This window comes from Schistocerca serialis, chromosome 3 (assembly GCF_023864345.2).
Source record: "Schistocerca serialis cubense isolate TAMUIC-IGC-003099 chromosome 3, iqSchSeri2.2, whole genome shotgun sequence".
NCBI lineage: Eukaryota > Metazoa > Arthropoda > Insecta > Orthoptera > Acrididae > Schistocerca > Schistocerca serialis.
In genome coordinates this window covers 302468666-302612844 of record NC_064640.1, presented here as the reverse complement: position 1 = coordinate 302612844, position 144179 = coordinate 302468666, and the positions used below count along the sequence as shown (strand labels likewise).

General features: G+C 40.1%; 1 protein-coding gene across 1 annotated transcript; it reads left to right on the top strand.

The window, feature by feature from the left end:
* The first annotated feature begins 40421 nt into the window (after nucleotides 1–40421).
* Nucleotides 40422–99284, top strand: LOC126470796 (uncharacterized). Its single transcript, XM_050098807.1, has 4 exons — nucleotides 40422–40523; nucleotides 91293–91460; nucleotides 97486–97869; nucleotides 99246–99284. Exons 1-4 carry the CDS (start codon nucleotides 40422–40424, stop codon nucleotides 99282–99284), a joined length of 693 nt encoding a protein of 230 aa, XP_049954764.1.
* The last annotated feature ends 44895 nt before the right edge of the window (nucleotides 99285–144179 follow it).

The following is a 144179-nucleotide window of genomic DNA, read 5'->3' as shown; positions in this document are numbered from 1 at the left end:
CCAAATACATAGGTAAACAGTTTCCTCAAACCTTCATTAGCACATCTGGCCAAGCTGGAGCCAATGAGCTCATAATACTCAGACGCTTAAAAATTGATGCAAATTCTTATAACATCAATAATTTAAAAATTATCAGATATATTGGATCTATATAATCTTAAAAATGTAGTGCATCAGACACCAGAATAATAGGGCCATCATCTAGTGGAACACAGTACACCCATATGCCACTTCACAGCCTTGATAAGGTCTGTAAACGTTGGCCATAAAGTGAAAACTTGTATCACAAACCAATAATTTTGATGCAAACCCACACAGATTTGAATGGATCTGTTCCAGTTTTTTTTATAAAATAATGTAGTCTTTAGTTCATAAAACATATATATTTATATGAAAATGAAAATGCAAGACAATGTAATAATAAAAAGAAATCCAAAAAATAAACATAAATTTAAAAATGAAAGAAATTGGATACACAAATTTATACATGTAATAAAAAACATGTTCAGAAACTGTTTTAATCTAATGATGAACATTAACATGAATAATTGCTAAGCTATAGTAAATACTTTGACATGTCCAATATCCTTGTAAAAAGAGATCTACAGATGAAATTTACAGATGACTACAGCTGCTACTACTACTACTACTACTACTACTACTACTATAATATTCTGCCATCCTCACTTTCCACTTTTCCCAGTTTAAAATATTGATCCGAAGTTTATAACGTTCACCTGCATTATTTCTTCGTTGATAGTCCTCAGTGTCAAACACTGCATTGTTATACTGGATGAAAAATGGGGGATGGAAGTTCAACACTGACTACTGTAAATGACGAAGCCAACAGTTGCACAATTGTGTTTCACAGTTCTTTACTTAAATTCACAACCCCCAACATTACACTATTACATGGGCAGTTCACTATGGGTCAACTTTTGATAAGCATCATTAATAGTTTGCAAGCAAATGTCAGCATACTACTACAATAGTTTGCTGCTGAACATGTATGAGCAGTAAATACCTAACCATACGGTTTGCTATTTCTCAAATAAGTTGAATAGACACTGTCATTGTTTTAACACATGTCCAACTTATGTTACACTAATTCCACCATCAAGTTAATGCATTATTGTTACACTAACTGATACACACTTCCCACCTAAAAATCAGCCGTGGACTGACTGTCTCGAGAACGAAATTTGGGCCTTTGTATATCCTCACACTAATAGGCACTGGAACTACACATTGTTAGATGTTTAGTTTCAGAAATTACAATTCAAATATAACTCATTCAATTAACTAAATACATTAAAAAATTTATTCTTTTTAACAGTTTCTTCTACCACAAAGATTAGGCCAAATTATTTTTTTAAATAATGAAATTAACTGGTAGAGTTATGCAGACAATACTTTTGACAAACCTAGTAATGATTTTGGAATTAATTAAGGGTTGGCTTTGCTATTATGTATTTGAATGGAGCCAAATAGCTACTTTGAGAATCCTAGTAGTCCTTCCTTCAATTGTTTATAATTAGTGCATAATTTATATTTGTTTACAAGTTGACAGTCAAATCTAAGTCATGAAACAGTTACTGATTTCACCCTATAACAAAATATATTAACTAGGAATAGTCAAAATAAATTAGGAAATTGATTACATACACAAAACTAAGCAGAAAATTAGATCTGATTCTATATTTCTTAAGACAGAAGGCCGGGCTTTCTCTTTTATGGAAATGCAGATTATACTCATGTATGTTAATGGTAATGAAGCAAAAATGAAAAAATGAGTTTAAGATGGCAGATGGCAAAACAAGGGAATAAGAAAAAAGATCCCAGCTTGCTTTGGCACAAGTTGTCTGCTTCATCTTGCTTTATGTCTCTTTCAGAACTGTTCTGTAACAGCTCTGCTCCAGCCAGTAGATCATGGTGCAATAACAACTTTTAAGTGTTATTATTTATTCAGAACTTTATGTGAACTTATGCACAAAACCAACGATGACTCTTCAATGAAACAGTTTTGAAAACAATACATCATAAGGGATGCCATAGACAATGTAAGCTGAATCATAGAAGGAGGTAAAATCAACCACACTGAACCAAGTTTAGAAAAATACACTCCTGGAAATTGAAATAAGAACACCGTGAATTCATTGTCCCAGGAAGGGGAAACTTTATTGACACATTCCTGGGGTCAGATACATCACATGATCACACTGACAGAACCACAGGCACATAGACACAGGCAACAGAGCATGCACAATGTCGGCACTAGTACAGTGTATATCCACCTTTCGCAGCAATCCAGGCTGCTACTCTCCCATGGAGACGATCGTAGAGATGCTGGATGTAGTCCTGTGGAATGGCTTGCCATGCCATTTCCACCTGGCGCCTCAGTTGGACCAGCGTTCGTGCTGGACGTGCAGACCGCGTGAGACGACGCTTCATCCAGTCCCAAACATGCTCAATGGGGGACAGATCCGGAGATCTTGCTGGCCAGGGTAGTTGACTTACACCTTCTAGAGCACATTGGGTGGCACGGGGTACATGCGGACGTGCATTGTCCTGTTGGAACAGCAAGTTCCCTTGCCGGTCTAGGAATGGTAGAACGATGGGTTCGATGACGGTTTGGATGTACCGTGCACTATTCAGTGTCCCCCCGACGATCACCAGTGGTGTACGGCCAGTGTAGGAGATCGCTCCCCACACCATGATGCCGGGTGTTGGCCCTGTGTGCCTCGGTCATATGCAGTCCTGATTGTGGCGCTCACCTGCACGGCGCCAAACACGCATACGACCATCATTGGCACCAAGGCAGAAGCGACTCTCATCGCTGAAGACGACACGTCTCCATTCGTCCCTCCATTCACGCCTGTCGCGACACCACTGGAGGCGGGCTGCACGATGTTGGAGCGTGAGCGGAAGACGGCCTAATGGTGTGCGGGACCGTAGCCCAGCTTCATGGAGACGGTTGCGAATGGTCCTCGCCGATACCCCAGGAGCAACAGTGTCCCTAATTTGCTGGGAAGTGGCGGTGCGGTCCCCTACGGCATTGCGTAGGATCCTACGGTCTTGGCGTGCATCCGTGCGTCGCTGCGGTCCGGTCCCAGGTCGACGGGCACGTGCACCTTCCGCCGACCACTGGCGAAAACATCGATGTACTGTGGAGACCTCACGCCCCACGTGTTGAGCAATTCGGCGGTACGTCCACCCGGCCTCCCGCATGCCCACTATACGCCCTCCCTCAAAGTCCGTCAACTGCACATACGGTTCACGTCCACGCTGTCGCGGCATGCTACCAGTGTTAAAGACTGCGATGGAGCTCCGTATGCCACGGCAAACTGGCTGACACTGACGGCGGCGGTGCACAAATGCTGCGCAGCTAGCGCCATTCGACGGCCAACACCGCGGTTCCTGGTGTGTCCGCTGTGCCGTGCGTGTGATCATTGCTTGTACAGCCCTCTCGCAGTGTCCGGAGCAAGTATGGTGGGTCTGACACACCGGTGTCAATGTGTTCTTTTTTCCATTTCCAGGAGTGTATCTGGCCAGTACGCATAAAAACTAATGAATGTGATTTTGATTCTTTTTCTGAAATATGACAAGAAATACTTAACTTAGGAAGCCATATTGGTTTTTAAGGTTTGGAGGAAGGTGATTTGATTGACCTCCTAGATGCTGACAGAGAACCTGCTTCAAACAAGGGCTGGTACAGTCAGAAATCGAATAAAGAGATTCAGTTAGAAACCAAATGAGTATGTGTTGAAGATACAGAATCATGGAGTGCTGTGTGCCAACAGCTAACCACAGAAAACTTGTCAATGGTGTTTTCTTATTCTGAGCAAGGAATAAACATCCTTTTTCAAAATTATCCCAATGAAGAATGCAGCTCAATGGTGCTTTCTTATTCTGAGCAAGGAATAAACATCCTTTTTCAAAATTATCCCAATGAAGAATGCAGCTCTAAAGTGTCTTGAGTTGTAAACTCAGCCATTGCCTGTTACAGAACATGATTCCCTCCAGCACCACTTCAGACATTAGTTTAGCCCCTGCCGCATTGTGTTGTACCACTTCTGCATGCTTGTGGGGACACTACACAATATTAGTAAGGTGTACCAGTTTCTTTGGCTCTTCAGTGTATTCAGGATACACTCATGAAATGGTCATGTTGGAAAATCCGCATTTCATTGATACCTCAGAGATGCTGTGTCCCATTACTCTTGCATTCAGACTCACTTATATCTTGATAAACAGCCATTGTAGCAACAGTAAATGATCTGACAACTGCGCCCAAAACTTGTTTTCTTACATAGGCATTGCCGTGTGCAGTGCCATATTCTGCCTGTTTACATATCCCTGTATTTGAATACACATGCCTATACCAGTTTCTTTGGCACTTCAGTGTTTATGAGGAATATAAACTGCAGTATTTAGTTAAAATATTTGCAGATCATAACTACAGGACTATAACATTCACACAGATAAGAAAGTCAGTATATGAGGTCATCTTTACAGCATGTATAAAACTCTTCTAGTGCATAAAATACTTTATATGTTAGCCACTTCTTTATAACATTTTTAAAAGCAAATAATGGAACATCATATGACTGTGAAGCCAATGAATTAAAAAAGCTTAACTCCTACTTACTGGCAGCTGTTAATTCTATTCTCATGCCTAGTTGCTGGTGTGTCTAGGTTTTCTTTATGTTATGTGTCATGTAGGTGAATTGACTTTCTTAGGGTACATTTATGTTGGTTTCTTTTTATGTGTAATAAACAACTGAATATAAATAATGATAGGATAGTCAGTATTTTCAGCTTTTTAAAATGCACTCTGCATGTATCCCTACTATCAGAAATTCTTAAGGTGCACCTGGTGACCTTTTCTTGCCAAATAAAAGATTATCTTTTTCTGCAGGTGAGTTAACCCACAGTAATACTCAATATATTAAGTGTTTATGGAAGAAGGCATCATATGAAGCAAGGAAAATATTATCACTAACACAAGTTCTATGTTTGCCCAATAAATAAGTGACACTTGCTAGCTTTGTCCATATACGAGGTGTGGCTAGAAAAAAACCGGACTAGTACTGGTGAAACAATAAAACGAATGCAATAAGGCTGAAAGTCGCGTGGCCTGTCACATGACTCTCGCTCCGCCTACTGCTTGAGTTTCATCTGCCTCCTGCACTCAGTCTGCCTGTGGCGTCTGTTTTAAGTAGTTGACGTTTTGTCTGTGCGTCGGAAAATGTTGAGTGTACAGAAAGAACAGCGTGTTGACATCAAATTTTGTTTCAAACTAGGAAAATCTGCAAGTGAAACGTTTGTAATGTTACAACAAGTGTACGGCGATGATTGTTTATTGCGAACACAAGTGTTTGAGTGGTTTAAACGATTTAAAGATGGCCGCGAAGACACCAGTGATGACACTCGCATTGGCAGACCATTGTCAGCAAAAACTGATGCAAACATTGAAAAAATCGGTAAACTTGTTCGACAGGATCGCCGTTTAACAATCAGAGCAGTGTCTGAGTTAACAGGAGTTGACAAGGAAAGTGTCTTCATGAAAGTTTCAACATGAACAAAGTGTGTTCAAAAATGGTTCCAAAGTGTCTCACAATTGAACAGAAGGAACGCCAAAGAATGATTTGTTCTGACATCCTGGAAAAAATTGAAAGTGATCCCACCTTCTTACAAAATGTTATTACTTGCGATGAATCGTGGTTTTTTACTTACGATCCCGAAACTAAACGCCAATCAATGCATTGGAAAACTCCTGGTTCTCCACGACAAAAAAAACGACTGTCAAAATCGAAATTCAAGGCAATGATGATTGTTTTTTTTAGCATCAAAGGGATTGTGCACATTGATTGGGTACCAGAGGGACAAACAGTGAATCAGCATTACTACATTAGCGTCCTGGCTACCCTACGTGAGCAAGTACGGAGAAAACGGAACGATTTGTGGAGAAAAAAGTCATGTATCCTTCACCAAGACAATGTCCCAGCTCACAGTGCGTTGTCAGTGAAGAAGTTTTTGGCAAAACACAACATTCCCATCTTAGATAATCCACCCTACTCACCTGATTTGGCCCCCTGTGACTTTTTTCTTTTCCCTAAAGTCAAGTCAGCTTTGAAAGGAACTAGATTTGAGACTGTTGAAGCAGTAAAAGAAAAAGCAACGGAAGTAATGTGTGGACTTACCGAAAATGATCTGCAGCATTGCTATGAACAGCGGAAAATTCGTATGGAGCAGTTTAGAGACCGAGGAGGAGAGTACATTGAAGGAGATAAGATGAAATTGTAAATAATTGTAAATAAATGTTTTTTCCAGCATCAGTCCGGTTTTTTTCTAGCCGCACCTCGTATAATTCATTTGTATGTATCTTCCAAGCTAATCTTGACTCAAGATGAATACCCAGGAGCTTTCCTGATTCATTATCTTTTTCTATATTACATAGACTGAAGAGAAGATTTATGGTTTTGCTAGGATTGATTCTTAATGCTCTGATTCCAAACCAATCATTAGTTGCTCTTAATAATTGTTCTTCACTTTGTGGTTTTAATGTATTTAAGTCCTTACCTGCAATTATAAAAGAAGTATCACCTGCATAAAGAACTGATTTACATTTTACCACATCTGGAATATCATTTACACAAATGATAAATTACAAAGGTCCCAGTACAGATCCCGGTGAAACAGGTCTTGCGATTTTTAGTGCCCCTGGTCTTAAGCTGTTGAAGTCCACCATCTGATTTCTACTATTCAAGTAAAATTCAGTGAGAGGAAGTACTTTGCTTCTCATGCCATACTGCCAAAGCTTTCAAAATAAAATTTTGTTATTCACCAAATCAAAAGTCTTACTAAGATTCACAAATGTAGGATGAGCAGATAATCTGTGTTCAGAAGAGTTTGATATAAGTAATACAATATTTTTGATTGCCTTAACTGTAGACAGACCTGGCCTGAATCCATATTGAGATTCTGACAAAAATCCATGACAAGTTAAATGCACAGAAATTTCTAACTGCATAAAATAATTTACTATTTTTGACATTACAGGTACAAGGAATATAGGACAGAAATTATTAGGGCTTGCTTGCAACCTTCTAGTGTAAGGGCAAAACAACTGTTATTTTTAGGCAGGGTGGAAAGCAACCCTCTCCAAACATCCAATCAATTACTCAGTGTGTACAGAGAAGGGTGCTATTATGTCTGCTATCTTTTTAATAATGTATCTGGATAAGCCATAATAATCTCCATTTTTGAATTGAAGGGCTCAGAGAGATATAGTCATAAGCCACAACTTTTGAGGAATTGTGTTTTTCATGTTGCGGCATTCTTAACAATGTCTTCTTCACAATGTGTTGAAAAAGTTCCATGTTACTGCAACAGATGGCAGGCTATGATGGAGTGCAGTTCTATGCTGTTCCATCTGGTGGTAATTTCAGAAGATACATAGTCACAAGCCACGGCAAAATGGCAGGTGGGTCAGGAACATCTGAGGCGTCTTCGGGTCTTCAATGCATATTTGACACAGACAATAGCGGAAGTTAAGAGATTTACCCTTTGGATCCTGACAGTGATCAATCTTGGCATCCAACGAGCAGCAGTTCCAGCTCAGATGATGCTTCGGTAAGTATATAAAATGGTTTATTTCTGGTGATTAATTCCCTGTGGCTTGTGACTTTGTTTCTCTCAACATTGCCAACGCATTTGACAGCCATCCTGTGTGATAATGATGAAACTTGATGGGCACATTTATATTACTGCTTAATGGTGCAATAATGTAGTTTCAAAAGCAAAAGATGTGTAAAAAATATTTTAGTGAAATTTAATGTTTTGTGTGGCTTATGACTATGTCTCACGCAAATTCTTAGACTATTTTGCTCTTCATATTATAGCTTGAAATAAGTAGAATAAACGATGAATCACCCGAAAAACCAAAGCCTTCATGGAAAAGAAAGCAAAATATTGATCAGTGGAAGAAAAATAAAGCAAAACGTTGACAAAATGCTAGTCAGCAGTATAAGTCTTTAAGAACCCACAAGAGTGTTCAGGCCGCTGCTATAGGAAGTCCCTGTACTTGTTTAAATAAATGCTTCACAAAACTGCTTGGAGAGGAAGAAAACATTTTTCATTCATTTTGGGACATATGAAACTTTAATGCCCAGTATACTTACCTGATGAGCTGTATGAAAATGGAACCCGAAAAACAGAGGTTTGTTCACTATTTAAATACAAATGGTTTAATATTTTGTATATTTATTTCATTTTGGTATATTTGTCATAATTTCTTTCAAAGCAATCCAAAAAAGATTTCCAGGAAAATATCATCCAGGGATGTTACATTTTCTTACAATGTGAGGGTATGTGGAATAGAAGTCATGATCTGCAAGGAAGCTTTCTCAAGGGTTCAAGGCTTACAGATACATGCACAAAAGTGAGAAATTGGCAACATCAAATGAAGCAGGGATTTGCAGTGCCAAAAGAAGATGGAAGAGGCTTGTATGTTACTCTGTGCTATAAGTTAGGGATGTACTCAAACTGAGTAGTATACAAATATTTCTATTAGGAAGAGGATATAACCTCACCTTTTTTTTTCTTTCAGGAAAACATGTAAACTACCCACATAAATTTCAAGATGAAGCTGTACAAAGTGTTAGAGAATTTCTCAACGCCATACTGAAATATAACAGTCATTACAGTAGGCAACAGAACCCCAATAAAGTGTATTTGGATTGTTATCTCACAATTGCTTCCTTATTTCGAGATAAATACTCAGAATACGGCAGTATCTGAAAGTAAATTCAGAGAAATTTTCGTATCTGAATTTAACATACGCTTCAAACTACCAAAAAGTGACACCTGTTCAAAATGTGATGGATTTATAATTGCAATAAATAACCCAGATTTATGTGCCGAAGAAGTCACGGAGAAGAAACAACAATATGAACTGCATCTCAAAAAGGCTGACAGAGGACAAAATATGATTGCGTCTTTAACTGCTCTGGCTAAAGAAAATTCGAAAGAGCATCATGTGATAGCAATGGACATGCAGCAAACGTTCCCCACACCTAAGCTAACTGTTGCTCCAGCATTTTACAAGAGGAAAATATGGTCATTAAACTACGGCATCCACAACTGTGGATCAAATAAGGGTTATATCTTTCTGTGGAGTGAGAAAGATGGAGGATGGGGTTCAGATGAGGTTGGGAGCTGCTTATTGAAGTACTTGGAGATAACTAATCCTCAGACAAAACATCTCCACATAATCATAGACAACTGCAAGGGTCAGGCAAAGAATTGGACTATTATTGCTTTGGAAAGGTCCCTTGTTGCTACCAATAGATTTGATTCTCTCCAGCATTATTTCCCCGTGGTAGGTCACACCATGCTACGTCGCGATCGTGATTTTGGTCGCATTGAAAGGTATGCAAGAAACAGACGTCCAATAGTGTACATTTCAGATTAATGGGCAGAAGTACTAAAATCTGCGAGTCCAAAACATTTCATTATAACTAAAATGGAAAGAGAAGGCTTCAGAAGTTTGGAAAGCCTGGAGACATAGATCTCAAAACGTACAGAATCCGCGTTTGGAGATCCCCACCATTTCAGTAAAGCTACTCACTTTAAGTTTGAGTCTGAAGATCCCTTCAAGCTAAGTGTAAAGCACTCTTATTCAGACATAGGAGCTTTCATGTCAGTGGATATTCATGTCAACAAGAAATGAAGGCTAGTTGAATCAAAACCATATCACATGCCAATAAAGTACAGAAAGCCACTACCAATTAACCAGAAAAATATTGATGATGTACTGTCTCTTATGCCATACATACCTGCAGCAAATCAAGATTTCTTTCGGTCATGTACTGGAAATAACGTGTACATTGATGAGGTAGAGGAACTTCCTTGATGTAACTGTATCAATGAAAAAGTAATTTATACATCTCAGATACCTGATATGTATATATTAATGTGTAAAAATTATATATTCTGCTTGCTGTGTAAGAGGAGTTAAAATAACTCCTTACAAATTCATACTTTATGTTTTAAACAATTTTTTGGGAGATATAGTCATAAGCCACCGTTGACTACTTCTTAATTAGAATCATTCTAAAATTAATATTTTATAGCATTCAGGGAGTTGACTATTTAACAACATGCTTCGCAAGTATTAAGCAAGTGTTTGCAGTAGAAATAAGGTTTCTATTTTGTATTTAACATTTTCAGACCTCCGTGGAACTTTGAACTCGCTGTATCTCAAAACTAGTTCTATGTGGCTTATGACTGTATCTCTCCGACACCTTCAATTGCTTAATTTTGCTATACATTTCTTGGTTTCTTAGACCTTAATTGTTGACCATTTATCAATTTTTGTTACATTTTGTGTGTGTTTCAGGAGTACATTTCTAAATTGAAAGCTTTGTTCACTTTCACATTTTTGAGAGACACCTAAGCTTGAGCTAGGTACATTTGAGGCATTGACAAAAAAGTCATAAATTCATCAGGTGTAATACTGACATCACTTGAAAGATTTTTATGGTTCTTGCTTTTACCTATTTCAGCCTTCACAACCTTCCAGGCAGCTTTGCTCTTATTATGGGCATTACTAATATATTCATCATTTACTTGGCATTTGGCCCATTTAATCTCAGCCCTGTATTTAGTTTTTATTTTTATGTTCTTCACTTTATAACAGTTCTTTGATTTATCATAGTAAATTATGATTAAAGATCTAAGTTTTTGTAATTTAGGTGTGAAGCATTTATGTACAGATGTCTGTAAATGCTTTATTGCTGAAGATCTGCATCTTTTAGCTATTCTGGAAGAACATTGTTCAAGTGTATCAGAAAGTGCAGTAATAAATTGGTTAAAGACATCATCAATATTGACACAGTCAGAGATTATTGCTTGCTATTTCATCATTTGTTGCTTGGTCCTGTAGTCACATTTGTGTAATTAATTATCCTGATTTGTTCAGTCTACCTACAAACAGTTTGAGTATTATTAACCATATGTTTTAGTAAGATGCCTTTATGGTCAGATAAGAAGTGGGTATCAAACAATTTTACCTCAAAACTGCATTTAGTTACGACATCATTGAAACACGAGTACTGTCTTGTTGGGTTATCAGTAGCACAGAACATGTCATGTGAACTTAACATATTAAGAAAATTGAGATGTTTTGAAGTCCTGGTTCTGGTATCAATGTTGACATCCTCCAAGATAAAAAAAAATGTTATGCTTAGTCTATTTTTCTAACATTATGATCAGTTTTTCTAGTGTCTCGATGAGTAATTCAGTACTACTATCTGGGATAAAATACAATGATACAATAATAAGTTTTAGGCAGGGCAGTATTGTAGCAGCAGCTTCAAAAAGTGGTCCATCAAGTTACTGAAGTGGGCTCTGAGGTTAGAACTACTCTCATGTAGCAACAAAAAGTATATCTTGGGTGTTATTTTTTTTCAGTAAAATACTATCTAATAGTGAGGCAGTGTGTTCAATGCCAAGACCTTGGTCATCTGGCAAAACATTGTGAAAAACAGGTAGTAATTTGTGGACACCCTGAGGAAGAACGCCGTATCAGACAATACAGCAGTAAAGTCAAACAAGTGGCGTGGAGGAGGAGGGACACTGAAAGAGTGAGGAACTTCTTGTGAAATGTGGGAAATAAGTACCATAGAAAAAGCATATGACAGACTGAAGCAGAACTTCATGTTCCAATGAAAAAGCAGGAGAGAAGGTTATGGTGAAAATTCATAACTATGAAGTATAAGAGAGAAGCACAATCACAGGCAGATGTAGGAGTGACATATGATGTAAGTGAGGAGGATTTTTTGACACAAACTGCACAGCTGTATTTAGAATATGACAGCACACAACCTGAGGAAAATACTGTGCAGCCTACAGAAGTAAAAGAAGATTTGCCAATGCAGAATATGACTCTGCAACAAAAACATTACAAGACTCAGAGCCAATTCATACAGGAAACAAACACATACTACAGAGAAGTGGGCGAGAGAACACAGACGGAACAGAACTACAACAAATTTATGAAAGCATAGAGAACGTGATGCAGTCCATTTGGCTGGAAGAGTGGATGATGCTTACACAGCATTAAGACATATGCTAAGGAATATGTACCCATGCACTCCGTCATCAGGCCCACCGGAACCAACTGACCTCTATGTCATCCTCAGCTGAGAATGCGGATAGGAGGGGCGTGTGGTCAGCACACCGCTCTCCTCGTCATTATGATGATTTTTTTTTTTTTTTTTTTTTTTTTTTTTACTGGAGCCACTACTATTCAGTCGAGTAGCTCCTCAATTGGCATCACGAGGCTGAGTGCACCCCAAAAAATGGCAACATTGCATGGCGGCCCGGATGGTCACCTATCTAAGTGCCAGCCACACCCAACAGTACTTACCTTGGGTGATCTGACGGGAACTGGTGTATCCACTGTGGCAAGGCTGTTGCCTGATATGTACCCAAAAGGAGATAATATTACTTTTTCTGTACCTGATCTTATAGACAGAATCCATCTCAAAGTGAACAATCTATCAATAGAAGTGGGAGAACTGTAGAAGCTATTGAAACGAATTTCTGCCACAAGAAATGAATTGTTTTCCTCAGATACATTATATGAGCTCTTTGTGATGATGCATGGCCTTACAGCATGGGATTACAGATGAGAGTGGCAAGCGTGTATAATGGAGATAAAAATAGGACAATTTAATGCCATAAGAAGTGCCAGCATATTGCATGAGACTAGAGGAGTGGCAGTGTATTGTGTCTCCAAGAATCGTATACTAAGGCAGAAAAGGTTCCCAGTATGCCAATAACTGCCCAGATATTCACCCAAGGGCAACATCCTGTGACATCAATAATAGTATTTAACAAAGGTATAGCAGTGACAAAAGTATCACACAGTGACAAAAGTATCACAGTATTGTTCAGAGAATGTAATATGCACGGAAATTTTAACCAGAAAGGAGAATTGCTTCCTGGTTTCCATGCGTTTTCACTTTAGTGATGAGATCAATGAGTATCTGATTAGTCACCTAGGATGAATTAAGCCTCTTGTGTACTACACTGATGCAAGTGCGAAATCAGTACTGTGGTAGAGCTACCTGACTGATGACCATGGAAGGCAACTAAAAGAACGGATTTTAGAACTCAACCTACAGGTATTGCCTACAATTTGCAATCCATCAGCTTACGAGGGAAGAGTTGGAGGAATGTCAGATATAGATGTCACTCATGCAAATACAGCAGTGGTGTGCCATGTGAAAGGCTGGAAGGTTGAGAGTGGAATGAAATTGAGTGATCGTAATTTCGTACACTATACCACCACTGGAAGGGAAATCCAAGACATCATAGAAAATGTTCGCATAAGCCACAATTCAGCATCAAGAACTGAGAATGTCCAGGAAATTCATTGCTGGGTGATGTTGTACATGTTAAAGTGCAAGGACTTACACTGGCTATACACAGAGCAATTGAGGCATCAATACCTAACAGGTCCTCCTGTTGGGAGGAATCTGGACCTAGGTGCTGCAGAAGTTAAGATTGAAACAATAAGAAGTTGTACCAGAGCAGCAAGATGCAAGAAGAAAGAATCTGAAGGCTGCAGAGATACAGGACTGTTAAACAATGTTTAAGGAGTAGTTATGGAAAATAAAAATGGAATGATGGAAGAAATCTGCACAGACAAACTTAGAAACCAAACCCAGGAGTATATCATACAACATAGCCTGTGAGAAAATATGATCACCAACAGTATTATCCATGCTCAAACAGAATGATTGGATGGTAACAGAAAGTTGGTAACAGTCCATGCCCCACTAATGGAAACACTGCTTCCTGATGACAGAGGAGAAGATAAGACAGAAGATCAGTGTGGGTTATGAAAAGTGTTATGGGAAGACTATAGAAACAACAAGCTTGTGTATTACCCCTTCACACAAGAAGAAATTAGGCAAGTAATTTTAAGATTGAAAAAGAAGAAATCTCCAGGACCAGATGGGATGCTGACCGAAGGAATACAAGCCTTGGGTGACCAATTAGATAGTTATTTGTGTGAACTATATAACAAGTGCCTATTCCAAGGAAGGGTCCCTGAACTGTGGAAGAATACTGAAGTGGTGATAATTAATAAAGGGCAAGACAAGGATCTGAAGATAGCCAAATACTATAGGCCAATTTGTCTTTTGAATGTTCTTGGCAAGATACTTGAAAAACTATTATGCAAGAGATTACAAGGTCATAGACTGCTATGCTGGATGATCCCTCACAAGTATGGTTTTAGAAGAGTCAAGTCAACTGAAGACACAATTAATAAGACAATCTCACTAGCAACAGATATACATTCTACATATGCTCTAGCAATGATGATCAATATTGCTGGTGCTTTCAATGACCTATGGTCTTCATCTTTCTTTGGTCATCTTAGAGACTTGGAGTGTCCAGAGGCATTGTCCGACTACCTGATAGACTATTGCCATGAGGGACATGCTTCTCTAATATTCCCATGAGAAGAAATAATGAAGACAATGACAAAAGGCTGTCCACAGAGATCAGTGTATGGTCCAGAGTTTTGGGACATAACACAGGAGCCCACACTACAGAAGTTGCATGGTTGTGGTAACGTAAGCAGACTGGTAGAATTTGCAGACACTGTTCATTGTAAGTGGTGACCACAGAAGAATTGTATTACATAAATTTAATGCAGTGCTCCATGAACTTCAAGGATGGTGTCAAAGTGTCAGATTGTCACTAGCACCCCGCAAAACTATTTACCTCCTGCTGAAATGGAAGCTAGCAAGAAACACTAAAATAAAATTAAATGATTAAAGATGAGAAGAAGTGCATTAACAAGATATCTACCAGTATTCGTGGATGACCATTGTGACAGATTTGATGTTTCACCGGGTTCCTGATATTCATGGTACACTCATGAAGTGGTTGTACAGGAAGATCTCCACTTCATCGCTACCTCAGAGATGCTGTGTCACATTGCTCATGGGCCAACTATAACCCCATGTTCAAATTCACTTAAATCTTGATAACCTGTCATTGTAGCAGCAGTAATTGACCTAACACCTGCAACAGACACTTGTCTTATATGGGCGTTGCCGATCACAGCACTGTATTCTGCCCGTTTACATATCTCTGTATTTGAATACACATGCCTATACAACTTTCTTTGGTACTTCGGTGTATCAGGAATCTAGTAAAACATCAAATCTCTGACATCACTGTGGCGGGAAAAATAACCTGCAACAATGAGACCAACGACAACTGAAGGGAATTGTTCAACGTGACAGAAGTGCAACCCTTTCACAAATTGCTGCAGATTTCAAATCTGGTCCATTAACAAGTGTCAGAGTGCAAACCATTCTGTGAAACATCATCAACATGGGCTTTCGGAGCAGAAGGCCCACTCGTGTACCCATGATGACTTCACGATATGAAGCTTTACGCCTCACCTGGGCCTGAAAACATTGACATTGGACTGTTCATGACTGGAAACATGTTGCCTGATCAGACAAGTCTCATTTCAAATTGTATTAAGCAGATGGACATGTATGGGTATGAAGACAACCTCATGAATCCATGGACCCTGCATGTCAGCAGGGGACTGTGCAAGTTGGTGGAGGCTCTGTAATGATGTGGGGTGTGTGCAGTTGAGTTGATATGGGACCCCTGATACATCTAAATATGACTAGGCATGTGACACATACGTAAGCATGCTGTCTGATCACTTGCATCCATTCATGTCCATTGTGCATTCTGACGGACTTGGGCAATTCCAGCGGAACAACAAAACACCCCACATGTCCAGAATTGCTACACAGTGGCTCCAGGAACACTCTTCTGAGACACAAACATTATTGAGCATATCTGGGATGCCTTTCAATGTGCTTTTCAGAAGAGATCTTCACCCCCTCATACTCTTACAGATTTATAGACAATCCCGCAGGATTCTTGGTGTCAGTTCCTTCCAGCACTACTTCAAACATTAGTTGAGTACATGCCATGTCATGTGCGCACATGGGGATGGAATAAAATGATTTAATTTCTTAACATTGGGCCTGTCCTGAATCATACTGTGAAGCCAGTTTTGAAGCTTTCCTTGGTCAGCTCATCCTCAAGGTTCTGCATGTATATTGTGTCTTAGTGTCTTTGCATCTGTGTCCTCTGAAATATCATACAGTAACATTAAGGTCTCTTTTTCTTAGGCAGTTCACATTTAAGTGTCTCTTACACCTTTTTGTCATTTGTCATCTTTCCTGTGGTACTTTGTGCAGCAGGTCCAGGTTAACTACATTAAGATAAGATAAGATAAGATACTTTGTTGTCACACAACATGTTTTTATACAAACATTCGATTGAGTACATTGGTGACTCATCAGTCTTTAACCTAAGTTGTTACAGTATTTTATATACTACAGGAAATATGTAATACATACATTGCTTATTATAATAAAAATACAACATTATATTTTAACTCTTTTCATAACTCATCGAATCATTACCATAGGCTTCACACACCTATATGAAGTATGGATGTACTGAATGGAATACAAACCGCCATTCAAACTATAATTCTATATGTAAACATGAATATACAGTGAATGTGTATACTTTGTATCTATATGGCTTCGAAAGTATACAATTTGTACTTGTATCCTTAAGCCCGTCTCACACGGAGCAAGGTCCGCCGCAAGTTTGCGAGATGGCATGCATGCTCGCCGGCTTGCAGGGAAGGGAGTCGGCTATCTTCCATGTCAAAGCTCTCCCACGGTGCAAGATCGGCAGCTAGTTGTGTTGTGATCGGCTGCATGTTGTATCGAACGAAGATGGCTGCTTCAGGTACATATGTTCAGAGTAAACTGCCATTATTAGCTGTTTTGGTGCTAAACGACGCAGAAATGCATGCTAATGAGAGAAGAGGAAAGAAAGAATTGACGAAAAACTGTATTAAGAGGAGAAACGCTGGAAAAGGTGTGCGGTCCATGCTTCATAAAGAGTTGAGGTTAGTTCGCATAACACCTACATTTGTTTGAAAAGTATCACCATTTCATTACTGTTTGATTTTATAAATATACCGATAATGACTGTTATATACAACTTTATTTTATAGGATAGAAGATCGTACATCCTTTGCAAATTTTATACGTACGGATATGGTCGAAGAAGAAACACGTCACTTGCAACTCTTCCGAGTGCTTCTGCACGCAAGTGTTTATTATAGTAGTTTGCGCTTTTCATGATGTATGGACACCGTTCTTCCCCATAAGTACATATCAATGCTTTAATCGCTTCCTTGGACCACTGTGGTGCCATTATTTAATAATTATATGAACTTCCTACCGCACCTCACAACAGCAGAAAAGCGACTATCAACAAAGGCTTCCCGCCCAAGCTTTCCGCGACTGACGTCACAAATGATACGTCTCATGATTGGTCAACGCAGGTGGCACGCAGGGAACCGTACAAGAAAAATAGCACCGGACCTATCCTGGAAATCTTGCAAGGTTCCCAGCAAGGTAGCTCGCTAGCAGACGACGGAGCCCACAAGGTAGCCGTTGCGCGAGCCAGCTCGGAAACTTACAGCGAATCTTGCTCCATGTAAGACGGGCTTTACTCCCTATTCCTACTTATAAATTCTTCTAAACTATAACATTTGCTTTTTATTCATTTAGAAATTCTTCTAGACTATAATACCATTTGTTTTTTAGGTATGTGCCAATAGTCTCCGATATGGATTCCCCAAATACTGACCTTATCTTATTTCTGATCTTCAGAGTCATGCAATATGGAGTATTTTCATATAATGTGAGTCTGTGACAAGGTAGCATGTATTTCAATTTATGTCTAGTTTCATAGGCATGTGTGAATTTATTTCCTTCAAACAGATGCGAGTTATTGGTTTTGCTTGATCTTCTTTATACAAATTTTCTCTTTGTTGGTGTTTATTAAGGTCATTAGTTTCTGTTGAACTCCCTTTGCCTCTTCATTTGTTCTTGGCTTTATAACAATTTGTTTTGTTGCATTGTTTGTGTTGCTGTGATTTTAGCAGCAGGGGCTGTTTTGGCTGCATCTCTATTAGGTGGCACCATTATCATTGCACTTGCATATGTTTTCATCGGTTTGTGTAAATCTTCTCTGTAATTGTCATTTTATTTTTGTGGTTGTTCCAACCTGCCAATTAATAATGTCTGCTCTGATGCCTATTGCTATATTTTCTCCTCTAACTCTACTTTTAATTTACTATCACTTACCTGTATCTTCTTTTGCCCAGAAAATTCATTTTCTATAACAAGCATTATATCCTCATACTGCTGTTGTATATTCACCACTTCTCTAAATGGTGTAGTTTTCCCTTCAGTATAGCCATTTGAATTAGCCATGTCAGTTCCCACCATTCCTTTCCACATAACCGCCTGATATCGAACACGTTCCAGTGCACTGCCTCTCCATGCTAAGTTGTGATGCTTACTTACTTACATCCACTTTCACCAGATGCAGCACTGTATGCATCAGTTGTGGCTTGCCTCACATCAGGTGCAGCTGATGGGGAAGGCAAAGCAGCTGTCAGTAGACACCTGGTGCAACACTGTGGTCTACATGCCTCTCCTCAGCTGATGTAGAACTGTACCATCAGATTGTGTGGAGCAGGCTTTGGGTACAACAAGTGCAGAGTGACAGTTTGGACAATTTATTATTTAAAAATATCTATCAGATTAAATTTCACAAATGCTATTTAATTTAACATTCCTGGAGCCATAAATTTTAAAAGCACAATTAATCATTTGAACACATTAAAGACACGTTGGTCAAACAAAGTGTTTTGCATTCTGCCCAGCAAACAGTGTCTGACTCATTTACAGTACAGCAGCTGACTCATTTACAGTATACAATATACTTCAAGCCCCAGTGCTGCTGCTACCGGATAGTACACAAGTTAATTACAATTCAGATGCCCACAATATGCTCATCTGCAAAGAAAACCACATTAATGTTTTGTCAGACAATCAGTTACTGCCCACACCCACAGACTATAGTGTTGGCACTCACCTAACATACACTTATAGCAAAATGGCCACCATTTCAAAGAACTTTACATAATCCCCCAAAGTCTTAATAACTACTGTCATCATAACCATGAGTACCAACCAAGCCATAGTGCCATGTAGGCAAGCTAATAACATATAATCTTAATCGTACTCTGTTCTAAAAGACCAGATAATATTTATAATTAAAGTAGCACAACCCATTAGATACAACAGTGCTTTTAACATTCTCCTGCAACAGATCCATTATGTTAGATTTACACTAAGCTAACACACATATATCATACAGTGGCACAGTCTCACTCGCAGCACAAACTGAAATGTCAAATGAACTCAGTGCAAGGGCCATTCAAGGCATACTGATAGTGCACAGTGTTCTTGCATGTGCAGAGCACATCAGCTGCGTGACCCTAATCGTCATGCTGATAACACCCTCTTACCAGCAACATAGCACAGTGCACATTAATTCAAGTGCAGTGGTCAAGTACCCCTGCATACACCATATGTAAACACCGGGTGGATTCTAGTCTGTGTAAAACAAAAAACTATTGGAAGGTAAGCTGTCCTGCAGTAAAGTCTATCTATAGAGCACTTGTACCATTTCCATATAGTATCTGACTGCTTCCTTCAATTGAGCAGACTCAGCCCTCCATGCAGTCCCACATATACAGGGTGTTACAAAAAAGGTACGGCCAAACTTTCAGGAAACATTCCTTACACACAAAGAAAGAAAATATGTCATGTGGACATGTGTCCGGAAACGCTTACTTTCCAATATAGAGCTCATTTCATTACTTCTCTTCAAATCGCATTAATCATGGAATGGAAACACACAGCAACAGAATGTACCAGCATGACTTCAAACACTTTGTTACAGGAAATGTTCAAAATGTCCTCCATTAACGAGGATATGTGCATCCACCCTCCATCGCATGGAATCCCTGATGCGCTGATGCAACCCTAGAGAATGGCGTATTGTATCACAGCCGTCCAAAATATGAGCACAAAGAGTCTCTACATTTGGTACCGGGGTTGAACAGACAAGAGCTTTCAAATGCCCCCATAAATGAAAGCCAAGAGGGTTGAGGTCAGGAGAGCATGGAGGCCATGGAATTGGTCCACCTCTACCAATCCATCGGTCACTGAATCCGTTGTTGAGAAGCGTATGAACACTTCGACTGAAATGTGCAGGAGCTCCATCGTGCATGAACCACATGTTGTGTCGTACTTGTAAAGTCACATGTTCTAGCAGCACAGGTAGAGTATCCCATATGAAATCATGATAAGGGGCTCCATTGAGCATAGGTGGAAGAACATGGGGCCCAATCAAGACATCACCAACAATGCCTGCCCAAACGTTCACAGAAAATCTGTGTTGATGACGTGATTGTACAATTGTGTGCGGATTCTCATCAGCCCACACATGTTGATTGTGAAAATTTACAATTTGATCATGTTGGAATGAAGCCTCATCCGTAAAGAGAACATTTGCACTGAAATGAGGATTGACACATTGTTGGATGAACCATTCGCAGAAGTGTACCCATGGAGGCCAATCAGCTGCTGATAGTGCCTGCACACGCTGTACATGGTACGGAAACAACTGGTTCTCCCGTAGCACTCTCCATACAGTGACGTGGTCAACGTTACCTTGTACAGCAGCAACTTCTCTGGCGCTGACATTAGGGTTATCGTCAATTGCACGAAGAATTGCCTCGTCCATTGCAGGTGTCCTCGTCGTTCTAGGTCTTCTCCAGTCGCGAGTCATAGGCTGGAATGTTCCGTGCACCCTAAGACGCCGATCAATTGCTTCGAACATCTTCCTGTCAGGACATCTTCATTCTGGAAATCTGTCTCGATACAAATGTACCGCGCCACGGCTATTGCCCCGTGCTAATCCATACATCAAACCGGCACCTGCCAACTCCGCATTTGTAAACATTGCACTGACTGCAAAACCACATTCATGATGAACACAAACCTGTTGATGCTACCTACTGATGTGCTTGATGCTAGTGCTGTAGAGCAATGAGTCGCGTGTCAACACAAGCACCGAAGTCAACATTACCTTCCTTCAATTGGGCCAACTGGCGCTGAATCGAGGAAGTACAGTGCCCTGTTTGTTTTCGAGGCTTATAATATGTTTGTAGACAGGCATGCAGTGGCGACATTCACGATACACACGTACTAAAATGAACTCTAACATGGAAATTAAGCGTTTCCGGACACATGTCCACATAACATCTTTTCTTTATTTGTGTGTGAGGAATGTTTCCTGAAAGTTTGGCGGTACCTTTTTGTAACACCCTGTATATCATCAGTAATGTCACCACTGAGCACAAGCTGAGCAGCTTTCCCTTCTAAATCACAGGATGCAGTATCATGCAGCAGAAGTCACACAACCTGCTGACAACCCTTGCATGAAGTCTCTTCCTTCTGTCTCACACTGGTCACTGATGCTGACTGTCACAGCTGTTGCAGAGCACATTTCTATCCACCATTTCGGGGTGGTGGTAGTGTCTGGCACAGGCTACTTCATGCCAAAGATGTGCTGACTCACAGCAAAGCACAAACGCCAACACAAACTCTGCACAAATGTGATGATCTCCCCATGCTGGTGACGACCAATTGTACACAAAACTTTAAATCGCTCACCCTACTTTGTTTACAATTACTGTCTCTTCCTGAAAACACGTGCTTGGATAAGTGACACTTTCACTACTTGCAGATGCATGTAACACTTGCTACAGGAAAACATCATTTGAACACAGAGCCGACATCAAGATACAATCAGTCTGGTGGCCATCTGGCTTTATTGGCTGTGTAACAAACTATACAGTGTATCGCCATTGGCCATGTAATGAAATGTGGGTGGTTAAATCAGAAAATACTATAATTTGAAAAGGCTATTATCATGAAATGCCGTATAAAGATGAGTTCTATAGTGAAGTGTAGGAGTATTTTAATACCAGTAAACATTCTGAAAGCTGTATTCAGTTCAGTAGCTTGAAACTGATTTACTCTGATGATTATTGCATCAAATTGACTACATAAATGTGGATTATCCATAAATTGCAGAAACAGTTGAGAAGAAATGAATCCTAAATGCAAGAGACATAAATTCACTCAAAAATACACCACCTAGTGATAATTGTGGTAGTATCTATTATCTGTTAGAAAGGTTGAATGAGAAATCAAATGAATTAAATTAAATTTTGTTGAAACATTACAAATAACAACATTATTAACTCCAAACAAATCAGAAAAGTGTGAAATTAAAATAACCCATCTTAGTCTATCTCTGGCAGAATTGGAATGACCTCTACATATTGTGCAAATCATCTGGCTGCATCTTTTCAAAGAAAAATATGCAACTTGCTAACACAGTTTCAAACCAGAAATTCTGTGCTTAGAGAACAAGTTCCACAGTGACGCAATAGAACAATCAGCAAGTGTAAGCCATGACACAACACATGGAAATTCATTAACAAATACTGTCAAACACAAACACGAAAGGGGAAATAATAAATATCAGAGCTGAAAGTCAACTGATACAAGTGCCAATAGTTTGCAAAATAGTCTCAAGAAGAATTTTATCTTCATAACTAGCATCACAATTCCAGACATAGATTCACATAGCTAGACAATACAATGCTACACAACAGATGAGGCTTTGAATTTGAAGTAGTAAAATGGCCAGATGTATGCAGAATAATTTAACAACTAAAAATCAAACAGTCAACTGTTTGGGGTCATCTTCTCAGTACAATAATTAAAAAATGTGCAAATGCTATGGTTAAACCAATTACATATCTGACTAACTGTAGTGCCAGAGCAGACACATTTCCCAGTGCACTGAGCAGATGTGTAGAAATACCTGCACATAAAAAAAGAACCAAAAGAGTAAGTGTCAAACTACAGAACACTATCACCTATTCCTTCATTTAGTAAGATACTTGGATTAGCTATGTTTGCTCAGCTTATGCTTTCTTCGTGAGAGAAAATATCCTAAATGGAACCCAGCATGGTTTTTAAAAAAAGAGCCAACTTCATGACAGTCATTTCAGAATTTCTGCACATGGTGTACAGCTATCTACACAAAGTGAAGGATACTACAGGAATACAATTAGACATATTTCACAACAGTATCTGATCTGGTCAACTATGCACTGCTCTTACAGCAACTGAATGCATGTGAGGGATAATGATTGCTGCATTTGTGGGATTCAGCAAGTCACAGTGTCTCCCCAGATCACACTAAATGGTGAACACTCATGGAGGGCAATATTCATTTGCTGGGTACAGGATTAGTGAACTCGGGTTTTCTGAGCTGTGGACCAGTGGCTGCTGCCAGTCTTCTGTCACCATTACTTCTGGGCATGTTTCAGTGGCCACCATCTGGCGCATTGGTGGAACGCTGTGTGCCACAAGGACCAAGGATCTTGGCTTAACCAACTGGGTCATGAAAACAGCACAAACCTCTCTAAAAAAAACTTCAATCTTAAGGTGTGCTCCACATCAATGAGATGCATGGCTGTTGAGATGGAACAGTCGGTAGCAGGTAATCTCTGGGGAACCCACTGCACCTCATTTGTATAAGGCTTGCTCAGGCAACTGGGGCTCTGTCTGGGTAGCCAGTTTATTTTCCTGGCTGCTAGTGGGATCCCTATGCCATTCACAATTTCTCAAACCTCACTCCAGACAGTTCAGGTTGTCTGTTGGGCAGTAAACAAGCATGGAAGGGTAGGCCTCCTGAGCAGTGTTCATCTACAGTTTAGGCCCTATATTGTAATGGGACATGCCCAGCATGTCAAATGTCTGTCTTGTGAAACAAAGAAAAGATGGTAAGTTTGAGATCTCACCATTCTATATACAAAAAGGACATTACGGTTTGGCTCGAAGTCTCAACTCTGTTAAGCAGTTACAAAATTGCACATTACTGGCCTAAGCAATGGCATCATAGAAAGTTACCAACATCCTGAAGTCAAGACTTTTGAATGAGTATCCTATTGTAGCTGAACTGCACTGTACCATGAACTACAGTCAAGAGGTAGTCAAGTGGAGTGACATCTTACATATGGACACTACAGACTTTAAGGAGAAGTGGGATGACCAGGGGGTCATTGAAGTGTGAATTGTAATGTGTCACATGACAGGAACACTGGAATAATCAGAATCATTTACACTGATGTTCAACTTTTATGACTAAAAGTCAGACCACACTTCCCCAATCCCATGGAGTGCTTCGTGTGCCAGAAGTTTCGGAATGGCCACCCATGCTGCAGTAAATATGTGTCCTTCCCCTGTCAATCGTTCAGGCCTGCATCCCACTTTGTTCAGTGTGTGTATGATGTTCAAGGAAGAAAAGAAAATATAAACACTGAAGATAACTAAGGGCATATCTTATGCTGAACTGAAGACAGCGTTAAAATTTCTTCAACCCTCAAACTTTTCAGCTTCATTTGTTGCAACACTCACGAAGAAACTTACAACCATACACGTTTCCAACCAGGCATCTGTTTGCTGTTGGCATCAATGGTATTACATCCATAGGTAAGTCTCCTGTTCGATGTTCACTGTTTGTGGATCATTTTGCCTAATTTTGCTCCTCCTCCAACCATGCAATGACAACTTATCAGTTGTAACTGTTGATACAATAGTTGGGGGAGTGGGCTGATAACACAAGCTTCAAATTTTCCTCAGAGAAATGTGTTTGAGTTAATTTTAATTGTTCTTGTCACCCTTTTAATGTGCCCATTCTTAAAATGAGGGACACTGTTCTCAATTTTAAAAGTTCCGTGCAGTTTCTGGGTCTGACATTTGATGAGCAGCTCACATGGTTACCACATCTTAAGAATATTAAAGCAAAGGGTCTATGGCTTCAGTAGGCCATCTTACCTTAAGAGCACTGATGCTGTTCACCATGAGGGGTTTCAGTTGGTGACAGGATCATATAGCACAATTCTGATCCCCAGCCCCTGTTTTGAGGCTTGAAAACCAATGCTCATCATCTGGCAGTGGAACCTCATGATGTGTCATATATGCAGTTGCTCTCCACCCCATGAACCCGGTGTTCCATACAATTGCTCACCCTCCAATGGAGCAAATATTCAGAAATAGGCCATGAGCAACAAAGTGATTTTGGATTTCCAAGTGGCAGGAGGCAGGACTTAGTAGCTATTAATGTGGATCATATTTCTGTGCTTCATCAAGGTTGGAATCATTCACCACCTGGATAATAAGGAGATCCAGAATTATTTTAGATTTATCAGTGTACGAAAAGAATTTTACTACATACTATGTTTTTAAATAGATGTTTTGCAGAAATTTATCGAAACACTGTGAGTGTGTGGTCATTTACCCTAACGAGTGTAAACAGGATCATTCCACTGGATGTACTGTGTTGTTTCCAGAATGTGTTCTCAAGATTCACTTACCTGGTACAATGATGAATTATTGGGTTGGTGCATAAGTTCATAGCATTTTTCCTTAAGTTTAATAAACACAACAGATACACTCAGCAGAGACTTTAGTCATCAATAATACATTCTCTTTCAATATGTACAACAATCTGTCAATACTGGAGTGACTTTTTTATTCTGCGGCAGTATAAATCGTGTGGTTCTGAGGCAAAGAACTTGTCGAGCTATGTTCGGAGTACATTTTCATCTGGAAAGGAAGTTCCTTGAAGGTTGTTCAATAGACAGGAGGAAAGGTGAAAATCTGTGGGAACAAGATCAGGTGAATAAGGTGGGCATGGAATGACCAACCCAATTCCTGTATAGTGTTTTCTGTGAGTCTAGCAGAATGTGGGCGGGATTTACCATGGAGTATTATCACCTCACGCAGTCTTGGAGGTCACTGTATTTGTATCGCATGTACAAGACCTCTCAGTTGCTAACAGTAAAGATCAGCAATGATGGTTACATCTCAGGGAAGCAATTCATAGTACACCACACCATCACTGTTCCACCAGATGTGTAACATTATCTTTTGTGGGTGCACGCAGGTCCTTGTATGCGGAGTTGCTATTTATTTTGTTTGGGCTCAACCATTCCTTACGTTATCAAAAACACCCTATTTCTCATCACCAGTAATGATGGAGTATAGGAATGGTTGGTGCTGTTCAAGAGCCAATTGATGATGAACAAGCTGAGATGCACATATGGCTACCCATTGATTTTTGTGATTTTGGTTGGAGCATGTCGTACCTATATATTCAATTCTTGAACCTTCCCCATTGCATTCAAATGTCTCATGATGGTGGAATGATCACAGTTCATCACATTTGTCAGTTTTGAAGTACACTGATGTAGGTCATTGTGGATTAATGTTTTTGAAAGATCTTCATCAAATAATGAATGTCTTCCTTGATGTGGAGAATCACTAACATCAAAATGATCCCTCGCAATATGAGGAAACCATTTTTTTGCCATGCTCTGTCCAATGGCATTATCCTCATACATGGTGCAAATTTTTCTGACTGCCTCCACTGCTGTCACCCCTCAATTGAACTCCAACAGAAGAATGTGTTAGAACTGTTCTGATTTGTCCACTTGGTACTCCATTTTCTAGCATCCACAACTCCACTCACTATCTCCAAATGACAAAATGACAATATGTAAACTCAAAGAGCAACAGTGAACAACAAATAAAAACTGACAATTGATAAATAAACCCATAGCAACTGGAATACCAACATGCAAAACAAAAACGCTTCAAACTTATGCACCAATCTAATGTGTACAATCTTGCGTGCAATGGAGAAGATGCAGTGTCTTCATGCTACTAATTCCGCATCTGCTCTTACTCCCTAAGTGCCCTTCGGGCTATCCTTCACATGTATGAAGCAGAAAAGTATCTTCAGCTGATCCATGACACCATTTTCCACTTACAGAGGCACAGCAAGGAGGTATCATTTTCTGGGTACTTGGGCATAGGGGCATTCAGGGTAATGAAGCAGCAGATGCTGCAGCTAAGAATACCTGCTTGGAAAATACAATTTCTGAATGTGCTGCACCCATACATGCAGTTATCTCGCTGTTGACATGAAGGGTTATGCATCTGTAAAAGGTGGAGCGGTTAGGATTGAGGGACAACAAGCTATGGGTAGTGAAGCTAATGACATGGCCATGGCATTCCTCCTCCCAGCCACAGCAGCAAAAGGAAGTACTCTTAAACTGCCTCTGTCCTCTGATGGTTGGATTCCTTCTCCAGCAGGAGGATATACCAGTATGCAATTTTTGTCATATACAGATATCTGTGCACCACTTTTTAACAGAATGTGTTTCATACAAAGCTACGAGGGCTGCAACTCACTCACCAGCTGACATGCCATCTATTTTATGTGATGATAAATCAAATGTGGTCCATGTTTTAGGATTCCGTATGATGTCTGGTCTTCTAAGTGGTACTTTAGGTAAAAGATTTTAATGTGTTTCCAGGGGGATTGCTTCATCTTTTATTTTCCAATGTCCAACCAGGCACAGTTCCCTTTTACTCTGTTTCAGATGTTGTGTAGTTATAGTTTGTGTAGTTTGTGCATTTTAATAACAAACTGCGCACATCTTTTCGTGTTCTATGTGGGAGTGAGAGAGAGTGCCCCAGGGTGGGTCAGGATTAGATTTTATATTTTATCGTATGTTGTATACTTTTCACAAAACAAAACCACATTCATCTCCTATCAGTTAAGTACGAGCACTCATGGCCTTACTGTTGAGCACCCTATACATATCGCCACATAAATGCCTGTCTATTTGCATAAGTGCACTGCTGAATATTAAAATTGCAACACTGGAAACATACTGTATGACAGGAAGAATACTGATTAAGTTTGTAGGTGCTTGGGAGTATACAGGATTCAAAATTTAGTACACAGATCTGACACCTCTGACAGCATAGTGACGCTAATCCAACAGTCAAAACAAGCTTGGATGATAGACAAGCATACGTCATTTCATGCTGCTGTAACTCAGTGCCAGAATTAATCAATTATATTAGCTGGTAAGTGGTGGCATGCCAGTTCTCGACAACCTATGACCGGTTGTATTCGACAGGTGAGAGATTTGGTGAACTTGCTGACAAGGGCAGCTGCCAAACAGCCTCTGTCTCAAGATACGTCACACACCACAAGTAACATGCAATCTAATATTATTGTGTCAAATGCTAATGATATGGTGACCTCAAAGGTAGAGAACAGCCACCAACATTAACACTTCAAAAATGTAATAGCTGCTGTCCAAATTGCTGACTATGAGAACCAGAGGTGATCATGTTGTGTGCTAAGCAGTTCCCCTTTCATCACACATGTTGCTGGACCTTTATGATGAGGGTGAATACAATCTGGCAATGTCCATTCTCCTTGGAGCCTCCACACGTGTACTTCCATCGTGATGATGTACATGGAACCAGGACGCATTTGAAAAGACATTGTGGTGTCATTCCTGTGTCCAGCATTATTTGGTGGACCACTTGGCATGCCTCTCTCTGATACCGTGTCGAGGACAGTTGATCTACTAGCAACAGTATGAAATTTTTCTACCAGATAGTTGAGATTATGAAATGTAAATTTATATTTATGAAGCATAACATTTCTATATTTCATAACATGTTGCATAAAAATCTGATTAAAATGACCTTCCATCTTCAATTCAAATCTAATAGAACTATCCAAAGTGTATCTGAAGGTGGTAGATTTAATATTGTTTTAACTGATTAGAAGTGAAACCTGACACAGCATGGCTTACCATTATAGTGAATTCAGGGCTAAGGAGCTCGGCTGATAATTTGGAATGGAACAACAGTGGCTGCTGTGCTGACAGCGCTCCAGACACCGTCACACTGCCCATGTGGATACTTGCCTTGCCTCTTTGGAAACAGTGTTTTAAAACTGCCCTCACTGTGCAATGTCCCTTTCTCTTGAATCCACAAAAACAATTAATTGTTAATGTAGCAAAGTAATATAAAAATGTGATTTGGAACATATTTTGTGAGTTAACACATATGCTAGCGAGCTGTCAGCACAGCAGAATTATTGAAAGCATAAGTTGGGAGTCGGGCCATGCTGGACAGTGCGGCCGCAGCTGACAGAAAGAGGTAGGTGGAAGTGAGCTGCCACAGGTATGTTTGTGATTCTTCTCAGCTGCTGGGGGAGGAGGAGTCAGTTAGCCATTTTTAAGGTAAGAGAAAAGAAGGAGAAGACACTAAATGTGGTGGTTGTCACAAAACAACAAACAATGGACACCGAGTAAATTCACAGATTCATCATATCGCAAAACCAATACAACAATGTAATTGTGGTGCTGAGGTGCATGTATTGAGACTTTAATATCAATTACATTATGAAAGCTACAGAAGTTATGATGGCATTGTAAAAGTTTCTTATTATGCAGACCATTATAAATTAATAACACTTGAATGCTTCATACAATTCTTATGATCAAGGTGGTGGATCATAGCTGAGGAGGAGACTAGCTATCATCACTGAAACTCACGTGTCTGTATATATTTTATTTATTGAATTATTTCATGTTTGATGTCTTTTTAATCATGATAATGTGTCAGAACATCATATTCTTCACACATACACAGAAAATAAATGCAGCACGCAATCCAGTGTACCTTTCCCTATGAAACCATGCGCTATATTTATAGTTAATAAAGTTATTTCTTGTTTAAATAATTAAATATTAATTCAGTCTATGATAAAGAAACACATCATCTGAAAGTGGTGATACGTACATAAAATTTAGAATCACTATCAATATAGTGCAAAACAATGCTTCTATTGAGCAGGCCATCTTTACAACAATTTCATTGTCATTAATATTGAGCACAGATGTGCATATTTCATGTTATAATTAATTCTGGGTAAATTGTATATGGTCTGAGGGGGACTGGCAGAGAAAGACACTTCTTTTAGCATATTTGTTGTAGTTATGAATTTCGGCTATTTTAAATTAAGGTATATTTTATGTATTTTTTTGTGATCATTATAAAATTTGGTGGGCATACTGAGGGCTTATAAGGGAGCACAAATGACTGCTCCTGGTGATTTTGAATTGACCGGTCATTCTGCATTGAGTGGTCATTGACATAACATGCATGTTGCAGGCCGCATGGTTTAGAACTCTTAAAGCTATAGGTTTCGAGTGGAAAGTGGCTCTGCAAATACTTTAACTTGTGTTCATACTTAGAATTGGACATTTTACAAGTGTTAGTTAATGAGCAACACTAAACTATGAATTATTTCACCAGGAATTTTGGAATCATTTCTGGTAGGCAGGTGAAATCTGCTTATGATTACACTAGTTTAGGTATGTTAATCACTGTATTGAACTTTATTTATTTGTGAGCTGGTGACTATTTTGTATACAGTTTAGCAGGATGGAACTTGATATTTTGCAAACCACTGATGTTTAGTTAGTATTTGGGGAATCTGCCAGTACTTAAATATGCAGATACACAATCTTGACTGCAGTTGATTCTTCTTGTTATTTTATTTCATGCTTATACACATATGTGAATAAGTCAGACAATGGAAAGTCCAGGTTGGAATATCAACAATTAGGTACAGATGACACATTGAGTTTTAGTCAGGCACATGAGTTTTCGACCAAAGCATTTTTCAGAAAAGCAAGGAAAACACACACACATTTATACACACAGGTACACTTCTCACATATGTGTGTTAGCCTTTCTTTTCTATAGAATGCTTTGGCCGAAAGCTCAGGGCATAATAGTCTTTTCACTGTGCTTGTCTGCAACTCAATGTGTCATCTTTATGGTGAGTACGGTCTATCCATTTCATAATATTTTAATAAATCACCTGTTTATCCCATATGATCTCTTTGGTGTTGCCTCCAATCAATTATCCAAAATAATACAACCCTTTCCACCATTTTATTGATATTTCATCAATTTCAACTTGTACTGTGTTTAATTTTGCATAATTTGCCAAAAGTTAGATAATTTAAGCTGCAGGATCACAAGTTAAAACAATCTTGCAGCAACATTAACTGCTGAGCATGAAAGCAGACAGTGCATTGCCTGATTGTAAGACAATATTGAGCCAATATTTGAAAGAGTCATGAATTTGCCCAACTGAGTGTTTGTGAAGTATATCATTCACAGTTGAGAGTTGCAATTAAGTTTCCTTATCTGAATAATCATTTGGTGATGCAAGGATGTAGCACAATGTGGGGTTTTCTAGCCCGGGACATTAATTTATCCTTGGCACAATTGCTATTGAAGTTTTAGTACAGAAATGAATGCAAGTGAGTTTTCATCCAGAAACTCACAATCAGCATATTCCATGATCCAGTCATGAATCTAATAAATAAAAGACAGTTTTGTGTGTGGGCACCATACTAAAGATTTAGCAGCAGTTGCCTGCGAATAAGTGAGGTAACAGAAATTAGGTGTGGGGAAGTTAGAAAGAAGAAGACAGCAGTAGATGGTGGGTGGAGTTTTTGCCAAGCAAGTAAAACCAGGAGCAGCAATGGAGACTTCAATGGTGGTGCAGGAATTGGCTACAGCACCAAGAGTCTTCTGTTTTGGCATCAGCAGCAACTTTATCTCTGGCAACAACAATAGAGCAGAGGCAGTCAACATGACCAACAAGCTAAGTACTGATATTGAAAATATTAATATACGTGAATTCACAGATTTGTTGTCAGAAAAGAAGTTTGGCATGATTAAACAATCACCAAGTTTATATGAATCGGATAACATTAGCGGGCCAGATAGTCCAAGATCAGAATGCAAAAGTGTGGGCATGGAAGATTCAGTAGTGTAGTTAATGCAAATGATTTCAAAAGTAGCTAGGGATCTAAAGTGTAATATGGAGCAATTGACATCTGTGTTAAAATTCAAGATTGATAACAGAAACACCAAATTAAATACTCAGTTATAGGAATTAGTATCCATAATGAGTAATGACCATACAGAATTCATTGATTCTATTAGTGGAATTTCTAAACCTGAAATCAATTATGGGGTTTAAAATGTTAAAACTAAAATTAAGGAAACATTAATGAACAGGGGAAAATGGAATAGTTGAAGCAGGGAAGTTATTGGAAGAAATCAGTAGTGTTGGTAACAAAGTTGATCCGGTAGGAAAACCAGTAGGAAATGAATTTACTGAGATACAGAATAAGATGTGTAAAACTGTGGAGGGCTGCGAGCCACAGGAAAATACACTGTAGGAGGTAACTAAGCAGATGAACAGTAAATTAATAGAGAAAGTAGTTGACTGCCAGATTAAAGATGTAATAGTGGGAAATCTCATTGGGGATGAAATCAGAGACAAACCAATGAAGTGGGAACAGCAAATAGAAGTTGAATTTTCACTAAGGGAAATGAATTTTGATTACAATGAAAATTGTCAAAATAGTAAGGGTTTCCAGCATAGGTATAAGGATTTTAGGCTAATGTTTACGGGGCTGGAGATTCTCGGCAGAAAAATAGTTACAGAGGTTCGGGACATTGAGGTGGGTCACACGTGAACAGTTGAGAAGTATGACTACAGGATGATATGATCTGGAATTGTTGTCATTTAAGTTACTTGTTATCCAAAATTGTTTGCTGATATCATCAGGGATTTTTATCATAGAATTTCTATATTCAAGCCAAATTTATTGTGTAGCAGAGCCAAAAAAAAAAAAAGCAAAATATGCAGAATTTTAAAAATTATCGTTAAAATGTCATGAGGACATGCATCATTAAAACCCACATGTGATTAAGAGTAACTAGGATTGATTGGATTTTTTATTTTATTTATTTATTTATTGCTGCCCTTATTTTTGCTAAAAATGTATTATGTCACAAATTTCACTTAGAAACTTTATGTAACTCAATTTATTTGCACTCCACAGTGATCAGTTATTTCATTCCACTGTTGATTTGCTGTAATTGTTGGAGCTAAAGGCAAGTTAGATACAGACCTTCATGTTAATCCTCTCCTGCATGAAGGCACTTAAAAGCCCCCCCATTCAGTCTCTGGTGGCATACAACACCTTGGAGTTGAATTCATGCACTGACATCCTGTTGGGACATCGGTGTACTTCTATTGTAGCACAGGAAACTTCTTGCTGTGATAGTTCAATATCTTGGCCCACAGAGGACAGAAAAAACACACAGATTGTCATGCGAGTATATTGCTCATTTCACCACTAGAGTTTATGTGCACTGCTGACATGAAAAGATATTATCGTGTTTTGATGTTTATAATCTGGTTTTGTACTGTTATAGCTAATGCAAACTGATAGTGCTAAATCAGTAAATAAATAACTTTATCAGATACAATGAATATATCCTGACAAGACTCGGAAGTCCCACTCATGTTTTGTATATAAATTTTAAAAAAATATATGCATTACAATGCACTGCTCTATTTTTAGTAGCTTTGGTAATTCTCTCCCAAAACATTAAACCCCTTGGTACTGTTTTACATAGCTTGAGCAGGAAAGGGGTAATCAGTACAAAAGAACAATCAGACACCAAAGAACTTGTGTGCATTGTCTCAAAACATCATATTTCTGAACACTAGCAGTTATGACAGAACCTACATCATAAGTCATGGGTGGCATCTAAATCAGCAAGGTAAAAAGAAACCAACATCACACATAAACAGAGCAGTTCAAGTCTTAAATTGTAGCAGTTATGAAGAGTATGGAATAGAAAGTGATGTGAAACAAACAAAGCCCCTAGAATTAAGCAAATGTTGCTGGACAATTGAAGACCATTTTTCAAAACTCATTAAATACAAAAAAGTAAATTTTTGAGAAAAGGCATTTTTCAAATATCTTACTGAAATGCTAAATACATAAACCAGATAAACTGAGATTAACACAGATTTAGTAGGCATGAATCTGATTATGTGTTTGACTTTTCTCTAATTTTCATTGTTTTCTTCGGAATAGAGGGCCAAAGTCTCCAAGTTTTTACAAAAGTTGATAAAGTCAAAGAGAAAAATTAAAAGTTTTGTTAATATACACATCCAAATTGATTTTTTCTTTCCTTTTTTATCTTCAATATTATTTACAAAGAAAGGTACTTTATTATTAATTTTGTACAGAAACACTGTAAGTATTAAATTTAACACTAATATCACACTTGTCCATAAATGTTTGATAAGCAGATGCATAAAGTAGTGACAAACGCTACTGAAATACAACACAAAATACTGGCTACAACAATACTGAACTGGGACTCTATTGATCACTTTCAACTATGTCCTTATAAAATTCTTGTTGTACGTTAAAATGCCTCATAAGTTTTAAGAAATTCTTCCTCTTTTACATACTAACCATGTTCTCCTTTTCTAAGAGGGCAAGGAAGAGAAGCTTCCACTAGTGCACTTACCATATGTGAAGGGTGTCAGTGAACTGCTAGGCAATGTCCTCCACTGACGAGGTCTCAAACTGATTTTCTGCAGTAGCCATAGGATCTGCAACATGATAGGTTCCACCAAGGATGCAGTCAACAAATTAAACACTGCAAGAGTGTGGAGCTGCCTATAGCCTATCTTGTTCCAGGAAGTTCGTGTAGTGGCAAAAAAGTTGTGGATGTGCCAACACAAAATTCGAGAGACAACTGAAATTATTAAGCAGCCACACAATATCAGAAGAGAGCACAGCTACATATTTCCAGAGTCCTAGCTACCGGCTATCCCTGTCCAATGGACCACAAGTAATCACAAGGCAAAAGCCCCAAGAGGCACTGATTTGCAGATGGTTGCCAGTCACAGACAATCTGGCTAGCCAATGAATAGCTTCTTTCCTACCCTCTCCTCTTTTGTCATGACTAGCCTCTTACATTCTAGGGCCAATAAAGTTTCATAATTCTCTCTCTCTCTTTATTCTGCAGAAAACTCTCTCACATTATCATTGACAACAATATCCTAACATTGTCATTCTCCCTTTAAATCTCTCAGAAGCAAATCGCAGTTTGCATTTATTAACTTTCGCTTTAAATGGCTGAGATCAAATATCGAGTTTTGCAAAAACTCAGTTTTTGACACCCTGTAACAACAGCAAATATTAGTTTTTGACAAAATGGCTTCAACAGGTCATGTGTGGCAACAAGCTTGATTTGTATCAATAAAAATCTGAATTTTGAAAAATTGAGAATTTATTGAATTTTGAAAAAAATGTTTATCCATTGGATTATGGATGGGAACAGCTCAACAAAAGAAAGAGAGAATCCCAGATCTAACATTTAAACTGAAGGTGTGTGGTACAGTAAACATCCCCTATAATGATCAAGATAATGATAAAACTGTACTAATAATATACCACCATAATGTACAGTCACTATATAACAATACATATGAATTAAATGTGTTGAAAGTGAGTGAATTGCAAAATGTTTCCATATTGTTCCTTTATCAACACACTCTCTCTAAACCCAATCAAGCCATTCTCCCTTTAAAACTTTACTCAGGCTGATATCTGCAGACTTACTGCAGATATGTAGGGGAGTAGACATCTGTTGCAGAAATAATACAGAAGTCAATAGTCTGCCAGTACACCTCATATCCTATATTCCAAACTTCACAGACGTTCTCCTGCACAACTTGCAGAATTAGCACTCCTGGAAGAAAGGATATTGTTGAGCTTAGCCATAACCTGGGGAACTGTTTCCAGAATTAAATTTTCACTGAAGTGAAGTGTGCATTGATATAATACATCCTGGCAGATTAAAACTTTGTGATGGTTGGTTGGTTAATTTGGGAGGAGCGGACCAAACAAGGTCATCGGTCCCATCAGATTCGGGAATAATTTTTGGGAAGGAAGTTGATAGTGCCCTTTCAAAGGAACCACCGTGGCATTTGCCTGAAGTGATTTAGGGAAATCACAGAAAACATAAAGCAGGATGGCTGAATGCAGCTTCCCTAATGCGAGTCTAGTATGCTAACCACTATACCACCTCACTTGGTCTTTGTGCTGGACTGGGCCTCGAACCCGGGAACTTTTCCATTTGTGGGCAAGCGCTCTACCAACTGAGCTATTCCTGCACAACTCACGACTCATGCTCACAGCTTCACTTCCACCAGTACCTAATCTCCTGCCTGCCAAACATCACAGAATTTCTCCTGCATAGCTTGTGGCACTAACTCTTCTGGAAAAAGGGATATTGTGGAGACATGGCTTAGCCACACCATGGGGTATTATTTCCAGAACGAAATTTTCACTCTACAGTGGAGTGTGCACTGATATGAAACCTCCTGGCAGATTGAAACTGTGTGCTCAACTGGGATTTGAACCTGGGACTCTCACCTTTTGTATGCAAGTTTTCTATTGACTGAGCTATCCAAGCACAACTGTCAAGCCATCCTCACAGCTTTAGTTCTACCAGTATCTCATCTCATGCCTCCCAAACTTCACAGAAACTTTCCTCCATAATTTGCAAGACTACTGTCTTGGAAAAAGAGGATACTGCAGGGACATAGCTTAGCCACAACCTGGAGAATTGGAATTTTCGCCGTGCAGCAGTGTGTTGATACGAAACTTCTTGGCAGAATAAAACTTTGTTCCAAACTGGGACTCCAACGTGGGACCTTCAGCAAGTGATCTACCAACTGAGCTATGCAAGCGTGACGCTAAGTATACTAATACTTATTCATCCTCATTTGAGTTTGGGTCCTTCATGGCCACAAAGTGTTACGTATTTGAGTTTGAGGCCAGAGAAATACAGGCCATCTTTAGGAAGATTCGTTAACAGCAGTGTTACTTTCAGTGTACATCTGTGAATTATCCCACTAATGGAAGCAGTTGAAGGAGGTGGTACTGATTGTCACATTTAACACCTGTACATCAACAATGAATTCTCATAAAGTATAAAATAAACTTTTATTTAGATGAAGTTAAGTGGTCGGTATAATTTCTCCAGTTTTGCTATTGATGGCACACTGAATTCTGCCTGTACCATGCGAATGAAAAAGTTGCCGAGACATCTGTAAACATAGCAAAGAGATTAGAAATCATATTTTAAACAAGAACTTGTAATTAACATTCTGGCAATTTATATTAAGATTCTCAAGATCATTCAAAAATATTATGTTTATACTCTTTCCACTAGGTACTAGAAATTTAAAGCCCCAGAAAGAATTTTAGTTAATACTTTCTATCGACTGTTTTATTGGGATAAATCTTTCTCTGTGCACCGAACTTGTCTACATCTTCTGTAACTTTCTCTCAGTTTGAAAATAAACACGCTAACTTTTCGTCCTGACAAGGTAAGTCCCTTTACGATCAGGACCACAGCACTTAACGCCAGCACAGATCAGGAACTATACCCCATTTTTATGTAACAGAACCTTCGTTATAGCTGCCAGTGCATGTTCCTAAAATACAAGGTAAGTGCAGGAAGGTCCAGGTTGTGCATTTGTAAACCGTTGATTTTGACTTTTTTTAAAAAATAATGTTACCCACGAAAAGCGTAACTGAAAATTAAAGAGTTTAGTCCACAAGCGTTTGCATTTCGCTTGAAGAGTTTTGGGAAGCTCTGACTCATTCCTCCATTTTACTCGTGTTCCCACGGATGATAGAATCTGTACAACGTGTTTCTTGAGGCATGTAGTTACTAATTGTAAACGTTTAAGCGAGGATAAGAAAATAATCGAATGTAATTGACCTCACTAATCAGCTAGGGTAAAGAGCTATTCATGAGGCCTACAACGATGTACTGACAATCCTTTGACGGCATCCTTAGAATGCCAACCCTCCTCCTTTATCCGGGCTTGGGACCGGCAACAGCAACTGGAGAACTACCAAAGTCGCTCTCCAAGTACTGTAGGCGGAGTTAAAGGATTCACATTACTTCCACGCATATTGAACATTTCTAAACACACATGATACAACAACAAGGAATCAGAATTGCATATAGTTCTCTTATAAATTCAATGTGGCAGTTTCGCTATTTATAGGCTGAAGCGGTACCGACAGCTAGCGAGCGCAGAATCACTGAAATGAAATTTATTGTCCTTAAATTTCCTTGAACATGTCATATCTTGTTCTACTCTGTTTAATTTAAGATTAAAGCTCGGTAGATACGTATTATGTTACATCATTGATGTAATAAACTGTACAAAAATGGACGAAGACCCCGTTACGTAGTGTTTCTCAATCGCTATACGAGATGGCAGCATGTCCATCAAGTCCTTGTCATGTAAATTGTGTCCAAAGATTTATCGCAATGTACGTCATATTGGAGTTTAATTATCATCTTTTTTTAATAAATGTGTGTCGAGATAAAAATTAGAAAACACATGCACTGCACATGTCGAGTTGGTTTTCAACTTATATTTGCATATTTCGCAGACCAGTGAGCTCGTTTTTCATATTTTTTTTTGACTGGACCCTGTCATCTCAGAAACAAATTAAATATAATTCCCATACCTCAGTTCTGATAAAACATTTTTCGCAGGTTTCCGGTGGTTGCAAGGCAAATAATGGTAACGGAAACCTTCGAAAAAATTGCAATTTCGACTCTCTCTGAAGTGACAATAAAGTAATTATGTGCGTATCAGGTGATAAGAACATGCATGCAAACGAAGGGGAGAGCTTAATGATTACTGCAGTTTTTTTGTACACTTTTACTACAGTGCCGGTATACTATATTAAGTACCAGTATTTCAACGCATACTGTATGTTCATTAGTGCGGAATGTTATTATAATTTAATTTATTGTCCGTACATAATGGACCAGAGGTGTTTCATTGAAAGTTAGTTGCTTGCGTTATTATTTCTATTTAATTGATGTCTCGTGTATGAAACGAACATTGTGAAGGGGAATGAGGGGCACGTGCTCTTTACTAAATCTACGTAATAACACTTGAGTTTTAACTGATTTTCTTGAATAAGACGAGACAGGGAAATTACATTCATTTTGATTAGGACTTTTCATGTGACTTTCACTGCCGAATTAAAAGTTGTATTGTTGTATCACCAGGTACTGTTAGCAAGGGATCAAAAAAATTTTATTATTATTATTATTATTTTTAAATGTGTTGTACTGATGTAGCCTACATGCTATATTCGGAAATACGGAAGCGACCGATCCCGCCCGACTGCTTTGACCCATGACGTCACAAATATGGCGGAAACAAAAACAAACACACACACTTTCCACAAGAAGCCTATTGACACTAACGGGGCAAGGGCGGGAAATGGGGTGTTTTGGGTGGGGGGAAAACTAAATATAAACAAATTTAGACGCCTTGCGTAGCTAAAACGTCTAAGTGAAGACAGCCATGCATGAATACCCACCCACCTCCCCAGGGGTCGTAACCCCTGCAACCCACAGAAGATAAAGATGCTTCAGTAGCTGATTAGTGTTTTTTGTCTTTTAAAAAAAATCTCACGGGATAGAACGAACGGATCAGAAAGATAAATATAACAAACTAAAACAGAAATTGGAGGAAACAGATAATTAAAATAAGTAATAAGTGTTTTTAAATTAAAAAAAAAAATCTCACGAGATAAAACGAACAGATGAGAAAAGTAAATAAAATAAGATAAAACAGAACTGGAGACAGCCACACTCATACCAAACTCCGCGCCGTCATGACGTCACACACGACAACACCCTTACCTCACGGGTCAAAGCCGACGCGTGGGATCGGACGCTTCTGTCGACCCCTATATTCTTTAATAAGCAGTTATTGGGAATGGTATTGCTGTACGAAACATTATCACAACCAATATTTGTTCTGCGACCCTGAGATTTTGATATTACTGGTACTACATCTCTAATTCTAGCCGTATCAAAAATAAATTGACGTAGCGTAACAATTCTTTCGCAATGTCGAGGACACTGTCCTGGCAGATTGAAACTGTGTACTGGACTAAGATTTGAACCTGAGACTCTCACCTTTTGTGGGCAAGTTCTCAACTGACTGAGCTATCCAAGAACAACTTACAGTGCATCCTCACAGCTTTATTTCTGCCAATATTTCATCTCCTGCCTTCCAAAGTTCACAGAGACTCTCCTGCATAAATTGCAGGACTACTCTCGTGGAAAAGAGACATAGTTCAGCCACAACCTAGAGGATTGAAATTGCCACCCAGCAGCAGAGTGTTGATAGGAAACTTCCTGGTAGATTAAAACTTTGTTCCAAACTGGAACTCCAACCTGGGACCTTCGGTAAGTGCTCTACCAACTGAGCTATGCAAGCATGATTCTATGTGTGGATACTTCATGGCCACCAAGTGTCAAGTATTAGAGTTTGAGGCCAGAGACATACAGACCATCTTTAGGCAGATAAAATTCTTATTATTTTTTTTAATAATTGAGCACAGAATGAAAAATGACACATGGTGCCAGAATGAATGAATGAATGCCAGTGTGAATGGGCCGTACAATAAGGCTAAAGATGGGGTTGAGTGCACAACACATGGTTACCTGGGTTGGAGTTTTGACATGTTTGTGCCCAAGGTGGGCGCTATTGAGAGAAAGATGCAGATTTTTGTACACAAGTGTTGTAGAAAAACTCTCATGTAACTGTGATCATAGATGGCTACAGCTTGTGAAGGAGCTGCTCATTGTATTCCGATATAAGACTGAGTGCTCAGTAAAATTCACAAGTGGTGTGAAATGCGTATTGTTTGATAGTTGTCATTGAAAATTGCACAATAGTTTACTTCAAAATAGCACGCCTTATTAATCAATAGAATAATATTTATATGTGTTCTCATTGTATGGTGTAATTTTGATAGAATTACATACCTACCATTTTTTGTGATTGAAATAGAACCAGCAGCTGCAGAACCATGTGTAAGGTCTGAAAATAACTGAAACCATAAGACAAAGAAACTGTTGTAGTAGTATTAATGTAATGATTGTATGAATTTGGATTAATGGCAGTTTTATAAAGGCGGTTGAAGTAAGTAGATAGTGTCGGAAGTTCCATGTGGCTTTTCGCGGATGATGCTGTAGTATACAGAGAAGGTGCAGCATTAGAAAATTGCAGCGAAATGCAGGAAGATCTGCAGCGGATAGGCACTTGGTGCAGGGAGTGGCAACTGACCCTTAACATAGAAAATGTAATGTGTTGCGAATACATAGAAAGAAGGATCCTTTTTTGTATGATTATATGATAGCGGAACAAACACTGGTAGCAGTTGCTTCTGTAAAATATCTGGGAGTATGCGTGTGGAACGATTTGAAGTGGAATGATAATATAAAATTAATTGCTGGTAAGGTGGGTACCAGGTTGAGATTCATTGGGAGATTCCTTAGAAAATGTAGTCCATCAACAAAGGAGGTGGCTTACAAAACACTCGTTCGACCTATACTTGAGTATTGCTCATCAGTGTGGGATCCTTACCAGATCAGGTTGACAGAGGAGATAGAGAAGATCCAAAGAAGAGCAGTGCGTTTCGTCACAGGGTTATTTGATAAGTGTGATAGCGTTACAGAGATGTTTAGCAAACTCAAGTGGCAAACTCTGCAAGAGAGGCACTCTGCATCGCGGTGTAGCTTGCTGTCCAGGTTTCGAGAGGGTGCGTTTCTGGATGAGGTATCGAATATATTGCTTCCCCCTACTTATACCTCCCGAGGAGATCACGAATGTAAAATTAGAGAGATTCGAGCATGCACGGAGGCTTTCCGGCAGTCGTTCTTCCCGCGAACCATACGCGACTGGAATAGGAAACGGATGTAATGACAGTGGCACATAAAGTGCCCTCCGCCACGCACCATTGGGTGGCTTGCGGAGTATAAATGTAGATGTAGATGTAGAAGTCAGTGCAAGTTAGAAATGAGAAGGAAGCAAGCCTATTTAAGGTGGTGTGTCCCATTCCACGTGGGCTAAATGTTTTGTGTTGGAGTAGCAGACATTTTGCCTCAAGAATTGGTAAATTTTTAGTGTGAGTGAGGCAGTAGAACTCTGTTTTTGAGCAGATCATTGTGTAGATGAAATTAAAAACTTTCATGAATTGGATAGGTGGTCATATACTTCTAAGTTTTCATGAAAGATGGACTTCGTACAGGCAACAACCTCTAATGTTGTGTTGGGTTTGATTTTCTGAAAGGGTGATTTGTATTTACTTACATTCACAACCAAAGAACAAAAATCGAACTTTAGTTTCTCACAGTAATATATATTAAGCTCTGATCTGAGACTACACCAGAAACTTTATACACTGTTACAAAACCTGTGCTCACTAGTTTGTGTAATCATTATCTAAACAAACTACTATTTGAGAGCCTGCAACCTAGTGCAATTATAATATTTATTTGGTCAGAATTGTTTGAAAATGTATAATTAATCAATAAATTACATTATTCATTCAAGTTATTCACGCTGTACTACCTGCAGTTACAAGTTGTGGACTTATTATTTGTAGGGTAGAGTCCAAGAACATTAATTTGCAGACAACACAAAACTACTGATAAGAAGAGGAATAAAAGTAAGAGTGTGTTATCCAAGTCTACGACATCAGCCATGAGCCATTATTATTCAGTTAGGGATCACACATGTTAGCCCAGCAGCACACAGTGTGAGAGCATACATATGTATTAAGAACAGCACCACCTTGCTCATTGAGGGAGGTTGCAGGACTGTTGGATATGCTACAAAGAATGTTCCCACCTGCACGATTAAAAAATGTTCAGGAAGTATCAAGATGGCGTAAGATGTTAAATATCTTTTAAGTCATTCACATTATGTTGGGTAGCATGCCTTGGAAGTGAGTGGTCCAGTTGGCCCTTGGCCACAGTTTGACAGTGGTCATTTATCCAGGTAAACTGTTTGTGATCGTACCCACATGTAATGTTGACTGATTGATTGATTTTGACAGGGAACCTAAAACAGCTTTGGTCTAACCCGCCATTGCCTGCACTGAAACTGAGTTTATTGTGCGGTGTCACTCCCTGTATATCTAGTAAAGCCAACCAATGCCCTTAAATAGTGCAAGGAGTCACTTTACCAGTTTTTCGTTAGACACAATTTCTTCAGCTCTAGTTGTCTTGAAAATTCTGTACTCTTGCTCTCCAATGCTGTGCATTCGAAGATTAGGTGTGATTCAGTTTCTTCACCCTCATCATAGATCCTATATTTAGGGTCTTATTCCATTATACCCATTGTATGTAGCTGTTTTTTGAAATTCCCGTGGCTGGCCATCAGTCCAGTCATGAGTTTAATCTCTTTCCTGTTCAATCCCAGAATTACAAGCCTCTTTCAGAACATGGCTTAGGCATCATTACCTTACCACATTTTTGTTTATAGACCTTGGTGCAGTATTCTATGTGCTGTTTCCTAAGCCAGTTCCAAAGTTCTTGCTTGATCATAGCGTTAGTGATTGTCAGGACAGGTTTCAGCCCAATGAATGGAGTCGTTGCCCCCATCCTGGCCAATCTGTCAGCTTGTTCATTGCCACAGATCCCCGAGTGGCCAGGGACCCACACTAGGTTTACCCTATTGCTTTCCCCTAGCTCCACCAGAGCCCTGTGGCATTCTGCAGCAATCTTATATCTCGTTACAGGAGCTGTCAATGATTTCAGGACTGCCTGGCTGTCTGAATAGATGTAGATGCTATGGTTCTTGTAGCACCTATGCATATTCTCCTCCAGACATGCCTGGTTGCAGTAATTTCAGCCTGGAATACCAAGGCCAGTTTCCCTAGAGAGATGATGCCCTCCAGTCATGGCTGAACCCCGTACACCCCTGCCCCAGCTCCTTGGTCTGATTTCAACCCATCAGTAAACCAAAAAATGTCCCCCGTACAATGTCAAATTGTTTTTTTTCTCACTGCTTCCTGCTTCCAATTATATTGTTAGGCTTGTTGAAGCAGTTGGGAGTTATTATACAGTCATCGGGCATTTCCCCAGCCATAACTATATTTACCTCATTCATTATTTTAGTGTGTGATACTGGATATCCCAGTGAGATCCAGTTTTAAGTCTGTATGCACCAGCTGCTGCCTTCATCTTTACCCAAAGATGTAATGGATGCATGTCCAGTATAGCTTCCATCCCAGAAGATGGTGTGCTGCTAATTCCACCTATTGTGGCTAAGCAGACCTGTCTCTGCACCTTATCAAACTCCTTAGCTGCAACCTATTGTTCTGCTTTCTTCCACCATGGCCCCGTAGGAAATCCTAGGTCTAACCACCGTGGTGTATATCCAGTGCATATCTCTGGGGCTTAGGCCATATTTTTGCCACAAGTCCTTCTGTTACTCACTAGAGTACCTTTCACCTTTGAGCAGATGCTCTTAATGTGAGGGGTCTATGTTAGTTTCTTATCTAAGGTTACGCCTAGGTATTTCACTATCTCCTTCACAAGTAGAGTTGCATCAAAGAGCTTTCGATTCCAACTTGAGTGTCGGATATCCAGTGCATATCTCTGGGGCTTAGGCCATATTTTTGCCACAAGTCCTTCTGTTACTCACTAGAGTACCTTTCACCTTTGAGCAGATGCTCTTAATGTGAGGGGTCTATGTTAGTTTCTTATCTAAGGTTACGCCTAGGTATTTCACTATCTCCTTCACAAGTAGAGTTGCATCAAAGAGCTTTCGATTCCAACTTGAGTGTTGGATATGCCTCTTCGTGAATGGCACCACAACAGCCTTCTTAGGATTAACACTTAGATCCTGTTTGATGCACCGGTCTTGCACAATGTCCAATGCACCTTGTGCCATCTTTCTAACTGTGTCAGTAAATTTGCCAAGTATTACTATGACAAGGTCATTTGTGTATCCTTGGCAAAAGCATTGTCTGGAATTTAGTTCCTCAATGAGTTCATTCACCACTAGATTCCACAATAAAGGGGATAAAACTCCTCCTTGTGGACAACTTCTATTAGTGTTAATTACCGTCTTTTCATTCATCATGGTAACCTCTCCCTTCCTTTCACTAAGCATGTCCCTAGTCCACTTACATATAGTGGTCCCAAGGTCATGCACCTCTGCTGCCCTTACTATGGAAACAAAGGTTGTGTTAGTGAAGGTGAAGGTCCCCTCGGTGTCCAGGAAGATGCAGAGGGCTATTTTTTGAAAGTGAAGTGCTTACTGCACCCTCACAACGAGTTGATGGAGAGCTGTCTCACATGATTTACCTGGTTGATATGCATGTTGGTTTGAATGTAGATGGGGCCCTAATTAGCCTCCTCTCACCAACATTTACATTAACCAATTTTTCCAATGTTTTAAGACTGAAAGATGACAGACTGGTTGGTCTCATATCCTTGGCCTTGATATGATCAATTCTTCCTGGCTTTGGAATGAAGGCAACCTTCACTGCCCTTCAAGTATTGGGAATGATTCCTACTGCTAGACTAACCCTAAATATCCTGCATAGGACTGTTGTGAGATTCACTCCTGCCTGTTGCAGGAGAGCTGGAAAGATTCCATCTGGGCCAGGTAACTTGAATGGTTGGAATGTTCCCATTACCCATTGGATTTTATTGAAGTCAACACACTACTTGGCCAATTCCAAGTCCTCACTTCAAGTGTCTGAGAACCATTGTCTCTCCGGGATCACGTTCTGGTCTGTGTTATCTGCCAGAGCATATTGAGGAAAGTGAGTTTTGAGGAGCAGTTCCAGCGTCTCACGTGCTATCTTTGTATATTCTCCATCCTCTGTCCTCAAAGTGCCTCCTGGATTAGTTGGTACTCTAGTGAGGATTCTGTGAAGTCCGGCTTGAGCAGCCACGCTCTCCACTTCCTCACAAAATGACTCTAGGATGCCTCTTTCGCTTGTCTAATTGCAAGGTTGTAGTTGATAAGGGCCTCACAGTATTTTGACCATTGCCCTTTACATCTCGCAAGATTAAACAGTCTTCGTACCTGTTTTCTTTGCATTTCCAAGTTATTGTTCCACCAAGGCACACTCCTATTTGTGCACTTCTTAGTGATTGTTCAGTTGCCCTGGTATGAGGTCACTATGGCAGAGATACTGCTACTTCCTCAAACACTACTGGATTCCTTGTTGAGGTTTTAATTTCCAATAAGCTTAAGTCAAGGTCCCTCCTATATGTCTCTCAGTCTGTTTTCCTGGGATTCCTATAGGCTGTAGTCTGTCTAATTCCTATTTCAACTTTGAAATTAATGTACATGTAGTCCAATTAGGATAGCTCTAGCGCCACGTGCCATTGTTTGACATAGCTGCCCATCATCATGGAACCAAAGGTTATGTCAATTACTTCTTTCCTTCTGCTATTCCTGAATGTAGGTTCATTGCCCCTATTTAGGACCTCCAAGTTGTTAGACAGGAGAAATTCAAGAAGGTATCACCTCTACTGTTAATGTCGTTGCTGCCCCACACCAGGTTGTGGGCATTGGCATCACATCCAACCAACAGATGGTCGCCTTGTCGATGGCAATCTTCTTTCAGTCTCCTCACCTCCAAAGGAGGAGGAGAGCTTTCTTCGTAAAGAAGATATGCTGAGGCCAAAACAATTTCCCTCATGATACCTTCCTCACGTAGCTGCATCCTGATGGTCATTAAGTCCCTGGAGCAGAACTCCATCATTGGCATGAAATAAATTCTGTTCCTTACATAGATGCATGTTCTGGAGATTCTAGCATAAATCAGCTTACCTCCAGTGCCACCAAGGCCTGATATGCCCCCTTTATACAGGTAGGGTCCTTGTATCAGGGACACCTTGTCCTTAAGCCATTCCACCGTGTATGCCCCCTCCAGACAAAAATGAGGGCACCACAATGTAAATAGACTCTCCTGGAGTTGGGTCCTGAACCAGCCCCCCCCCCCCACTCCAATCTTTCCAAAGAGTGCTATCAGTACAAGTTCCTCCTGCTACCACCTGATGGCTCGATGTGGATAGCCTTCCTGGATAACTGCCATCTTAAAAACTGAGACTGCAGTACTATAGATCTGTTTGCCTATTTCTTGCCTCGACTTTTTCTGGGCTCGCTTATTAAGGGAGGAGGGAGTCTTAGATTCCTCCCTTATCCTCTTGCTACCTGTCTTCGATGTTGTGGGGGTCTGCATATCCCCTCCAACCTGAGACAGTTTTTTCTTGGAGGTCTTGGGCTAGAAACCTTTTAATTCCTCCACGTGTGTTTGGGAAGCCATTCTTTTCCTTCCTTTTGTCTCTGCTCCCTCAAAAGTTTCCACCTCTGGGCTCCAGACAAGGCTTGAATCTTGATCTGGTCCAACTTCTCAGTTACAGTTCCCACTTCTGGCTCAGGTCTAGACCCTGATTCCATAGTGGGAGTGCAGTGTTTGGGTGTCTGAGGTCTCAGTTTGCCCCTGTTTGTTTTAATTTATTTTCTTTTGTCATCTCAATCTTGGTCCCACGAGATTTGGGGATCTACACAGTCCACACCATGAAAACCCCCACACGGGTGTAAGGCTACTTACTCAGGGAGGACACCTGGTATCACTGAGGCTCCATTTGTGACACATCTTCCCTTGTGCCACGCGCCTCTCAGCACAGATTGCATCACACCTTGGGTTGGGAAGGGAATTGGGTAAGGACTAGGAGTGGATAGGGAAGACAGGACATTGTGAGACACTCTTAGTCCGAGCCATCAGCTAAGACCTTTCCGGCAGTAGGTCCTCTACCTTCGGCATAGCCCTCAGCTTCAAGCAGATACGCAAGCCTCTCCACCCACATTGACAGTGCTTCATCAAGATGGTGTCCGCCAGGAGGATGTTGTGGCTTAATTGGAGCTATATTTTAATTTTGATGCATCTGCTTTCATAAAGTGGTTCTGTCTTTGATGGAGTATGAAATGCCTATGACTGGGCTGCAGTAGGAGATTCTCAGTAGAGGAATGGGAGAGGTCTTGCACATGGTTTTCCATCGAGATATTATGAATTTATCAAGGGGCTGGAGGCAGAAGCCTATGATAGAGAAGGATCATGGATTGTAGTATGTGCAGGGGCGAGGCCTTGCATATTTGGCCACCATATTCACAGATATGCTTCACATGCCAGGCATGGCCCCTTCATTACTTCAGACAGCTGTTTATCAACTCATTCACTGAGCTGATTATCGCAAAGCCTTCTGCAGCCACCACAGCATCTGGGAGCAGTCTGTGCCATTATGTGGCATGCAGATTGTGGTAAACAGAACTGCAGTTGTGGTGGACCTACTCACTCCTCTGCACAGTAACTTGTCCACATCCACATGACATCAGGCACATGTTCATCTGTGCAAGTGCTTTCATTGCTGGCAAGTCCCACGACGGCCAAGTCAACTATGGCCTCCAGACAGATCGTCAGACGCAATGTGAGATTACGCTGTGTACTTCCACTGCTGTCACTCCTGCAACCCAGCCAACAAACCACCCCGTGCCTTCACTGAGCTCCCAGTGACTGCCACTCCAGAAGATAACACTTCCTCAGCTCATCGCCGCTGCTGATAATCGGGGACTTTGTCCCACTGGTTACTGATTGTGCATCATCACAGGTCATTACCATTATATTCTTGCACTACCATAGAAGGGCATTTCAGTGTCATTCATGTGTGGATTTCATTCTTGAACTGTACTGAATTGAGTTAATGTTCAACAAACAAAGTGTTAGCACAAGCTTGCCAGTCACTACCTTGTTACACCATTTAGCAGGTCACTTTAGATGGTGATGAGGATATTGGTTTCTTGAGTTTTCTTTCTCAGTGCTCTTCTTTCACCTGTCATATATTTCAGTTGGTTTGGTGGATACTGGTTTCATGATACATGTGACACTCATAGTTTTTGTGGATTCTCAGTGCAGTTCTCTCCACTGTGACCGCTATAGACACTGTTTTCCTACAGTGCTGTGAACAGCTGTTGATCTCGCAGCAGGAGTTCCTGCAGATGTTGTGCAATCAGACTGTGGATTTCCATGTCATCGTGGTGTTGGGTCAGGCACCTGTGGAGATGCCTCATCCTCTGCCACCATCACACCAACACCACCTCTCGTGAACTGCCCCTCCACGATGCTGCTGCCACCACTACTGCCTTCACCAGTATCACCATGGCAAACCCTCTCACGGCTGTCCCTCATGTGGCTGTCTCTCTCTAGTGATGGGAACAACCAAATGAAAGCAGTCAATTCAATCAGTTGTTGGAAAACCAGTGACTCATTTGGTTGTAGTTTTATGTATTAGTTGAATAATTCATTCATTCCTTTGACTGAAACCAGTTTATGGGAGCAACCTAATGAAAACAGTCGATTCAGATGGTTGCACTATTCATTCATTCTTTTGAGTGAAACCGGTTTGTGGGACAAACCAAATGAAAATGACCAAGTCAGTCAGTTTTATGTATCAGTTAGATTATTATCCTTTCATTTTTTTCAAGTGAAACCATTCTGTGTACATGATCGAACAAAAACAGTTGCCCAGTCCACTGTAGTTTTGCATATTGACTGAATTATACTATTCATTCTTTATTTTCAAGTGAAACCAGTCTGTAGTTTTTCTGTCTGTCTTTCAAATGAAATCACTGTTTCCTGTGGTTTAGTTGACTGAACTCTCCATTCATTCTTCTGAGTGAAACCACTCTGTTGAATTGAAGCAGTAATATACAACCAGGGTACACATACCCCAAAGGGTAGTCCTTTCCCATGGGTATGTCAAGACATCTCACGGGGGTACAGCAAAGTTAAAATAAACATTATACATGTTGTTGTTGTTGTTGTGGTCTTTGGTCTGAAGACTGGTTTGATGCTGTCCTGTGCAAGCCTCTTCACATCCCAATAATTACTGCAACCACATTATACATATTCATTTAATTTTATACTGAATAGAGTAACTCATATTTTCATCATTTAAAATTGATTAATGTACTGCTGTGGATTAAGTGACTCCAAACACAATTAATACATAACTACCTAAGGTGGTGTATTATTGGGGCTTCAAAATTGATCATAAATGTTACTTCCCTTAAGGGTAAATGAAAAGGAACATTGCCAAATTTTAGGGACTGTTTGCATCTCATTTTATTGGTTATGTACATTAATTGAAAACCACTGGAATCTAGACTTTAAGCAGTTATTCAGCCATTTATTTGTGTGGACGGTAAATATAGTGTGTAGAAAATTATGATACTGGACACATTGTACAAATCGTACTCATACACGAAAACCTGTTTACATTTTACAGCCTTTGAAAAGTAGCAGCTATTGTATTTCACAAGTGTGAAGTAGTACTATTAACATTTGTGTATTTTTACTTCAGTTTCACAGTGAAGCCTGTGTCTAGCTACCAATGTAAACAGCCTGACACCACTGACACCACCCATGTTAGCACACCTGCCGTGAGGCACGTGTTAAGGTGCATTTACACCTGTGCTACTTTAGTGCACACTAGGCACATGCAACCATTGCATCTACCAGCAAGGGGGCACATGCAGTGGTGCAAAGTTACATATGCCTCTGAGGTGTGCACAAAGGTCACTGTGTGTGAGCGCATGAGTGGGGAAGGCACATGCAACAGTCATGCACATGCCTATGGTTCATTCTGTTTATTGGTTTGTTTGACAATAACTATAGTTGAAAGATTCAGTTTCTTGCACGTGTTTGTGTTAGTACCTTTGTCGATTCTATTAAGCAGAAACAAAAATAATTTGTGGAGGATTATCATTCCTTTCCTTGTTTGTGGTTTGTCTGTTCTGCCCATTCTAAAGATACAATGAAGCCAATTTGTAAGCAAGCAGCTTCGCGCACACATTGTAGTGTTGCTGAATAGTATAGAGGTAATAAATGCATCACAAGTTCAAATACTACTGTGGTCTTTTTTTTAATTATTTTTTGTTCAGTTCGAATACCTGCATCATTTAAACATAAAATGCATCAAATAAATGCTGATTAACACATATCTACTCATTCATTTTATGAAAAATGCACATCTTCATGCTGCATCCAAAATTCCATAGTTCACTGCGAAACAATTTCTTAATTAACAATATTTTATAAAAGATTGTTAATAGATAAATGATTTTTTAAATTTAAATGATCTTTGTTAACAATATTTTACATAATACTGATAATTAATCATTTGTAATTAAAACTGTAATTTTGCACATGATATTTCATTAAAAACAAGGAGATAAGCACTTTTGATAAAAATAATGACTTGATATATGTTAATTAGCATATATTTGATGAATTTTATGTAAAATGATGTAGGTATTCAAAATGAAAGAAAGTAAAATATCCCATTGAAAAAATCTGTAATTACTGCTGAGATGATATATATGAAAGTTTTGGGTATTAACAGCATTCCAAAATACTCTTCTCATTGTGTGCTACCTTTTACTAAAAACCCATTTCCATATCTAGAAAAATTTACAAAATATGAGGGATGTTATGAACAATTCACTATAGCCATACCACTGTGTATGTGTGTGGGCACTGTGTGTGTGGGCAGAAGTGAGAGTGATACATAAAATCCATTTTCTTAAGATTGGAGACAGATATAGACTTCCTTCCAAACTACAAACTCATAGTGATCCTTGATTTTCATTGCAAACTATTCAAATTTTGTATGGAGACATAGATAATCCCTAAATGTCCCAATAACTATGATCTTTAATGAAAATATAGGCAATTCATCTTGAAGCTGATATATGACTGTAAATAACAGAAAAATCAAAATTTTTCATCCCGTAGTTTCCGTAGTATCGTTTGATATGCATGCCCCTTCGTTCTGCTGGAGTGGAGCACTGATGTGGGCAAACAATCTAAGTGTGAAGGGGACCACTCCATACCCAAGTTGAGACTGAGGCACCTAGATGTGTGCCTCTGCTTGTGTGTGGGACAAGCACAGTACATGGCGACTAGCCACAAGGCAAAAAGTCTTGTGCACTATGCCCAGAGCAGCAGAAGCTGCAGTGGCACATATCCTCCATTGCCTGCAGCCATCTGTTATTACAGCAGCAGATGTATGTTGCCACTGGTGCTACCTCCTATATTTGGCTGCCCTCCCGGCCAACCAGAAGACAAGCTGCACTCAGTTCTGCATGGCAGGCAATCAAATTGCCAGAGAGAGTGAGTTGGAAGGGAGAGAATGATAGTGTAGTCAAAGTGTAATTGGTGTTCATAGCTCAAGCAGTATCTGGTAATGGTCTGCTGTGAGACCTTTAATGTAAAAAATGTAAAATGAAGTTTTCCCCCAACAAACTAACTAATATTTTTAGAAATATAGTTTTCATTCACCTCTCCGTGAAATCAAATTTTCTCTAAAAAATGTTGGCAACCCTAGTCATAATGCATGTAAAAGCTGAGAAATATATAAGTGAAATCACTCAAACCCAGACAGAGACTGAATGAAAACAACATTGTTCATATGGCAGATGTAACTGTCAGAGACTTCTTTGTGTCAGTCAGCTGTCTAAAATTAATTAGAAACCTCTCAGACCTGGAGAGTGAGTGAAAGCCATTCATATAGATGACATGGCCGCAGAGATTCAGTTGTTCCACTCAACTGAAAAAAATCGATTGGCTAAACCAGTTGTTAAAGCAAATTGGTTTTCCCATCACTATCCCTCTCTTGGCCACCTCTCTTGTGGCTCTCTCACATTCGGACCACTCACAGCAGGTCCTCTTCATGGTGACACAGCCACCTCGGTCCCATCAAGCCCACTTGATATCGTCCCAGCCACTGCCATCACCACAGCTGCCTCTTTCACAACCTGCATCCAGTCACAGCTGTCCTTGTGGGCACTGCCAGCCCCATTATGTTCTTCCAGGCCTGGGTTGTGTTTCCATACCACTACCTTGTCCTCTGCCCTTGCCTTTCCTGCTGCTGCCTCCCGCGGATTGTTTCCATCTGTGTGCAGACTCCTTGTACTTCATTTGATGGGACTGTTTTCATTCTTCAGTTCCTGATTATCTCGTTTCATTTCACTATGTTGGCTGCCTGGAGCCTCCTTCCCTGGCTGCTATGTTTCTCTGAGATCGTAGCACCATCTCCTTCAAGGGGGAAGGGGTGTAGTATATGAAGGGCTGAGCACCTGCATATTCGACCGTCACATTCAGAGAAATGCTTTACAGGTCAGGCACAGCTACTGCATTACCTGAGACAGCCATTTATCGACACATTCACTGAAATATTTACTGCCAAGCCTCCTGTGGCTGCCACAGTGTTTGGGGTTACAGGCTGCTCCACTACGCCACGTGTAGATCACGATAAACAGTGCTGCTGTCACGGGAGACCTACTCACATCTGCACAGTCACATTTTCATGTGATACTGTGCCTGTGTTCCTCCGTCCGAGTACCTATGTCATTACCAAGCCCCTCGATGGCCAGTTTAGCTCTGGCCTCCAGATGGATCACCAGCCATACTGTGAGACTACGCTAAGGACCTTGCTGCCTGCCGCTTATGCAAGCCGGCCAACAGTGCTGCCTTGCACCTTCACCAGGCTCCCAGTCAATGCCAGGTGACCACTGCTCCAGAAGACACCAGTTCCTCAGCTCTTCACCACTTCCAACAGTCGGAGATGTCACCCCTGTGGACACCAGTTATGCATCATCACCGAAGGTCATTTCCACTGTATTCTTGTGTCATCAAGGAAGGAGATTTTCATATTCTTCATGTGTAGACTTTGTTCTCGAATTGTACTGAACTGAGCTGATGTTCAATAAACAATGTTACTTCAAGGATGCCAACCAATCACAACCTTCATATGCCACTCAGCAGGACACTACACTGCATACCTACCAGGTTCAATAAGTTCCAGGACTACTGCAAAGTAAAATACAAAATGAGGTTGAAAAAATTACTAACGTATTAGTTTTCATCATACACCCTCCATATGTCCCATACTTGCAGGTACCCCTATAATTAGTGGTGAGCTGATTCTCAGACTGGTGGAAGAAAAGCATATACCACCTCAACATTAGGACTAGTCAGCAGCAACATTAATAGTAGCCAGAGTTTAAACTTTGTGCTTTGTGCTTAGTTCTGTATTTTTTAATGCCTCTGTTTGGAACCTGCCTGGATAGCTGTGCATGTTAAAGCACCACTTCTGGGATGGAGATGTGTGCCAGGTCCATGTTGAATCTGCCTGGTTGATTAATGATGAGGGTTGTTATGGCGACCAGTGTGGATGTGGTTTTTAGGTGGTTTCACACATCTGACTAGATCAGTACCAGTATGGTAGCCAAGTCCCACCTCAGTTATATGATCTCCAAACATTTGAAAACTTTTGCTCACTTTCACATGAATAGCACTACATACAGACAGTTGCAGTACATATATCCCATCTCTAGGGGTACCAGCAAAGAGGGCATGCATCCACCCCTTAAATTAACTGTGCCAAATCCGTTCATAACCACACCGACCCTGAACTGATGCAGCATAAATACACAAGAAGCAAACAGCACTTTGTAATTTCTTTGCTTGTTTTTCTTTGTTTACAAGACTTAGGGTCATGCATTGCTGACTTTGTAACATCAGTGTATAGTAATATCAGTGATCCTGAAGGAATGGAGACAGCAGCATTAAAGGTGCTACATGATCAGTGACTGTAATGACATGGGGCATGCCACAGGGCATTCTTAATCCTGATAAAACAGAGATCAGACTCCTTTATACACCAGCCTACATTGTGCCTGCCTCCACTGCAATTCTTATAATGGACATTTCTTGTATTATGAATGATGATTCTGGTCTACTGCTACATAACAGTGACTGTAGAATAAACTGCACCATGGATAGTACATTAGAGGTGAGGCTATTTGAATTCAATATGTGCCTCCCTATGAATACAGTGTTAGTAAAGATGGTAGAACAGCTAGCAGAAACATTCTCAATAGCTAATTGAATAGTAGCAGCTCAGTCTACTTTTACAACAACAGTAGGCCACATCATTAAGTGAGCAGTCCACAAGCCACTTCTGGGTTTCTGCCCATTGTGTTTGCACCCTCCAATGTGGCCAAGTTAGATAGGGACTCATATGCCTGGTGGCTTCAGTAGAACTTTCAGACATTCCTGGTATCAGATCCACTGCTTGAAAAGTCTTTCTTCTTGACAATGTCTAATCTTGAGATTTGCTGCATCTTGCACAAATGAATTCCCAAAGCAGAACCAGCGGACTTGTCATTTCAGGAAATGTGTGACGTACTCAACAACCATTTTTGTAACCATATGAATGTTATAGTGCCCTGACCAAATGCCCACCAACTTCACAAATGAGAAGGATAATCATAGCACTTGTAATCTGCCAGTTTTTGTGGCCTTAGCCATAAATATGAATTCGATTGTGGGATGTGTGAAACAACTTAGAAACAGCTTATACAGACTTTCTGATCTGTGATACTGTCTTAGGCTACGCCCTTGACAAGAAAATTTGGCAGGAAACATTACAATAGCTGCCTAGAGGAAGTGCTGCACATATCTCAGACTTTTGATGTGGCATAGGCCAGGAAAGAGTTGTATCACACAAACATACCATCCTCCAGAACTGGCCCTCTCTTTCCTCTGCAGATAATTCTGAACAAACATGAGGTAAAGCAGCAGTCAGCCAGCGTTCTGTACAGTGCAAGAAGGAAAAGCCAAAATGTTGTTAAAAATCAAAATATGGAAACTCCAGGTTTGAATATCAGCAGCAAGGATGACACATTAACTTGCAGATAGCCTTCTGGTCTGATGTGCCAAAATATTGTTAGTTAGCTCTGCATTTCATACATATAGCCATGAGAAATATGATGTGGAAGATTTCAGTTGAACTAAAGAGTAGAGGAACAATTAAAAAATATCTAGCCATTTACATGATTATCATTGACTGTTTATTTCCACTCGAGAAGTCTTCTGTGGTACAGGAAGTGTTATAATGGAGAAACAACTTTAATCTTCAAATGGCTCTGAGCACTATGGGACTTAACATCTTTGGTCATCAGTCCCCTAGAACTTAGAACTACTTAAACCTAACTAACCTAAGGACACCACAGAACACCCAGTCATCACGAGGCAGAGAAAATCCCTGACCCCGCCGGGAATCGAACCCGGGAACCTGGGCGTGGGAAGCGAGAACGCTACCGCACGACAATGGGCTGCGGACCTTTAATCTTCACTTGGAAACATTTTTGCTCACCAACATACATATTATTTCCATGGGCAGATTATCAAAGCGTTTTGTAGCTATGTTTCAGTCATTTCTGTGCTACAGCTAGGTTTAGCAGAAGGAAGAGCAGACAATTTTTTCTTCTGGTATTGTATTTGTCAATATCTCTATTATTTTTAAACTGTGACACCTTTTTACAGTAAATTTCACCAGTGAATAAAGGTACTGTGAGGTTGTGGTTAATAATACCAGTAGCTTAGAGATACCCTTGCAAGTTGCACATGTTTGAATACATACATAATTTTGATACATAATTTCCATTGAGCAATCAATACTATTTGCCTAAGTGAGGAGTTACCTGAGAATATTATCCCAGAGGACTTAAATGAATGAAATTATGCAAAATATGTTACCCTACTGTGGGTGGAGTTGTGTGCAGTGCACAATGATATGGACAAGTAGATTGGAAGGGGGAGGTAGAACAGACTCCCAGCTATGAGAAACTCTTTCCTAACCCTGCCTTCCAATCCTTACTGCCTTTTTCCACTCACTCACTCAACCACACACAACCCATACACATTTTAAAAAACTCAGTTTAAATGCAATATACTCCTAGCACAAAACTGGACTGAAAACTTTTCTTTTTCCTACACATTCAGGATAACAAAATAGAACTTGATGGTGAGATAGGTGCTGTTGCTACTTTTATCAATTTGTACACTTTCCAGTAGTCAGGAGCCCCATTCTTATTGGCCACAGCACGTGGACTCATGTCTTTCAGCAGGCAAAAGATTCCAGTAAAACACAAGTGTTCCTCGAAATTCTATTAATAAACAGTCCACAAATGATAGGCATATAGTATTCAATTTACTGGATGTGAAAAACATCTTTGTGTTAGAGGCCTAAAGATATTTGGTTTCTCAATACAAGATTCAGTAAATATAACGCCTGATACAATTCATTTCACTGAAATAAAGGGTCTTTGCCAAGATTTTCCACTTCTTTTTGAGCCCAGGCTGGAATGCGTGACTAAATTTCACATGCCTATTAGACTATCAATTACCACCAACAAAGGTGGCACAGTGATAGGACACTGGACTTGTTTTCAGACAGACGATAGTTCAAATCCCCTCCTGGCAATTGAAATTTACATTTTTCAAGATTTCCCTGAATCAGTTATGGGAAATGCTAGAATAGTTCTTTTTGAAGTGCTTGGACAATTTCTTTCTCCATGTTTACCCAATCCAAGATTATACTCCATCTCTAATGATCTTGTTGTAAATTGGTGTCAAACACTAGTTTTCCTTCCAGCAACTACACAAAAAATGTGTAGGACTCACCCAGTTCCATTCACTCTCACAGAATCACTAAAACAAGAATTTGACAGATTACAAGTGACTGGAGTTATCAAATACATTTCCACTACTGACTGAGTCATATCCATAGTAGCCACTGTGCTGTTATGTGACACATTTATCACCAGCTGCAATTACAACAGACTTTTTTGTTTGATTCAAAACTGGCAGGTTTTGATTGAGCTCCATGAAGACGATCCTTAATTCTGAGCCTGTTGGTGTCCTTTACACCGAAACTGAGGAGGTTCGGTGGAGCAGCATGTTAGCCAGTGTTGTGTTGACATCTGAGTGGGAAGGTTGCCTAATTGAGAAGGAACACTGTTTGGCAAGTGGCAAGAATGTGAAAAAATCAAGAGTGCCATTGTACTGCAATGGAAGAGGGGGTGCGTGTCACTGCCAATCTGCTGTATTGGTACTTGCAATGTGACTTTTATCATCAGTTGTTCTGGAACTCATATATAGTGCAGTGCACTATGGATGTCTTAGACCAAGACATTGTCAATGAAAGCTTGGTGTGCTTGTTTTAGAATAAAGTAATTATGAGGAGGAAATGTGTGCAACATAGGCAGTGCACTCAACAACTCCATGAATGAAATTGGTATGTTCTGTTTTGCTCATTACCTATGTGCTTGCTGATTGTAACACTATGGATTTGTCTGTCCTCTCTTGTCAAGTGTTTGAACTTTGTAAGAAGATTACACTACTTTGGGACTAGGCTCTAGGCAGTGATGTTTCATGACATATAACCTGGTTTGAGTTTTATGAGATGATGAGTTGTGTTTAACTCTCTTCTGCCCAAACTATGAAAAAGTGTACCAAAGGATTTAATATTTCAGGATAATTTTATCAATGCAATGCCTGAAAATAGTGCATGGTGCATTGTAATACACAGATAATGGATATATTTGTTTTAATTTATGTACAAAACACAAGTAAGACTTTGCATCCCATAAGGCTCAATTTACATTAACTAAAACAATACAAACCCAGGTCATAAACATCAAAACCCTCACAATTATTTCCTTTCATATCTGCAGGACCCAAACTTTCTTACAATTAAATGAACAACACAGTGCATATGACAGACTGTCATTGTTTTCTATCTTCTGTGGACAGATTTATTGAACTATCACAGCCATAATTTCCTGTGCTATGGAAGAGGTACACAATTGTCCAGACAGGACACCAGTGCATGAATTCTACTCCTTGCTGTTATGTAACTCTAGAAAGTCATGGGATTTTCAAGTCCTCTCAGGCCAGAAAGGGTTAAAGAACTCTCTGGCCATGCATTTGGATATTAGCATTTGTCTTGGCTTGTCATGGTAGTCCTGGATTTGGTTCCCAACTGACTGTATTTCCTTGTGCATGTATTTTGGTCAGAACAAAGCTTGCAAGTGGGCACCATGCCAGATTAATTATAGTTCCTCACAGATTATGACATTTTTGTTTAAGGTTATTATAGGGTAAGTTGTATATTTCATGTCCAGGAGATGTAGGATGTTTTTTTGTACCTACAATTGTGTATTAGATACTGTTGCCTTAGGATTTTTAGATTTGAATTGTGCTGGACACACTAAAGTTTTTTCTTAAATTATCATTTCAAACTTGCTGACTAGTATGCCTGTTGTAAGTTCTTACCACTGAGCACTGAGTTTTGCTTTTACTGATACACAAGTAATGTAATTTTAATGTTTGTTTAGTATCTTAAATGTACTGGCAAATTATGATGTTATGTTTTTGTTAGAAATTTCATTTGTGAATTCTTCACAGGATGTTATGAACCGGTATAAGTACTGTAATTATTTCTATCTTACTCTGATGCTAATTATGGCTTTTTTTCTGATAAGCAAAATTATCAATTTGTGTATACTAATTGCCAAAAGAGATACTATATTTAAGTTTGATTGTGAAGAAGCACCATATGTAAGTCATGGGTAGTGAGCTGTGGATGAAGATAGGTATCTGTATGTATTTGTATTTGTATTTATTTATTTATCCTGTGGATCACATAATGTACAAAGTGCACATGATATAGGACAAGTCATTTTTCTTAACAAATATGTAGTTTGGAGAAAAAAAATAGGCAATGGACTGGCTTTTAAAAAATGTACACAAAATTGTTCAGTGATGAATATAGTAACTTCACATACAGAGAATACAAACAATTTATATGGGGAACTAAGAAACAGATAGGCAATGTAGTGCTACTTTAAATTTACACAAATAATCACTGAGATTACAGAATAGTGAAAATGTCAACTGGAAACACAACAGAAGGACAATGTCATTTAAAAACTACATTAAACATGAAATTAATATTGAGATTTCTCAGACAATTAAGTTTTAATACTAATAGAATGTGTACTTGTACATTCAAAAGTGAGTTGAAAAATTTTGGGAAGTGAAACTGAATCATAGTTGTGTATAGTAGAAATTAGGTTATTATTTTGCCTACAGAATGTTTTACTCTAATCACAGTATTTTACAAAGGAACTTTATAGCTTTTCATTTCCAGGAATTCTTGTACTGAATAGAAACAGTGCTTTGTCAGAAATGCCTTTAGTTTATTTTTAAATATTGGATCTGGAGCAGTTTTTATTTGTTCTGGAATTTTATTGTGTAATACGACACCCAGATGAGTTATATATATTTTAGTATGATGATGTCCTTGAAAAAATTTGATGGATATTAGATTGCCCTCTGGTATAATGAAGCATGTATATCATTGTTTTGGATTAATTTGCCTGTTCTTGAGAGGTATTCCCTGGTGAATAGGATTGTTTCTTGAATGAATAGGTATGGGATGCTTAGAACATTAAGTTTTATAAATTGACATTTACAGGATTCCAGCTTTTTGAGGCCATAGATTATCCTCAGTGCTCTTTTTTGTAGTTTAAATATATTTGTGCTGTGAGTTGAGTTTCCCCAAAAGATGATTCCATAGTGGAGCAATGAGTGGAACTGCACATGGTATGCTTGCATTAATGTGGATTTACTTGTAGTAGATTTTAGTATTCTTAGTCCATAGCACAATGAAGAGAGTTTCTTTGATAAGTTGTTTATATGTGTGTCCCATTTTAAATTTTGTTGGACCCATAGACCCAAAAATTTTGTTGCATTTACATTTTCAATTTTATCATTATTTAACTTTACTTGGATAGTTTTTTGACTAGATGTGGGAATTAGATGGAAGTTGATACATACAGTTTTCCCACTATTAACAATTAGGCCATTTTTGTTAAACCACTCAGAAAGTTTTTCCGTAGACTTATCAGATATTGTCTGAAGGGATTCAGGGCTAGATCCAGTCAACACTATGCTTGTATCATCAGCAAACAGGATAGTTTTTTGTGGGCTCATACGTTCAACAAGATCATCTATGTAAATGTGGAAAAGTAATGGTCCTAGAACAGAACCCTGGGGAACACCATATCTTATTGTTCTTTCCTCCGAGAGGAAAACTGTGTTATTTATTTTATTCTGTACATTAGTATCGTATTGAAGTGATACCTTCTGTCTGCAGTTTTGTAGGTAAGAGCATAGCCAGTTGTGAGCCACACCTCTTATTCCTCTTCTTTCCAATTTAGCAAGCAGTATTTTATGATCTAGTACATCAAAGGCTTTAGAGAGATCTAAGAAGATACCTGCAGCTATATTATGTTGGTCAATTGATTTCAGTATGTGGTCCAACAGTTCAAAAATTGCTGTCTGGGTGGATAAAGATTTACTAAAACCATGTTGTTGAAAGCTGATTGGTGCGTGGTTTTTTATGAAATTTATAAGCCTGTCATAAAAAAGTTTTTCCAGGATTTTTGAAAAGATGCTTAATGTGGATAATGGTCTATAATTGGATACTAAATCAGGGGAACCTTTCTTTAGTAATGGTGAGACTTTAGCTATTTTGAGAGCATCTGGAAAAATGCCAGTTTTTAATGATTGGTTGTAGATGGTTGATAATGGCTTTACTATATGGGGAGCACACACCTTTAATATGAGGTCAGGTACTTCATCATAGCCACTAGAGATTTTATTGCGTAACAATTTTATTATGTTCATAATTTCATCAGGGTTTTTTTCATAAACAAACACTGTAGCATTAGTGCTGTTTGACGTATTGGTGGAATTGAAGAACGATACCTTGCAGTTTGCCTGAATGAGATCTTCTGCTAGTGAGGTGAAATATTCATTGAACTTGTTTACAACTGTGTATGGATCTGTGACCTTAGAGTCATTAAGTGTTAGAGAAATGTTTTCCTTTTTAGGTGTTGAACTACAAGTTTCTTTTTTAATAACTTTCCACATAGCTTTCATTTTGTTTGAAGAGTTTCTTATGAAATTGTCATTCCATAAAAGTTTTGCCTGTCTAATCACTCTAAGATAAGTTTTTTTGTAGGCTTTACAATAGTCAGAAAATTCTTCAGTGACTATGTATTTTTTGGAGCAATATTGGAGAAATCTGTTTCTCTCACTAGAAATTTTGATTCCTTTTGTTACCCACGACTTTCTATTTTGATTGCTTGAAGTTTTTGTTTCAAAAGGAAATGCTGTATTAAAGTAATAAAGGAAGGTGTTATGGAAGCTTAAGAACATATTATCAACAGTTGTTTGCATGTAAACATTGTCCCAATTTTCCTTAGCTAATAGGAAGTTAAAAATCCTAATATTGCCATCTGAAAAGTTTCTTCTTTGAAATACTTTTTTGGGGCTGATTTTACTATTTTCCATGTCAACGTTCAGTAGCTGAGCATCATGGTCACTGTATCCCATGCTCAGTACTTCGCCAGTGAATTTGTAACCAGTATCAGTTATGAATATTTGATCAATTATTGAATCAGTATGCTCTGTTGATCTTGTTGGAGAGTGTATTGTGGGGATCATATTAAAGGATTTGGTCATGTTTAACAAATCAAGTTTAGCATTACTGTTTTTTGATAATCAATGTTAAAACCGCCACAAAGTATTATTCTCATATTTAATGAGCTGACACTATTCAGCAGAACTTCTAATTTGGTCATAAAATTTGGAATATTACTACTTGGTGCTCTGTATACATTTATAATTATGTAGTTTAGTTCAGGCAGCTTAACCATAGAAAGCTCAAATTCCTTATCTTCAGATAATGCAATCTGTTCATTTAGGCCTACCTCACTGAATTTTATCTGGTCCTTTACAAATATAGCAGTACCGCCATGTGTGGAGAAATTCCTACAATAGAAGCTTGTTAATGAGTACCTCGGAATAGAGGTTGACTGAATTTCTTCTTTAGACAGCCAGTGTTTGGTAATACATATTACATCTGGATTTATTTGAGACTGAAGTAACACTTCCAGCATTTGAATCTTATTTCTGAATGACTGGACATTATGGTGTAATACAAGAAATGATGGACTTTGTGACTTTTCAGTTATGGGTTTAATTAATTTCTTTTCTAAAGGTATTTCTGACACCGCACTTACCCTAAAAAATTGGCCGAGATTTTATTTTTGTGTGTGGCTTCTTGCACGCAATTTTCAGTAGCAGAGATGGATTTGAGTGGTTGACACAGTTCTGCTTCCATCAAAGCTTCTGTTTTTGGCCTAAACCATTTTGTAATTTGTGGTTGTTTGGCGATCTTGATACTTGGGGCTGATTTCTTCAGGATATGATTTCGGAGTTTTTCTACTATTTGGTCTTTTCCTAACATATTTAAATGTAGTCCATGAGCTGTATGAAATCTTCTTCCTAAATTGTATGTGTCAATCATCTCTACGTTATGAAACGTAGAACATATTTCTGATATCAGTTTGTTTGCAATGCAAATTTCTTGGTTGACACAGGACCAGGAAGGCAAATCATAACGATGAGGAATGTTAACAACGAGTACATTTGTATGTAATAGGTTGTTTATTATCAAGGAGTGAAGGCAACTATTGTCATTATCCCGAGATAACATAATTGCTAATTGTATTAATGAAAACTGCTGAAGCAGGCAGTGTAATCTGTGCATTAGTATTTTGTTGTAGCGTGAAATTGTCAGATATTAGTTTGTTAAATTTGTAATATTAAGATAATAAATGCTCATTCTGCACATTAATCACTTCGTGTATCACTCTCATTTCTTACTAGTGTAACATCGGAGAGAAACCTAATTGATCCTGAAGAATTTGTGATTTCCAAGATATAATTAATGCCTCATCAATATTACACACATGCTCCATTCCATGCATGGATAAACTTTTAACTAAATTATTAGGTGACAAAGATTTTTCTAAATTAACGTCATGGATGGATGCTTACAACTTCCCTTAGAGGAGGCATTATGGAGAACTGCTCTAATATATATGCCTTTTAAAACCTATTGTATATAGATTATCTCTTGGAATGTCAAGTGCTCTGGAAGTATTCCAAAAGTTTCTGGAACAACGAAAACAACATGTATATCATCAGTTGTTCTTTGTTCTCTCAGGATATGTACAGTGGCCTTGGGGGCCAAAATCAATTGTGATATTTAAAATAAAAGTAAAACTGCAGCCTGTACTGTCATTTTATTTCTAATATACATCATTGCATGAACTGTCTCAATGGTGTTATTGTGAAAGGAAGTGACCATAAGATCATTTGGATAATTTCATGAAGTTCTTTGCTAAACTTGATGTGATAAGCTTAGAATGTAACTTAAAGAAATGAGTTTGTTTCAATAACAGATAAAATATCATGTTTATGTGCTTAATGTGATAGATTTTTTTTTTTTTTTTTTTTTTTTTTTTTGCAACCTGTGTCCTCAATTATTTGCTTGACGTATTCCAATCTCTGTCTTCCTCTACAGTTTTTGCCCTCTACAGCTCCCTCTAGTACCATGGAAGTCATTCCCTCATGTCTTAGTAGCTGTCCTATCATCCTGTCCCTTCTCCTTATCAGTGTTTCCCACATATTCCTTTCCTCTCCGATTCTGCGTAGAACCTCCTCATTCCTTACCTTATCAGTCCACCTAATTTTCAACATTTGTCTATAGCACCACATCTCAAATGCTTTGATTCTCTTCTGTTCTGGTTTTCCCACAGTCCATGTTACACTACCATACAATGCTGTACTCCAGACGTACATCCTCAGAAATTTCTTCCTCAAATTAAGGCCGGTATTTGATATTGGTAGACTTCTCTTGGCCAGAAATGCCTTTTTTGCCATAGCGAGTCTGCTTTTGATGTCCTCCTTGCTCCATCCATCATTGGTTATTTTACTGCCTAGGTAGCAGAATTCCTTAACTTCATTGACTTCGTGACCATCAATCCTGATGTTAAGTTTCTCGCTGTTCTCATTTCTACTGCTTCTCATTACCTTCGTCTTTCTCCGTGATAGATACTTAACCTATAAAGCTCACAGGTAAGCAATGAAAGTTTTATCAGTCCCACAAAACTTAACAGAACTGCAGGTCTTGTGCTAGATGAGCTACTGTAATCTACATCTACATCCATACTCCGCAAGCCACCTGACGGTGTGTGGCGGAGGGTACCTTGAGTACCTCTATCGGTTCTCCCTTCTATTCCAGTCTCGTATTGTTCGTGGAAAGAAGGATTGTCGGTATGCCTCTGTGTGGGCTCTAATCTCTCTGATTTTATCCTCATGGTCTCTTCGCGAGATATACATAGGAGCGAGCCATATACTGCTTTACTCCTCGGTGAAGGTATGTTCTCGAAACTTCAACAAAAGCCCGTACCAAGCTACTGAGCGTCTCTCCTGCAGAGTCTTCCACTGGAGTTTATCTATCATCTCCATAATGCTTTCGCGATTACTAAATGATCCTGTAACGAAGCGCGCTGCTCTCCATTGGATCTTCTCTATCTCTTCTATCAACCCTGTCTGGTACGGATCCCACACTGCTGAGCAGTATTCAAGCAGTGCGTGACCAAGCGTACTGTAACCTACTTCCTTTTTTTTTTCAGATTGCATTTCCTTAGGATTCTTCTGATGAATCTGTCTGGCATCTGCTTTACCGATGACCAACTTTATATTATCATTCCATTTTAAATCACTCGTAATGTGTACTCCCAGATAATTAATGGAATTAACTGCTTCCAGTTGCTGACCTGCTATACTTTAGCTAAATGATAAGGGATCTTTCTTTCTATGTATTCGCAGCACATTACATTTGTCTACATTGAGATTCCCAATGCTGCACAAAGTAAGCACCCATGGCTGGATCGAGAACAATTTCTTACATAAATGACTTATCATTTGATGCACCCCACCTCTCCCTTTTCCATTATATATTTTTAATTTTGTCAGTTTTTGTAATAATTTTGATACACATTGCATACAAATCTTGCGCCTGGGTGCCCCACTCAGCTTAGCACCCAAAGTGGCTGCTACTAATTGTAGTATGTACAGTTGGTTGGTTTGTGGGATTAAAGGGACCAGACTGCTATATGTATAGTACAGAAAACTTGCAGCTGTGACCCTCTGGTGCACCTGTCAGCTAGGCACCCCATTCGTGGCTTGTGTCACTTGTGCTTCAAACTTGCCCTAGATGCATCCATGAAGCTGTATTTGCCTTTCATTGGTTGGCATACTGAGAGGCAGTATTTAGATCCCTTTAAACAAAGTTATGCTCCACACTGGCTCTCATGCCACTCACATCAGGCGAACAGTTGGTGTTGCAACAGATGTATCCCTGTACAGGATAGGCACAGTACTATAATACAGAAATGCAAACCGTAGTGAACACCCTATTGCATGCACATTTAAACAGTATTTTTACAGGTTAACTATTGAAAAAGAGACCTTAGTATCATATGTAGGGTAAAGAAGTTCCACATATTTCACTATGGCATAGAATTTTACCTCATTATTGCCTATAAAGTATTAGTCACAATTTTTTATCCACATAACAATATTACACAACAAGCAGCAGAAAGTTTACAGTGATGAAAATTATTCCACAGGTCTTACAATTATTGTTTGCCTCTGTAGCTAAGTGGTCTGTATCTATGATTGCTATGTGAATGATCCAGGGTCATTTCCTGATACTGCTAGGGATGTTTCTTTGGTGAGAAGGCTGGAATGAGGTGCAGTCAGCCCCATGGTGTGAACTGACTAGCTGCTTGAATGAGAAGAAGTGGCTTCAATGTGTAGGAAGTTGACAACACCAGAGGTGTGCTGACCCCATATCCTACTGATGCCATTGGCAGAGGATGAGTGGCCTGTCAGGGCCCAGTACACGGAAATAGTTCTTACAATCATCATATATTTTATAGTCTAACTGTAGATGTTCTGTCAAAACTTTCAATGTGCCCAGACCTAGAATTTGTCATAAGAACTAGTATGTTACCAACTTGATAATGATCTTTGCATGATGATGGAGGGTTTGTTATTATGGCCGAAGTTATTGTGTAATTTACAAAACAGGACCATATCTTAAAATATTAATTGCATTTGAGATGTAACTAGTAAGTAAGGAGGGCTATATAATGAGGTACTGATACTGGATTGGTACGGGCATAGGTGATAATTTTTCAATAATTGTACTATATCATACCTACAATTACATGAATACTCAATACATCATATTTTTATTATTTTTAAGTGCATTTTGTGTTCTTGTTTTTTTACTTCCACATGTAATAAAATACCTTTTGATAGCTGCTTCTTCTCAACAACTGCAGTGTAAGCCGACAAGCCAAAACATTATGACCACTTGCTGAATAACTTGTTGATCCGTCTTTTAATGCAGTGTATCACACATTCTGCATATCATAGATTCAATAGTTTGTTGGTTGATTTTTGGAGGTATGTTACACTGGATGTTCATGCACAAGTCATGTAATTTCCTTAAACAGTGGTCCGCTGATTTGTGTATGCAGTGATGGCACCTAATAACAACCCAAATGAGTTCAATTGGATTCACATCAAGAGAATTTCATGGCCAAGACATGAATGTGAGTACACAGTCATGCTCCTCAGACCACTGTAGCACATTTCTGGCATTGAGGCAGGGGACAATTATCCTGCTGGAAGATGACATCACTGGTGGGGAAGACATCAAGCATGAAGGGTTGCAGGTGGTTCGCATCTGTGAGCGTGTCTTTTGTAATTAATGATGTCATTGGGTCAACATGTAAACATGTAGGGATCATCTGCTGCAGAGCCCCATGTTCAACTATGTATGATGAATTGTGTGCTTGAAAACACTTATGCATGCACCAGCATTGTGCTCTTTAGATAGAGATGCCACAGATTTCTACCTGTCCTGCTTTACAGAGCAGGCAAGTCTCAAAATCCCATGTTCTGTGAAGCATTGTGGGCATCCAACCACTTATCGCCCAGTGGTAGTTTCACTGTCATTTTGTCACTTTCCATAGATACTCACTACAGTAACATGTGAACATTTGAACAACTACACCATTTACAAGATACTCGTTCACAGGCTCTGGGTAACAATGATATTACCTTTGTGAAAGTCGCTTATGTCAGTAGATATCCCCATTTGTGGCCCGCGTCATTGCTAGAATGATTCCCCATGTGTCTTTTATCCACTTATATACTTTTCTTACCATGTCTCATTGCCCCAGTGCCACCAGGTGACATCCATCCTCGCAGTGGGCATAGTGTTTTGGGTTACCAGTTTATATTTAAGAATAAAGTTCAGTTGCCAAGTGCATACTTGAAAAGTTTATTTTTCTTTACCAATTTGAACAGATTAATCTGTCATCTTCAGAAGCCTACAAAATTTGGGATACTATAAATCATTAGAACTTGGACATACAAGTAAGTAAAGTATAGGAAGTATATTACAACTGTCACTTAATATTGGTTTATCAGATGATAGACAGTTGTTTTTCCCTCGCTGTATTTCCCTTGCTGTATTTGTGAGTGGAACAGGAAAGGAAATGACTAGTAGTGGGACAGGGTTCCCCCACATGCACCATATTGTGGCTTGTGGAATATCTATGTAGATGTAGATGTACATGTGGTAATTGTAACCACAGATTGATAATTTACAGTGAATGAATCACATTTATGAACATAATCAACTTGTGCCAGTAACCAGGAATGTATATAAAAACTTATAAAAATTATATCTACATCTACATGATTACTGTGCAATTCACAATTAAGTGCCTGACAGAGGGTTCATTGAACCACCTGCAAGCTCTTACCCTACCGTTCCACTCTCAAATGTCGTGCTTGAAAAATGAGCACTTAAATCTTTCTCTGCAAACTCTGATTTCTGTTATTTTATCATGATGATTATGTCTCCATATGTAGGTGGGTGCAGCAGAATATTTTTGCAATTGGAGGAGAAAGTTGGTGATTGAAATTTCTTGAGAAGATCCTGCCACCGTGAAAAATGCCTTTGTTTTAATGATTGCCACCCGAATTCATGTATCATGTCTGAGGCACTCTCTTCCCAATTTTGTGGTAATATAAAATAAGCTGCCCTTCTTTGAACTTTTTTGATGTCCTCCATCAGTCCCATCTGATGTGGATCCCTAACCACACAGCAATACTCCAGAAGAGGGTGGACAAGCATGCTTTAAGCAGTCTCTTTAGTAAGCTGCTCGGCCAATAAATCACAGTCTTTGGTTTGCTTTACCCACAACATTATCACTGTGATTGTTCCAATTTAATTTATTCATAATTTTAATCCCTAAGTATTTAGCTGAATTTACAGCCTTTAGATTTGTGTGGTTTATCCTGTAACCAAAATTTAGCAGATTTCTTTTAGTATGCAGGAGTGACAAGTCAATAGTCGACAGGACACTGAAACACTCTCTTTGCGAATGAAGTTATTTGGGGGAAAACGACAGTGTTTCATTTCTCACGTTAACATATGTTTGCATTGTGTTTGTACGGTATAATAAAAGTGATTATTTCCAGTATAAAGTCCATGCAAGCATTTTCTTTTATGTAGTTTAATTATCCCTACATAAGTGGTGACCCCATAACTACAGTGGTGTGGCAGCAGACAAGTTTCTATATACATTTTTCATGCCATCTCATATCGACATGTCATCTGCACAGAACCTCTTCCATGACATCGATGGCTTCATCCAGAATATCAAGAATGAGCTCAACATGATGCAGCTAACCTCTCAGTTCACAGTGCCATGAATTCCTACATCTCATACCGAGTTTGTCCACGACGTTACATTTCCAACCACACTGCGTGTACCGACAGTTCCCGTGCTGCCACAGAGGATATTGCCCCACACAACCAGCCCGCAGGACATACCAATATCAAACCAAATGTGCTCATGTTTTCATCACCCATGTCTGTGCCGCTCCCACAAGCTTCAAACTTCCCGTTCACCGGCTCTTGCAGCCCACCCGTGTCGCAATTACAAATTCAGGCCCTGCCTTTCGTTCCCGAATGTTCGGAAATTTGATTCACTACTATGGAGAACATTTTTGTGCAGCAACAAACAGTCGATGATTTTGAACATTTTACGCTAGTGTTATGCAACCTGGACTGACGTGCTTTGTCAGTGTTATTGGATATAATTATGCAACCCACACCACAACAAGCTTACACCACCCTCAAGACAGCGTTTACTTCACGTTGCACAAAACTTGTGGATCAATGGATAACACAGCTCCTGTACCACGAGAAACGCGGTGACAGGTCATCTTCAGACTTTTATCAGCATTTATATGCTATGGTGGACCCTTCCGTGTTCTCAGAAACATTACTTGTGCACATCTGGCAACAGCAAGTCACAGTGGCCAGCGCAGCAACCACCTCAGCTAACGACTCATGCTGAGCACTGCTGGAGCAGATTGACGTTGCACCTCCAGCTTTTGCTGCTGCCACAACCACACGACAAGTGCTGGACCCAACCAAAGATTTCCGATCTCTCTGCACTGCCATTCGTCAACTGACCGCCCAGCTGCAGCAGTTAGAGCCAGGCGACATTGTGGCATCTGACACACACACACACGTCCTCGCCAGGCGACGCACCCACCGCATCACGTAAACAATGCCACCGGTTATTGCTGGTTCCACCAGCGTTTTGGCATGCAAGCTACGAAGTGTAAGGTGCCGTGCTTGCACCCAAACACGTCCCACAGCCTGCTTTAGGCGCAGCCAACTGTGACAACAAGCAACTACACCTAAACTCACAGATGCATGGAAGGAGGATACCCCCATTTCAGTGCAAGCCTACGTTGTGCGGATCGACTTCTCCCGCAGCTGTCAGGTACACAGCTTCACAAAGACTTTTTGTTCCTGATTGCTCTAGGGGATGGATGTTTTTGGTTGATACCAGCTCAGATTTCAACACACTGCCTGTAAATTTCTTTCCTTCAGACAAGCATGATGAAGAGACCACTTTGAAAGCAGTCAATGATTCAGTCACCCACATATATGGACAGAAAACACTGACAGTGGACATTGGGCTACCAGAAAAATGCAACTGGAACTTTGTTATGGCTGATATTGACCAACCTATACTAGGTGCTGTTTTCCTGGCAAAAAATGCATTGTCCATGGATTTACACAAGACACTCCTCATCCAATCTACCACTGGATGGGTTATCCCGGGAATACAAGGGCGTCTGACTTCTCATGCATGCCCAAGAGTAGATGACCTCAGCGTGCACACCTGGGTGGACACCATAGCGACGAAGAGCCTGCCCTGCAGATGGCCCAAAAGACATCAAAACAGTTGACGGCACTACAACAGGCTCCCACTGTTTGAACCGCAAAGGCAACAACCAAGCCAGGACATTGAACAAGAAAGAGTAGGGTGAAGCATGAGTTGGGGCACACACACAATGGATATCTTCTTCCAGGTAAGCTGACCAAGGTTTCCATTGAACAGGTAAAACCCGCTTGGACAATGAAAGCACCGACTGCAATCTCACAAACAACTTCGACACATCTCGCAACGAACCCACACCCTTCACAGAGCCAGACATCTGTGACCCTCTGTAGCTCCACACCATGGGACCTAATGCATCAGCAGAATCATCGATCAGCACCGCACTATCTGCACTTGAGCAGGCTGACAGGTGAAGTTTAAGTGCCCCACCATACCTGGTGCTCCGCACTTAAGGGGTGGGGGATGGGTGGAAGTGACAAGTTGATAGTCGACAGGAAATTCCAACAATCTCTTTGCGATTAAGGTTCCCTGGCGGAAAACGACAGTGTTTCATTTCCCACATTAACATATGTTTGCATTGTGTTTGTGTGGTATAATAAAAGTGATCATTTCCGGTATAAAATCCGTGCAAGCATTTTCTTTTATGTAGTGTAATTACCCCTACAAGTACTCATGTGGATGACTTCATACTTTTCATTATTTAGAGTGAATTGCTACTTTTCACACCATAAAGATATCTTGTCTAAAACGTTTTGCAATTAGTTTTGATCACCTGATGACTTAACAAGATAGTAATTGACTGCATCATTCGCAAACAATCGAAGTGGACTGTTCAGATTGTCTCTCATGTCATTTATGCAGATCAGTAACAGCAGAGGGCCTGTGAGACTTACTTGGGGAACGCCAGATATTACTGCTGTTTTACTCAATGACCTTCCATTAATTACTAAAAACTGTGACCTTTCTGGCAGGAAATCATGAATCCAGTCACACAAGTGAGATGATGCTCTATAGGCACACAATTTGATTTAGAAGATGCTTGTGAGGAGTGGTGTCAAAAGCCTTCTGGAAATCCACAAATATGGAATCAATTTGACATTCCCTGTTGATATTACTTGTTACTTCATGAAAATAAAGAACTCGTTGTGCTTCACAGGAATGAATCCATGCTGACTGTGTGTCAACAGATCATTTTCCTTGAGACAATTCATAATGTTCCAAAATCCTACTGAAAATCAATGTTAGTGAAATGGGTCTGTAATTCAGTGGATTACTCCTATTTCTTTTTTGGGTATTGGTGTGACTTGTGCAACTTTCCAGTCTTTAGGTATGTAACTTTCGAAGAGCAAGTGGGTGTATATATTGTTAAGTATGGAGCTATTGTATCGGCATATTCTGAAAGGAACCTTAGTGATGTAAATTCTGGTCCAGAGGCCTTGCCCTTATTAAGTAAGTTAAGCTGCTTCGCTACACCAATGATATCTACTTCTGCGTTACTCTTGTTGGCAGTTGTCCGAGATTCAAATTCTGGAATTTTTACTTCATCTTCTTTGATGAAGGAGTTTTGGAAAACTGTGTTTAGTAACTCTGCTTTAGTGACACTGTCATCAGTGACATCTCCATAGTTGTTGCTCAGTGAAGGTATTGAATCTATCTTGCTGCTGGTGTCCTTTACATATGACCAGAATCTCTTCGAATTTTCTGCCAGATTTCAAGACAGAGTTTCACTGTGGAAACTATTAAAAGCATCTTGCATTGAAGTTCATCCTAAGGAAAACTTTAACAATCTTGAGAATTTTGCAGATTTTTAAATTTGACATGCTTTTTTCGTTGCTTCTGCAACAGTGTTCTGACCCATTTTGTGTAGCATGGGAATCAGTACCATCTCTTATTAATTTATGTGGTGTATATCTCTCAATTGCCAATGGCCTTCCCACAGTGGTAACACCGGTTCATGTCAGATCATCAAAGCTAAGCATGTTGGGCTTGGCTAGCACTTGGATAGGTCACCATCGGAGTGTGCTGAGTGCTGTTGGCCAGTTGGGTGCAGTCAGATCTTGTGAGGCCAATTCAGGAGCTGCTTGATTAAGGAGTGGTGGCACTGATCACGAAAACTGACAATGGATGGGAGAGCAGTGTGCTGAACACATGCCCCTCTGTATCCACATCCACCAGCCTTTCTCGAATTCAAACTGCAACTGGTCTACACTAACATACTCAGATGAGAAGGGGAGGAAACTGTCACTTAGAAAGGCATCAAGTGAATTTTTATCTGCTACTTTAAATAAATGTAGTTTGTGTTTATTTTTGGTTGGTTTGGATGTTACAGTATTCAGTCTTGCTACAGTTGCCTTATGGTCACTAATCCCTGTATTCATCATGATGTTCCCTCTTTGCTCAGGATTATTTGTTTCTAAGAGGTCAAGTATGTTTTTGCAGTCATTTACACTTTGTATGGGCTCCTGAACTAATTGTTCAAAATAATTTTCTGAGAAAACATGCAGTACTATTACAATTTATGCCTATCATTTGAGCTTCAGTGCTTTCTATTATCAGTTGGATCTCTGATTGTTTCCCAACACAGCTACAACAATTTACAACTACAATACGGATTGTTGCTAGGTCTACATTCCTGTGCTTGTCTTGTCCTCTTTTAGACTGCTGCCCTTTCTGTAGCTTCCTGAGACCTTTAACCTAAAAAAAGTATATATAAAAAGGAATTTATGTATCACATGCATGAAAAATGTGGCAAATAGTTCCACATAAGCTATTGCTACAAATAGTTCCACATAAGCTATTGCTAACATTAATACCTAAAAGAAATGGACTAATGTTCATCATCTTATAAGAGATGCTAATCATGCAGTCTTCAGCTGCATGATTATAGTTAGTACACGTGTTAAACTCTCCCTTCTCCAGCACAGACATTTCATCCCTAGAATACTTAGTACACAGAAAAAAATTGCATCATTCCTCTCAGGAAGCCTGGCACAGACTAAAGCTCCCTCACAAGTCTAGGAGGGGTGGAATTGTGGCAGTGGTGAGGGAGGGGGGGGGGGGGGGAGGGAGGAAGGGTGGTGGTGTTGGGTGATGTAGTAGGAGTGAGTGGAGTTAGGTGGCCCAATTGCCCTATTTCTCACCAAATATTTGAATTTCCCGCCATTTTTTAATTTACTGCCAAAAATTTGAATTTCCCACTCAGGAATTTCTCAGAGGAGTTGTGGGGGAAGCGACACATGCCAGCTAGAGATAACCCATGACATCATCAAGGGACAGAGGTATCTAAATGATCAATTTGCATAATAAATTTGAAATCATAAGTGTGCCAGAACACACATTGTCCTACTACTGTCAATTGCTGTATGTGTAATATGGCAGGAAATTCATATTTTGGCGGGAATTTAAAAAAATTGCTTAGTTGCATTAGTGACGCCAGAGCCCAAGTTCTGAAGCATGGGCACTATCACATTAACACCAGAGACAAAAGATGTTAGATAGGTGTCTGCTGACCTCACTCACAAATTCTCCTCAAAATATTATTCACTGAGAGGTGTATGGGCACTCGATACTACTTCTCCTAACTCTAAGTTTGGATCTCCCCACCTGAATCTTTATTTAGCACTACAATGAGGAGGGAAACGGTCCTCCGGACACATTGCCGCCCCTGGGAGCAGTCTGCATGCACCAGCTGCCTAAGGAGCGCTAGGTCTACCAGTGAACATGCCATGTCATTGAAAGAAACCTCTGCATTGTAGGCAAAGTGCTGTGATACGACGCCACAGTCTGGGTGGTAATGTACCACAGGCTACAGGTATTAGAAGTGAAGTGCTCACACAAAGTGAACTACAGAAGCTATCCTTCGCAATGCTAGTACGATGTTATAACAGCATTGCAACCACATCCCACAAGATATGAGTTAAGATGATGGGAAACTAGAAAATTGCAGCAAGCACATTCATACTTTATCCCAAATAACAGGGAATCAAAAGTCACGTAAGTTGAAAATAAGCTATAACTCTCACATATGTTGTTCTTGGAAACGGAAAAATCGAGAGATGCACATTCATCCTCCTGGCAGTGGACACTTGTGCAGTGGCTCAGTGGCCAAAAGTTAGATTAAGGTACTATGATTGTAGATTCACCACAAAAAATTTGTTTTGAATGGCTGGTGGCAATTTCACTGGCATTGACATAACCATCCACCAAAGAGCCATCAAACATGTGAACATATACATATAAGGCATTGTGCAACAATATTTGAGAATGAAACATGCTTATAAAGAGAGAATCAAAAAGGGCTATAGAGCTTTGGAATTATATAGAAATTTATTTGAGATAACTTACGGAATGGGTAGATGTGTCATTTTGTAGTGAACAACCTTAAGTTTGGTTGGCTGGTTGGTTGATTTGGTGGAGGGGACCCATTGGGTTAGGGAAGGATGTAGTAGGAAGTCAGCCATGCCTTTCAAAGAAAGCATCCAGGTATTTGCCTGAAGTGATCTAGGGAAATCACAGAAAACTTAAATCAGGATGTGCGGATGCAGTTTTGAACTGTCGCCCTCCTGAATGTGAGTCCAGTGTGCTAACCACTATGCCACCTTGCTTGGTACTTTAAGTTTGATTCACATAGTGCATCAGTACCCCATTATGCCAGCAGGAGCGCCAGTGTAGTGCACAGTTAAAATGGCTACTTTCACTGATGTGGAGCATAGACATTCCTGAACAGCAATGAGACAACATTTCATATCAGTCGCATGGTGAACACCTACAATTGCAGAATATGGGGCAGTGAAAATCCACAAGCAATTGTGGAACACTTATGTGACAGCCTCAAAGTTAATGTGTTTTGTGGCCTTAGCAAAATGAAAGTGTATGGCCCTTTCTTCTTCATGGAGAAAACTGTCACTGGTATTGGGTATCTGGATGTGCTTGAAAACTTTTTAATTCTACAGATTTATGAGGATGACTGAGATTGGATGGTTTACTGCCAGCCAAATGGTGCAACACCTTATTCCCTCACAGAAGTTTCAGGTTTCATCAATAATGCCTTCCCAGGTTGGTGGACTGGCTGTGAAGGACCAATCGCATGGCCACCTTACTCCCCAGACTTGGCACCATTGGATTTCTTTCTCTGAGTTTGCATTAAAGATCATGTGTATGTTCCTCCCTTACCAAAACATTTAGCTGACATGAAGAATTGAATCTACACTGCCATTGTAAAAGTTAACCTGATTTGTTGCAATGAATGTGGGAAGAAATTGATTACTGATGGGATATTTTTCGTATCGCAAATTGTAGTCACATTGAACCAAAATGTCACTTGACGCTTTTATGTGAAACTTGAGGTTGTTTGTTTCAAAACCACAGATCTACTAATTCTATACGTTATCTCAATAAATTTCTATATCATTCCACTGTATATGTCGAACTTTGTTCAAAAGTTGACTTATATGAATTTCCATTGTCTCATTGAGCAAGTGCTCACAAAAGTGGGTCTTAATTGCCCCCCCCCCCCCCTGTCTGTCATTGCTCAATGAAGATAGAGAAAATTCAAAATTTAAAAACACACTCTTCCTCCTCCACTTTTATTTAATGTAGAAATTTTGCATATAATCAATAAGGGCTACAAAATGAACTCCTTAAAAGAGTTCAAAACAGAGAAACATTCCTATTTGAATTCCAAATATTTGTTGAATAACCAGCTTGCTTTGAAAAAAAAAGTTACATTTCACAGCTCATGCTAATAAATGTGTGTGGTGGAACTGTATGTCATTTAATAAAAGTCCAGTCAGTCTTCCAAAGCACCAGAGGCGAGATGCTCCTCTGCTCCAATGCAAACATCCATGTGTGCAATTGAGGAAATGTTGGTGATGAGCAGGGACGAACTTAATAAGTGTACTACTTGGAAGCACTCAGCTGAAGATCGTATCCAGAGCCTCCTACACAATGAGTGGAAAAGAAAGGTATTAGATGAGCATGGGGTGAATACTTTTAGACATAATGACAATGTAGTGGGATGGGGTGAAGATGCATTTCAGAACTCATGCAGATAAATACTTGTGCTTTAATTTAATTAATTAATTGATCAACTAATAATTCCCACCCCCTGATGACAACATGAGTTTTTTCCCATCCAGCGTGTGTCCCTTCTCCTACCACTCCATTATCCTCCTCCCTCACCCCACCCCTGGAAATGATGGGAAATTAAAATTTGGTGGGAAATTCAAAAAATGCTGAGAAATTCAAATTGAACAGTGGGAATATCAAATCTTGTGTGTTCACCTTGAGATTTAGAGACTAACTCACCTAGCTCACAACACTATCACCAGAGGGCGCTGCTGGCCCTATTTCACTTCACTCTCCTCCCCTCCCCTCTCCTCCTTCATCTGAAAATTGGTGGGATAAGGACGCAGTCTCTGCTGGGCTGCTGGATAGGATGGATGTAAGTCTTTATTTTGAACACAATGTGGTACTTGTTGATCTAAAAATGAATAGCTGCTGCTAGGAGGAAGATAAGGATGGGTAATAACTATATTAGAACAGCGACCCACTGTCCCCCAGAGGGGGGGAGGGGGGGCGGTCTGGCAGCAATGTAATATGCTGCTCTACACCCTACAGAAAAGTTAAAAAACATAATGAGAATAGAAACAAACAAGAAAAAAACAGACAATAAAACGATGACATTGTAAAAAAAACTGTGAAATGGCTTTAAGTTTTGGAATTTAAAATATAAAAGTAGACAGGCACAATTAAAAAACACATGGCGACAGTCTGGTTTCTGTTCGCACAAGATAAAAAACATAACTAGCGACAGTATGGCGACTGTTCGTAACACTAACAGGTGAGGCACAAAACTGAACACTCACTTACAACACCACTATACAGGTGACACGGCGGCAGATGGGGGGAGGGGGGAGGATCCGGACCTACGATGGGGAGAAGGGGGGCAGTCGATGGAGGGAGAGGACATAGAAAAGGGGGGGGGGGGGGGCTGGGTGGATGTGAGAAGGAGTGGGAAAAGCAGTGGAGGGGAGAGCAGAAAGGACTCGGGGGAGAGAAGGGAGGCAGAGAGAGGGTAGGCGGGGGAAAAACAGGATGGAAAGGGGGGGGGGGGGAGAGGGAGTCCAGGGAAAGGACAGAGGAAAGGAGGGGGAGGTGAGGATCAGAGTTGTTAGGAGGGATAAATGGAGGGAGAGAGGGCATCATCCTGGAGCAGCACTGTGCTTGTAACATCTTGCCCCTGTATACAGGACTCCTGTAGCAACCCCTTTTCCCCGTCATAGGTCCGGATCCTCCTCCCCCCCCCCCCCCTCCCGCCACCCCCCCCCCCCCCACCATCTGACGCCCTGTCACCTGTATAGTTCTGTTATAAGTGAGTGTTCAGTGTTGTGCGTCCCCTGTTAGTGTTACGAACAGCCGCCATACTTATACGTATTTGCAAGTTGAAAGTCACATCCTATCCAACAGAAACACGGGAAATATAACATATAATATTTTTTACGAAAAAGGAAACTGACCAGCCACCTCAAGTGTAGTACAGCGCCATACACCGAATGTATTGTGTACCTGAAGAGCCATCCAGGTGAGAAACCACTGGATGCTGGCGGCCAGACTAATCTGCAACTTACTGTTGCTGCCCGACTCTCTCGTGACCCCACCACCAACTGCAGTACAATGCAAGTGAAGCACGAGCAGCTGGGACGCATATAACAGTTCCATCACTGACATAGACTCCTCAGTTTAAAAAATCCGAAACGGTAATATTGTTTTGTCAATACACCTCGAATTTCTCGCGAGGAATGTAGCTCCCTCCATTCTATACAAATTATTTTCAGATATAGAAAAAATCGGACCGTACGTTTTCACATCACGCAAGTAACGTTACTTAAGTATTCTCTCATCTGTTATCTGACATGTCCTGCATCACAGGATTAGAATATTAAACTCGTTTTTGGAGTGATAAGAGCATGGTCTACCTCTGTCACAGGATGTCTCCTCACTTTTGAACTCTCATAAAGCAAACAAATGTCTCGTTACATACGAAGTCTGTCAAAGTAACAGCACATAAAAGTTGCAAATACCAGGTTTATACTATATATCACTTTATAAATTCGATAACATAGCTCATTTTATTACGATGATAATCTCTCCGTGTGTAGATGAGATATTGAAATTCGTTAAGATCTCACAGCAGCGAAAAAAATCTTGTTACCACTCGAATTCTTGAATAATCTACATGGTATTCCCACCCTCGTTTCCATCCACCCGGTGGCACATCATTGTTATTGAGTTGATATGTTAATTAATTAAATTGATCACGAAAGCCCCCTGGTGTGATAAGTAATTTTTTCTTGCAGTTTGATTTCACTCGCCTGGTAACCGTTATAGACGCTTCTGTGACGTCTGGAGGCTTCCCAAAGTCCAGGTCGTCACTTCCTCTGATATCCAATAGGTGACAATCGGCCGGCCACTGGTGGCCGAGCGGTTCTAGGCGTTTCAGTCTGGAACCTCGCGATCGCTACGGTCGCAGGTTCGAATCCTGCCTCGGTCGTGGATGTGTGTGATGTCCTTAGGTTAGTTAGGTTTACGTAGTTCTAAGTTCTAGGGGACTGATGACCTGAGATGTTAAGTCCCATAGTGCTCAGAGCCATTTGAACCATTTGGTGATAATTGTCGTGAAATAGCTAAAGATATCAAATGCTGCGTTCTATCTCTTGGTTGTCTTATTGTGCTGGTAGAAGTAAGTTACTTAGAATTCTGGTACACTGCTCCCAAACTAATCCTGCTGAGAGCTGTCAGTCTATGAGGGTTATAGGATGTCTCACGTGCTTCTCCACCCCCCCACTGCTCGATTCTATGACAACAGCTGCCACGAGGTTGCAAACCTCCGCCTGTGTATCAGGGCTGTACCACTCCGAGCCGACAATCCGCAGCTCGCTGTGCTGGACGTCTGTAGATGATTCCATATTCGCAAAAGTTGTCCTATCCTCCTCAAAAGGACTGGGCATTTAAATGCCGTTGGGTAAACACCAGGGTATTGAACAATATGCTTCCCCACATCCCTCCTGCAAACTGAAACATTCTGAGATGTGTTTTCGAAATATCCTGGAAAGGCTGACGCAGTGAGCAAATACCAGAATACCCGTCTACTCACTGCCACATCCCAAACGAGTATGAGTCTGCGGAACTAGTTTTCCCTGAGAATACATCTGTATTGAAGCGTTCCTAATGGCTCCTGCAAAATTAGTGAGCAGATCCTTCGATAACTAAAATGGGAATCCCTGGAGGGAGGAAGACTATTGAGAACGGACATTTGAAGCTGACTGCAGAAGAACTCTACAGCTGCCAGCATACATTTCGCATAATAACCACAAAGATAAGATAATGCTCATAGGGGACATATAGGTAGTCTGTTACCTTCCCTCTATTTGTGAGTGGAATAGGAAAGGGAATGACTAATAGTGGTACAATGTACCCTCCACCTCATACCATACGATAGCTTGCAATCTAAACATATAAATGTAAATGTAAATCTAGTCTACCTTTTAAGATGTCACTCCATCCATTTATAGGTACACAAAACTTGTGGAAGAATGTTGTCTCTTACTTATCGAGAAAATAAGAGACGTAACTCTTGCTGCTAATTGTCTGTCTGTAGAAACCTTCGTATTAGCTCCTAATTTTCTCACTGCAGTCACCTTGCGAGACATATGTGAGAGGCTGTAATATGCTTGCCCACAATACTTGCAAAGGAACCTCCCCGTCGCACACCCCTCAGATTTAGTTATAATTTGGCACAGTGGATAGGCCTTGAAAAACTGAACACAGATCAATCGAGAAAACAGGAAGAAGTTGTGTGGAACTATGAAAAAATAAGCAAAATATACAAACTGAGTGGTCCATGGGAACATAGACAACATCAAGGATATGTGGGCACAGGAGCGCCGTGTTCCCGTGGTTAGCGTGAGCAGCTGCAGAACGAGAGTTCCTTGATTCAAGTGTTCCTTCCAGTAAAAAGTTTAAATTTTTATTTTCAGATAATTATCAGAGTTCAGGCACCCACACATAATCAATTTTGCTCTCCGAAATTCCAGGACATGTTCAGATTTGCTTGGACATATGCAGGATTTGACGGTCTACACAGGGAAAAATTTGAAAACGTTAAAAACATATGTTTTGACAGAGCACAGAGAAAACTGTGCGACTGTGAAACTGTTGCATTCATTTGTTGCAGTTTATGTGACAAACTCTTATGTTTTCATAACTTTTTTGGAAGTGATTATCACATCCACAAGAAAACCTAAATCGGGCAAGGTAGAAGAATCTCTTTACCCATTCGCCAAGTGTGCAAGTTAGGTGGGTCGACAACATATTCCTGTCATGTGACGCACATGCCGTCACCAGTGTCGTATAGAATATATCAGACGTGTTTTCCAGGATCAAATGTTTTCGGTTCCCATTGGAGAGGCACGTCCTTTCGTCTACTAATCGCACGGTTTTGCGGTGCGGTCGCAAAACACCGACACTAAACTTATTACAGTGAACAGAGACGTCAATGAACGAACGGACAGATCATAACTTTGCAAAAATAAAGTAAGTAAACTTTTCGCTCGAGGGTAGAACCAAGGACCTCTCGCTCCGCAGATGTTCACGCTAACCACAGGACCACGGCGCTCCTGTGCCAATATCGTCCTTGATGTTGCCCATGAACTTCTCAGTTTGTATATTTTGCGTATTTTTCATAGTTTCACACAACTTCTTCCTGTTTTCTCGACTGATCGGTGTTCAGTTTTTCAAGGCCTATCCACTGTGCCAAATTATAACTAAATCTGAGGGAGGTGCGATGGGGAGGTTCCCTTGTTAGAAGAAAACGGCATAGAGCTCATCTCTTAACGCCCCTTTCGTCAGAATATCGCTTACCTGTTGTAATCTCATTGATCTTACAGACTTCGGTATACAACATTTGAATCTAGCTGATTTTGATAAGTAAAAGATGTCCCCCACTAAGTTGCAGACCCATGCTGATTCTCTCAAAATCCCATTACATTCCGCAGCACTGTTCCGTTATAGAAGGCTGACAGGTAGAGAGCTGTCACGACGAGAAAAATAGCACACTAATGTACAGGAGGAAATTCGCAACCATGGAGAGTATATGTGGATTGCATACAGAAGTCCAAAAGCATAACAGCTACAATTCATCAATAGCGAATGACGGTCTATAAATCAATCCGTTCATGTCCTAATCTCCTTTATCAAGTTTCTATGATTACCACTCCAGAAATACGGCAGTGTGATGGTGACCAAGTCTTTGTCGACAGCATAGTATCTCTCTCTCCATCGTTATTTTTGTAATATCCAATGGAGTAAAACTATGAAGTGTAAAAGCTTTGCCAAGGTTACCTGGTAGAGAACTCATTAAGATTTTACCGTATTTCTCTTTCATCTGATATAGTGGGGAAACAAATACCATCTGCATGTTGACATAGACTCATAGACCATATGTGATGATACCATTAAATATACATGTTGTCAGTCCACTAGTGCAGGCGATCAGTGATCAAACTTGCTTTCATGAACCTGTGTAAAGTTTGGTCGCCTGTACTGGAGAAAGACTGTATCGATTATATCACAAAGAGAGAGTTCGTGTGTTGTTGTTTCATAAGCAGTTTGATACATTCTTTTCCTGCTGTAACACAAACAAGCAGTGTGTGACAACATCTTTGTACTCTGCCAAACATTTTCCAACACGACTTTGTGTCAGATGCTAAACCAACAATAACACGCTTCATCCATTGGCTCTCACAGAAAGCTGGACATCACATGGTGTAAACTATACTGCTTTCACTGCACACAGAATGATTTAAATAAGAGACACGGGCTGTGTTTCTTACTGAAAAAAATGTGGAAGACATTGCAACATATGGAAACTGGAAGAGTTTGCACCATTGTGGAGCGTTTCCAAACAGCTATCTGAAGGTGATGACCCCTACATTTAATCAAATTTTCCACAGTGATAGCATAGCAGATGTCTCAATGTTCCGTTTCAAAGAGACCAAGACCATTCCTTATATTGCAGTCATGTACACGATCACTGTTTCGATGGAACGTGTTGCTAACACCAAGACTCTCTCCATCTCAAGTATGTGATATCAGTGAATCATTATGTTGTAATCAACAGTGCACTACTGGACGGATAGGATGGAAAAGACACCGTCAATGTACTGTAATAGGCACCACAGTTGATAGTTCGATCAATTTTAGCAAAATTACCAGCTCTTCTGTAATTTCAGTGCCAGCCAGTGGTGGTGGATGGAATTGGAAGCATTTTACATAAATCAACTGTGCTATCAGCTATGTAGTATTGTTCTCATGTCTGGGATCAGTACCAAGAAGGTATTAGCAAGAGAGAAATGATCGTAAAACATAACACACACACACTCGTAATGATGGACGGCTCTGCACTTAAACATGTTATAACTATGTGATGTGCAACGCCCTTAATACTCTAATGCAGGACATGGATGTCCAACATCTGACATACATCCACGCTGCAAATTTTCTATCCCCACTCACCATGGTGACAAACTTTAAGATGATAAAACTACTTCCTTCTGCAGCAAAGAAAACCATAGACTCTTTGTTATGCATGCACAATATACTTTTCGTTGGTGTATAATACCCAGTGCTCAAATCCGATTACACTTCAGAAATTATGCTATGCTCACATCATTCCTATGAAATAATCGCCAGCAATGGAAAATTCATCTTATGAGGAAACAGACAAATGCATAGCACTGGTGTTTGACATGTGAAATTGCACTCCGTGCTGGAATAACTCTTTATACAGGACAACTGTCAAGAAAATGTACACACACACACACACACACACACACACACATACACACACACACAGGGTTTGCAGTAACTCACAAACCCCTGTCTGCGATTTAGAAAAAAAGCTAAAACATTTTACATACATCACTTGTGCTAACAAATCTGAATTATTGTTCAGATATTTGGTGTCTACACCAAGGAGATATCGGAAAGAGAGAAATGATTGTGGAACATAAATGCATTCCAAGGGCTACATGATTCTCCCCTTAAACATACCATAATGCTAGAGCTGTCCAGTTTCCAACCAATCATTAGTCATGTAGAATGCAACGTTGTTAATATTCCAATGTAAGAAATATATTTCTAGCGCATGACATACATTCTACACGCAAGTTTTTCTACGATAAAGTACGGTGACAAACTGTAAGGTGATAAAACATCTACCTTGAATACCAAAGAAAACACCGGATTCTTTGTTACACAAACACTACATAGGTTTCTGAAGTTGTATCATACCTACTGTTTAGGGAGTTCAAGCTCAATTACGGTTCGGAAATTATGATATGTTCACAACCACCCTATAAAATGACTGTTGATAGCCGAAAATGCATACAAAGAAACAGTGGGATCTTACGAGGAAATAAATATCATGATCATTAGCCAGAGTAGATGTCACAGTCTTACTGCAGTTTACCACCTTTCCTGCTAGCCTCCCTCTTGCACATAGAAGTCATGGTGCGATGTGAGGCTGTATTGCTCATGTGTGAGACAATATTGTCTCTAGAATTCCTTCTCTTTCCACTATTAAGGTATTTAGGCCTATATGCAGCATCAGTTCACTCTCCTCCTCCAAAACAAGTAATATTATCGATTTCACTCAATATTACTGGTAATTTTTTTCTAATTTGAAGTATGCCCACTCAACTTCCGTTATTTTACGAGGTTTTCACTATTTTACATACTTCATCATATTTCCCTCAATGTTCATGTATTTACTTCAGTTTTACCTGATAATACCAGGCGTTCCCTCAATTTTACCAATTTTATGTCATTTTTCATATTTTCTTGACACCTTGCCATTTGTATACGCTCTTATTGCTAACATACCCACGTGTTCATTGATTTTCTGTGAAAATATTTGAGCGTCTTATATGCCAACCTACTAAACAATCCTAAGATTTCCCCTCTCCTTGAAGATGCACATGCATGCATTTTGGACAGGATGATCATGAAAAGTATAGTAACAGTCACTTCATACGTATAAGAGATTCAATGAGTGGTGCAGATGGTGGATGTATTAGAAAATCAAAGTCTGGAAACAATTGTGTGTATTGCTATGACCCATCAGAGATCCTGTCTGCAGACTCATGTAGTGCTGCACTTGACAGAGTCTTAAGTCTGGACACAGTTCTACATGTTCATTTGACTACCACCCTATCATGTAGGGGTCTGCAACAAGGATTTGGCATGTGTACAGAGTTGATTTCTATTGCTGCTCAGATTTTTTTTCTGTAAGTATTTGCTCTTAGTGCTTACTAGATGTGCTTCGATATTTCTGTTTGTACTGCAGCGGCAACACCGCTTAGGATAGGGAAAGTTAGTTTTGTGCAATATTTGGAGCACGAGTTACAGGCAGGTGCTAGCCAGATTGCAGTAAGTTACGCATACCAGCAGTTGCGGAGGCAAATAGAGGCCACAGGGGCCTAGAACTGCCGGAGAGGGTGCACACAGCAATTTCCATGGCACAAGTCACAAGCAGAATAGGGCCACTGGCCAACCTAAGTGTTATGCATACATGATGCAAAGCGGCCCTCTTGGTAAAGCAACGGCGCACAGCCAAGTATAATTAAGTTCCATTTTCTAACGAGATTCATTCAAGTGTGGCAGCTCTCCTGGACGGCGGGGCGTATCTCACCACCGGGCTACATACAGCAACAGATGGGGCGCCAGTGTCCCAGTCCATGCCGGGTCGTTGGTTCGACTCTCTGAGACCGACGCGGGGTCCGCAGCAAGCCAGGCGGGCCACCCTTCAGCTCACTACTGCGGGCAGTCGTCTTGGCTCCCGACACACGCTGGACACTTCCCGAGGCAAGGGCAGCAGATTCGGACGCCAGATCGCGGGTGGTCATTGCCGCCGCGTTCTCAGCTACGCCAGCGAGGAAGAAGCAGCAGCAGGGCCGGCCTACAGCTCCCGGCGGAGCAGCGCTGAATCAATGGGGAAGAAGACTGCTGAGCCGGCTGTCGGCACCTCCTGGCAATCAGCCATTACATTTAGTGTCATAATAGCGGACGTCGTCTGTCCAGTATGACGTTCGAGCCCACCACTTGCATTATGGTCACAAGATGTGGTGAGTGCTGCCAAAATTGTTCTGTTTGAGATTGGACGTTTTTTTTCTTTTTTGTTTTTTCGAGTATGGTTCCTGGCAAGCCACATTGTACATGTTTTCGTGGGCATAGTATTTTTTGTTGTCACAGTAAGTGTTAGTGTATTTGAGGCAGTAAGATTTTTGTTTGGTGGCATTTTATTACTTTTGTATATGTTTATGAATGATGATACTGAGTATGACGATATGGAGCTGTAGGAAGTCAGATTATTCTTGTATTTAATCGATTTGTTTCGGGACTAACTGGGAACGAAAGCAACATAGTGGCAGAGTCAAGGAGGCAAGGTGTGTTGGAACCACAAGTGGCGCGGATTTTGTTGGAAAAAGTAGCACAGTTGACAGCAGACAATACGCAGTTGAGAAATGAATTAACATCTAGAAGTGAGCGGGAAACCACATCTGATCAGTCGTTTATGCCTAGGGTGAAGGAGATTGATGCAGCCGCGGTAAGTTTGATTATTCTGTTTTCTGGCAAGGCATCTGAGGATGTGCGTTCGTTTGTGGAGGACTTGGAGACTTCAGTGGTGATGAATGGTTGGTCTGACGAGCAGTTGTTACATATAGCCAAGATTAGATTAACAGGTGAAGCGAAAACATATGTAAGGTGTTCTGAGACATTAAGGAAGGTAGGACAGTTTAAACAGTTCAAGAAAGGGCTTTCACAAAAATACAAGAAACAAAATAGCGCTCGGTACTTTAGGGAGAGGGTAAGTACAATATTACTAAGAGACAGAGGGAGACAGTGGAGAAATTTGCGGACAGGATAAGGGAAATTAATGAGTATACTTACGAGTTGGGTCAGAGCGATGAAGTGAATAGCGTTCTGTTGCAGGAGGCTGAGCAAAGAGCACTTGATGTATTTTTGAGAGGGTTACCGGCGCATATGTCACGGAAAGTGCATGAAGGGACTCCGAAAGATTTGTATTCGGCCATTCAGCTGGCAATTCAATCTGAGGAAATAGACGTGGCAACAGGGGCACGCGAGAGGCAAACAGTGTTTACGGCAGGTGTGAAATGTTTTAAGTGTGGTCGTACGGGACATGTGCAGAGGCAACGTACCCAGTCGCCAAGGAATAGAGGAAGAGGTGGAAATCAGCAGCGTGCAGGATCGAGAAGTGGAGATAGGAGAGGTGGACAATCGTTAAACGACAGAGGGGGCCCAAGACCCACGTAAAGGGGCTCCCGTTTAATTTCAATGCTACGAATACGTATGCGGCGGTGGAATGTTCAGTGGTTGGATCCATAGGAACTAAAACGTTTAAGATTTTGTTGGACACAGGGGCGCTAGTGTCAGTGGCTACTAAAAATATAAGGGGACGAAGGAAGCTAGACCCACCACGTTATAGGTTGCGTGGAGTGGGGGATGAGGAGGTCACACCTCTGGGGTCAGTGACAGTTGACTTTCGAATAGGGAAAGTCCGATTTAATGCTTGCATGGAGGTAGTACCATGGGTAAGTGAGGGCTACGACATGATCCTAGGAGTAGATTTCTTGCATCAACATCATGGCAAAATTGACCTTGGACAATGAACTGTGGAACTTGGTGGAATGTTATTTCCGCTAGGGGAAACTGTTGTCAATGCAGAGCTGTCGCGAGGGGCATTCAACATAATGAACAAACCAATTGAACGTCGTACATTAGCATTCAGGCTTAATTCGCATGAGTGTGTGTCTAGTGGCACTGGGAAATCGCTTTGGGTAAGTGTGGAGTCGAATCTACCTGCGGCTACAGTATGTGTTACTGAACCGTTGAAGGTTAATGAAGATTTGGGTTCACTGGGTTGTTTTGTGAAACGTAGTGTTGTACGCATACAGGAGGGGAACGACGGGCGAGTAGTTCCCGTGAACGTCGATAATTTTAGCGCTGTAGACGCGAATTTGAGGAAATTAGTTTTAGTAGCAAAGTTAGACGTGCCAGATGACGAAGACTGGTGTTCGGGAGGTAGGCGAAGCGATCAACCACTAACTGGCGATAGAACTGCATTGCGTGTCAATATTATCTGAAAGGACGAGAAAGAGAGCATACGGAAGAATTATTGTGGGAATTCAAGGATTTGTTTTTCCACAAGGGCCGTTACCAGCAACTCCATTAGTACAACATAGGATACCAACAGCGAATGAAGAACCTGTTTACTGTAAATCATAGAGAATACCAAGGTATTTGCAGCCGTTTGTGGAGGATTTCATTGATCAGCAGCTTGCGGATGGTATTATAGAGCATAGTAATAGTTGCTGGAGAGCGGGCATTGTCATTGTGCCTAAAGCGTCTACGGATGTAAATAAGAGATACAGGTTCTGTTGTGACTAACGATACCTCAATAATAAGACAGTAACCTACGCATACCTCATTCCAAACATATCTGAGACTTAGGACAGTGCCATTAGTTTTCTATGATGGATTTGACAAGTGGTTATCATCAGTTAGAGGTGGCTCCAGAGGATCGTCAGGGGTTGTCAGGTTCGGTAGATGCTGCTACGGATTACCTTAGACCAGACATTTCAAGTAACTTCCATAATATGAATTTGACCCTCACTACCCCAACAGAAATAATGTCCATCATAAAATCTTTAAAATCAAAAACATCTAGTGGGTATGATGAAATATCAACAAAGTTAATTAAAGAATGTGATTCTGAGCTAAGTAACATATTAAGCTGAAACTTCCTGGCAGATTAAAACTGTGTGCCCGACCGAGACTCGAACTCAGGACCTTTGCCTTTCGCGGGCAAGTGCTCTACCAACTGAGCTACCGAAGCACGACTCACGCCCGGTGCTCACAGCTTTACTTCTGCCAGTAACTCGTCTCCTACCTTCCAAACTTTACAGAAGCTCTCCTGCGAAGCTCGCAGGAGAGCTTCTGTAACGTCCACAAGGTTTCATTTTGGGGCCCTTACGTTTTCTTGTGTATATCAATGACCTTTCATCAGTAACATTACCAGATGCCAAGTTTGTTTTGTTTGCCGATGATACAAACATTGCAATAAATAGCAAATCAAGTGTAGTCTTAGAAAGATCAGCCAATAAAATATTTGTGGACATTAATCACTGGTTCCTAGCCAATTCTTTGTCACTAAACTTTGAAAAAACACACTACATGCAATTCAGAACTTGTAAGGGGTGTCCCAAGAGTATATGTCTAACATACGATGACAAGCATACACAGAGATCCTCATTTGGGTCCTAAATGTATACATGAAGTGCTCCACCTCAGAGTTAGAAGCCAGGTGAAGTGGGGATATAGTCAGATGCTGGATACCATTGTGGATGCAAAAGTCCTCAAACTTCCTTGACACAAATGGCCTCCCATTATTGGACAAGAGGGTCCCAGGGGATTCCTCGGTGGCAAAAAAAAAAAAAAAAAAACACATGAACAGCTGCAGTAGACGATGTAGAGGACAACTTAGCTTCATATGTGAAATTGGACAATGCGTTAACCACCAACCACCACAAGCTGCACAAAAATGGACCACTGAAACTGATGTGCACCCTATCTCAATGGTGCTCTGGGACTGACCAAGGAGAGACCTGGAGCAGCAGTGTACCTTAGTTCTGTGTACAGGCCCCACAAGCAAAACCCAGATGTTCAGTGTCAAGCTTGATCACCAGCCAGCACACACAACTTAGCACCAATGCATTCATACAAGTCATACCCAAGTGCAATGCATCCATGCAGCCAGTGGAATAGATGAGCATGCAATGCCAGGGGGACAACTGCTAGACAGCATAACTCTTTTGTGGAAAGCATGAGCACCTAATGGAGAATGCTGCGCCAGTCATACATGAGAAAAATGTACATCATGCTTGATCCACACCCAAAGAGATGCTCCAGTGATGTTTTGGTGGCAACAATGGCTAAAGGTCAATGCCCTAGTCTGAACATTAGGATCAGGAGCTAACCGGACAATCGTGTCCCAAATTAGTGAGTCTGCATAAGAGATAGCATACATTTGGACACTCAAAACATCATTTGCATAAGAGGTGCTGCAGATCAGCCATCCAGGCCATACACAACTGCTCAAGGCACTTGTTGTGTTGGTTAAACTGCAACCACAGCGCCACCACCACCACCACCACCACATGGGTTTGATGACCAAAATTCTGCATAAGTAACTGACAAAGCTCGTTAAGAGATTTTCTCAGGCTTGGAGCAGAGCTTAAAATTCTGGACAACTTCATAGAAACCCACATTGCTGGACAAGAAGGCTGCCTTATCAATAGCCTTATCAACTAGATAAATGATACCCCTTATGTGTAAGTGCAGCAAGAAGTGGGGGAAGGTAATTCTCCCACCTTTTCATAGTCTCACTGAAACCAGAAAAAATAATCGGGGCAGTGAAGAAAAATGCCCAGTGTGTGCCTGGTCCCCTCCAGCTAGGCAAGGATGTGAACCAATTCTGTGTTCTGGTCTGTCAGTGTCAGCTGCAGCTGAAAAGCTGAGCCCACATTGTGGCCCAGTGTTACACTATGAAAAGGGGGTGTAAATTACAACATGAAATTTTTAAGAATGTCCTTCATCGCCACTTTGGTATCGGCACAGGCATGATAACGTTGCTCCTCTACACTGACTGTGTAGTTGCTTCATGGGACTATGGTGGCTTGATAATAGCTGGGCAGCACAGCCCCCTTGAGAGAAAATGAACTTATGATGAGAGTCCATACATCGGAAGCCAAACATCCAAACCCACATAGTGATGTGCACAGCAATAAAATCGGCAAGCGGATATTGTGGGCAGCTTAAAACTAAGCATAGGTCATGAGAACACACACACACACTCTCACACTGTAACTAAAATTCCTACCTTTGAAGTTCTTAAAAACTGATACTGAGAGGCAAAATTCAGTTGGCACATAGGGTTACCCTCCCACTACTAACCCTTAATGATTTGATGCAAAGCATGCTGGGTTTCAGGCCACTGTGTGCTGCTAGTATATACTATGTATGTCCATTGATCATTATTGACAATGTGGCCATCATTAGAAAATGGATAATATGTAGATTTTTTGATAAAATAGTTGTGGAAAAGTTTTAAATTCTTAGTTTTTATATGTGACTGTTAACACAGTTCTTATGATTTCAACTGTTTGTTTTTGTAGTTTCATTTCCTACATAAAACTCTGAGTTCAAGTGAACAACAGCATACTCAGCCTCCTCGGCCTGCAACAACAAGAATTCAACAAGAAATTGATGAGGCAGTACAGAGGGAGAGAGAACTGAAAGAAGCAAATGGAATTCAGACATCTGATGAAAATATTGTACATAAGGTAAGTCATTGATGTCCTAAATGTAATGTTTAATTGAATGTAATGGGGTATGCTTTTGGAACATACGGACAAATGGCTCTCTGATGGAGGTGCATGGTGGTGGTGCATATGATGCAGACAGCTAGTCTATTGCCAGAACTCTCTATTAATGATCATACATGAACACAGAGCAGTGCATCTGTGACAGAGAGACAGACAGTAGGCATGGGCGAGGCTCCTGGGATCTGAGCACGCTGGGAGTATGAGATGGGATGGTGAAGCAAAGTGATGCAGCCAGTAGCCAGGGCTAAACTAGTGGCCCCGACAGAACTACCCAGATATGTAGCTGATGAACACAGAACTGCAAGCTGTAGAGCAGCAGTGGGTGGCAGTGGTTCTCCCTGAGTGTGGAACTGGCTGGAACTTGCTGCATGGTTCGGACCATGAGGTGGCACCAGGTTTCTGACTGCTGGAGCTCAGGCAGTCAGATGGTGGTTGTTGGTTCGTGGCCCAGAGAAACTGGGAGTGGCTGCGTCATGTTAGACGACATCTGGCACCAGCTGCGCATCATACTACAGCCCAACTGTACCGATGGTGACAGGCTGTACCAGGGGTTTTAAATACTGATGCCCCAGCTGAGTTTACAGAAGAGCAGTGTTTCTGTGTTGGAAATCTCTGGAGCAGAGGCTGATGACCAGGGTTCATCTGTTGTGTGTCAATGTGTCAAACTGCAGAAGCTTCTTGAAGACTGTTCCACTTCTAGGTAGTTGGCACATGGGAGTGATGGTACAGAAGTAGAGGCTTATGCTGAATTGCTGCATTGGTAGGGGCACTGTTTGGCCTACTATCTGTGACTGTGGTCTGATTACAGTCCTGGGCTGCTTTCCATGCCACTAAAATTCTATACTGCTACATTTCTTCCTGTCATAGATTAATCTGGATACTGGATTACTGCTTAAGAGTTGGGCAGCAACACCCTGCACTTTACATTCTACTGCAACTGCATGAATTCAGAGCAAACACTTCTTGCTTAATTTTCCCCTTTGTGTGGCCTCTTTCCATTTTAATATCATACGGTATACATGATCTGACTCTTGCAACTCTCAAACATGATGTGTCAGGGCCCCTTGTTTTGTTTTCACTCCTTTACTCACTCAATGAGACCTAGTCACTGATTCTGACATGACTGCTATGGGCCTGCAGTTTAAAGAAAGATAAAGGTGGGATTTTGGCAACTCTACATCTCAGGTGACATACACAACATTTATGAGAGTTATGCTAATTCCTGTGTAGTGTTAAGTTAGTGGTGGTGTTCGGTGCAATAAATTTTCATGTCATCAAGCAGATGGTCCATCATTAAGTGACTATTTTGTGCTGATATCATCTGATTCAGGGAAGCAAGAAGGGTCAGGTATAGCATGCCATTGAAGTAGGTTAGGTTTTTCATGGGCGTAGTCTTGAAAGATGGGTTTTGCAGTTACATAATGAGCAGTTTGTGTTAAGTGTTGTTGTTCCAGTGATGGTGGCAGGTAACTGGAAAAATGTCCTAAGAAATTGCATCACATAGCATTTATCAACAATCCCTGCTCATGCAGTTATATTTGCTGCACACTGCTGAAATAGCCTTGTTTGTAGCAGATGCAAACTACAACTACTGGTTAGGGTGTACTCACATGACTTGAGGACTGTGTGTGTTCATTTTGTGGGGGACAAACAGTGAGTAGCCCAACTTGGCATTGTAGCTATTCCATGGTGGAGAGTAGTACTTTCTCAAATTCCTTGTTTTCTTCACTGACTAAAGCGACCTAGGAAACATCCCTTATGAAATATCTTTAAAGTTAAAGGCCAAAGGTGTGTAACATGAACACACCATCACTCATTTACTGCCAACCTGTTGGCTTTAAAAGTCTGCATGACTGCCTCTACACAAACCATGTATTTAACAAACAACAAACTTTCTGCACCATGTAACATCATTGATTCCCTTCTAAACTAAATTGGACACCCTAAGGTTCCACTAACACTCCACAGAAAATTTCACCCAAAATTTCCCATAACCTATTAACTAAACAAGAATGTCTCCTTCGAGCCTGTCTCATGAAAGAAATAGACACATTACCAGAATATACACTCACAAATATCCCTAATAACTAATTAGCAAACACAAAAAATTAGCTCACAAACCGCGTCATGGTTTTACGGCATTAGGAGTGTCAGGATGACTATTAGTACATCCTGCGTCACATGCTTAAATTTACCTTTCCCCCCTTGTATTTTCTCCAATCGCTTCCCTTCCCCATTCAGAAGGAGCTGCTGTTAAATACGGCAGTGCTTCCAGTACAACATGAAATAAATTAGTTCTTACTACATGGACAATTGGGCTTTGGGTTGGGCATTGCAGTTTGACATTAACTGGGGACATAATCTCAATTATCTGGTAAGGTGCCTGGTATTGCAAAATTAGCTTTTTAGTTTTTTCTTTCAGCATGTAGGTGTTAGATAACATTACTCACTGCCCAGTGTGGTACATAACCAATTTAGCTTTTTGTTGTGGGGTGCCTTCATGCCATTCTTAAGACTTCATATTCATCTTTCTAATCTGTTGCCACGTACTTCTTAATTTTGTAGCAAAATTTTGTGTGAAGTATACATCTTCACCTAGGGTAGGTGGCATAATTTGAAAGGGAATGGGGTCTTTTGGCTAAAAACCACCTCATAGGGGATAAAGCCCATGTTTTTGTACACTTTCCAAGTTACAAGCTGTCACTACAAATTATGGTAAAGTGTTCAAATCATTGTGACTACTTTTCATGAAATTACTTAACATTTTTCCCCTACTGTCCTGTGAACTCTCTGTTCAGCCATTCACTTGCAGGCGTAGTGCACTAATTTGTAACATCTTATAGTGTAAATAATAAGTGTAATTCAGAATGAGATTTTCACTCTGCAGCAGTGTGTGTGCTGATACGAAACTTCCTGTCAGATTAAAACTGTGTGCCGGACTGAGACTCAAACTCGGGACCTTTGCCTTTCGTGGGCAAGTGCTCTACCATCTGAGCTACCCAAGCACGACTTGTGCCCCATCCTCACAGCTTTACCCTGCCAGTTGAGAAATAAATGCTTTTGCTTTTGGCAGTGTTAAAGATAAGCCACTGAGTGGAAGGAAGAAGACATGAGAAGAAACGTGCCTGAGTCTCTACTTTGATTAAACAGTCTCCTGTGAAGCCAACACACAATATGCTTTAAATTTGGTATACCAAGGACAAAAATGTGAGATCATATCAAAGGACATTATAGTCAGACCTTTATGACTGAAGTTCGTAAGAGTTATCGGACACAGACTGGAATGAGTGTGTTTCAGCGTGCCAAGTTTTGTTAACTCAATTTCAAAATGCAGTGAACTATGCCATGGTTATGTTTTCAAGTGAATGTGCCATTTATCACAGCTCACACAATAGAAATATTGTCGTTTGAGCCAAAGAGAATCTTCATTACATGGTCAAGTTACAAAGAAAGCTGCCTCACATAATGATATGGGCAGCGATGACTTCACAACTTATGCTTGGACCATACATTTTTCCAGGAACTGTGAATGGCACAGATTATTTACACGTGTTCCAAATGTTGTTCATACCTCAGCTTGAGGAAAGGGGCCTCACAGAATGCATATGGTTGCAGTAAGGCTGAGTGCCTCCTCACTATGCTCCTGCAGTGCACAATTTCCTAAGTGAGCTTTTTTTATGACGGTTGATAAGTTGTGGTGCATCAACACCACCAGGTTCCTTGAAATGGCCACCAAAATGTCCTGACATCACCACACCTTACAACTCATTATTGTGAGTCATTAAGGTGCATGTATCTGCATGTTGCTATGCTACCAATGAACTGCACAATGCTGTTGAAGATGCATTTCACACTGTAACCCCAGACATGTGTAAAAATATGTCAAGAAATGTGTTAACAACATGGTGGGGAACCTACTGATATATTGGGCACTTAATACTAAAGTACATAGTTGCGCTAAAACAAATCAAATCAATTAGCATTTGATACTAGGGGTACAGGGCTTCTCACCCACCCTGAGCTTTGTGCTGTTCTTCTGTGGTGACTCCATACATTCTACAGCACAGCATCTAAGTCTGTCAGTGTACCAGTGATACTTCCTTGAACATTGCACAACCTCAAAACCAAATTCACTTAGCCATGAGTTGGAGGTCTGTCTCGAAATTCATTTCAGTGCAATACCTCAAGATCTGCTTCAGTGTGGAGCCTCGTGAACCTATTACCTCTTCTTTAACAAAGGCATAACTTCTGCAAATTTTGGGATGTGTTCTCTATAAAATTGCAATCCTGAGATATTACTGTAATTTCTTCATTTGTGCTATACACTGGGAAATCATTTACAGCTTGTATCAGCTGTGAGTTAGTCGTGCACCGTCTTGGCTGATGATATGGCCTGAATAGCAGACTTCCTGTAATACAAAGTGGCGTGTTTCTAAGATAAGGGTCTGTCGTGCCACACACAAGCACTCAGACCTCTTGTAGATGCACCTTATACTCCTGGATGTGTTGGACAATACAGTGTCATCTCGGTAGACTAAGCATTGTTTTGGTTTCAGATTCTGTAGTACTCCATCTAACAAGCGTTGGAAAGTTGCATTTTTCAAACCAAATGGCATCTGATGATACTGGTAGTGATCAAATGGAACTGAAAACGCTGTTTCAGGTCAATCCTCCAGTGCTACCTCTAATTGGTGGTACGCCCCCCCCCCTCCCCCCCACCAAATCCATGGTGATAAAATAATGGCATTGCACCAGATTGTCTAAGGTCTCTGTAATGTTTGGCATGGGCTATTCATTAGTTATTGCTTGTTGTTTAGATATTTACAGTCACCTGATAAGCCTTCTTACCACCTGTTATGAGAAGCACTGACTAAACACTGGTGCTTTCTTTAATAATTATATCCTAGTGCTGTTTCTTGTACACAAGCAGCTCATTTGTTGTGGAATTCCATGCTGCAATAGTCATGTAGCAGGCATTGTCCATGCAGGTTAAATAATTCTGCAAATTTCTCCAATAATCTCTTCATTTCCACTTTATCACATCCATTTAGATAAGACACCTTTCCCCTTAGTGCAGTTAAATCAACAGACTGCCCTGGGTAAAACTGGCCACAGCACACTGCAAGGCCCAGACCATAAGGCAGTAGCACACTGCCTGAGCTCAGGCAGTCAGATGGCAGTAAGATGGCTAGTGTAGTTGCATCGGCTGTGCTTCATGGTAAGGCCCAGATGTACTGATGGTGATGGCCTCTCTCTCTCTCTGTCTCTCTCTCTCTCTCTCTCTCTCTCTCTCTCTCTCTCTCTCTCTCTCTGTGTCCCTCTCTCTCTATTAATAGTTACATATTTTCATAACAACATTTAATATCTTCATGATTATTAACAACTGCTGTGGTGTAGTTTTCTCCCTTTCATCTTCAGAGTAACCTAATTGCATAATGTTGTTTACCTGTGCCTGCTTGTGTGGGTGTCCCCCACAGATACTTAGTTCAGAGCAATTTGTTGGAGGGAAGTTCAGTAACTGCATGTATTTTGAAAGGGTAAGAAATGAAATTTAGCCAAGTCAATAGTTAAGTCTCTGAGAGGAGATCAAAGCAATGGCCAAATTCAAAAATTTATACACTCTGAAATAATTTTCTCAGTGAAATCTGTCATCAAATCAATGTTTAATTCTTCCATAACCTTTCCCTAAAAGAATAAAGTGGATGGCGGAAACTTGAAGCCATTAAAGATAATAGAGTGGCCAGTTTCAGTCCAGTGTTATGCTACATCTGTTACCAGTTTTAAGAACTAGATGTTCCATCAGGATATGGTTACAAAGGTACTCGGCAGAAGTTCTTGCTAACACAGTGTTCTCAGTTTTCTCTAAAAATGTCCAGCTTTTTGCTTTCTAATTTAGTGCATTATCATTGAAGTTAAGGTTTGAAATAACTTCCTGATCTGAACAGAATAGTTGCAGAATAAGATATCTAATTTTTTATTTCAGAGATCTCAAACACCTGATGCTGTCAACAGTTCCACAGAAGAGAGAGAGAGTGATCCAAATAGTTTCTCCTCTTCGAACAATCTTTCAGATTCACTAAATGATGGAGAACCCTCAGCACAAGCTGTTCCAACAAAGAGATCTCAGTCATCAAGTCCATCACTTAATAATTCTCCATTTGCAAGCCCAACACACAGGTTCTCATCTGGTGGTGGACAGAAAGGATTGATGCAGAGGTTTTATGCATCACATGGAAGGATGAGAATTTATACTGCTCCAAGGAATACTGTACCTGTTGTTGTTTCTCCTCCTTCTGTTTCACCTGTACATAACCAGCCTCCAATTCAAAGGAAGATCATTGACATCAATAGTGGGAATGATTCACAGGTATGTAGTGTGTTACTGAATTAATTAGTAATATTTGTAGAACTTACCAATCAAATGAGCTTTTTTCCTTTGTATTCTACACACACCATAAATTTCTGAAAAAAATATAGTGCATTTGTAAATATACTTGCAAATGTGCCCATTTGCCACTCATTGCCATCTCCATGGTGAAGAGCAATGTAATGCTTATTGTTTTTATTATGGATTTTCCATTGTTTGCTAATTGCAAATCAGTTGTACAGGAAATAGTGTCCTAGTTTTATTGCCACACAACTGAAGTGTGTGTTTCATTATGTTTACTTGATACTATGCAACATGGTACCTGAGCCATTGGTTTTTAGACTCCGTACATATTTGCTGAGAAATGTAACATTGTTGTTGAAACAATGACCTTACATTCCAGGCAAAGGGAACTCAAATCTCTATCTTGCCATCCATGTGTAGGTTTTTCATGGTTCCTCTAAACTAATGCAAATGCCAAGATGGTCTCTTTCAAAATAGGAAAGCCAATTTCATTACCAGTTACCATGTCTAATCGGAGCATCATTTGAGATACTAAACCATAATATTCACTTGTTTCTTTGCTATGTAGATCATTGGACTTCCAGCTGTACATGTCATGACATTTAAGGTGTGATCAAAAAGTTTCTATTTGAAAAACCACACTGTTCAGAATAGGTATGCCAATCACGCAAAATCACAATGAGCATTGAGGCAATCGTCTCAACAATGCATCAGGTTAAAAATACCTGTTTGGTATAACATCGTGTCCTGCTGCATGAAGTAGTTCTTAACTGGCTGTTCTACATCCTCATCTGACAGAAATTTTCAATGGATTAAGGACTTTTTTAAGGGACCAAAGGCATGATAATCACGTGAGCAAGAGATCAGGACTATAGGGCAGGTTCTAGTGTCTCCCACATGAGTTTGTGTAATTTCTGCATTACATTTCCTATATGGGGACATCCGTTATTACGAACTTGGTGCACCATTCCACAATGGTAGTTTTTTTTATAGACATGCTGCGCCATACACATTCTTCATTCTCCAGTGGATGTCTTCCAGTTTTTGTCCTTCAGCAACCAAGGAAAGAATAACAGCATGTTGTTCCTGTTAACATGAATTTGGTAATATGGCCATAGTTCACATTTCCACATTTACTGCACACAGACGCATTGGAAAGACAGGAATGCCACACTAATACTTTGTCATATGTGGGTGCTTATATACCCACATCAGAGTCATGTTACATTGTGTACATGCTGCAGCAAAATACTCAAATGGAAAGTTTTGATCGTCCCTCATAGTAGCAAATTATAGAGGGGAGAGAGTAATTTTTATACTGACACATTTCATATAAGAAGCATTTTGTACAGGATTCAGATGAAGACCTGGTAAAGACTCCAGTGAGATAGGGCTACCAATCAGCTGAAGAGAAGATACAAGCAGAGTAACAAGAGATGCAAAAACGTGAAGAAGAATTGAGGTAGGTCTTATAAATTTACAATCATTTGTAATGCAGTTATCTGATTTTTGGTAAATTGTTTCCTAACATGTATTATATCATCTTGGAAGGATGCTGAGAGCAAAACTACTTGCTCAGTCACAGCCAAATCTTTTGAGCATTGGTAGTATTGAGGAAGAAGGAATTAATCATATCAATGGTGATGGAGGGAAACAGACTTTGCAGAGTGCACAGTCTATTCCAAACCTCTTAGATTCTGATGATTCATTGGATGTTTCACAGGATCCGGCTTCACAAAAGGTGAGAACTGGCATTCAGTTATGAATTAAGAGGAATATCTACGCAACATTAGCTTAATAATTCCAATTGCAGGTTTTCAAATTTTAGTTGGAGTAGACATTAGTCTACTATAACATTCATGTTTCTGCTAAATAGACATTCCATTGTGAAATGAAATACTTTCCAAGGATCATAAAGATGGCTAAGAGGTTAATTTTTTTAACTTATAGACAGAGAAATGTAAAACACTCACAGAAGCATAAACACACTTGCAAAATTATAAGTATTTTCCAGTTAAGCATGTGAGCTTTTTATACAGATACTGGCTGTACGCCCGTGCTTAACAGTGGATAAAGAAGGGCGTTTGCATACTGTCACTTTTTAGGGTTCCGTACCTCACTTAGTAAAAACAGAACTGTTACAGGATCACTTTGTAAAGAAATGTTTTCCTAGTGAAGAAGTCAAATATAAATGAAACGTAATGAAACAAACAAAGCATTTTTTAAAGTCTTTAACACACAAAGTGAAATCAGTAAATCTGTATACCCTAGCCAAGTAAATTCACTGTTATGAAACTTCCTGGCAGATTAAAACTGTGTGCCCGACCGAGACTAGAACTCGGGACCTTTGCCTTTCGCGGGCAAGTGCTCTACCATCTGAGCTACCGAATCACGACTCAGGCCTGGTCCTCACAGCTTTACTTCTGCCAGTATCTCGTCTCCTACCTTTCGAACTTTACAGAAACTCTCCTGCAGAGTTTGGAAGGTAGGAGACGAGATACTGGCAGAAGTAAGGCTGTGAGGACGGGGTGTGAGTCGTGCTTTGGTAGCTCAGATGGTAGAGCATTTCTCCGCGAAAGGCAAAGGTCCCGAGTTTGAGTCTCGGTCGGGCACACAGTTTTAATCTGCCAGGAAGTTTCATATCAGCGCACACTCTGCTGCACAGTGAAAATCTCATTCTGGAAATTCACTGTTAGTTTGTATTCAGAAAGATAAGATTGTTGTATTTAATTCTGTCACTGATGTAAACTTCTAAAAATACTCCTGTCACTGAGGTAAAAAAACTGATAGCATTATCTATTGGTTCTTTGGATACAACACCATCTCTAAGGCAAATATCTGAGCTACTAACCTGAGAAGACTCCTAAAATTCAAATTACACTATTTTTATCTGCGGTCCAGTTTCGAAATAAATCCTATAGGTTGCCTCCAGCTAGACTAGTTACCTGTGCAAACCACATGAATATTCACCAAGCAGTTTTGGAGAACAGTGAGTAAACAGAGACAGACAACATGATGATTTTACAGTTTTATTATTAGTGTAGATATAAATATTTGATAAGTAGCTGAGATAGCTATTGAATAATAAAACATCTATATATCTTTTAAACAGGAATAGTAGCATGTTGACACATGCTAAACCAGTGTACCAATAACATCTGATATGATGTAGTTGCTTATAAAACAATAAATTATTAGCTCTACAGACTATACTCGAAGTATATCAAATAAAGTACAACACAGAAGACTGTAAGAAAATTGCCAGTACAAGCTATAAAATATTTTTTAAAAAACTGGTACTGTGAGAGACATCAGAACCATAATACTTCCATATTATACAAACCACACAACAATAAAGATTCTAAGGACAAAATACACAGCAGAGTGCAGAAATTGTTAGACTATACTAAGAGGGTCGTTCAATAAGTAATGCCCCACATTTTATTCTCGGAACATATTTATTGTTGAGAGTCAGAATATGGTGACATGGTAAACAGGTCTTGTCCATGTCCTATTTTTCTACATTGTCTCCATCACGTCCTATGGCCATATCTCAATGTTGTGGAAGAGCATGTATTACCCACCGGTTAAAGCTCTTGTCCTGTAGGCATAGCCATGTTTTCACTGCATAGATGACCCTTTCATCATCTTCAAAGTGTTTTCCCCCATAGAGAATCTTTAAGCAGCCCAAAGAGATGGAAGTCTGAGGGTATCAGGTCTGGACTGTAGGGTGGATGTCTGGAGCAGTGGCTGTGACAGGACGTCCTGAGCCTGGTTGATCATGGAGCTCTGTTTCTGCATTTCCTGAGGTTTTAACTTCCTTTATCCATTGCCCAACTGTACTACTATCAACTGCAGCACCACCATACACTGCACACAAACATTTATGGATGTTCACCATGGTTTCTTTTTCTGAACACAAGAATCCAATAACAGCATGCTGATTGTAATGTGAGTTGCATGTAGACGCCAAATTGACACTGTACTATGGCTCTGACATCTGCAAGAATGGTTTGAAACTTCAACAGCACACAGAACAAACATCAAATGTGAAGCACCAACAAGGACATTTGTCTATGTATTTATTTGTTGAATGTATTTAAAGTGCCTTACAAAATTTTAATAACAGATAAAATGTCATACAGAGAGCGAAGGATTCAAATTGTTGGTAACACATTTATTGTCTTGACCCAACAAATTTGAATACCCAGTAGAATAAATGGACTTGGATGGCTGATAGTGGCAGAACCTGTAAAGTGCTGCAGTTTTCCAAGAAAATGCCACCCTGAAGTTCCTCAAATGTATGCTTCAACAATAGTTCTTGCTGCAGATGAGATAAATATGACCACATGGCCATAAACTCATGTCTTATCTTCACTTCAGTTGTGTATAGTTGCCATTGTACCTAACTCTAGATTTACTTTACTACATTGTCACATCATCTTGGTTTCTCTCTCAGTAACTCTTCAGTCTGTTGGCATGTTGTTCACTTGTCCATCTTGTGTTACCATTGTGAACATCCAGCCAAGGACAGCAGACATTTGTTTCTGTTGATTCTACCAGTCAGATTCTGCCACCTCATGACTACAGCATCATTTAAACACACATTTTAACCATACTGTCAAGAATCTCTCTCTTGTTGAATGTTTAAGGTGACACATTACTGACAAAATTCAGATTTACCTGGATATTTAAAATTAAATCAGTAGAAAACTAGATTATTCCTGAGCTATTATAATAAAATTTTGTAACTAAGCAAGTAAGGAAAAGTAATGCAAATAATGAAAATCAGCAAGAGAATTAAAACTGAACAGATATTGTGAATTTTTTTATTTTTATCTTTCTTCAAACATCAATAATTGTACATTACATTAAGATACGACAGAATAACTCATTGGTCCCATACAGTGGATTCACATAAGGCCTCTCCACCATCAAGGCTTCAGAGTATGTTGTACAAAAATACATAGTTAGATGGTTGTTGTTTCATGTGTGGTGGTGATATGCGGAATAAAGTGAATGTACTGATACCACAAAATGCAACCACTTTATTAAATGTGATTGATCATAAGACAAGAGTCATGGGTGTTGATATGCACACTCCAAAATGAAACAGACAAAGACCAAGAATAAAAAGATGGGGCTGAGTGACACACCTGGTCAGTATAAATTGATGATGGGCAACTGAAACAAGGAATCCACAGATGAACAAAGACCAAAGCAGTAGATTTATCTATCATATCCTTTAAAGGTACAGCTTCCACACAACGCAATGTCCTGTCAGTTGCGGAGAAAATATATCGGAACAAATTTGACTCAAGTAGTGGACCAACTGGGTCCAAATGGACACATTCAAGTCAGTCTTAGCATGTCATATTTTCCCTATTGCAGAAAACTGTGGTGTCCTAGCCGTTGCATTGGCAAACAAGAGGTGTGCATAAACTGTCTGCAGTCCACTTAAACACCTGACCACAAAAAGCCCTCAGTCACTAATTTTGTGGTGGGATGAATACCAGGATGTGATAAGTTATGCAGACCATCAAAGATTGCCCTGCTGAATTTGGCAGGGACAGAGAATGTGATTTGCCTTTAAAGGTGTCACACCACAGGAGTAAGTTGGTATGGGGGATTTGGACAAGTTTGGGCAGAAATTGTGGCAGTTCAGACAAACAGTGCTGAACTCTATGAACATTGATGGAAATATGCCCATGCGGCACCATGTAATTCAATTTGGACGTGTTGTCAAATTTGGCACCATTGGTAGGCAATCACTTCGAAAATAAGCTGGAAATATTAGTGTGTGAGCTTGTCAGCCAGGTTCCACAAGGTGAAAGAATCTGGTTTGTCACCTCTATAATCAGTGCTGAAACACAATTTGAATCATGAGGGGTGTGGTCACAATGATGTATTTGTGCATAAAAATTTGATGCATGCCCAGGAACATCTGTTTGTATCAGTGTTCTTTCTTCATCTTCCATAAAGAAGTCAATAATATCCAAGGATAGTAACAGAACTGTGATGCACGATCCACATGTCCTTGTACACATTTGGGAGGAGAATGTTTTAATCAACCTCACTTGTAGTTTCATACTTTCATTGTTCCATATTGTTCAACATATCCCACAACCCACAAGAAACCAAACGAAACCAAACCAGTATAGGTGAAAGGTCTCAATAACTTTTGTTGTGTGTCAGTGTTCATTGTTTGGTGTAAGGTAACACTGTGCATTTCCTGAGTCCACAGAAATTGATTGTTGTCATAGGTCACCAGTGTGGGCTTTTCCATTGTGGTGAGTGTATGTAACAAGATACATGTACTGATTTCATAAAATGTAACCTCTTTAACCTGATGACATTGCTATTTTGAGTGAAAGTGAAGAAGAATTACATGATCTTCTGAATGGGATGAACAGTGTAAAGAGAATGGATTGAGAGTAAATTGAAGATGAAGGTAATGAGAAGTAGTAGAAATGAGAACAGCAAGAAAGTTAACATCAGGATTGATGGTCACAAAGCAGATAAAGTTAAGGAATTCTGCTACCTAGGCAGTAAAATAACCAATGCTAGACAGAGCAAGGAGGAAATCAAAAGCAGACTAGCAATGGCAAAAAGGTCATACCTGGCCAAGAGACGTCTACTAATATCAAATATCAGCCTTAATTTGAGAAAGTAAGTTCTGAGAATGTATGTCTCGAGTACAGCATTGTATGGTAGTGAAACATGGACTGTGGGGAGAACTGGAACAGAAGAGAATTGTAGCATTTGAGATGTGGTGCTACATACTGATGTTGAAAATTAGGTGGACTGATAAGGTCAGGAATGAGGTGATTATGCACAGAATCGGAGAGGAAAGGGACATGTGGAAAACACTGAGAAGAAGGGACAGGATGATCAGACATCTGTTAAGACATGAGGGGATGACTTCCATAGTACTCAAGGGAGCTGTAGAGGTCAAAAACTGTAGAGGAAGACAGAGACTGGAATACATCCAGCAAATAATTGAGGACATGCATTGCAAGTGCTACTCAAAGATGAAAAGGTTAGCACAGGAGAGGAATTCGTGGTGGGCTGCATCAAACCAGTCAGAAGACAGAGGACAAAAAACCTCTTCATTAAAAAAAGAACGATCACAAGATATGAGACACATGTGTTAACACAGACAATACAAAGTGAACTAGACATAGGTAGAGACTTCAAGAAGGCATTATGTGTGTGTGTAATGTTCTTGGGACTCGATTTTGCTTGCTCATGTCACCTTCTGCAGGTCAATATCATCACATGACCATAGTGAACCAACAGAAAGCTTTTTATGCAGTATTTCACACCATAACACTTGAAAAGTTCCAAGATTATGAGCTATGTGAGAATCCTCTTGAAGGAAAATTTAACTTTTTAAGCTTATTTACCATTGTTGGTGTGAACCCCTTTTGTTACATACATAACTAAGGGGAAGAGGTATTACACAAAGATGAGCTTGGAGGCAAGATACTGAGAGACTTGATTTGATTGATTCAATTTAACCAGAGAGGTAAAACAGCTGAACATAACCCCATTTATCAGCAATGTCATTTGTGTGTGACCCTGTTGGCTAGGTTCCACAAGTTGACACAAATGTGGTTCCTAGCCTCCAGATGTCCACACTGAAACTGAGGTTATTGTACAATCTCTCCCCCTGTCATACTAGGAAAGCTAACTAATAGCCTTAAGTAGTAGGATGATTCCCTTTACTTTCTCTGTTAGCTGCAATTTCTTCAGGAATTAGACATGTCCAAAAAAACAGATACCATACACACAATTGTAGTATCTAAGCCTTGATGGTACTTCATGATATCTTCAGAGTGGATGCACCCTAGGTCCAATCTCTTGCAGGAATCATGTAAGATGCCATGAGCAAAGAGGGTAATGGGCAGGGAGCACTACAGAATGAGTGTGCAACAATTTGGGAATTTGGGTTGGACATGAAGCATGCTCAAATAGCCAGAGTGGTTAAGGCAAGTGCTGGCATAAAGCAGAAAATCCAGGTTTGGGTCCTGTTGTAGCACAGATTTTCACTTGTCACAGAATTATTTCAATGCCCTAATGCAGCTGAAATTGGTACTTCTTTTTCAACATGCAAACATTCTGTATCTTTTGCTCTCCAGTACTTCACATTGAAAGATTAAATGTCACTTCTTTCTCTATATCTACATCCGTACTCTACAAACCACTGTAAGGTGTACCACTGCTAGTCATTTCCTTTCCTGTTCCATTTGCAAATACAGTGTGAGAAAAACAAATGTCTATATACTTCCATACAAGCCCCAATCTCTTGAATCCTATCTTCCCAGGGGCACTCCTGACAATACCCTTGTCTCTGATAAACTCTCACTGTTGGGAACAAAATACCAGATTCTGCTCATTGAGAAGCCTTAGAGCCATTCACATTCCCGGGAACCTATTCCATATACTTGTACATTCAGTAAAAGTTGGCAGTATGGCACCATATAATATGCTTCACAGAAATCTAGGAGTATGGAATTTGCCTGTTACCATTCATCCGTGCTTCACAGAATTTCCTAAGAGAAAAGAGTGAGCCGAGTTTCACACAAGCGATGCTTCCTAAACCATGCTGATTTATGGACAGAAACTCTGCCCTCTCGAGAAAATGTATTGTATTTGAACTAAGAATATGTTCAAAGATTCTGCAGCAAAATGATGTTAGGGATATTGGTCTGTAATATTGTGGGTCTGTTCTTCTGCCCTTGTTATACACAGGGGACACCTTTGCTTTTCTTCCAGTATCTTGCTACCTTGCACTGGGCAAGAGATTCAAGAAAAATGCAAGCTAAGTAAGGGGCCGATTCTGTAAAGTACTCTTTGAAAGACCAAAATGGGATTTCATCAAGACCTGACAACTTATTTGCTTGAGCCTGTGCGATGGTCAAATGATAGTCTGTTTGTACAATTCTCCTATGTGAATGATTTCTTAAATGTGAAATTTAAAAGTTTGGCTTTACTTTTGCTATCTTCTATTACCATACCAGACTGGTCAATATGTGACTGGATAGAAGTCTCAGACCCACTTAGTGATACCCTTTGTGTGCAGGTGTTTCTTGAGGTTCCTATGCCCACTCATTAGATCTACAAGTTAAATCTGCCTCTTGTTAACCCCACAATTACAGAAATTTTCTTAGAACATAGTTCTGGCATCATTGGCTTGCCACAATTTTGTTTTTGGATTGTAGTCAAATATTTTGCATGCTGTCTTGTGATTCAATTACATAGTATTAAATTTTACCACTGAAGTAGTGATGGGTAGGACAGGTTCTGGTCCAACAAATGGTCATTTCCCCTGTGGCGGCAAACCTATTAGCTTGCACATTACTACTAACTCCTGAGTGATAAGAGACTGACAGCAGGTTTTCACTCTGCAAAATATATTTGATCTCATTGCAGGGGTTGATAGGGATTTCAGAGCAACTTGGCTGTATGAATGAATGCAGATGCTATGATCCTCGTAACACCTACATAGATACTTCTCTGCACATACTCTAATTGTGAATATTTCCCCTGGAATACTGTTGCTAGCTTCCCTGGATAGATTGTGCTTTCTATTTGAGGCTGCACCCTGTGTACACTGCTTCCAGCAACCTCGTCTGTTTTTCACCAGTCAGTAAACCAGACTGTCATCTGAACAGTACTGTGGTTATTTCTTACACTGCTCCTACTTCCTATGGTTAGAAAGATTTACTGAAGCCACTGGAAGTTGTTACATAGTGAGCATGCATTTTCTCTGTCATTCTTATGTTTACCACATTCATTATATAAGTGTGGAATTCTGGAAATCCTACAGATTTCCAGTTTCTTAACGTACACGCTCCTGCTGCTGCCTCCATTGTAAGCCAAAGATGTAATGGGGGTGTGTCCAGCATGGGAGTGCTGTTAATTCAACCCAATAAATCTATGCAGTCCAGCCGTGCACCTTCTCGTGCTCCTTAGCAGCTGTCTTCTGGCACGGATCGTGTCACAGCTTAGGTTGGGCAAGTGCTTTAGTTCTGTACCATTTGTGCCATCTAGTTCATTTTATTACATAAACCAGATGACTAGAGAAGGAGTACTTATTCCCCTTATTCAGAAAGGATCTACTATTGTATGGACTCAGTCCCTCCAGATAAAAGTAGGACAACTCATGATGGCGACACAGCAAAAAGAATTTCACAGAGATCTGAAAGACCTAAGTTGACACAAGGCTGTGGAGTAGGTGACTGTAATAATTCAAAGGAACCAAGTCGCAACAGTTGTTAATATCTCTGAATTGTCAGCCTAATAGGTCATGGTTCAAAAATACTGATGCTAATTATTTACAGAAGAATGGACAAACTGGTAGAGGCCAACCTTAGGGAAGAGAAGTTTGGGTTCTGAAGAAATGAACATGCAATACAATACAGACTGCACTATGTATCTTAAATGAGACACTGTAGAAAGACAAACCTACATTTCTAGCACTTGGAGATTTAGAGAAAGATTCTTACTGTGTTGGTTGGAATACACTCTTCAAAATTCTGAAGGTAGTAGGAATAAAATACGGGGAGCAGAAGGTTAACAGAAACTTGTAGGAAAATGAGGATAATTTCAAGAGTTGGGAGTTCAGAGGGACGTAGTAGATCAAATAACTCGTACATACTAGTTGACTTCCAATGTTTTCTTTTATTTAGCTTTATAATCAGTCAGTGAGTCAAGGCATACTTCCTGAAAGACTAAAATATGCTGTAATAATATGGATTTATAAAAGTGGAGATAAGCAATTAATTTCCAAGTCAACCCTCTTTCTTGTATTTTTTTGAGAACAAATTGGGAGGGTAGCTTGTCAGAACACTGAACCACTTTCCTGATAACCTTGGAATTACTGTCCCTTATGGCTTTTGCAAATGATTTCCTGCAGAGAAACAAACACATGATCTCATAAGTTCAGGTCTGGTAGTAGTAAAAATAAAAATTACCCTTTTGGCATGTTCTGTGATTGTGCCAAGAAGTTAGATTATGTGGATCATTTGTCTGTAATTTGTAAAAGTCTATTTGTTTTAAAGTTTCAGAAAAATTCCCCAAGAAAAAGAAGTGCACTGATTGCTGAGTGGGAGAGCAGGATCCAAAAAAATTCAGAGCATTGATGGTGACCTCTGAACCACCACCAATGGTATGATATATCAGGAACACTATTCCATAAGTTTTATTGCTATAAAATTTGCTTTGACACTTCCATACTGTAAAACTGATGTGCTGAATTTTCTACACATCATTGAAATAATTGTTTGTTGTTGTTGTGGTCTTCAGTCCTGAGACTGGTTTGATGCAGCTCTCCATGCTACTCTATCCTGTGCAAGCTTTTTCATCTCCCAGTACCTACTGCAACCTACATCCTTCTGAATCTGCTTAGTGTATTCATCTCTTGGTCTCCCTCTACGATTTTTACCCTCCACACTGCCCTCCAATACTAAATTGGTGATCCCTTGATGCCTCAGAACATGTCCTACCAACCGATCCCTTCTTCTGGTCAAGTTGTGCCACAAACTTCTCTTCTCCCCAATCCTATTCAATACTTCCTCATTAGTTATGTGATCTACCCATCTAATCTTCAGCATTCTTCTGTAGCACCACATTTCGAAAGCTTCTATTCTCTTCTTGTCCAAACTATTTATCGTCCATGTTTCACTTCCATACATGGCTACACTCCATACAAATACTTTCAGAAATGACTTCCTGACACTTAAATCAATACTGGATGTTAACAAATTCCTCTTCTTCAGAAACGCTTTCCTTGCCATTGCCAGCCTACATTTTATATCCTCTCTACTTCGACCATCATCAGTTATTTTGCTCCCCAAATAACAAAACTCCTTTACTACTTTAAGTGCCTCATTTCCTAATCTAATTCCCTCAGCATCACCCGACTTAATTACACTACATTCCATTATCCTTGTTTTGCTTTTGTTGATGTTCATCTTATATCCTCCTTTCAAGACACTGTCCATTCCATTCAACTGCTCTTCCAAGTCCTTTGCTGTCTCTGACAGAATTACAATGTCATCGGCCAACCTCAAAGTTTTTATTTCTTCTCCATGAATTTTAATACCTACTCCGATTTTTTCTTTTGTTTCCTTCACTGCTTGCTCAATATACAGATTGAACAACATCGGGGAGAGGCTACAACCCTGTCTTACTCCCTTCCCAATCACTGCTTCCCTTTCATGTCCCTCGACTCTCATAACTGCCATCTGGTTTCTGTACAAATTGTAAATAACCTTTCGCTCCCTGTATTTTACCCCTGCCACCTTTAGAATTTGAAAGAGAGTATTCCAGTCAACATTGTCAAAAGCTTTCTCTAAGTCTACAAATGCTAGAAACGTAGGTTTGCCTTTCCTTAATCTTTCTTCTAAGATAAGTCGTAAGGTCAGTATTGCCTCACGTGTTCCAGTGTTTCTACGGAATCCAAACTGATCTTCCCCGAGGTTGGCTTCTACTAGTTTTTCCATTCGTCTGTAAAGAATTCGTGTTAGTATTTTGCAGCTGTGACTTATTAAGCTGATAATTCGGTAATTTTCACATCTGTCAACACCTGCTTTCTTTGGGATTGGAATTATTATATTCTTCTTGAAGTCTGAGGGTATTTCGCCTGTTTCATACATCTTGCTCACCAGATGGTAGAGTTTTGTCAGGACTGGCTCTCCCACGGCCGTCAGTAGTTCCAATGGAATATTGTCTACTCTGGGGGCCTTGTTTCGACTCAGGTCTTTCAGTGCTCTGTCAAACTCTTCACGCATTATCATATCTCCCATTTCATCTTCATCTACATCCTCTTCCATTTCCACAATATTGTCCTCAAGTACATCGCCCTTGTATAGACCCTCTATATACTCCTTCCACCTTTCTGCCTTCCCTTCTTTGCTTAGAACTGGGTTTCCATCTGAGCTCTTGATATTCATACAAGTCGTTCTCTTATCTCCAAAGGTCTCTTTAATTTTCCTGTAGGCGGTATCTATCTTACCCCTAGTGAGATAGGCCTCTACATCCTTACATTTGTCCTCTAGCCATCCCTGCTTAGCCATTTTGCACTTCCTGTCGATCTCATTTTTGAGACGTTTGTATTCCTTTTTGCCTGTTTCACTTACTGCATTTTTATATTTTCTCCTTTCATCAATTAAATTCAGTATTTCTTCTGTTACCCAAGGATTTCTACTAGCCCTCGTCTTTTTACCTACTTGATCCTCTGCTGCCTTCACTACTCCATCCCTCAAAGCTGCCCATTCTTCTTCTACTGTATTTATTTCCCCCATTCCTGTCAATTTCTCCCTTATGCTCTCCCTGAATCTCTGTACAACCTCTGGTTCTTTTAGTTTATCCAGGTCCCATCTCCTTAAATTCCCACCTTTTTGCAGTTTCTTCAGTTTTAATCTACAGGTCATAACCAATAGATTGTGGTCAGAATCCACATCTGCCCCTGGAAATGTCTTACAATTTAAAACCTGGTTCCTAAATCTCTGTCTTACCATTATATAATCTATCTGATACCTTTTAGTATCTCCAGGGTTCTTCCATGTATACAACCTTCTTTCATGATTCTTAAACCAAGTGTTAGTTATGATTATGTTGTGCTCTGTGCAAAATTCTACAAGGCGGCTTCCTCTTTCATTTCTGTCCCCCAATCCATATTCACCTACTATGTTTCCTTCTCTCCCTTTTCCTACACTCGAATTCCAGTCACCCATGACTATTAAATTTTCGTCTCCCTTCACAATCTGAATAATTTCTTTTATTTCATCATACATTTCTTCAATTTCTTCGTCATCTGCAGAGCTAGTTGGCATATAAACTTGTACTACTGTAGTAGGTGTGGGCTTCGTATCTATCTTGGCCACAATAATGCGTTCACTATGCTGTTTGTAGTAGCTTACCCGCATTCCTATTTTCCTATTCATTATTAAACCTACTCCTGCATTACCCCTATTTGATTTTGTGTTTATAACCCTGTAGTCACCTGACCAGAAGTCTTGTTCCTCCTGCCACCGAACTTCACTAATTCCCACTATATCTAACTTCAACCTATCCATTTCCCTTTTTAAATTTTCTAACCTACCTGCCCGATTAAGGGATCTGACATTCCACGCTCCGATCCGTAGAACGCCAGTTTTCTTTCTCCTGATAACGACATCCTCTTGAGTAGTCCCCGCCCGGAGATCCGAATGGGGGACTATTTTACCTCCGGAATATTTTACCCAAGAGGACGCCATCATCATGTAATCATACAGTAAAGCTGCATGCCCTCGGGAAAAATTACGGCTGTAGTTTCCCCTTGCTTTCAGCCGTTCGCAGTACCAGCACAGCAAGGCCGTTTTGGTTATTGTTACAAGGCCAGATCAGTCAATCATCCAGACTGTTGCCCTTGCAACTACTGAAAAGGCTGCTGCCCCTCTTCAGGAACCACACGTTTGTCTGGCCTCTCAACAGAAACCCCTCCGTTGTGGTTGCACCTACGGTACGGCTATCTGTATCGCTGAGGCACACAAGCCTCCCCACCAATGGCAAGGTCCATGGTTCATGGGGGGGGATTGAAATAATATATATAACTAAAAATTTCAGATATATGAAATTGACAAGAAAATGTAAGGTTTCTTAGGGAATTTCAGTGATGAAATCTTCTCACATTATTAGCCAAGTAACAACTGTTTTCAGAGCTATTAGTTAGCTGATAAAGCAAGAAAATTCCATAGATATAAAATCATCTTTGTTGTAACAGTAAGGTGGTTGCTGTATGAAGTAGACAAGGTCTTTTTCTGGAGTTCAAATTTTGTGTGTTGTTCCTAGATGTAGGTTGAATGGGACTGCTACTATTTTATATTGATCATACACTAATTAAAAATGAAAATGTATGACTTCATATACTTACTTTGGAAACACACTATTTGTATAAAGCAGTGGTAGATGACAGTAAAGGCACTGATTCAGAGCACTGTATTGTAAACAGTAGGTGAATTATTGACATAGCTTGAGGACGCTTGAAGAGCAAATGATAAAGTTGTTCAAAAAATGTCTCCATAGGTGTATCACAATGTAATTATGGTTAAAGAGATTCACATAGGACTACTGCTGCATAATGTTAATTTCTTTCACTTTCCTCTAATGTAAAAGTTGTAATCACTCTGATTACAATTCCACCCCTCCCCTTTCTTTTCCTGGTGTCACTATCTTGATGGATTTTTGTCATTACACACTATCTCACTTGCACAGTTGTGACAAATTTTCTACATTCTAAACTCTTAATTTGAAAAAAAGAGAAAAAGAAAAGGCTCTTGAGATTTAAGTTGTAGGTTTCTTCTTACCTAGTTATGTATACATTTGGGTAGTGTATCACTGTAAAAGTTGAGAACAGTTTCCATCAGAATGTGTAGAAGTAAAAATAGTAGTTCCTTTGCAATGGAAAAAGAAATTCATGTGCACAGGAAAATTATTCACGCTGATCAGTTTTTTGGCATATAAAATAACTAGTTTGAATTGTTACTTTCTAGTAATAATACACAATAATCCACACGTCTTAACTCCAGTGATTTACCATCTAAGATAAACAATGGCCTCCCATTTTTTTCTTTTTTATTATTTGATAATGTGGCCACTCATTCACTTAGGATCCATTATTGTTATCTTATCCCATCATGTATGATGTATTACACCATACTCACTAAACAGTAAGTATTTCCAAAACTGCACCTAAAAAAATCACTAACGTACTATAGTGCAAAACAAAAGCTTAGTGAGCCATACTTATGACACCGAATTAGTCACAGTTTCTGTAAAAATAAATGAATAAGTAAATACTTTCTCCTTACACTTTTTGTTACTGCAATGTTATAAGGCATTTCAAATTTCTTCTGAGACAGATACACACTTACACTTCCATTATTCTGAGATGGTAATGTTCTGATATTGCTTACATCTGGAACAGAAAAAAAAAATTCTCCACATAGGCAGTTGTGACAGTAAAAGACTTACTTTTCATCTCACTCAAGTGTGGCAATAAAAATAACCAAATTATCAGACATGTAGACTTTATTAGAACCTTATCCTTTTTCAATATAGAAAGGATTAGATGATACATTAAAAACACTACTATGGTCTCAGATATGCATCAATTTGTGTGCTTCATATGAGAAGCAACTTGGTGACACTTCAATTTATTTAGAAGAAAAAGAAAAATTCATACAGTTAGGTTTAGTAATGATAATCTATGCAGAACCTTCCGGGTGTCTGTGATTTAAAGACCATTATGAAAAGAAACTATGCAGAAAATAGTTCACTATGCACCCATATTACCAGAGCATTTTAAAGTTACTTTCATACCACTAAATGTATAATTTAGGTAGCTAATCTCAAACCCTAATGAATCCATCTCCATCCTTACCCCAGTGACACTCCAAGACACACATCTTCCACATGTTCCCCAAAATCTACAAATCCAATGATCCTGTATACCCCATTGTAGCTGATTATTGTGCTCCCACTGAAAGAAGAATTTCTCTCTTGTTGACAAACACCTCCAACCAATTGCACATCAAAGATACTAACCACTTCCTTCATCAGCTCTTCAGTAACCACACGCCTTTACCTCCTGGACCCATACTCATCACTGTAGATGCCATCTCCGTATACACAAACAACCATGATGCCCAAGCCCTCATCACTATTGTACACTATCTCACCCAATGTCCTTCAGACTTCAAACCCACTACCTCATTCCTCGAACACCTTACCAACTATATACTACTACTACTACTACTACTACTGCTACTACTGCTATTATTACTATTACTTTAAGGGGAAAGTATATAAACAAATTTGTGGCACAGGGGCCACACTCATGACACCCTCCTATGCTAAAATACCTTCCTAGCCTTTCAAAACGCCAGACACCTTATCTGATGGAGGTCCATTAATCATATAATCCGGACTCAGGTCCAAGACATCCTATCCTCAGTCCTCCACGACCTTCTCTCCCACCTGCTTCATCTGGTCCTGCTTATTCTAATATTCCACCTTCCTGCACATTGACCTCCACCTCTCTGGTGACACCATCCACAACTCTGTCCATACTACAGCCATTAACCACCAATAGTACCTGCATTTTGATAGCTGTCATCCTTCCCACACAAAAAAATAACTCCCACACAGCCTGGCCACCCATGGGCATCATATCTACAGTGATAATACTCTTGCCCAGTATGCTGAAGGTTTCATGGGGGTGTTCACACACAGGCATTCCCTCCCTCCCCCCCTCCCCCCCCCCCCCCAAAAAAAAATCTAATACTTAAGCATATTTCCCATGCCATACCTTCAGACAACCCTAACTGTCCCACCACCCCCAAGAATCAGTTACAAAGGAATGCCCACCTCATCACACAGTATCACCCTGAACCATATAATTCACCAGCATTCTGATTATCTATCACATCTGGAAATGAGACATTTTACCCAAGATCATTTCCACCCTTTTTAAAGTGGTATTCATCTCCCCCCCCCCCCCCCCACCCACCCACCCACCAACCTACACATCATCCTGGTCCATACTCCATACCTACGCCACTCACACAAGGAACTCCTTGTAACAGGAATCATATCCCCATGGATGACCCAGGTGCAAGACCTGCCCAGTTCACCAACTCGACAATTGCCACTCCAGTTGTGATGCAGGCTTACCCCACACTGTTAGGTGCAGGACCACATGTGAAAGCAGTTGTGCCATGTACTTACTCAGCTGTTGTCACTATACCGTTTTTCTGTTGATATGACAACCAACCAACTGTCCATCAGAATGAAGCCACTAGCAAACTGTGGCCAACAACAAAGTTGACCACCCAGTGGCACAACATGCAGCTGAGCCCAAGATGTTAAATTTCTATGGCTGCTTCACAACCTGGGCCATCCGAATCTTTCCCTCCACCAGCTTTTCTGAACCACACATATGGAAGTTAACATGTGTGTGCCTGTGTGTATTTTCGCTCCCTAGCACGAAGAATTTATTCCAAAAGTTAGCAAGTTCTCTCTATCTTTTGTGTGTGCCTGTTGTTGACTCAACATTTCTGCTGTTTGGTGAGGGGGTATCCTTTACTCCTAAATTATTTACATTCTACCAGAACGTCACTACATATCAATACAAAACTTACACCTAGAGTATGCATTAGGGGTAGAAATTTCTTATTGAAGAGCCTTAATAAAATAGCCAAATTCTTGTAAATCTCTTTGTCTTGAGAAGAGTTAGATCGTGCTGCCCTCTCTTCATAATACATGCTAATTAACATACTGTTGTTGTAAGAAGTATTTGCTAGGGGTGCAGCTATTGTGTAAGCCAAATGACAACTAGCCACAGTTGTCACAATTGCAAGCACAGTTGTTAAAAGTAAAAAATGAACAGTTTGGATGGTGTTAAGAGCAGTGAACACATTTTATTTTTTCCTTCGAATAAATTGTATTTGCTCCTCCACTGAATTAGTCTAAACTTTTACTTTGTTCTAAACATCACATTCAAAATATTAAGGTGCTTATTCACAATCCATGAAGATGAACAAGACACTTTTTGCAGTATATAGCCTGCAAATAATTCTTCTTCAGTGCCTTAAGAGATATTTTGACTGGAGGTTCTCCACTTCATCCTGTTCTGAACATATTCCTTCATCCATTTTTAATGTTGTCCTTCACTCAGTTGCTCTTTCTACCTCCTCATTCCTTCCACTTTCCCTCTAAAATTATTTGTTGCTAACAATTCCTACACAGTAAGTGTCTCGGGCAAGCTTTTTTTCTGTTTATGATTATTTCTAATAATCTTCTTTCTTCACCTATATATTATTTCATACTTAAATCTGTCCGTCTGCTTCACCTTAAGCAGTCTTTTCCATGATCACATTACAAAATTTTCTTAATATCCTTTATATTTTTCTTTTTAACTGTCCACAATTCACAGCTGCATAACATTGTACTCCAAAAATAACTTGGCAAATGTTTTCCTCAGCTTCATGGGAATTCTTCCAGCTGTCCCCCTTAAAACATTTTCTTTCTCACAGATGTACTCCTTATTTCTTCTGTACAGCTCCTATTTCACACCATTAAACTTCAGAATTTAACACAAACATATGTGGTGCTGTAAATGCGACACTTGAGTACCAATTGTGAGTAAACCCTATCTAAAAAATTTTCACAATAATGTACGAGCCCGGCATTATAGGATTGATCAAATTAGTGCAATATTAACAAGTGAACTCGAGCATATCTCGGTATTATGCATTTATCAGCACTGGCTAACCCCTGAATTAGTTCAACATACTTTAATAAATTAGTCTTCCTATTCTTGCAGAAATAACAGAAAGCAGTAGGGGGTGGCTGTTTACATAAAAGAAAATATAATTTCATTGCCTCACCTGACTAAATGTAACAAATGTAGAAAAAAAGTAGGAAACTGCAGCAATAAACATTATTAGGTTCAACCTAGTTATTACTACAGTTTACTGATCACCATCGGGAAATTTTCAGGTTCTTTAAATAAACTGCAATTCATTGTTCAAGTAAATATTGATTTCCTCACAAAAAGTAGAAATTGAGAAGCCCTTTTGAACCCTGCTACATTCTACAATTTATTGGCTGATGTGAAAACTGCTACCTGAGTAAGAGGCATTTGCCAAACAGAAGAGTTAACACAGAACTTCAATAAAAATTTTCAGTGCATTCTTTAGTCACCATCATCCTAAAATACTAAAGTTGAAAATAAAATGAAGTATTGTTAATACATGTCTATAAGAACCACATGTACATGCTACAGTCAGCCTCGTCGACTCCAATTTGGCAATAGCCTGTCACCATGTCCATAGCGCTCACTGGGGGACAGGGTGGAGATCCGTTGTATTTTCTGATGAAAGATGGTGCTGCCTTGGTGCCAGTGACAGCAGTGTGTTGTTAGGAGGCTGCCAGCTGAGGGCCTGCAACCAACCTGTATGTGTGCTAGACATACTGGACCTACACCTGGGGGTTATGATCTGGGTTGTCATTTTGTATGACAGTAGGAGTGCACTAATGGTTATCCCATGCACCCTGACTGCAAATTTGTATGTCAAGTCTGGTGATTCGGCCCATTGTAGTGCCATTTGTGAACAGCATTCCAGGGTGTGTTTTCCAACAGGATAACGTTTGTGCATGTGTCGCTGTAACCAAACGTGCTCTACAGTGTGTTGATGTGCTGGCTTGGCCTGCTTGATCACTAGGTCTATCCTCCATGGACCTGCCTCATTGTGCAGCATCTTCAGTGATGTCTTGATCATCTGCTCATGGTGCATCAACAATGGCTTTCGTTTTTCCACTGACAAAACTGTTTGCATGAATTTCTGGTGGTGCAGTTGGTGTCTCCCACCATTTTTGCATCTTGGGCCTGTTGCTCTTCCATTCGTTGAAACTACAAAATTCCTGGGGCTCATGCTCGATAGGAAACACTCTTGGTCCTCCCATGTGTCTTACCTGGCAGCCCACTGTAAGAGGTCCCTCAATGTCCTACATGTCCTCAATGGTACTTTCTGGGGTGCACATCAAACCACCCTCATCCATTTGTACTGGTCCCTTGTCTGTTCAAAACTAGACTATAGATGCTTGGTTTATGCGTCTGCATGTCCAGCCCTCTTATGCCGTATCAACACTACCCACCACCGTGCCATCCATTTTCTCACTGGTGCTTTTGACACTAGCCCAGTTGAGAGTCTGTATGCCAAAGCTGCTGAGTTGCCTCTGTCCTACCACCATGACTTTTCTCCTCAGCAGGTATGCATGCCGTCTGTCTGCCATGCGTGGCCACCCATGCTATGCCTCATTCTTCGATAAGTCCTTTAATTGCCAGTATGGGATATGTCCCTCTTCTCTGTTACCACCTAGAGTCAGCTTTTGGCACTTGCTTCAGCGACTTAACTTCATATTACCTGCAACTTTCCCAGTGGGTGTGAACCCTTCACCATCTTGGCTTCGTGCGTCAGCCTGTGTTCACCTTGGCCTTCATTCACTTCCTAAAGACACTACTCCAGCCTCACTCTATTGCATTCAGTTTCATGACCTTTGCATGGAACTTCAAAATAGTACCTTTGTGTACACTGATGGCTCTCGGACTGACTGTGAGGTCGGGTGTGCCTTCATCATTGGCGACATTTTTCAGTATCAGCTTTTGGCACATTGCTCAGTACTTACAGCCTCTGTATCAGGCCACAGAGTAAATCCAGCAACACAAGCTTTTCTATTGCATCCTCTACTCACTCTCTCAGCGCCCTTCAAAGTATCTGTCTGCTGTACACTGCCTGTCCTTTAGTGCAACGGGTCCAGGAAAATTGTCACTTGCTCATTCTTGATGGAGCCACTGTGCTGTTTATGTGGGTTCCTGCTCATGTCGGTCTGCCAGGAAACGAGGCTGCTGGCACTACTACCAAGGCTGCAGTCCTCATACCTCAACCCACTAGTTCCAATATTCCTTGCAATGACCTCTGTGTTCCCATCCGTCAGGAGGTGTTGTCTCCTTGGTATCGCCATCGACCCTCCCTTCGTGGGAATAAGCTCTGGATTATAAAGCCTCTCCCAGTGACTTGGACGAGTCATGCTTCGGTAGCTCAGATGGTAGAGCACTTGCCCGCGAAAGGCAAAGGTCCCGAGTTCGAGTCTCAGTCGGGCACACAGTTTTAATCTGCCAGGAAGTTTCAATTGTTCAGCTTGGTATTGATAGTTCTTGGATGTCCTGAGTGATACCATGGCAAATTCTGCCCAACTGGCGAGTTAAATCATCAAAATCCTAGCTGGTTGGAGGGCCCTGCCCATAATGCTCCAAATGTTCAGAACTGGGGAGAGAACCGGTGGCCTTGCTGGCCAAGGTAAGGTTTGGCAAGTATGAAGACAAGCAATAGAAGTTCTCACCTTGTACAAACGAATGTTACCTTTCTGAAATGTAATCCGGTAATCTAAGGATGGCTCTCATTGACTGAAGTAGAACTGATGAGTCCCACTTGAACTGAGCCCCAATGATCAAATCTGCAAACGTGTTTATCTTGTAAAATGTTTAGAACAGAGATAGATTATGTAGAGTATCATTAATGTATGACAATCTTTCTTCATGGTTTTGTTCAGTTGTCAGAATGTGAAGGTTCAGCTGTTACTACAAGGACACACTTCAGGATGGGTTGTGGCTGCTCATAATTAGTGATCCAAAGTTCTTGATCCACCACAATGCTAATGATCACCACTGATGTTATATTTCTTCTGTAAGCCTGAGCAGATTTTTGCACTCAACATAAGCTTGACATCTTAACTATAACAAATGACTGAAGCTATTCTCGTTGACAATGGCGGTATAACATCTTCAATAGCAAACAAATGTCCGAAGCAATCTTTGTTATGTGTACATATTGGTATGGCTTCATTGAACAGCAACTCATCTTCCACAATCTGCGAGTCCTTGTGGCACTCGAAGAGACTCATCTGAGAGTGACACCAAAACTGCTTTCTGTTAAAACGATATTCACCATGAAGATAACATATTTAGTTGCAGACAGGCACAGACACTGTTATACATAAAGCTTTCGAGCAAAGCCTTGTTCAACAAAGAAAACTCACACTAATGCATGCAAGCAAGCACATTTCATGCATCCTACCACTGGTACCTCTGGCCAGAATGGTCCAATATTGTTAATGTTCTAACCTGGAGTTTCTGTTGTTTGATTGATTCTGTTAAAATGACAAATTCAAAAGTGCGTGTTGTAAGGGTCTATGGGTTGCACACAGCCTTACAGTACGTAACACGTGCTTGCTAGCTGACCTATCAGTTATGACAATTTGCTTGGTCAGTACACATGCGTCTGGCTGCTGTGTGATGCAGGGAGTAAGTGCTGTATTAACTAACGTGGCCTCGGGCTTGAATGTGTGTCTTTCGTTAGCTCACCATGGAGCCTTTTGATACAACCATAATTATGTCATCACACACAGTGATGATGGGTGCATGTAGTGTGTGTGTTTTATAATCAGCCTTTGTTAATAAGACTGTTTAAACTTACTTCTCGGTGTTCGCATATTGCCGTACCTCAAGGACCCACTGCTTAGAAATCCTGACAAATCTTCCATCTAATTGTCATCTGGGGCAACAACACAAATAACGCCCTTATAGTGTTCTGTCATTAACAGATACTCTTGCATTACATGTTCCTGTCAGCTGCACCTATTGTCTGTTTGAGACCTTCAGCAAAATCAATTTCATATCATGGAACATATTCTTCTTTAGTTGTGATGATAAGCATTTGACCTTACAGAAAAAAAAAATCCAAGTCAATTAGAGCCCTAACTGGTTAGACGTTAATGAGGATGTGAATGTTTCTGTCATCTTGGGTAACTGTTGTACATGGAGTTTTTTCATTAGTGGTCGCCTCACCTTCATAAATGCTCACATCACTTAGTTTTCCTGAATTTGGTGGCTAGGCAACTGCACAATATCAGTGCTGGTTCCACCCCAGATTATGACATTATCCCTATGTCACTGATAAAAAGACTTCGGTCCCCCTCCCGACACCCACCTAGCATGCGGTGAGGTCATGTGTAAATTTGGTGGAAAAATGAGGCTGATACATGTTGAGGTGAATTCCGTAGAAATGTTGGAACACACGAGGCAATACTGACCCTACAACTTATGTTAGAAGATAGGTTAAGGAAAGGCAAACCTGCATTCTAGCATTTGTGGATTTAGAGAAAGCTTTTGATAATGTTAACTGGAATACCCTCAAGTTCTGAAGGTGGCAGAGGTAAAATACAGGCTATTTACAATCTGTACAAAATCCAGATGGCAGCTATAAAATTAGAAGGGCATGAAAGGGAAGCAGTGGTTTTGAAGGGTGTGAGGCAGGGTAGTAGCCCATCCCCAATGTTATTCAATCTGTATATTGAGCAAGCAGTAAAGGAAACATAAGAAAAAATTGGAGTAGGAATTAAAATCCATAGAGAAGAAATAAAAACTCTGAGATTTGCCAATGACACTGTAATTCTGTCAGAGACAGCAAAGGACCTGGAAGAGCAGCTGAATGGAATGGACAGTGTTTTGAAAGGAGGACATACGATGAACATCAACAAAAGCAAAATGAGGATAATGGAATGTGGTTGAATTAAATCAGGTGATGCTGAGGGCATTAGAACAGGAAATGAGACACTTAAAGTAGAAAGTGAGTTTTGTTATTTGGGAAGCAAAATAACTGATGTTGGTTGGAGTAGAGAGGATATTAAAATGTAAACTGGAAATAGCAAGGAAAGTGTTTCTGACGAAGAGAAATTTGTTAACATAGAGTATAGATTTAAGTGTCAGGAAGTCTTTTCTGAAAGTCTTTGTAAGGAGTTTAGCCATGTATGAAAGTGAAAAATGGATGATAAGCAGTTTATACAAGAAGAGAATAGAAGCTTTTGAAATGAGATGCTACAGAAGAATGCTAAAGATTAGATGGGTAAGTAATGAAGAGGTAACGAATAGAAATGGGGAAGAATTTGTGGCATAACTTGACAAGAAGAAGGGATCGGTTGGTAGGACACATTCTGAGGCGTCGAGGGATCACCAATTTAGTACTGGAGGGAAGTGTGAAGGGTAAAAAATCATATGAGGAGACCAAGAGATGAATACACTAAGCAGATTCAGAAGGGTGTAAGTTGTAGTAGTTATTCAGAGATGAAGAGGCTTGCACAGGATGAGTAGCATGGAGAGCTGCATCAAACCAGTCTCTGGACTGAAGACAACAACAACAACAACAACAACAACAACCACCACCACCACCACCACAATCACATGCTGAGGTTATGCCCACTTCCCACCTGGGTCAATAAGAATCCGGCTTCTCACACTTCCCGTCCTCCCTTTATTACTAGATCTCCATCATACTAGGTCAGTTCACCATACTGAGATGAACATCAGCAGCACAGTTATCCTACTTCAAAATGGTGGTAAATATTACCATAACTACCATAATTTCCAAAGTTACATATTCTGCAAAATGGTGATATAATTTACAATGTAAGACACCCTGACATTACAGTATGTTGCATAGTTGTTATAAAATAATGGTGGTATGACATTAGCTGTAGCATACCCATCTCTCATTGCCATTTTCTATAATTTTACCGATTTTCCACCAATACCAATGCCTCCATTCTAAGATATATGTAAATAAATGACTGAAAAAAATACGGCAACACTAAACAATAAGTAAAGTGTGGTATTTTAACAAATACACAAACATTCTGAGTTAAATTTCACAATGGAACAAAATACATATCAAGTCGTGTACCTTCATTATTAGTGCATGGCGGCACTATAAAACTGCCCCTCGTAGCCTCACAAAGAACTGTGCAAAAAATCATTCACAGCACAATAAATAAATCCACACTTAACCCTTTCATGGACAGTGGGAAGGTATCTTTCCACATATTGTATATGATTCCATCACTGCTCATTGAGTGAGGACAAAACAATCATACACCATGATTCAGAAAATGCAGTGATGTCAGGATTTCAAGGAAATTGTAGTAGCAACTAAAGCTGTGATATATTTCTGACAGGTGGCCCAGTATTGCTGCAACTTATAGAAATAGTCTGAAACATGTCAACCATTGCCAACACAGTGTTTAGCTGTCAAATTACCCTGTGCCAGCACACAAGAAGCACATTCCTATTTATTTCCTACATCTACATACATACTCCGCACGCCACCATATGGTGTATGGTGGAGGGCACGTTGTAACACTACTAATCATCCCCTTTCCTGTTTCAGTTGCAAATGGAACTAGGGAAAAAAGACTGCTACTTGCCTCCATATGAGCCTTAATTTCTCTTCTTTTGTTTTTTTAGTCCTTGCACAAAATATATGTTGGTGGCAGTAGAAACATTCTGCAGTCAGTTGCAAATGCTGGTTCTCTAGATGTTATTAATAGTGTTTCACGAGAACATCATCAACTTCCCTTCAGGGACTCCCACTTGCATTCATGAACCATTTCCATAATACTCGTCAGTTGACTGAATTTACCAGTAACAAATCTAGCAGTGTGCCTCTGAATTGCTTTGATGTCCTTTAATCATACCTAGTGGGGATTCTGAACATTTGAGAAACTGAAGAATGGTCATACTAGTGTTCTATACACAGTCTCCTTTATGAATGAATGAATTACACATTTCTAGAATTCTTCCAGTAAACCAAAGTCACCCATTCACATTCCATACTACCAACCATAAATGATTTTTCCATTTCATATTGCTTTGTAGTGTTGTGCCTAAATATTTAATCAATGTGGTTGTGTCAAGCAGCACACTCTAATACTATATTTGAACATTACAGGATTTTTTTCTCCTATTCATCTCCATTAACTTACATCTTTCCACATTTAGAACAAGATGCCATTCATGACACCAAATAATAATATTGTCTAAGTCGTCATGTATCCTCTTATACTCACTCAATTAGGACACTTTCCTGTACACTACAGCATCATCAGCAAACAATTGTAGGTTGCCACTCACCCTATCCTTCAGATCATTGATGTGTATAGAGGCTGAGTGGTTTTGTTACACTTCTCTGGGGCATTCCTGACAATACTCTTGTCCCTAAAGAACATTCACCATCCTGGATCCTGGACAGTGTACTAGGTACTACCATCGGGTACTTGAGTTAATTTTTGCTGCTTGTTGAATAGAAAACACATGTTTATTTTAATAGAATGGTATAAGGTAATTTACTGAAAGCAGTGTCCTTCAGCAGCTACAATCTTTTCCCACTTTTTGGCAACAGATGAATTCCAGAATTAAAAATTCAGATTCTTTTGAGGTGGTCCACCTGTGGAGCCAGTTTCAAGATTGTTAAGAGATCTGAAGTGCTGTTCAGAAAGCCCGCTGCCTGGATCAAAACAAGAAGTGATTGGAGGGGGTGATGTCTGATCAATATGGTGGGTGGTATAAGACATTCCATCGAAGTCCCTTTGATGTTTTCTTGACTCCATTTGTGACGTCGTTTGGCATTGCCATGTCTCTGAGTATATTGTGGGCATTTGTCTTTAAGAGTATGATTCTAACTGAGTTATTGTGTTTTGTAGTATTCGGCATTCACTGTCTGACCCAATTGCAGCAGCTCGTGGTACACCACACTGATCAGGATGTGTTTTCTCACTCACTTCAAAATTGTTGTGTTTGAATTGTCAAAACCAATCTCTGTAATTGTTTCTGACAGGGCATGTTATCCATATGCTTTCACTAACAGAAAATGACTTTCTGCAGTAGATTTCCTGGGATGAGAGCACAAGAGTAACACTTCCTGCAAGTGGTGTTTTTAGGTACAAAACCCAACATGTTGAAGACACTAGACAGATATGTTCTTTTCACTCCACTTCCAAGTCACACACTGATCTGAAAGCCTTATGTTACTGTTGCTAAATATGTTCTGTTTTGCTGTTCACTGTGTTGCACTAGTACATCTACTCCCCTCCCTTCATCAACAGTGAGAATTAATTCAAGCTCCCAATACTTAAGAAGTCATCAAGCTCCTCACACATCTGAGAATCTATTCCATATGCCCAGACTATCATTAACTGCAGTGTTCAACTGTATAGTTGAACACTGCATCAAATGCTTTCTGGAAATCTAGAAATGTGGAATCTACCTGTTATCCTTCATCCATGAGTTGCAGGATATCATGAAAGAAAAAGACAAGCTAACTTTTGTACCAGAAATTCCTTATAAATCAATGCTGATTTGTGGACAGACGTTTTCGCTGTCTCAGGAAATCTATTAATTTGTGGTGTCGTACATTACCACACCAGGCAAAACACATCCCGAGGTTGGCAGTAAACCATGTGACAGCCTCATCCATCAGCAGCAATCCTGAGGGCTGCACCTGCTGTATATGCAAGCAGCACCACCATCTAGGCAGCTTAAGGAAGATGCAGCACTGACCTCATCCAGTTTGATAGTGGAGTTCCTTGAGTGCATTAGCAGTTTTATTCATAGTCTCTCTGTACCATGTTGATTATGATGACTAAGCTCTGACTAGTGGATTTATGGAATACAGTTGAACTTGCTGCATTAAAGTCAAGTCACTCAGAGTACATCTACTTCTAATTATTTCTGCTTTCTGTCTAAGGCCCACCTTTACCTCAGCATCCACCCCTGGCAGATCTAGCAATATTCCTGTTAGAATATTCTCAAGAATTCAGCAGAAATCAATGTTAAGATTATTAATCTGTAATTTTGCAAGTCTGTTTGTTTACCCTTCTTATGTACAGGAGCCACCTCTGCTTTTTCCAGTTGCATAGGACTTTGTATTGGGTGAGAGAGTCATGATAAATGCAAGCTAAGTAAGGGACCAATGCTGAAGAGCACTCTCTGTAAAACTAAATTGAAGTTCCATTCAGGTCTGGTGACTTACTTGTTTTCAACTATTTCTGCTACTTCTCAGTGCCAGGAACACCTGTATATATGTCCTCCATAAGGTAGTATGTGTGACAGTCAAATGATGGTATATCTGTAAGATCCTACTGTGTTAATGATCTTTTAAATGTTAAATTTAAAGCTTAAGCTTTCCTATTGCAATCTTCTATTGCCACACCAGATTGGTTCTTCAAGCAACCAAATAAAAGGCTTTGACCTGCTTAGTGCACTTTTTAAGCTAGGTGATAGTTTGAGGTTCTTTGATAAATGCTCAACAGGTGATACGCAGGGAGCAAAACCAGATCATACACAAAGTAAAGACTCTTTGAATGTCAAGATATTAACAGAAAATTGTCAAAGCATTTGTAACAAAGTCCCTGAATTTACAACCATCCAGGAAAGCTGTTGCACTCAAATTATATTCAGAAACGAGGACCAGAATTCTTTTGGGTTCTCTGCAAGAGCTTTTCACTGACAAATGATGGTGGAGGTTTTGTATGCTTCGAACATGAGTCTTTGTACAGATGCACAAATTTCTACTTACTTTTATCTGGTGACATTTCTGCATTCATCTTGTATCCTCAGCGTTTTCTGAATTTTATTATTAAACCCCAGTGAGTATTTTCCACCCTTCATCCACCTACCCAGCACATACTCCTCCAGAACATTATTTACAATCTGTTTAAACTTTGCTCATAATTCCTCTATGCCCATCATATTGGCACTAAATGATGTCCATCATTGTCTAAGTAGGATGCTAGTAACTGCTTATCTGCTCTTTCCAGCATAAAAACCCTTCTAGCCTACTGGACAGATTTATTAACTTTAGTAACTATCATTACTGGGATGGCATCATGACCACTGAAACCTGTCTCTATACTGGCACTGTTGATAAGGTCAGACCTGTTTGTAGCTACTAAGTCTAAAGTAACTTCATTGTGTGTAAGTTTGTTGAACTAGCTGCTCAAGACAGTTTTTGGAAAATGTTCTCAGAACTACTTCACAAGACTATCTGTCCATACTACCTGCAATGAATCCATAGGCATCCTAGTCTATACTTGGTAGGTTACAGTCACCTCCAACTAACACTGGATGACATAAACTGTTGATAATGTACAGCAACCAGCTACAAATTGGTTTTAAATTACTTTATTCTGAAAGTACTGTTGCTGATTTTGAACTTTTCACAATTCGCCATCAGATGTTTTTTTTTTTTTTTTTCATGAAAACAAATTATACAGTTATTTCCTCTGAGTTGCCCTAGGATAAACAATAATTCTATGGCAACTCAGGGGAAACCAGTGTATAATTTGTTCGATGAAAACATGGAAAAACCATCTGATGGTCAACTGCAAAAAATTCAAAACCAGTAATGGTGATTTTTGAATAAAGTAACCTAAAACCAATTTGTGCCTGGTTGCTGTTCACCATGAACTACTTGTTTCATATAACTGCCACAATCTCCAACCATGTCTTTATCCAACAAAACTGCATTAACATTGGGTGATCATGGTACTTCTGCATTGCTGAACACATGCTTTCTTTGAATGAGTCTACCAACTGATATAACATAATTGAGTTGCTGGGAAAACATCCGATGATGAATTCACCTGGGCTGGTTAGACACATCCAGATAACTTCACACTCAGACACAATTTCAAAGTTGGCTCTGTATTGGCTCTAATTTCTCAAATTTTCTCCTCATGGTCAGTTCTAAAATTCCTGAAGTAATGGCACACATTTCTTTCCATTTCAATTAGTTACATTAATATAAATAAGAGGTACTACCTGAAAAATTTGTATTATATGAGAAACAGAAAAGTGTCATTAGCATACGAGGGGGGAGGGGGGGGGGGGGAGGTGACAGTAATATGTTGTCCAACTCCTCCTGAAAAGTGTTGTCCTGAAATTTCAATAGTAAATATTTCTGTGATGCACAATGCCTCTCTTTTAATGTCTGGTAAGAGTGACCTGGCCATCCTTTTTAATCTTCCTCAAGCTACCTCCCTCTCCTCAATAAAGAAGAAACTGTTAGTTCTGAAAGCTTGGATAGGTTATGTACTTTAATATACATGTATCAGCAGTAAAGTAAGTTATGGCCAGCAATTCCATCTCAAACATTTTATACTATTATTGAGTGCATTTTCCTTTTGATATAACTGAACAATTGTCTTTTTTACAGCCCTGCTCATTGTGCTAGTGACTAATTAGTTGTCCTCATGGACATATTTAAAAGAAGTGATAGAATAACTTAGAGTAGTAAATACTTCTTTCCTTGACTGGGAGTGTGACAAAGCATTTACTCAAAAGTGATAGTGACAAGAGTGACATAGGTTTGGACAGTTAGCAAATTTTGGTGTCTACGATGAAATTCTGTAATGAAACTTACAAGAGATTAAATGTGGACGCTGGACTGAGTCAAACTTGGACCCTCACTTTGTTTTCAGATTGTGGGACACATAATGTCAGATTGAAGCTTTAATTTGGTCATTTATGTTTGCTTGTGTAACTTAGTTCATGAACCACGGGCAACGTATGAGTGGCCATGTAAGTGGTCCTGACAGTCAGGATACCAGTTACGTTGAATTAAGGCTGGGCATCTCGGACATACTCTGAGTCGTGGTCACCTTTGTGCTCAGATGGCAAAGACTACCAAATCCACCGGTTAGTACCTCAACTGTTAGGGGTAAAACTCAATGAGACCCGGAGCAAGTAAGGCTAGCAACCTGCTTCCCTGGTACTTTAAATATGATGCTGGCAACAATCAGAGCAAAATACCTCGGACCTTTGGAGGTGATGGAGTCCCATCTCTAATTGACAAGCCAGGGAGTCCTACAATACGATTCGGCAAAAGAGTGGTAACAAGATGGGAGCTACTAATATCAATAGGGGCTACTACGGGAAGAAGGTAGAACTGGCAGAGGCTGCAAGTAAGATGGGGTTGGACGTTTTAGCTGTTAGTGACATTCGGGTAAGGGGTGAGAAAGAAGAGGAAGCGGGAGAATACAAGGTATATCTGTCAGGAGTCAAAGCAGGAATAGCACAATGAGGTGTAGGGCTTTACATCAGGAAAGAAATGGAACCCAGCGTAGTTGCAATAAGGTATGTAAATTAACAACTGTTGTGGATAGATTTGACAGTGTCTAGCAAGAAAATTAGGATTGTGTCAGTATATTCACATTGTGAAGGGACAGATCAAGATAAGATGGATAGTCTTTAGGATACATTCAGTGATGTAGTTATTAGAGTAAAGGACAAGGACAGTGTTCTGCTCATGGGTGATTTTAATGCCAGGATTGGAAATCGAACAGAAGGGTATGAAAAGGTAATGGGTAAATTTGGAGAGGATATGGAGGCCAACAGGAACAGGAAACAACTCTTGGATTTCTGTGTCAGTATGAGCTTAGTAATCACAAATTCCTTTTTTAAACATAAGAACATTCACCGGTATACTTGGGAAGGCAGGGGAACCAGATCTGTCATTGACTATATAATAACAGATCAGGGATTCAGCAAGGCTGTGAGGGACACACATGTATTCAGGGGATTCTTTGATGACACTGACCACTATTTAATCTGCAGTGAAATTGGTATTGTGAGGCCGAAAGTGCAGGAGGTCAGGTCCATATGTAGGAGGATAAGGAAATCAGGCACAAGTACATAACAGTGATCTCATAAAGGTACCAGTTAGTTGAATGTTGTCAATTACAGTCATTGGAAAAGGAATGGACAAGGTACAGGGCCACAGTACTAGAAGTGGCTAAAGAGTGTCTTGGAACAGTAGTACGTAAAGGTAGGATGAAGTAAACAGCTTGGTGGAATGACACAGTCAAGGCAGCCTGTAAAAGGAAAAAGAAGGCGTATCAAAAATGGCTACATACTAGAACTCAGGTAGACAGAGGAAGTTATGTTAAAGAAAGAAACAAAGCCAAACGGATCATTGCAGCATCTAAGAAGAAATCTTGGGAAGACTTTGGGAACAGGTTGGAAACTTTGGGTCAAGCTGCTGGAAAACCATTCTGGAGTGTAATTAGCAGTCTTTGAAAGGGAGGTAAGAAGGAAATAACAAGTATTTTGGACAGGTCAGGAAAACTGCTGGTGAAACCTGTTGATGCCTTGGGCAGATGGAGGGAATATTTTGAAGAGTTGCTCAATGTAGTTGAAAAAATGATCAGTAATGTTTCAGATTTCGATGTACAGTGGGGTAGGAATGATGATGGAAATAGGTTCACATTTGAGGAAGTGGAGAAAATGGTCAATAGATTGCAGTGCAATAAAGCGGCTGGGGTGGATGAAATTAAGTTGGAACTCATCAAATACAGTGGAATGTCAGGTCTTAAATGGCTACACAGGATAATTGAAATGGTGTGGGAGTCGGGAAAGGTTCCATCAGACTGGATGTAAGCAGTAATCACACCAATCTTTAAACATGGAAACAAAAAAGATTGTAACAACTACAGAGGTATCTCTTTAAACAGCATTGTAGGTAAAATCTTCTCAGGTATTGTTGAAAGGAAAGTGTGAGTATTAGTTGAGGACAAATTGGATGAAAATCAGTGTGGGTATAGGCCTCTTAGAGGTTGTCAGGACCTGATCTTTGGCTTACGGAAAATAATGGAGAAGTGTTACGAGTGGAACAGGGAATTGTATCTATGCTTTATAGATCTAGAAAAGGCATATGACCAGGTTCCTAGGAGGAAGTTATTGTCTGTTCTACGAGATTATGGAATAGGAGGCAAACTTTCACAAGCAATTAAAGGTCTTTACATAGATAGTCAGGCAGCAGTTAGAGTTGACGGTAAATTGAGTTCATCGTTCAGAGTAGTTTCAGGGGTAAGACAAGGCTGCAACCTGTCTCCACTGTTGTTCATATTATTTATGGATCATATGTTGAAAACAATAGACTGGCTGGGTGAGATTAAGATATGTGAACACAAAATAAGCAGTCTCGCATATGCGGATGACTTAGTTGTGATGGTAGATTCGATTGAAAGTTTGCAAAGTAATATTTCAGAGCTAGATCAGAAATGCAAGGACTATGGTATGAAGATTAGCATCTCGAAAATGAAAGTAATGTCAGTGGGAAAGAGATATAAACAGACTGAGTGCCAAAGAGGAGGAACAAAGTTAGAACAGGTGGGCAGTTTCAAGTACTTAGGACGCATATTCTCACAGGATGACAACATAGTGAAAGAACTGGAAGCAAGGCATAGTAAATCTAATGCAGTGAGCACTCAGTTACAATCTACTCTCTTCTGCAAGAAGGAAGTCAGTACCAAGACTGAGTTATCTGTGCACCGTTCAATCTTTCGACCAACTTTGCTGTATGGGAGCGAAAGCTGGGTGGATACAGGTTACCTTATCAATAAGGTTGAGGTTACGGATATGAAAGTAGCTAGGATGATTGCAGGTACTAGTAGATGGGAACAATGGCAGGAGGGTGCCCACAATGCGGAAATCAAAGAAAAACTGGGAATGAACTCTATAGATGTAGCAGTCAGGGCGAACAGGCTTAGATGGTGGGGTCATGTTACACACATGGGAGAAGCAAGGTTACCCTAAAGACTCATGGGTTTAGCAGTAGAGGGTAGGAGGAGTTGGGGTAGACAAAGGAGAAGGTACCTGGATTCGGTTAAGAATGATTTTGAAGTAATAGGCTTAATATCAGAAGAGGCACCAATGTTAGCATTGAATAGGGGATCATGGAGGAATTTTATAAGGGGGACTGAACACTGAAAGGCATAATCAGTCTTAAATGATGATGATGATGATGATGATGATGATGATGTGGTAGAATCTTCCAATGGACAGTAATGGCTTCAATTTTATGACCTGTCTGGCATTTCATTTAATCTGTCAGGAAGTTCTACGCTTTAATGTATTTCTTGGCTAGTTTTTCACAGCAGCAGAGATAAAATTTTGGATCCTACCTCAGAGGAAAACTACATAATACGTAACATAAAAGAATTTATCAAAAGTTCTAAAATTGTTGAAGTAATGGCACACATTTCTTTCCATTTAAATTAGTTACATTACTATAAATAAGAGATACTACCTGAAAAATTTGTTTTATATGAGGAACAGAAAAAATGTCATTAAAAGTGGATATTAAACTGAAACATGATGAGCACCAGGAAAAAGAAATGACACAAATGAAATACATTTGTTCTTATTTTGTGAATTTCAGGCTGATGAAATAAATACATTTGGCAGTCAGAAATACCATACAAGCAATGTTATGTTACTGCATTTTATGGTCATATACAGGGTGTTACAAAAAGGTACGGCCAAACTTTCAGGAAACATTCCTCACACACAAATAAAGAAAAGATATTATGAGGACATGTGTCCAGAAACGCCTAATTTCCATGTTAGAGCTCATTTTAGTTTCATCAGTATGTACTGTACTTCCTCGATTCACCGCCAGTTGGCCCAATTGAAGGAAGGTACTGTTGACTTCGGTGCTTGTGTTGACATGCGACTCATTGCTCTACAGTACTAGCATCAAGCACATCAGTACGTAGCATCAACAGGTTAGTGTTCATCACGAATGTGGTTTTGCTGTCAGTGCAATGTTTACAAATGCGGAGTTGGCAGATGCCCATTTGATGTATGGATTAGCACGGGGCAATAGCCGTGGCGCAGTACGTTTGTATTGAGACAGATTTCCAGAACGAAGGTGTCCCGACAGGAAGACGTTCGAAGCAATTGATCGGCGTCTTAGGGTGCACGGAACATTCCAGCCTATGACTCGCAACTGGGGAAGACCTAGAACGATGAGGACACCTGCAATGGACAAGGCAATTCTTCGTGCAGTTGACGATAACCGTAATGTCAATGTCAGAGAAGTTGCTGCTGTACAAGGTAACATTGACCACATCACTGTATGGAGAGTGCTATGGGAGAACCAGTTGTTTCCGTACCATGTACAGTGTGTGCAGGCACTATCAGCAGCTGATTGGCCTCCACGGGTACACTTCTGCGAATGGTTCATCCAACAATGTGTCAATCCTCATTTCAGTGCAAATGTTCTCTTTACGGATGAGGCTTCATTCCAACATGATCAAATTGTAAATTTTCACAATAAACATGTGTGGGCTGACGAGAATCCACACACAATTGTGCAATCACGTCATCAACACAGATTTTCTGTGAATGTTTGGGCACTCATTGTTGGTGATGTCTTGATTGGGCCCCATGTTCTTCCACCTACGCTCAGTGGAGCCCCTTATCATGATTTCATACAGGATACTCTACCTGTGCTGCTAGAACATGTGCCTTTACAAGTACGACACAACATGTGGTTCACGCACGATGAAGCTCCTGCACATTTCAGTCGAAGTGTTCATACGCTTCTCAACAACAGATTCAGTGACCGATGGATTGGTAGAGGTGGACCAATTCCATGGCCTCCATGCTCTCCTGACCTCAACCCTCTTGGCTTTCATTTACGGGGGCATTTGAAAGCTCTTGTCTATGCAACCCTGGTACCAAATGTAGAGACTCTTCGTGCTTGTATTGTGGATGGCTGTGATACAATACGCCATTCTACAGGGCTGCATCAGTGCATCAGGGATTCCATGCGACGGAGGGTGGATGCATGTATCCTCGCTAACAGAGGACATTTTGAACATTTCCTGTAACAAAGTGTTTGAAGTCACGCTGGTACGTTCTGTTGCTGTGTGTTTCCATTCCATGATTAATGTGATTTGAAGAGAAGTGATAAAATTAGCTCTAACATGGAAAGTAAGCATTTCCAGACACATGTCCGCATAACATATTTTCTTTCTTTGTGGTGAGGAATGTTTCCTGGAAGTTTGGCCGTACCTTTTTGTAACACCCTGTACATAATAGATTATTGTTGGATTACTTCCAGGTGGCTTGTACCAAAATTGGCTTATATCTGTACAATTGCACCGGGCCCAAATGATGTTGATCCAGTAATGATGATACTGCACATCAGTTTCCTGAGTTTCAGTGTTGTGTGGGGTTACTCAGTGTTCTCAGTGTGTGGTGCACTTTTAATGAACTGATTGTCCAGTGTTACATGGCAACAATATGAGATGCTGCCTAAAGCTTTCATTTTTGACAGGTAGTAGTTATCTTAAAAAATAAACATATCTGTTAATGTTTCAGTACAACAACAACAACAACAGAACAAACGTTACAAGTTTGGTTCAGAAAATTATTTTCCCTTCACTAGTGACCAGATTTCTCATTATCTTCTATTCAGGCAAGGAATGAAAAACATTATGTTTGAAAGCAACTGGAAATGGATGTGTTGGTCAAACTAATCAGAGTTTTGTGTTGAGGATACTGGAGGTACCTTAAGTATGGTACCATCCTCTTCCATGGATATTATCTCCTCTCCAAGAAATAGTGTAGCCTTCACCACACATCAGCTTGACTGTGAGTGGTGAGTCAAATCAGCAATAGATCTTGGGGACTTGTACAGTGGAGGCAGGAACCAGTGAAAACTAAGGTACTGTCCCATACCCCTTACTAAAAAGTGTGAGGGCTGACTCCCTCTGAAATGGAGACTGAACCAGTGCGACATTTCACCTGTTGGGAAATATGCTGTGTGATGCATCAGGGGAAGCAAGCACATAAGAGTAAGTATCTTTTGGTCATTGACAGTTCAAATATATGGTAAACAGTGGTATTTCTTAGGGAAGGATCACCTTTTGCTCTCTGTGTGTATGTGTAGAGGCTTCATTCAACATGAACAACATGAGAGAACAGGGTGCAACAGTTGCAGATCATGGTTCACATTGGAACAAACAATGCTATTCATTTGGGTTCTGACCATTCCCGTGACTGGCAGAGAAGGTGCAGAAAACTGTCCTTGCTCATGGGGTCTCAACAAAACACAAAATTTGTCGCTTTATTCCTAGAACTGATTGTGGCCCCCATGTTCTGAGTTGAATAGTAGGATTGAATCAGAGATTTCAAAGGTTCTGTGACAAGATAGGTTGCAATTTCTTATACTTTCTCTATAAGGTTGAGAATTGTGGGTTTCCCACAAACAGCACAGGGGTGAAATATACACCGGATGCTGATAAGTAGGAAAAACAAACCCACTCCATGTACAGCATTAGTAGTGTCCTACTTCACACAGTCACATCTTTTAAATATCTGGGTGTAATGTTCCAAAGCAATGTGAAATGGAATGAGCATGTGGGGATTGTAGTACAAAAGGTGGATGGTCAACTTTGGTTTATTGGAAGAATTCTAGGAAAGTGTGTTTTATCTGTAAAAGAGACTGCATTAGGATGCAAGTGTGACCTATTCTTGAGCACTGCTTGAGTGTTTTGGATCTGTACCAGGACAGATTAAAAGAAGACTTTTAGGCAATTTAGAGGTAGGCTGCTAGAATTGATACTGGTAGGTTCGAACAACATGCAAGTGTTACTGAGATGCTTTTGGAACTCAAATGGGAATCTCTGGAGGGAAGGTGACATTCTTTTCAAGGAACACTATTGAGAAAATATATCCAGCATTTGAAGCTGACTGCAGAACAATTGTGTTGCCTCTAACATACATACTTTGCAAGAAACACAAGTATAAGATATGAGAAATTATGGCTTATACAAAGGAATATAGATAGTCGTTTTTCCCTCATTCTATATGTGAGTGGAACAGGAAAGGAAATGACTAGAAATGGTATGCAGTACCCTCCACCATATGCCGTAAGGTGGATTCCAGAGTATGAATGTAGATAGATGTAGTTACTATTCAGATAGCTGACCATGAATGGTAACCCAGTCAACAAAGACCAATATATGTCATCTGGGAGAAAAAATTCGTGTAGTCACAAATTTTTGTACACTAATAGGAGGTAGTGTCATGAACAACATAGTAAAAATCCTGACAGGTGGGGAGTAAAGGTCATTTTTTTTTAGGTTCTTCTTGAATATCTCCTGAGCCACAGCTTCTAGCAAAAATGTTCCCCAACACAAAATTAAACTACATTAAATTTTGTATAAAAAAGGTCCTGTTTTTTTTTCTCTTGGATTAATAGTTTCCTCATTACAGGGGATGCAAAAATTGTGAGTTATTAAAATTGTGTTAGAATGGTATGAAATTGATGTTTATCATTAAATTAAATGAATTAATAACAAATACTAAATGTGTGTAACACATCTAAGTCTTGAAGAACTGTATTAAGGTATAAATTGTGTTCTGGGGGTGTAACAGGGTGGAGGTGGGGTGGAGGTTAAAAGCACACATGCAGGTCACCACATAGTGGTCACGCACGTCCCTCCATCGTAGGTCTGCAAAATGAAGAGGGAGCAGGCAGTTCACTGTTCTATATCCCTCGCTATATCACAAAAAGCAACTACAGGGTATTTCAAAAAAGTTACAATGACCCTTCCTAAGCTTACCTTATGAATCAGTTGCAATGCTTTCAGGAAGGAGGTGTTTATATTCCACAAAGTGTTTAATACTACATTGAAAGCAGATTTGAGTTCCTAATACTACAAATGTAAAAAAAAATGTATGGACATAATATATGTAAATTTGATACTGTAAACTATGAAAAGCATTCCAGACATTGATAGTGGAGGCAACAAAATCAACATTGTCAAATATATATTGGCAACATGTTACACTTGGAGCAGGCTCTTCAATGTGATAGAAGTTGACAGCTTCAGCTGTTGAGATTTTTTACATAAGAGCACTTTTAACAACTGCAAGTAAATATTCATTTAACAAACTGAAAATAACGCCACTATATAAACACAATATCAGCGAAGTTATTTTGTCTATTCACAAGAGAGAAATGGACAGCAAATTTCAGGGAGGTATAGTCTGTGTAAACTGAAAAGCAAGTTGCACTCATGGTGGGGGAAGTTGCTTTTCCTGGAAGAATGCTACAGCTGCCATACTGGATGCCAGAACCAATTTCCCTTTTAGCATTGTAGAACAGCATGCAGAAATTAACATATATTCTGTCCAAATGTGTTCCTTGTATAATATTAGTAATTCATATCTGTATTCAATGTAGTGTTAGTGCACTTTGTGGAATAAACACCCCTGGGCATGTCTGCACACTGTGTCACCAGTGATTCATAAGGCGAGCCGCGGAAGGGTCACTATAACCTTGAGAAACACTCTATCATTGCTTTTTGTGATGTAGTGCAGTAGGAAGAGTGGGAAATTGCCTGCATGCTCTTCATTTTGCAAACCTACAAAGGAGAGAAGAGCATAAAACAATCCAGCAATCTACTTTCCCTTATGAATCTACCCCTCACTTCTAACTTCTCACTCTGCTACACCACCAGATCACAGTTTATCCCTTAATATGGTTCTACTGCACTTAGATGTGGTACAAACTTTTAATATTTGTTATTAACCTACATTACTTAACAATATACATTAATATTATATCATTAAAACATAACTTTTAATAATCTGTGATTTTTCTGTCCCCAACAAAACTGAATAAGACCTCTTCTGTAGGAAATTTAGAGTAATTTAATATTGCACTGGGAAACATTTTTGCTAGAAGCCATGGTTTTGGAACTATTCAAGAGAAATATAAAAAAGTCATCTTTAAACTCCTCCCCACCCCCACACTCACAATTCAATGATCAGGATTTTTAGTATGTTATTCACTACACTCTCCCTATCACTGTACAAAAACGTGTGACTACATGTACTTTTCGTCTAATGTTCCTTTGTTGGGTGGTCTATGGAGTGAACACAACTTTTTTTTTCATTTTTAAATTAGGGAATTCTCCACTCAGTGTGGATAACGATATCTGTAGGAAACTTCATTTATCATCCAAGGAAATGCCCACAAAGATCAGACTATTTCATGATCAACTGCCAAAATATTTGAACAAACTCACACAGTTTGAAATACTCTTAAAAAGCAGTGAAGCTCACTTAATAATAGTCACAGAAAGTCAACTAAAACAAAAAATTGAACATCTTCAGAATTTAGGGTGAATCTAAGTGAATATCTGAAAGATAGGCTAATAAGAAATTGGAGTGATGTATCTGTTGCTTAGACAGTAAGCTCAAATCTGGTATCAGTTACCATGGGGCAGTTGTAACAACAATGATTACCTAAGTACAAGGACCAACTAAAACAAGTAGAAATAAAGGAGACCACTCACTGAAAGGCAGAAGTGCTGTATTGTTAATAGGTACACAAGCAAAAGGTACAGGGCTTGGCTAGCTTTTGGAATGCATTTCCTTTTTCAAGCTTCTACATCTACATCTACATCCATACTCTGCAAGCCGCCCGACGGTGTGTGGCGGAGGGTACCTTGAGTACCTCTATCGGTTCTCCCTCCTACTCCAGTCTCGTATTGTTCGTGGAAAGAAGGATTGTCGGTATGCCTCTGTGTGGGCTCTAATCTATCTGATTTTATCCTCATGGTCTCTTCATGAGATATACGTAGGAGGGAGCAACATACTGCTTGACTCCTCGATGAAGGTATGTTCTCGAAACTTCAACAAAAGCCCATACCGAGCTACTGAGCATCTCTCCTGCAGTGTCTTCCACTAGAGTTCATCTATCATCTCCGTAACACTTTCGTGATTACTAAATGATCCTGTAACAAAGCGCGCTGCTCTCCGTTGGATCTTCTCTATCTCTTCTATCAACCCTATCTGGTACAGATCCCACACTGCTGAGCAGTATTCAAGCAGTGGGCGAATAAGCGTACTGTAACCTACTTCCTTTGCTTTCGGATTGCATTTCCTTAGGATTCTTCCAATGAATCTGTCTGGCATCTGCTTTACCGACGATCAACTTTATATGATCATTCCATTTTAAATCACTCCTAATGCATACTCCCAGATAATTTATGGAATTAACTGCTTCCAGTTGCTGACCTGCTATATCGTAGCTAAATGATAAGGGATCTTTCTTTCTATGTATTCGCAGCACATTACACTTGTCTACATTGAGATTCAATTGCCATTCCCTGCACCATGCGTCAATTTGCTGCAGATCCTCCTGCATTTCAGTACAATTTTCCATCGTTAAAACCTCTCGATATACTACAGCATCATCTGCAAAAAGCCTCAGTGAACTTCCGATGTCATCCACAAGGTCATTTATGTATATTGTGAATAGCAACTTACTTTGGAAGACTTCTCTCCATTGAGAATGACATGCTGCGTTCTGTTATCTAGGAACTCTTAAATCCAATCACACAGTTGGTCTGATAGTCCATATGCTCTTACTTTGTTCATTAAACGACTGTGGGGAACTGTATCGAACGCCCTGCGGAAGTCAAGAAACACGGTATCTACCTGGGAACCCATGTCTATGGCCCTCTGAGTCTCGTGGACGAATAGCGTGAGCTGGGTTTCACACGATCGTCTTTTTCAAAACCCGTGCTGATTCCTACAGAGTAGATTTCTAGTCTCCAGAAAAGTCATTATACTCAAACGTAATACATTTTCCAAAATTCTACAACTGATCGACCTTAGAGATATAGGTCTATAGTTCTGCACATCTGTTCGATGTCCCTTCTTGAAAATGGGGATGACCTGCACCCTTTTCCAATCCTTTGGAATGTTACGCTTTTCTAGAGACCTACGGTACACCGCTGCAAGAAGGGGGGCAAGTTCCTTCGCATACTCTGTGTAAAACCAAACTGGTATCCCATCAGGTCCAGTGGCCTTTCCTCTTTTGAGTGACTTTAATTGTTTCTCTAGCCTTCTGTCATCTATTTCGATATCTACCATTTTGTCATCTGTGCGACAATCTAGAGAAGGAACTACAGTGCAGTTTTCCTCTGCGAAACAGCTTTGGAAAAACACATTTAGTATTTCGGCCTTTAGTCTGTCATCCTCTGTTTCAGTACCACTTTGGTCGCAGAGTGTCTGGACATTTTGTTTTGATCCACCTACCGCTTTGATATAAGACCAAAATTTCTTAGGATTTTCTGCCAAATCAATACATAGAACTTTACTTTCGTATTCATTGAACGCCTCTTGCATAGCCCTCCTCACACTACATTTCGCTTTGCGTAATTTTTGTTTGTCTGCAAGGCTTTGGCTATGTTTATGTTTGCTGTGAAGTTCCCTTTGCTTGGCACATACTCATCTAATGCATATTGTACAATGGTTTTGAACTTTGTCCACTGATCCTCAACACTATCTGTACTTGAGACAAAACTTTTGTGTTGAGCCATCAGGTACTCTGTAATCTGCTTTTTGTCACTTTTGCTAAACAGAAAAATCTTCCTACCTTTTTTAATATTTCTATTTATGGCTGAAATCATCAATGCAGTAACCACTTTATGATCGTTGATTCCGTGTTCTGCGTTAACTGTTTCAGATAGTTCGGGTCTGTTTGTCACCAGAAGGTCTAATATGCTATCGCCCCGAGTCGGTTCTCTGTTTAACTGCTCAAGGTAGTTTTCAAATAAAGCACTTACAAAAAATTTCACTGGATTCTTTGTCCCTGCCACCCGTTATGAATGTTTGAGTCTCCCAGTCTATATCCGACAAATTAAAATCTCAACCCAGAACTATAACATGGTGGGGAAATTACTCAAAATATTTTCCAAATTATCCTTCAGGTGCTCAGCCACAACAGATGCTGAGCCAGAGGGCCTATAGAGACATCAAATTACCATGTCTGAGCTTACTTTAACTGTGACCTTCACCCAAATTATTTCACATTTCAGATCTCCATCAATTTCCTTCGATACTGTGGTGTCACCGCCAGACACCACACTTGCTAGGTGGTAGCTTAAATCGGCCGCGGTCCATTTAGTACATGTCGGACCCGCGTGTCGCCACTGTGTAATCGCAGACCTAGCGCCACCACCAAGGCAGGTCTCGTGATACGAGAGAGCACTCGCACCAGTTGTACGAGAACCTAGCTACCGACCAGATGTACGAAGCCTTTCTCTCTCATTAGCCGAGAGACAGAATAGCCATCAGCTAAGTTAATGGCTACGAACTAGCAAGGCGCCATTAGCCATACAGTGATTGTACTTAAAGTCTCCTGTGTATCGTCAAGATCGATGTACCACAATGATAGAGTAAAGTTAAGTATTAAACCTGCTCCGTACTTTTCTTCCTAACATTAATTACGTATCCTGTTCCAGTACTTCACGCCCGTCTGCGTTAGTCTAGCTTGCCTTTTCAGCCATCTCAACTTCACGGTGTCGGCCCAGATACCGACAAAACATTGGCGACGAGGGAAAAGAGTTCTTTCTGATTGCTTACATTTAATTGTGTCATGGTTTCGCCACATTCTCCAGATGTACTGTCCGAATTTTATCGCTTGCAGAATCAGCAGACGCAGGCGTTACTGGATGCCCTTGGACAGCTCATCCAGGGTCAACGTACCATTCAAACCGATGCGGCCGCCGCCGCTTCTTCGCTACCGCTGCCACTAAACGCTGTTGCACCTCCCTTTCGACCATACGTGACAGCCGATGAGACCTGGCACGAGTGGTCTCGCCAGTTCAACTTTCATCTAGCAGCTTACAAAATTCAAGGTAAAGAGCGGCAGCCGTTTTTGCTTTCTTGTGTCGGTGTGTCTACATACCGTGTGATAGTGAAATTGTTTCCCCGACGCGACGTAGCAACTCTGTCCTACGAGGAAATTTTGTCTGCATTAGATGCCTATTTCAAAGAAACAGTTAATGTGGTTGCAAAACGGTATACGTTCTTTCGTACAAAACGTACGGCCGGTCAAACTAATAGGGAGTGGGTAGCAACATTGCAAGGACTTACTAGGGACTGTGTCTTTGAATGTGATTGTGGTCTTTCTTATTCAGATACAATGGTGCGTGATGCAACTGCACAGAACGTTTCTGATGTTCGCATACGGGAGCAAATTTTGAAACTAGTTAATCCCTCCCTTCAACAAGTGATAGACATATTGGATAGACAGGACACACTTGACTGTGCTCAGGAATCTTTTGACACTTCGCCAGCCGTGTGTAACATTAACCGGCCCGCTGGACGCGCTGCGCGGCCCGGTAACTGGGCCTCGCGCACGTCCGCACAGCTGCCGCCGCGCGCTCAGCCACGTGTGCCGCGCCAGCCCACAAATGTAGTGAAATCGTGCCCGCGGTGTGCAACTAGACATTCGCGTGAACATTGCCGTCACGCCAAGCTATTTGCTTTTTCTGCAATAAGAAAGGACATGTTCAAAGTGTTTGCCAGAAAAAGCTAAGATCAGACAATCACAATCATTCCAGGCCCTTTGCTTCGCGCCGGAATCGAACCAAGGACACTCAGGCTCGTGGACCTTCGCCTATGGACATTCAGGTCGTTAATTCCGCTTCGTCCAGTGACGCTTTCTCTAACAGTAACTGTGTTCGTCCCACAACAACTGTGCGTCGACGTCGCCGGAAATCACGTCAATTAGCAAGTGATTCTGTACCAGTGTCTATTCAAATTGCACAAAACAGTCGCTTTTGTCGTCAGCAGGACAATAAACTTTTTGTGGACTTAGACTTTGAAGGCAAAGTGATACCATTCCAGCTCGATACCGGAGCTGCAGTTTCATTGCTCAATCATGACACGTACAAACAACTGGGCAAACCTCCGTTGCGTTCCGCAAATGTTAAGCTAACTACATATTCCGGACAGACAATTCCTGTGTTGGGACAGTGCAGCCTTCTTGCAACATACAAGGGACAAACAAAACTTGTGTCATTTTACGTTCTTCGTTCTTCTTCTGCAGTGAACTTGTTTGGTCTAGATTTATTTCAGTTGTTTAACATGTCTATTGTAAATCAGGTCCTATCAGTGAATCAAACTGTGCCTTCAGACAGTGTTTCTAGTGTATGTGAAGAATTTGCAGACATTTTTGCACCGGGCTTAGGTTGCGCTAAAAACTATGAAGCACATTTGGAACTGGAAGGAAACGCGCAACCGAAATTTTTCAGAGCGCGCAATGTTCCCCACGCATTGCGTCAGGAGGTCGCAAGAACATTGCACAATGTAGAATCACAAGGTGTGAGTGAATGTGCGCAATGCCTCTTCTCTTTCAGCTCCGCTTCATCGCGTACGCCGTACAGGTGTTCCGTTCGTCTGGACGACGGAATGCGAACGCGCCTTTCGCCAGTTGAAATCGGCGTTGCTTTCTAATACTTGCCTTACGCCATTCGATCCCCAGAAACCCCTTTTGTTCATGGTACATGCATCGGATTTCGGGATCGGTGCTGTGCTTGCGCACAAAGTTGGCTCCCATGATCGCCCTATTGCCTTTGCGTCCAAATTGCTCTCATCTGCGCAGAGAAATTATTCACAGATAGAGAAAGAAGCTTTGGCTCTCGTGTTTGGTGTTACTAAGTTCCATGATTTCTTGTATGGTCGTCACTTTACCATCATCACAGACCGCAAACCTTTGACATCGCTTTTTCATCCGACCAAGCCTGTACCTCCACGTACAGCGCAGAAATTCATTCGCTGGTCTCTTTTCCTCTCGCAGTACCGCTACGATATCTTGTATCGGTCCACTGCTAAGCACGGAAACGCCGATGCGTTGTCCCGTTTGCCTGTTGCTGAGGATACAGCATTCGATTCTTCCGAACTTGCTTGTATGTTCATTGATTCGGAAACCGATGAAGTGGTCGAATCGTTTCCGATTGATTTTCGTCGTGTCGCTACAGCCACAGCTGCTGACCCTGTCCTTGCTACTGTTTTGCGTTTTGTTGCTACGCAATGGCCTTTGTCAAAGTCTCGGATCGAGGATCCGTTGGTTCGCCGATTTTTTGCTCACAAGGAGAGACTTTTTGTTCGACGTGGTGTTTTGTTGTTGCGTTCTGATAATGATCAGTCCAGAGTCGTGGTCCCACGTTCGTTACAGTCCTCTGTTTTA

Coding starts and splice junctions, on each gene's coding strand:
- LOC126470796 (XM_050098807.1), top strand. CDS start 40,422: ATGAATGCCAGTGTGAATGGGCCGTACAATAAGGCTAAAGATGGGGTT. Junction 40,524..91,292: donor TTGACATGTTTGTGCCCAAG/GTGGGCGCTATT, acceptor TTGTTTTTGTAG/TTTCATTTCCTACATAAAAC. Junction 97,870..99,245: donor ATAGTGGGAATGATTCACAG/GTATGTAGTGTG, acceptor CATTTTGTACAG/GATTCAGATGAAGACCTGGT.